Source organism: Diadema setosum, chromosome 11, assembly GCF_964275005.1.
Source record: "Diadema setosum chromosome 11, eeDiaSeto1, whole genome shotgun sequence".
Classification (NCBI taxonomy): domain Eukaryota; kingdom Metazoa; phylum Echinodermata; class Echinoidea; order Diadematoida; family Diadematidae; genus Diadema; species Diadema setosum.
In genome coordinates, this window is record NC_092695.1 from 29421280 (window position 1) to 29544224 (window position 122945).

General features: G+C 38.7%; 5 protein-coding genes across 5 annotated transcripts in view; 3 read left to right on the forward strand and 2 right to left on the reverse strand.

The window, feature by feature from the left end:
• LOC140235402 (uncharacterized) overlaps nt 1-5006 on the forward strand; it is a 36916-nt gene extending 31910 nt beyond the window's left edge. Inside the window, exons 27-33 of the mRNA XM_072315428.1 lie at nt 272-340; nt 809-877; nt 1163-1214; nt 1796-1940; nt 2917-3054; nt 3841-4002; nt 4645-5006. Of these exons, the coding sequence (XP_072171529.1) occupies nt 272-340; nt 809-877; nt 1163-1214; nt 1796-1940; nt 2917-3054; nt 3841-4002; nt 4645-4853 (844 nt within the window). The 3' untranslated portion in view covers nt 4854-5006. The remainder of the gene's footprint in view (nt 1-271; nt 341-808; nt 878-1162; nt 1215-1795; nt 1941-2916; nt 3055-3840; nt 4003-4644) is intronic.
• A 16007-nt stretch (nt 5007-21013) lies between these two features.
• On the reverse strand, nt 21014-26084 carry LOC140235289 (uncharacterized protein SYNPCC7002_A1628-like). The gene is made up of 6 exons (XM_072315320.1): nt 25989-26084; nt 24760-25129; nt 24147-24340; nt 23456-23723; nt 21570-21709; nt 21014-21037 (listed from the first exon to the last, which is right to left on the reverse strand). Exons 1-6 carry the CDS (start codon nt 26082-26084, stop codon nt 21014-21016), a joined length of 1092 nt encoding a protein of 363 aa, XP_072171421.1.
• A 1607-nt stretch (nt 26085-27691) lies between these two features.
• Nucleotides 27692-42875, forward strand: LOC140234738 (phosphoglycerate kinase-like). The gene is made up of 12 exons (XM_072314777.1): nt 27692-28090; nt 29282-29332; nt 29729-29881; nt 30730-30874; nt 31427-31530; nt 31940-32059; nt 32678-32792; nt 33493-33672; nt 34537-34613; nt 35161-35261; nt 36161-36259; nt 39864-42875. Exons 1-12 carry the CDS (start codon nt 28029-28031, stop codon nt 39902-39904), a joined length of 1248 nt encoding a protein of 415 aa, XP_072170878.1. The 5' UTR covers nt 27692-28028; the 3' UTR covers nt 39905-42875.
• Nucleotides 42876-49306: 6431 nt separating this feature from the next.
• LOC140234753 (uncharacterized) lies at nt 49307-99145 on the reverse strand. The gene is made up of 14 exons (XM_072314792.1): nt 99047-99145; nt 92351-92427; nt 89268-90637; nt 85435-85576; nt 73282-73379; nt 62081-62149; nt 61351-61479; nt 56706-56885; nt 55251-55291; nt 54035-54252; nt 52097-52158; nt 51224-51361; nt 50461-50730; nt 49307-49900 (listed from the first exon to the last, which is right to left on the reverse strand). The coding sequence occupies exons 2-14, from the start codon at nt 92355-92357 to the stop codon at nt 49790-49792; spliced, it is 2835 nt and encodes a 944-aa protein (XP_072170893.1). The 5' UTR covers nt 92358-92427; nt 99047-99145; the 3' UTR covers nt 49307-49789.
• Nucleotides 99146-99496: 351 nt separating this feature from the next.
• Nucleotides 99497-120820, forward strand: LOC140235404 (uncharacterized). Its single transcript, XM_072315429.1, has 16 exons — nt 99497-99534; nt 101396-101522; nt 103667-103860; nt 104957-105111; nt 107460-107518; nt 108544-108633; nt 109264-109326; nt 110776-110894; nt 111870-111975; nt 112384-112449; nt 112993-113091; nt 113909-114045; nt 114929-115055; nt 115930-116052; nt 117212-117793; nt 117836-120820. The coding sequence occupies exons 2-16, from the start codon at nt 101478-101480 to the stop codon at nt 118931-118933; spliced, it is 3063 nt and encodes a 1020-aa protein (XP_072171530.1). The 5' UTR covers nt 99497-99534; nt 101396-101477; the 3' UTR covers nt 118934-120820.
• The last annotated feature ends 2125 nt before the right edge of the window (nt 120821-122945 follow it).

Below are 122945 nucleotides of genomic sequence, written 5' to 3' on the forward strand. Positions count from 1 at the left end.
TATTACGAACCAAAATATTCAAAATTGCTTTTGTTGTATACGCATGAAAGATTCATTTGACCTTGAGATCAGCTCTACTTTAGTAATCTAATTGTGTGGATAAATTAAAGTGTTTACATGTACGTGTAGTTTCTCGATAAGATGTTGACATTCAACATAATCACTTTTTAGCATATATGCACAGACTTCTTCAGGCAACTGCCTTCCTCTGCTAGTTTTTGCTCCTACTCCTCACTAAGTCTGCTTGGTTCTAATCATTATTGCTCTACAGGCAAGCAGCTGAGCACAGAAGGCAGATGGCCCTACTGAAGAGGATTGGCCCCAGTGTAGACATCCATGAGTATGTAGCATTCCAGACTCTTCCCTTTCTCTCCTCTATATTCCTTTGCACATATTATTAAGTAGCATGACACTTAACCTGCCTTTGGTAAGGCCTATTTGTTCATTATCATATTCACCTTTGACAGAAGATCATGTTTATGACCAAAAAAAAAAAAAAAAAATCAAATCAAATCAAATCAAGACTGTGTTAAGATGTTGGTATTACAATCACAATAATTTACAATGGCTAGAATGTTACAAGTACCAGGCATTGCTTTTCCCTCCATTTTTATGTAAAACTTAGAACCATGTGTTTTATTTGATATTTTTTCACTTGTTGTGTAAGTGCAAATTAGGAATTTAATTGCTATTGTCTCAGTTGTAGAAAAAGTACAAATAAGAAATGTTGACGTTATCATATAGATACAATAAGATACTTGTATAATTATGATTAGCTTATGAGAATTTACTTCTTGAATTTTTCCAGATTGTTCAATGCTCAGACCAGAGGTGTTTCCAAGGCAGAAATGAAGAGGGCTGCAATCAGCATTCAGAGGTAAGAACTTATTCTGTGATGAACTATAATGTACAATGAATGCACACATTCTCTTAGCCTGTCTTTTAATGATGAAATGTACAATAATGTACCTTCATGAATGTATAATGTTAATTTCAGGATACTTAAAGGACTGCATATTCAGAGTGAAAAATACACAGGCTGGTGCCATACCGGGAACCTGCCAATAGAATGTTTGAATATGAAAATGGCAAGCTACCAGAAATATCAGCCATGTTTTTATCACATGATGATTAAAATCAAGCTTGTACTTTATTTTTGCAGGTTTGTCAGAGGGATGATTGTGAGGAGAATGCTGGCCAAGGTGAAGGAAAAGGTGAGTGGTGTGCTGTTGTTGTTTTTGTTGTTGTTTTTTTTTTGCAAAAGAAAAAGGAAATGTAAAGTAGTTTTTTGATGGCAGTAGGAGATATGATGAATATAGGCTTAAGAGTGATGCAACTGTAGATGTTGGAGAAAGCAGTCAATAGATTAGATCATCTTGAGTAAAAATATTGTCAATGATGCGCTGCATCTGTGAGTTTGTGCGAAGAAATAGTTTTAAGACATTTACACAGTCTCGTGTAAATATAAATCGGCTTGCAGGACCATCAGCTTTGATTGCTGCTGATTGCAAATTGTGTAAACGTACATCTAGAATTAGCCCAAAATTGTTAGCATGCATTAAATATTCAGGAAAGAATGCATAAATTCAGATACAAGGTGTAAGTACTATTCATCAAAATCAAAGTTTTGGCAGGATTGATAAAGATCTAAATTTTGTGTGTATTACTGTTAGTAAATAAACTTTGGTAACTTTTTTTTTTTCAAGTTAGCAACATATGATGTCAATATGTGCACATTAATTCTTTCATCATGAAACTCTACATGTGATTTCGTCCAAACCATTGATATCTGTAGAGCCGCATCCATGCTGGATCCTTCAAGTCCTTCATCAAGTACTACTACACACTAATGAAGAAGATAGCAAGGTGGCATGGTGTGGGCAAACCCAAGATTCACCTTGACCTCTGGGAGATGGACGAGTTCATGGATAAAAAGAAGTGTAAGAGAGATTCATCGACTGTAAACTTATTGTACTGACTTCAGTCCATTCACACTATGACAGCTCTTCCCATAGGAATTTAAATGTTAAACTTCCAGCTGAACTGCTGTGGAATGCAATTACTTAAAGCCACTTAAAGGGAAGCAACAGCAGTGCCCTCTGTCAGCAAGAAACCATATCAATTGTTGCATTGCTTCAATCAACTGTGTACCTCTATGCATGGCAAAATCCAGGTGCACACGCCGTTTCAGATTTTTAGTATCAATTTCATCTACAGAAACTGTAGATGCAGGTGATTGTAAAACAACTGTCGTGAAGGTCTATGAAAATATTTTTAGCGAGAAAATTCAGGCAATCACTTCCAGCGTTGAGCTTCTAACAACATGTAGTTACAAATGACAAGTTGGAAAATCTCCCATTTGCTTAACTGGAGGATTTAACATGTTACCGTTGGTTGGATGAAAGTTGGTGTGTGTGCAATACAGAAGAATATCGATAAATGCAAGGTTTTATTTCTTCCGGAAAGTTGTGTGGGATATGGTAGCACTATTTTGTTAGCTGTGTGAATAAAAATCGGACATGCACTGTCAGAAAGGCTTTTTCTATTCCGCTGGCATTTTGGTTAACATTTTATTACCCTTTCGACTACTATTAAACCAGAAATTTTCACTTGCATTTTATTTTTTTGAATTTTGGCAAGAGTCAAAATTCTTAAAATTAAAATGGATGTGAGAGTTCTTGTTGACACTATATGCATTTAAATGCCAGTGGCAATTTGTGAAAATTTCATGCTGCAAAAAAAGGCCATCGGCTCCAATTTGTAAAAAATTCATGTTGCAAAAATATCTTGCTCGACAGTACATGTATGTGCAGATTCTGTAAAAGATAAATGATGTTTCATGACATGTCTGCTTGGACATAGGCTGAAGAGTGTGTGTAACAAATGAGAGCAATGAAATTCTTTCCTTTCTTTCAGTCTACGAGTACGTCTTTGCCAAGAGGATCCACCCTGAAACAGAGATGGAGGCCAAGGATCTACCGGCCTACTTCAAGGAGTGCGACCACTTCCCTTCCAAGAAGGAGATCAACAACTCCATCCTTGGAGCCACCAAGAGTGAGTTTGGTCAAGGAGAGAGTGGTGGCCAGTCATTGGGTGTTATGGTAGAATGAACTGCCAATTTACAATTTGTGCATATACAATGTAATGCCATCAAAGAATACTGATGATGGTGATTTGAGAAATTCAGTTTAAAAACACATTCAGATACTGTTACTGATGTTTAGTAATGTGTTATCATCACATCATCATAGAAATAGTGTAACATTGATATTGCTAATCATTGTAACTATCAGTAAAAGCAGTTCTGGTATCAAGAAATGGTAGTTGTAGTAATTATGAAAGTAACACCTAACAATAATCTAAAGAAGAAAAGGGACAAGAAAAAAAAAGAAAAAAAGGAGGAGGGATAGATGGTCAGAATCTCTGTTTTGAGTAAATCATGCATTGGCCACATCATTTAATAGGCCACAGTTAATTAATGTGCAATCTGTAGTGCCAGCTGCTTCTTTAATTTTTGCTTCTTATGGATTCAGTGGACTTGTTTCTTACTGGCACATGAAAGAGTTTTTGCACGTTACAGAGTCAATTCAATTCAATTTTTATTTCCGATTCATTATGTTTACAAAATGCATGTAAACATGAGCAATTATTGCCAAAGTGTAGATGTAAGACAGAGAAACCACTGAAGGAAAAAGGCGAAAATATGAAGAAAAAAAAATGGGAAAACATATGAGCTAACGTAGGTACATAGAGAACATATCAAAGCTTGATGTCAAAGTTTGGTGTGTGTAGTGGCCTACTGGTGTTTTGAAGACTGCATTTTTGTGTGAATGTCTACAGAGGACTTCAACAAACCAAACCTGATGCTGAAAGAGAGGGAGGTGTCTGAGATCGTCTTCATGATCTATGTGCCCCGGGGCTCTGGGCTGCAGCCCAAGGAAGTCCGCAAGTCCACCTGGCTGAACCCCCTGGTGGATGGAGAAGAGGCTAGAAAAATGCTAGGTAAGTTCTTTAACCTTCGACATCCCAGGGCCTTTGGCCTCCCAGGGCAGCTGCTACTCAATATGTCCATAGAAGAGGGACTTTACCATTCTCTCGTCTATTCATTCTATTCTGTTCTATGACTGTGGTCATTCATATGACTGGAAGTGTTCTTTGAGTAGATTTGCAAGAGGTGCCACATTGCACAAGTTTCTTAGTATCCAGCTTTTAATTGTCTGTCCTTTCTGTCTGACTCCTTGTATTTATATTAAAATTATTCATTTATTTCTTTGCGAAAGTAACCCTGCATGAGTGCGTACTTTAGTGAACTTACTGATCGTGAATGAAAAGGGCTTGATTATCAATTCAGATTGAGTAGCTAAAAATGCTTTTGTCGATGAATTCAGGAAAGATCCAATTCTGGAACGATCGTCATTCATTTCAAGGTTATTCAACCTGTGTGGAAAATGAACTGCAACTTTACTGTGTACTTATACTTCTGGCATCCCCTTTATTGTTTATGGCGGATCAGAAGTTGCAAAAACTATCACACAACTTCAAAATGTTTGCATGATTCACCTCAGATGTTTTTAATATCTATCTGTGACAAACCTCACAAGAATGTTGTTCTTTTTTTGTTTGCAAATGTCCATTTATTCCCAGGGACTGATGCCGTGAAGGACATCCAACTCCAAAAGTCCCTTGAGCTCGTCTTCAACTCGATGCAGGAACGCAAGGAGCAGAAGATGTGGGAGGAGAAAATCCGCCAGAAGAAGGAAGCCGAGGAGAAGGAGAAGGCGGAGCAGGAAGGAAAATTGCAAGAAGGAGAAAACGAGGAGAACGGCAGTCAGAATGAAAAGGTTACATCCTAGGAGAGAGTTATGCTTCAATGAACAATTCTCTGATGAGCGTGAAAAGATTAAACAGCAACAGTAAGCTGCCATGCCGCAGTACTATTGCCATGTTGTTGAAGTAATGTTTGTACTGGAATAGCTTTTATAATGGTACAGGATGACATGAATGAATTGTGGGTTTGTTTTTTGTTTTTTGTTTGGTTTTTTTTTCCAGTGAGATGAAGTATCATTTCTGTCAGATGAAAAGCAACTATGGACTGTTATTCAGAATTATGTTTATTAATTTCCAATAACACAATGATATTCATCAGGCACGATTTTGGTTCAGAAATCTTTTTGAGCAACACATTTTTCTTTTTTTTTTCATTTTTTCATGTCTCTAAACAGAAATTTGTCACTCATTTCCTTCATTCAGTAACATGGTTGATCTTCATACGGGTATGAACTATCTACTTTTGTGTGCAATGACTCATTGAAAATCATGTTTAATAAGCTTTTGCACTCACAATATACATGTATATGTTATAACTTATTGGACTTGTGCCAAGATTAATGTAGCATAATTAGTGCCTGCACAATGATACTGTCAGACATAATATTTTTATCAGTCTGGTTTATACTCTGAGACATTTAGCAACACGAGAAAGGGCACAACACTTAAAAGGCACATGTGCAAAATGAAATACCCTCCGCTGCAGAGTGATAACAGTACATGTATTAGATAGTCGACTTTGATAGGCATATAAAACTTGCCACATGTGACCATTGAAAGTCATTGTTGATTTATTTGGGAACTTGTTTCTCACCTGGTATGAGGTCTTCATTCAAGTGCTGTGTAAAAGCGTGTAATAAATTCTGAAATGTTACACATGTATGAGGTCAAATGTCATCGAGTATTTCAAAGAACAGTGTCCTGTCGAGATACAATGTACAAATCTCAGAGTTGACATCATGGCCTATCTAGCCATATAGCATGATAACTTTCCCTTTGAAAATTACATTCCTCTGCAAGCTTCAAAGTATTTGACCACATGATTAGAGGGAATTATGGGGGTATAATGATGTATTGCGGGGGATGAATTACATTTTTTTTTTAGATTCCATAGAAAAATCTGTTTTTGACCATCATACAGCAGATTTTGGCTGAAATTTGTAATATGTTTGAATTTTCACTGTTATGAAGCTGTGCAAGAACATATGCTCAGAAAATATGTGCATTGATTTAATAATTGATCATCCGTTCAAAATATATGTACATTGCAGAAATTTTTTTCAAAAGAAACAAACTTTACGGATGAACTTGACGTCAGCTATGAACTCCAGTCCGAAAATTAACCATTCCAGATAAAGATATTTGTCATTGATTCTTCCTGAATACTTTTTTTTTCAACTGACATACCCGTCCGTGATGTTTTTATATTTCATTGACAAAACATTATCTTCATGGTGAAAAGCATACCTAATCTTCCTTTCATCTGAGATTCTGAGATCATCAAAGCTGAGATTAAATGTATTTCTTTTTATCTATCTTGCCATTTGCTTGCTGATAGCACATTTGCATTGTAAAATTTCCCTCAGATCTGTGACATATTACATTTTGTTAAGAAATTGATGATGGTTAGTCAACTCCGAAGTTACTGTACATATCTGAGACTATGACTGAGTGCCTTAGTCGTATCCATTCTGTGAATATCCGTCCCAAAATACTTTCACTTCCAAGGCATTTCTTGGTCCAACTTCATGTAAATTTGCAGTACTACGCTAAATGTGGCTTGAAAAAAAAAAAAAAATCATGGAAACCAAAGTATGATCAGTATGATTAGGCAAGCCCAGTGCTGGGGATGAAATAGTGAATGCATTGTGCAAATGTCATGGACCAAAGATCTAATTCCTAGCACCAATAGAGATTAACTTCATTCTAATACTACCTAAGCTATAAAAATCTATTCCTTTGTCTAGAATATGTAAAACAAATTTTCTGTCATGTCAACCATAAAAACTGACCTTTTTGTGTAAATGAATAAATGTAACTGAGACGCAGTAGTGTTGACATGCTTTTTTCACTCATCCAGTCTTTTGCTCAAACAAATCTGATGAAAAAAAAAAGATAATACTTTTACTTCAAAGTGAATTAAATGTGAATAAAATCATACTCTTTCAATGTATTGGGAAAATCAAAGCATGACTTTATAAATGGACGCTATTAGAACATACTTGAAAATGTGTTCAGTTTTGAGATGTAAAACTATTGTTTCTTTCACATAAGATTGTAATTTACAACCTGCAAAAAAATAAAGTAACATCCACGATTGTTGTTGCAAGTGTGCTGTACTGTTATTTATGATACAGATTTTTATACCAGATTAAGGTGCAGTCAGCGAGTTGACTGTGGGACCAAAGAAGTGGCATCAGCATGTGCAGAATTGTAGTTATATGTGTACAGAAAGTCAATTTATAGCGCAGCTGAAATTTTTAGAAGCTTTAATATTAATTGTGTTAAGCTGTTGGGAAATCGACCACAACCTTGTCTAGCCCCTACACTCCATTCTTCTATCACATGTATTTTAATATGTGCCTACATGTTCATTGTATATATGAAATTCATAAGTTTGCATGTAATGCATTGTACATTGTATATAGTGTAAATATTGTTCATTTATTACAATAGTGACAATTTGTAAGAGAAACTATTTGCATTGTACAGTGATGTGGGAAGATACTGTTTCATCCTTCATCAGGTACACATACTTACTGATTGCAATCAGTGAAGCTATAAAATTGTAGCAGGTTCAAAAATTGTGGATCTTCAATGTCGACTTTTGCATGTTTGCGCTGTATCGTGGAACTTTTATACTGCAGAGGGCTTTCAAATTTTCAATCAGGTATTCAAGTGCTCCTGTATTCATTGAGACTACAGGCTGGTTCAGCATGTATGTTTTACGTGATGATTCAATAAATTCTAAAAGATAGCTGCACAAATTTGCATACATGAAATGTCTGTACACCAAACCATCGTCTATTACTTTTGAGCAACAAAGGCTGTTATTGAGAATTCTTGATTTTTGGCCGCTTATGAAATGGCTGCTTATATATGTGCTCCTCTGCTGAAATTTTGTATATTTTTTCCGGTTTGATTGACTAGGACTTCGATAAATTATGACCATATAAAATTCCATTTCTTACAGTACATGTTGTCATTTCTATAAAATTTAATGCATTATGTTGTCTCAAAAATTTACACAAAATCATGACCCCCTCCTATCCCTTCTAGTACCATTAAATAACATACAAAAAAGGTCCATAATCAGTGTTGATGGTCCTAAAGGTATTCATGGATGAATTTTGTTATCCCTTCCCGTATGAAATGGGCCTAAAGTGTGTACAAGATACAGCTCTTCATGTTGGCGATACATGGTATGTCACTCATGTGTGTTTTCCTATGACTGATTCATTCCAACATCACAATTATTATTATTACTTTATTATTATCATTATTATTTTAATACTTATACATTATGCACTTCATAGATATTATTGCATATGGTTTGTACTCAGTTCTCAAGACAGACAGACAGACAGTTGTATTGATACATAGACACATACATACACACACTCCCACACAATTCACATGGCCGTTCAAGGCTTTTCCGAAATGTAAAATCTCGCAGCAGGTCTCCTCTCGCATATTGCAGTCCTGGCAAAGAAACTGTACAGTGTTAGTATACTGTATTTGAATGCATTTATGTCTGCATCTTGTGTTGATTAAGTTGGTGATGACATTTTTTTTTCATTCAATGACTATCTCATCAAATGTTCATTGCTGCACAATCTTTACTTGGGCAATAAAATCTGAACCCTCTCTTTCAATGACTTGAAGTATCTTTTTTCTTTCTTTTTGTGGATGTTATGCAAGTATTGCATGTTGAAACATATTTCTCAGACAAATTTACACCACTAATTCGTACTTAAAAGTTGAACTCATCTTTGTACTAATGGGGGAAATGATCTGATTCACGGAAAGCTGATCAGATTTTGACTGAATATATCAAACATGCCATTCACAGTCAAGCATTTGATCACTTGTGTGGGATAATTCTAGGAGACTACTACAATTTTTCAGAGATGAGATCTTACTTGAACTAATCCTGCTAGATTTAGTACAAGCAGACACACGCATGCACACACAGAGACACACACTATTGCACACACTTTTGCACACATCCACTTTCATATATCCTCAGCATGACAATCTCTTATGCAATATCTTGCTTCTATATTTTGATACATATCAAAGCTCACTCACAGAATTGTACATTCTTTTCAATGTGCTTTCTACAAACTTTGTCTCGACTGATATGCACGTTTGTGCATATGAATAAGTATAAAGGGACAATGACAATATTCATCAAATGACACCTACAAGATGAAACATTTCACAAAATATAATATCTCTTTATTGCATTCTGAAGTCAACATTCACGTAATGTATACAATGATCAAGGAAAACACATCTCCATATAGCACACTGATACACATTAATGGAGAACACAGTTTAATGGGAATTATGCAATTTTATCTCAAATTTGCATAGATTTTGTGAAGTTATTGAATGAATTCTCACTAATGTCAGAGACTCCCATATTTTGCTGATAAGACTTGACACTGGCACACCCAGGTACATAATTATTCTAGATGGTAACAATATTTGCAGGCTAAATCGTTGATCATATCACTACTGGAATATAGCAAGTCTAACACTAGTATTGAACAAATGGATTTGAGGTTCACACTCTATTTTTTTTTCTTGACATGTTTACAGTATCAGAGCACACAGAAAAATAGTACTGAAACACAATTCCTACAATGTATGACATAGAATGTTTTTCTTGGTAGGACATCCCTACAATAAAGATGAAATATATATAAAGTGTGGTAATCCCTTGAAAGACAAATTGTCTGACACTGTATGCACAATCGCAATAGCCCTTGTAGAAATGAATGCCCTCATAGGAAGTGAGAACAGTGAGAATTTCTCAGTAATATCATTACCCACTTTTCATGCATGCACAAAGGGAGTACATCCAACAAAAGCCAAATACACTCAGAAAATGCTAAATGTCATCAGTCTGATATAATTCCCTGATTAGCAAACCACTAAAAAAATAGAATGACAAAGAGAAAAAAAAAAAAGGCAGGGAGGGAGAGAGAACACGGAGTGGGATATGGGCGCAAAACGCAAAAAAAAAAAAACCAAAAAAAAAGGCACAAAAAGTGGGCACGCCATCGTTTGGGAAGTGGGCACCATCACTCACTGGACTTACAATGACACACACTTCCCTAAGAATTTTACAATGAGGGCACTAATGTTGTTTACTTCACAGAAGCATGTGTCAAAAATGGTAGAAATGGTTTGTGCACACATGCGCAAATAAAGTTCATCGCATGAGAGTACCAAAACACACATGTATACATTGTATGTATCAAGGTCAACTTCGCTGCATGTAGCACACTAGCTGTCATATTTTTCAGTGAACTTTCTCAGCCACCATGGATCCTATTGCCCTCCAATCCCCAAACACACCTATCGTGGATAAGAATCAAAACTGATGAGGAGACAACAGCTTTGAATGCAGTGACCCACACTCGATTCTACTGTTGCAGGGCAAGGTTAAATCTAATATCATAGGGTGACTGGGGGGAGACTAGGAGACCTCACATAGAAAAATTATCCACGGAAAATGACAACCATTTAGAGGCATTAATTTCATAGGTGAAGAGAACCAGAAGATTTTAATATCCAAAAGACCTAAGCCTGATAGATTTATGCAGGTACTTACGTATTCAAGTTTTTGTCTAATTTAGACTTGCACATTGCACAACTGGATGTTTGCTTATTACATACAATGTAAAATTAGAATTATTTGTAAATCATATGTTTATTCATTGAAACATATATGTGAAGTAATTTGTTTTGATGTTTACATATTGCATTCAGGAGTCCGCTTTGTGTACCATATGCATTGGGCAGAGCACCCCGAGTGCAACAAATGAGGGGTCTAAGTTAGTGTGCGCGACTGAGAAGCCTACTCAATGTAATGAGCCGGGCTGACCAGAGTTTGTCACCAGCATGCACCAGGACTTGTCTGCCCTAAACGCACGACTGCAGACAGATCCCCGTGCCTAAAAATAATTGCGAAGTATTTCGTTCATTTTCTGAGAAATTTATTTTATGCAAAAGAATGAGATTACACAGATGAAGACGCAAATGTGAATGACGCGCCTCAAACACAACAACAACGACGACGAAGGAGACTAGGGGGTGACTGCTCTGTATACTGTAAAACGAGAAATGTTCGCGTGCATTTTAATTTCGCGAATTTCGCGAGCGCCAAGATTCGCGAAATTAAAATGCACGCAAAATTTCTTATCTACATTATATGCATTGAACGCAAGAGGCAATTCGCGAAAATTTCTTGCCGCGAAAAAGGCCGTCGGCTCCAATTCGCGAAAATTTCGTGCCGCGAATATTTCATGTTTTACAGTACCGTGTTGAGTAGAGCGCCCCACGTGTGACAAATGAGCAGTCTAGGTCAGTCATGTGCAACTGAGAAGCCTGCTTATTGTACGAGCAAGGCTGACCAGATTTTGTCACCATCATGCACTGGGTCTTATCTGGCCCGACCATATAAGAGCAGACTGCGTCCCGCGCATTATTTAGTTATTAAGTAATTTAATGATTTTTTTTCAGTTCTTGCTTCTTTGTGTTATCGAAGTACTGATTTCATGAAGATGAAGGCACAAATACTCAAATGTGAATGACATACCTCTTAAATCAACAACCACAACAACAAGAAGTTGTGTATCTAGGCCATCACGTCTTTCTCTTGGCAACTGGAACTTGGATTGCAAGGACGTATGTTGAACAACTCTCTTGAGGTGTAGAGGGACAGGGCTACCCTTGAGCCGATCCTGAAAGAGTGGTTAGTGCCTGACACACATATCATCACCGATGGCTGGACAGCATACCGAAATATGACAAACTGCAGAACGGTGTGTTCATGCATGACGTGGTCGTGCATGATCATAACTTCGTAGATCCAGTCGAGGCTGGTTTCATACAAATACCATAGAAGGAAGATGGATGCATGCCAAATGTAAGCTTCAGCAGCAGCACGGTAAATCAAAGGCCTTATTCACATCCTATCTAGATGAATATCTCTGTCGGGGTAATGTGGAGCCTAACAAGTTCGATTTCATATACCATTATAAGATTTTTTTTATACAAACGTTTTAAAAATTCTCCTGGCATCATATCATATGCAATCATACACACCATATGCAAAATTTGCTTTATTTCTCCTATCAGAAAGATTATACATTTTCAAAATATCTAACAAATTATGATATAAGCCCGAGAGCTCTATTTGGTAATTTTTGTATTCAAGCTAAAGAAGAAAAAAAAATTAGACGGTAGAAGATATGTGGACGAAGTTGATGCACGAGTCAACAGGGTTTGCGAAAAGAGAGACTGGAAAGTGTGCCGAAAGTGTGAAACCAAAAACCTGAAATCAAAGAGAGTCTGTGTATTATGTGGGCACAGGCTCTGTTCACCTGTGGAAGACAAATTTTGCAGGAAGAGTGCAAAAGAAAGCTGAGAAGACACTGACTTGCATGCATGTGATGTCACATTTGATCAGCAGAGAGAAGGTGATTCTAACAACAGACCAACAAAGATCACAGAACGTGATCCCATCTTTGTCAATCCAAACTCCTATGAATGTCTAGTGAAAGCGTTCAAAAATATCGGCCGACAGACGGGAATAAAGAAGTACACTGAAAATGGGGCAGGTGAGTGGGTTGCAGTCATTTATCACTTGTCCCCACTCACTGCCCTCTGAGAGAAAACGCTAAGTATTAAAAGGAATAAGTGAAAATAAGGGAATGCTACATGTTTGCATATTATCGCTTACCACAAATGAAAACTCTCATTCACCTGTACCCATTAACTGAGAAAAAATGCTTGATGAACTCCTGTAGGATGTTACAGATGTGATCACTGGGGGACATTAAGGATATGATCACTGGGGGAATAGGAGTGATATATACTTGTGGGTTACTGGGCTACTGACATCTCCCTCATGCAGACACTGGATAGCTCCATTCATGTGACGGGTACATCAACTTTTTACCAAAGGGCTTTCATAAAATTTATATAACCTATGCGCCGAGAGAATCTTCGCAGGCTTTGATTACTTGCGAACAAAAACCCCTTTTAAAATGCAAATACAGTAAATTCGCGGATGAGGGTATTTCCTTGTCAACTATCCTCTCTGCTACTCGAGACAAACTTGAGGATCATCTAAAGAGAAAACATCTTGCACTATCGTAAAATAGAGAAGGCCAAAACACAATACATTTTGTAAAGTGTAGTTTCCAAACAACAGGATGTATGTTCAAAATAACCTCAAGATGTACTGTAAAATAAATGAAATCATTGTGGGTTTTGACGCTTGAAACAAAAGGTTAATGACTTGGGAACGGTAACCAATGCTCTCCGTGACAGAAACCTAATATCAACTAAGTGTGCAGATCTGCTTGAAGGAACTTTCACCAGTATCACAAGTGAAGTCAAGAATCAAATTCTCCAACGCAAAGAAGGTAATGGAGGAACTGTGTACCCAGAGGAATTGAAGGCTTTTGCCATGACCTTGCAATTCTATTCAGCAAAGGCTTATGACTATGTCAGCGAAACATTTGACCTTGGACTCCCACATCCACGGCAGTTACGACGATGGTATAGCAAAGTTGAAGGAGAGCCTGGTTTCACAAAGCAATCATTCTCATCTCTGGCAGCAAGAGTTAATCAGAGCAAAGCAGAAGGAAAAGAGACAGTGGTAGCTGTCATGCTTGATGAGATGGCCATTCGTAAACACAATGAATTTGCTGATGGTAAATACCATGGGTATGTGGACATAGGGAATGGGATCACAAATGACTCTTCTCCTCCAGCAAAAGATGCCTTAGTCTTGATGGCAGCTGCCGTAAACGCTTTGTGGAAGATTCCCTTGGGTTATTTCCTAATTGACGGACTGACAGACGCAGAAAGAGCCAGCTTGGTCAAGGAATGCCTTATCGGCTTAAGCTATGTTGGAGTTCGTGCAGTATCTTTGACATTTGATGGGCCATCGTGCCATTTTGCAATGATGAAGGAGTTAGGAACCACTTTGAGCATACATTGCATGGATCCATTATTTCCCCACCCCTCTGACTCATCCCACCAAGTACATGTGGTTCTAGATGTGTGCCACATGCTGAAGCTACTGCATAATGCATTTGCTGATGGTGGAATCTCCAGACCCCAGACGGTCGCTGCATCAGGTGGCGGTACATTGAAGAGCTTAATAAACTGCAAAGTTCAGAGGGTCTGAGGTTGGGAAACAAACTGAAAAAATCCCCATGTGGAATGGAAGTCGCAGAAAATGAAGGTGAATTCAGCTGCACAAGTGTTCAGCTCAAGCATGGCAGATGCACTTCAGTACTGTAAAGAAGATCTTAAACTACCACAATTTAAAGGCTGTAGTGCAACAGTTGAATTTCTTCGCTATGTGGACAGTGCATTTGACACCCTGAACAGCAGAAATCCACAAATAAGGGACTAAAAGCTCCACTGAAAGTCTGTAATCAAGAGGAAAAGCGAAAACGACTGAAAGATGCTGAGAATTTCCTGCTTGGGCTAATGGATGCATCAGGTAGGTCAATGCACCAAGGACCAAGAAAGACAGGCTTTGTTGGATTTCTTGCCAGCATTCGCAGTACGATGACCTTGTTTGAGGATCTTGTTTGCACCTCATCAGCCACACTGCAATATCTCTTGACATATAAGTTTTCTCAGGATCACCTTGAACTTTTCTTTTCTGCAGTGCGTGCACGCAGAGGATTCAACAACAATCCAACTGCAAGGCAGTTTAAGTTAAGGCTGCATACAAGAGATTGCTTTTGAGACATAACATCAAGCATGGAACCGGAAACTGTATTGTGAGAGATGAGACTGTCATCTTGCCTTTGTATGACCAGAATAGTAATATAGTTCTCCGTCTGTCTCTGTTTCCCATAAACATGATCTTGTGGCTCGGCAACCGATTCAAAGTGACCATAACTATGCAGACCTGCCAAATGTTGAGACCTTGTCAGATTTTAAGGATGCTGCAGTTAAGTACCTTAGTGGGTACATTGTTGATGTATGAGACAAAGTATGGATTGCAAGAAGTGTTAGTAAGAGTCTCTCTCCTCCCCAGATGGCCATGCACATGATCGACTTCATACACGCAACAGATCATGGTGAACTCCAGAGACCATCAGACAGTGTTGTGGTGTGCCAAGAAACTGAAAAATACTTCCAACCACTCATTAAATCAAGTAATGGGAAACTACAATGTACCACAGGGTCGTGGTGAGAAGAGGGATGTCAAAGATGCTGTCAAGCAGAACAGAACCTTCTTCACCAGCTTTCTCATTGTCAGTCAGAAGCGCAACATCGACCTGCGAGATGTTCTCCTTATTTCCTTGGCACCGGTTCATGGTCATTTCCTCTTGCAAGTGCAAATGAAGCTTTTTATTTTTTTTTTTTCTAACTTGTCTTTTCTTGTATAGCAGCATGTGCTGGGACAGCACCAGCATAAGTCACCTGATTGGTGAAGTCATCCTTGTGAAGACGTACCAATTCAAATACAAAACATCAGAATGGTTGAAAGCATGGCAGCAGGTGGCGTCTGCCATGCAGAAATGGGGATACAAAGTTGACGCCAGAGCCATGAGAGATAGAATCAATCACTTGAAGGAGCAAGTGAGTGCCAAGAACAACATAGAGAGGGCCGCCAGTGGGATAGTTGTTGAGGAGACTGATGAAGAGAGGACCATTACAGAAGCAGTTGAGGAGATGATGCAGGAAGAAGATGTAGAGCTTGTGCCAAAGGAGAAGGGAGATGAGCAGAAGAAAAAAGAAGACAGTGAAGAAGTCAGAAAGAGTTTATCATCTATGAGCACAGAGAGGATAAATGTCGATGTTCAGTTTTTCCATGCTTGAGGAAAAGAGAATGTCTACATTCAGTGTATTTTGCTGATTGGTAGACAAAAAGTTAGATTACACCCTATCTTGTGATCTCCTTGGATTTTAGGAAGATCCAATTGCATGGAATGAGCCTGTGTGCTCTGCCAAGATTATTTTAGTACAGATGGATGACAGCGCTCCTCCTTTGCTGAACATACTGCACTGTTTGCATGTTGAGAATAGAGCTATATGTCAAATACTGTAACAAAATTGGCCTTTGGCCTTAGAGGGCAGCATACAGTTAGAAATTCCCCGTACTGTGTTAAACCAATGAATGATATACACACACATGTCCAGTGTGGCAGTGCCCTTTGCCACTTGGCCTGGGGTATAAAAGGCCACGTGTGCGCAGTCTTACAGCTGCAGTCTTACAGCTGCAGTCTTACAATTCATCCAGTTTAGTTCTGCAACTCTAGTACTCAGTAGTGAGTGCAGTGAATGCAGGGAAGCTGGGAGTTCCTACAGTGCTTGCAGCATGCACCTGTTGTGTAGTAGTGAGCAGGTCCAGTTTGTACCACAAACGCATTTAACTATTATAGATCAGCGTTCTCCAGATAGCAGTTCACGAGTTTGTTTCCAGTACCACAACGGTGCCGTTCATGTATTTCCCGTTTGGCCTGGTTGCTACCACTGTTATCAGCGAATAAAGACCATTGAGACGGTATTTATTAGTTGCTTCTGGTGCAAATTATTATCGTGTAAAGCCTTCTCATCTGATCATGTTGATGACAATGATTGCATGACGTGTGCCATGCCAGATTGCATAGTTTTCTGCATGTGAATGAAGCAGCGATGAACTGCCTAATGTCAATGAGGTGAAGTGCATGTGTGAAAGGGATTACGAGTGCTGAGTTGGAGCCTCCTAATTACTCAAGCAACAAATAGCACAGCATAAACATCACAAACATCAAAGACCCAAAATCGCTACAATACATAGAGTAGTTTCAATTGATTATGCACTAAATAAGTGCCATAGCATCATTATTGTTGTTGTTGTTGTTGTTGTTGTTATTATTATTATTATTATTATTATTATCATTATCATTATTATTATTATTATTATTGTTATTATAATTATTATTATTATTATTATTATTATTATTATTATTATTATTATTATTATTATCATTATCATTATTATTATTATTATTATTATTGTTATTATAATTATTATTATTATTATTATTATTATTATTATTATTATTATTATTATTATTATTATTATTATCATTATTATTATCATTATTATTACTATTACTATTATCATCATTTTCATTATCGATGTTATTATGCGGTGAAAACTAAGCATTGCTTCCAAGCCAAAGCCACATCAACCTAGAAAACTTGACCCATTCATCGAGTTGATCGGCACGGTCTATGAATACAACAATGAGCACAGTGCATCGAAGCTGCGAAAATCCTAATCGAGCTCTATGGTGTAAGCATCTCCACTTCAGAATCTACTATGAAAAGATACCGGTATCAACTTCGCTGGGTGACATGTGGGCCGAAACTCATCCAAATGGTTCGAGACATAAATCCGGAGCTACGAGTGACCCACAGCAAGGCCCTGATGAACGAGTCTATGACACAGGTAGTGGATAGCTTTGATGACGTTGTTTTCACCGACGAGTGTTCCATGCAGTTTGAACGCAATGGTAGAGTAACTTTTCTGAAAAATGGGAAGCCACGTGTATTTTCCCATCATCCCAAGCATCTGGGCAAGGTGCATGTCTAGGGGGCGATATCCCGTTACAGGGCGTCAGTATTTTTGATGTTCACTGGAAATATGAATGCAAAGTTCTACTGCAAGCAGATCCTGGAGGGCACCCTCAAGCCACTCTTCGATACAAAATTCCCAGATCATTACCGATTCATGCAGGATAATGATCCTAAATATACATCGAGGTCTGCGAGAGAATGCATGATGAGGAATGGAATTATCTATGTCTTCATCTATGTCTGATCAGGTAACTTGCACTCAGTAAATCTCTCGGTTTTCAGCTGTATAATATTTGTAGGATAAGAAAAATGTTAACAAGGGAATCCCGTATGCATGCTAATTGATACCTTGTGCTCAGTAGGCTGGATTTCACAAGAGATGTTAAGAGGTCGCTGCGCATTCAAAATAGCGCTGCCAGGATTATATTCAAAGTACCGGGAGACAGAGCTCCTCCTTTGTGGAACCAGCTACTCTGGTTGCCTGGTGAGAAAAAAGCCATGTATATGTAAAGCTGTATATGTTTATTAACAACATTGTTGCTGTTCTTGTTATTGTTGATGTTGTTATTATTATCATTATAATCAGCATTTTTATTGTCATCATCATCACTTTTATTATTCTTGATATTAATATCATTATCATTTATATATGGTGGAAAACTCCTCCCAAATCACTGGAGTAAAACCCTATCAACATGGTTTAGGCTACTTGAAGGGGTGGGTTAAGAGTCCGGACCAAACCAGCATCGATCAGCTAGCTTGTCACAGCTCACTAACAAGTTCATCAGGTTGAGGTAGGTAAAACTGGCAGAACTCCACAAGATCGACTCGAAGGAGCACAAAAGAACCCTTAGGCTAAACAATCCCTCCCATTAAGCCTTAGCTGAATATGCTCTCGACACAGGACATAACGGATGGAGTGATGCAACAATATCAGCGTTTAAAAGAATTTTTGGCCAAGAAAAGTGAAAAAGTCCTTCTGGATAAACAGAATCAAACCCATGCTCAACAGGGAACCTGGATACAGCTTATTGCCAATCTTCGGTCCAGTGATCAAGAAACAAGCAGGCAGTGTCAGAGAAACGGTGAAATCACCTTGGCCTGAAGAAGTCCACAGGAGTGGACAAAAGCTTGCCAGCAAGTCAGTAAAGGTTGGTAGAAGCCTAAATCTCCTATTGTAAGTTCACTCATCATATGAACAAATTGGTGCCTGCAGTGATGGCCAACAAGAGACGGCAGACCAGGTACTAGTTACCCAACAAGTTTCGGCTCTTTTCAGACCCTAACAGACAGCTCATTTTTAGACCGAACACATGTCCAAAACTGAAGTCAAAAGTTTATGCTCTCGTAAAATTTTAGCATTTCTAATGGTTACATTGCTGATGTGGAACATAAGTAGGGGAGGAAATAACGTTAAATGTAGGGTCTCCCATTGCAAAGGGTCCACTACAGGAGTGACAGTTGCATCCACAAGTAGGCCGACATGATTTATTGCTAGTCTGGTTTCGTGCTTTCAAACCTTCTAATGCTGAATAGTGTTTTGCATAATTTTGTTGGAAGACATCTCCTCATATAATAAAACCTGATGATATAGTGATAGAATACTTAAATAAGAATATACAATATACAATATGGGATATTTGAAAACAGATGGTATACATTATGCTGGTATGCTAATATAAGATAGCAAAATATTTCGGGGTGGCTTACATATTTAGTTTTTTACAAGTAGAAGACAAAACGATGATGTTTTGCACTGAAATTGCATATGAACCCATTTTTCATTTTCTGTCATCTTACGTAGAGCACAGTTTGTGTGTGGAACAAGATGAACGAGAGCCTTTTAACAAGGCATTGTTGCCGAGGAGTGACACAAACTTGCCACACTGAGCATTGGGAGAAACAGGGGAACATAAGAATGAGCTTGTCAAAAGACTAGACGAAAGCTTGTTACTGCACTAAATGTTGGTAACATCTAGGTGGAGACAGGGGCATGATACTTCGTGACTTATTTCATAACATGCTGCTTATGCCCGATGCTCAGTCACATGCTTTGTGCACAAATTTTCACATGAGCATAATGTTTCTCAAGTTCTTACATATTTTCCAAATGTTTTATCATATTTTATTTTGAGCATATCACAATGACAAAGTTCACAGCCCTTTTGTTGACCACCAAGTTTTTCTTTTAACTACATTTAAGCTTTTAAAAACTCGATGTGGATCAATTGGGATTAAGGGCATTGCTTTTCTTTTCTATCATGCTGCTTCTCAGAAAATTTCAGCAATTCACACCCATCAGCCAATCCCAAGGAGGATTAAAGATCAGTGATCTGTCAACATGTTTTTCAAGACAGAAATCGCTATAGAAACGGGCAATGGTTTCACCGAGTCTTCAATAGCACACAACATAAACTTGAGCTTGCAGCAATACTTGACACATATTTCTACCCTTCTACGACATAGATTTAGTGATGGCCTGCAACACTCAATCATGCTCCGCAACACGTTATTCACACTACAGCAGTGTACATTAAGTCAATACTGCCACCCCGTCGCTGACCATCAGCATCAAAGGTTTTGTCCATCATTGCAGGCATGTCTTTGTGGGTTGGAAATTCTTACTAAATAGTCAGAGCCCGTCCCTACATGCTTTTAATATGTCTTTCTTGCCTAATTGAATGCAACTGTTACCTGTTGAAAATTACAATGCGCTTGGTAAAAACATGAACATCGTCTTAAAAAAAAACAACAACAGCATCTTAAATTGACAAGTATAACCTCTAGTCTATACAAATACCCATCAATACATACCGACACAAGAAGAAGAATATGTTATCTTGAAACAGGTATAAGTACTATAGTGTGAATATATATATAAAAAAAAAAAAATACATATATATAAAGTTTGAATGCTGGAGCAAATATACCCTGTGTGATGCTGTTATTAGATATTGCAGAATGTCGCAAACATTTCTTCCTCTTCACTGACTGAGCAAGATGGTCAACAAACTGGTGGCAAGAAACAACAGCAAAAACTTGCATAGAAAGCACAAAATTATCATGCCATTTACATGCTTCAAGGGTTATAACATCTTCTGGTCTACACAACATGGCATCACGGTGAGTTTCCCATAGCAACAAGAAACAGACCATGATTGGCCAGTCGTGCAAGAAGCCCAAGATTAACCTTGCTTGATTCTTTGTTTTGTTTTTGTTTTAGTTGCCCAAAGAAAGGGAACGTGTCTGGTTTGTTGCACCTTAGATTCCAGTCTGCTCCAAGTGATGGCCCTGCAGTGGAACGCTGGGGGCCAGGCAGTGTCAGCATCAAGTCCTCCTATGACACACATCAAAGTCGCCTCTCCTGCCAGACCTAGAATAAATACAACAGGTGTACATCATACCAGAGCATTATCAGCAGTTTTGCTCTTTCTTACTACTAAGAAAACACTGCAAGCTGCACAGAATTTGGAGACTTTTGAGAGAAAACATTCATACTATATTAAACACAGATTAACCCACAACAGACTGTAAATGAAAACTGTGAAGAAAGCAGTGAAATAACATGGCAGTCCCAGCATTTTCTTCAAAATCTATTTCTGCATTCTGCAATACTGTAGCCTACACTGTGGCATTACGGTCATTATCTGCTCTGTCTGAGCAATTTTATTTCTCTCTGTTGGCCTATATGTATGTGTAGCTGTTCAACTACTTTTAAAATGTATTCCAATTCCTGGATATAAAACAGATGCCCCTACACTACTAAATGTCCTTTGGCTGGCAACATGCACAAAGGATATTGGCATCAACCTAACTACATTGCAGTTTGTAACAAGACAATATTTGTGAGCTCCAATGCACAAGTGCACACAAAAAAATTCATTGGCTAGACCTCACTGGCCTACCTTGGAGGCTGCTCGGTGAACGATAGAATGTCTTGCAGCCAGGCGGTCAACATCATCGTAGCCACCTCCTATAACGGTCACACATGGAATCCCTCTTGATACGACCTCGGTGATGACCCAGTGGTCTCGCTTGAACAGTCCTGAAGAACAGAGAGCAAATAATATACAAATAATGAATGTTTATGAATAATATACAAATAATGAATGTTTATGAGTGCAATGGACAGAATATTTCATGAGCTGAAAGATGAAATGAGAGGCGCAGCCGAGTTGAATGGATCAAATATTTCATCTTTCACCGAATGAAATTTCTGTCCATTGCACGAAAGAAAAACATTTATCATTTGTTTTATATAATGCCTAAAATAGATCCTTGATGCTTTAATTTAGAAACAAGAGAGAATCTGATATCACGAGGGTGCTCACTGAGTGCTTTACGCTATAGCGCACTGTCGGATATACACACTGCAAACGCAAGCTGCGTGTTTAACATGCGCAGTGTGCTGGGCTCTCAGCGAGCGTGCAATGGAGCAAATCATATGGATCCAAAATTGCACGGTAAATGGAGCCACAATTGCACAGATGATGACGTCATAGTGAAATGGGCAGAATGATCAATGTCAAACAACCAATCAAATGACAAGGATCTCTTCAGGCGTTATATAAAAGGCAATGTTGAGCTGAAGTGAATGACTTTCATCAGGCATTCAAAGAAATCCCATCAAATGTGTACCACGCAAAGGAGTTGTGGCCCATGGCTGAAGCCATATCCGCCAGAAAGACACTTTCACCACATTGCTCCTGCTGAGACAGGTGTGTGAATGGGTGCTGTACATCTCAGATACATCCCTTATTTTCTATCTCATAAGAAAAGACACAATCATTGACCTATATGCTGATTGTGCACCGGACCCGAAGTCACGTCTCTAATCTTCAGTTTGAAAGTAAAGTATCAGAGAAAGTGAAGACAATGTTCTCCGTTTTCTTGAGATGAAAAAAAAAAAAATACCCTTCCATCCGTAAGAAACTGGGCCATCTCAGAAAGGAAAATCCCAAGTGGGGTACAGCCTGCTGTTAAAGGAGTGTAAGGGACAAGTGGATCTAGAATAGTTTCTCAATATCTTCAAGCAAGCCAGCAGAGATATCTGAGAGGTATTGCAACATAACAGATGCGGCATACAGAAATTATGCTAGACCCTTAGTTTCAGAATCGGCCTCCTCTCCCCAGCTGTGAAATTCTAACAAAAAAAGAAAGAAAAAAGAATAAAAAAAGCAATGCTAACCACAAAGCCACACCAGAGGCACACAAAAACACTACAAAAACAACAGCTGATGTCCCAATGGGGGCACTTTTAATTTAAAAAAAAAAGTTATCATAACATTCCCAGCAGCAAAAAAAAAAGGGGGGGGGGAACCAAAGACCTGATGTGGGTTATGATATGTACTTTAATACTAACATTATCAGATTTTACTCAACCTGTCAAATTTGTTACAAAAACAAGAGGATGTTACCAATAAGAAAAAGCTTGACATGTACATTGAATTAATGCACACTAACTGGATTTCAAATACGCATCAACAGTATTCAAGTTCAACAGGAACCGGTGAACTGATCATCTGGTGACTAGATCCTCTCGTGATAGTATTCATTTTATCCCTTTCAATTTACTACCATGCCAGATATTTTTTTATATATTTTTTTATATATTTTATATATTTTATATATTTTCATATATTTCAATTTACTACCATGCCGGGATGGTTTAAAGCACAAGGCCCTTCAAATGTATTCACAGAGACATGTTCATTTCGTGTTCCGGTCATTACATACAGCAATTTTGCATAATGTAAATCTGCTTGACAAGGGAGTTTAAGAAATCCTTTACCATCATCGGTGAGCTCAAGATGTCCAAGAGCATCCTCCTTGTGTGGATCCACGCCCGCATCGAAGAAGACCAGACACGGTCTGAACCTGTCCAGAATGGTTGGAAGGTGGTCCTGGACTATCTTCAAATACTCCTTGTCTCCTAGGCCAACGTCCACAGCAACATCGCAGTCACTTTCTTGCTTCCTCACGGGGTAGTTCTTGCCGCAGTGTATGGACAGCGTGAAGACAGAGGGGTCATCTTTGAATATCACAGCCGTCCCATCACCCTAGCAGCATAGGGCATCATGAAAATATTGCAATTATACATTCACTGAAATGCAGATATGTTTTGTGCCTTATTTTGTAAAAATTAACTTAAGCCACACTTCTACTTTTATTGGAAAAGCCAGAAGTGGCAGGTGCTCCTAATAAAGAACAAGGAGATCACCAGTTAGACTTGACTGAACGGAGCTCAAGTTTGAAGATACACAGTCAGGGAGGGGTGAGGGAGGTGATATGTTTTGCATCTCATACAAGGCATTTTCTGGTATCACAGTAGGCAAAAGTACTCGCGGTATGTAGGGCTATGTGCCTTTCAACAGAGCAAAGCAAAATAAAAAACAAAAACAAATAAAACAGACACGGGAAAGTACTTCCACTACTGGACTTTTGTACAAACACTGGATGCAATGATCATGACTTAAACTCACTTGATGAACATCCAGATCCACAATAAGCACATTGTCCACCTTTGACCTCTGAATCATCACTCGAGCAGCGGTTGCCATGTCATTGATGAGACAGAAGCCAGCTCCGTGGTCAGGGAAGGCATGATGGGTGCCCCCTCCTGTACTACTCGCCAGACCGCGATCTAAGGCAAGTTCAGCGGCAAGTATTGTGCCCCCTACAAGCAGGAAAAACACACACTTACCCGATAGTCACAAATTCCATTACACTACTGTAGGAGTGGGAGGGGGTAAGCCATATTATGCCTGATACATGGGGGTGCTCCCGCTACAATACCAAAGACTACATAACTAACCAGACAACTTGTTATTGTTGGAGTAAAGGAGACTAACAAAGAACCCCATTCCTAAATTCCAGGAAGGGATGGTCATTTACAAGAATATATTATACTGCTACTGCTCTGCATAAGATAATCATTGTACACTTCATGCAAAATTCCCTTTACAATGAATATGCTGAAGAACTGCAGTTCACAAAGTTCAGTATCACAGGCAACAAAAAAGATTATATTTTCAATATTTCATCTAGTGATCCTCATTCATGCAAGAGAGGTCTTTTAAGAATTCAGAATTGTACCGGTTTCATATCTGCATCGTGAAACAAGTCCTTTGCTCCACTTAAATCCAGTGACACGCTGCTCCTTCTCGCTCGTTGTCCCTTCAAAGAAACGGTCGATGTAGTCGTCTGCGTGGACGCACTTCAATTCTTCCTTCGTGGTCCGGAGCGGGTAGCTGATCTGCTTGAGAGAAATGACTCCGTCCTGCAGGAGGACGTCCCTCAGCTTGTTGAACTTCCTCATCTGGAAGCGGTGGTTTGGAGGGAGGTAGCATTCGTATCCGTCATGGTGGACTATTGGCAGCCCTGGGGCAGAGCTGATTGTAGGCTTCTCCAAACCTTGCCCAAACACCACCGATGCTGCTGTATACAGATGCCTCTTCTTCAGTAGCTACCAACAAAACATATGGAAGAAAAATCACACTTGCATAACAGAATACCCAACTTCCCCAGTAAAGATTTTTTCACCCCCAACCATGCTATTTTTTTTTTCTAATTCTCTTTTTGTCTCAGCATAGTATAGTTTTGGTCGAGACCTAACGTCAGGATTTTAACATTTTTGGCGAGATAATGAGAAACCTCTTATGAAATGTGAAAGAGAATATAATTCAAAGAGGAATTCAACATTTGATGAAAATTGGTTTTGACATGGCTGAGCTGCGATGTCCAAAACAGGGCGATCCTATTCCTAATAAAAGGTGGGACCCATCTTTGATTACGATCGAGCACTTTGTTTTACTTTGACTTTGTGGATGTCTCAGCAATTCCAAAACCAATTTTCATGAAATAAACTTTGAATTCCTCTTAAAACAGCATGCTCTGTACTATTTGATTTCAGTTTATTTCATAAGTGGTTTCTTGGTATCTCACAAAAAGTTAAAAGCCCAATCCTCATCTCCACCAACATTATCATGTCATCCCTTTAACATTAACACAAACTGTTACCCATCAGACATTTCTCTTCTACTAATTCTAGTGATTTGAGTCCAGTGGTCATGATAAGAATGTTGAAAAGTAATTGTTTATTCAAGCAATGAAAACAATATTGTACAACTACAAAATACCATGACCAGCTTTAACTAAACACAGCCCAAGTCGCTGTACGTACGTAGCGCGACATTCGCACAGCGTCTGGTCGGGCTAGATCAGGATACTACCCTCAAGTGGGTTAGTTGGGCAGGTTAGATATTCTATTGCCACTGGTCTGGCCCTGGAGTACTGTACTAAATATACTGTAAACATTTAGCTACCTGGTAAACCATGTGAATTCGGTCATATCCGGCTGAACTGTTCCTCCATCGACGATACAAGGAGATTAAGGAACTGAAAGTTATGTGGGGTTTCATTATGTGCTAAGTACTGATTCTTCAAGTAAATCCTACGCACAGTCCAAGCCACATGCACGTGCACTACCATTTCGTAACAAAATACCTGGCCATGCATGCGATCGACACTAGGCCCCCCAATACAGTGCACACGTAGTCTGGCTTCCAGACCCCCTGCTCGTACTCTTTTTGCTATTACATGATGTGCCCTCGATGTTGCTGGAGCAGGTTTGGTGGATTTCGGCACTGAAGGCGGCGACTTCGTCGCTGCGGAGTCCATGTATCTTTATAGAACCATTGGAAATTAATTTCGAATCAATATTGCTCATTCTTTGATGATGATGTTTAGATGTACGTTTAGAAATAAAGGCATTTTGCCATCTTTAGATATTTCAGGAATATGATTTGAGTAATTATGGTAAAACCTCAAGAAACATTTACTGATCCAGGTAGGAATTCCGTAAAGGGGGGGGGGGGCACAAACAACATTTCTGGTGCTACTTCCGGGTTTCATCTCATTTTTTTCCTTTTTATTTCTTTTGTTTTAACAATAAACAAAGAGGGAGCGCCATAGCGGGCGCATGCGGGCCGGTGCGCCCCCGCCCTCTGCGCGGATCTGTCACTGAGAAAGGAAATTAGTCAAGGCAAAGGAGAAATTAGGGAAACGTAGGGTTCTACTGTAAAACTAGAAATATATTCGCCTGTAATTTTAATTTCGCTAATTTTGCGAATTTCGCGAGTGCCAACATTCGCCAAATGAAAATGCATGCGAAAGTTCTTGCCGACACAATATGCATTGGACGCCAGTGGCAATTCGCCAGCAATTCACAATATTTCATGTTGCGAGAATGACTGGCCGTTGGCAATTTGCAAAATTTAATGCCGCGAATTTGTATATCATGTTTACAGTATTGAAATTGGAATTTTCAAAGTACAAAAAATTTGGTTATTTACACACGTATGTACATGTATAAGGCATTGTTGTTGTTGTTTGTTTTTGTGTGTTTTTTTTTTGGGGGGGGGGGGTTGGTTTTTTTTTTTTTAGTCTCCGGGTATACATATGGGATAGCCTGATAGTTTGTAAGAGAGCCTGGGGTTGTGGGAGGGAAGATTTATTAGAGGAAGTTGATATGGTGACAGGTGTTCTTTTTTTTTATTCTTGCTTGCTTTCAGTACTAATAATAGATTTCATTCACTGAATCACTGTTTTGCCTTGTGTTGAATATTATTATTTCTGTTAACGATCTGACCTATCCTGATGTGAACGTTCTATTTAAAAAGAAAAAAAAATCATTTATGTTTGCATCATCGCACTACAGGTAGTGTATATAGGAGCTTATTTTTTATAAAATGTAGGCATGTCCCGTATTTTGAAATTTAATGGCCTTTCCTAGTCTTTTTGTTTTTATCTACTTGTCAGTCGGTTTATGTTTTCACTTGTTTCAATGGACAGTGGGCCCAACCAATGAATTTCTTTACCCCTCCCCCTCCTCCATCCCTCCCCCCCCCCCCCCCCTTCCCCTCCTCCGCCCCCTTTTTCACCAATCAAACTACTTGTATAGCTTGCTTTTGCTGTCCCTTTTCCTAGAAGCCCCAGCCGAGTTCACGAGTCCTGCGCATGAGAATGAAAATAATGCATGCACATGTGTCGTGATACCCCACCCCCAAATTGACACACGCCAGAAGCAAGGCCCTGGATATCCGGATGTTGCACGTACACCACCCATCGTCCACGCACGCAGCCCGATCGAGGTAGGGCAGCATGCAGAAGGCTCCCGGCGGCGCCTCGATACCTTACACGTAAAGTGCACGAGAAATTTCTGGGGTTCACCGTTGACTAGCACTTAGTAGGTGATTTTCTTTGTCTTGTGTAACTACAAGTGCGAGTAATTCTACGTCTCTACAGTATATGTATATCTTCCATCAAAGGGCCCTTCGAACGGAAAGACAGTGAATTTTGGAAACATGGCACTGAATAAACTTGGCATCGCTGAGACTGAGCTGAGTGGAAAGAGAGTGCTAATGAGGTAGGCTACTACGATGCGTGGTGTGGATGCTATGGACTCTGTATGTAGACACACAGCCATCGCGGCGATCCACAGTAGACGTTCTAGTGATGCATCATGTTACAAGTGATTGCAGGAAAACAAATCTGAAAATTACATGTAAAACTTTTGAAAAGAGTTTGCAAACTGTTTGTGGTGTCTGAAAAAGGTCAAACAATACAATTAGTCATGATCAGAACTAGTGCACCCACAACCACACATTGGCATTGCTGAACAAATGAACTATAAATTTATAAAAAAAGCCGAAAAGACAGAAAAGAAAGAAAATATAGATCTTACAGTAACACGGAACTTTATCTACGTTAATTACGTGAATAAAGAACGTACCTATACTATAGATCTAACCGTTTGTGTTAGACACTATTTGATAACCAAGAAGTGAATAGTCCTAAACTTACGTAAAGGCAGGATACAGATCTATATCAGGATATGATTCGAACATCACTCGAATTGCATTTTTAAGGCAAATATGTTAAAAGCAAAAAGAGGTTTAATGTATCCCCCATGACCCCCCCCCCCCCCAGGGCTGCCAACTCTCACTCATTTTGGTCCTTTCTCACTCTAAAACTTTATTTCATTTGCATGCATTTCTATTGATCTCACTCATTTTGACTCCGAAATTATAGTATTGGCCTATATAGGCTATAGGAGTCTCGCTCTCAAGTAGTTTCCAATGTTGGCAGCCCTTCCCCCCCCCCCCCCCCCCCCCCGTACCACTCCACACTACCCTAGCTACCCTTCTCTACGCTATTAAAGCTACATGTATAAATGCATGGATGTGCGATGCAGAGCTCTGTCCCCACGTCCACGTGCATCCATGTGTAAACTACATAGCAAGGGTAGGGTAGTGGCAAAATATAGTTGGGGTACTTGAGGAATTTGACTGTTTTTCTTACCACAATTTTTTTTCTTTTTTTTCAGGTGAGATTTGATGTCCAGTAATGATATCAAGTCCAAGCTGCTTTAACTTATTCAGCCATTTTGTTTGTAAACATGCCAGAAATGCAATGTTTTTCAAACTCTATGTATAGGTCTATAATTATCTAGCTCAAGCTTCTATTTGACAGAGATTTAGACTATGATGAGTTAGTGACAATGATATAATTTGAAGTCATGTAAATTAATATGTTGTTCTTTTTTTTTCTGTCTCAGGGTGGACTTCAATGTTCCTTTGAAAGATGGCAGTATCACAAACAATCAGAGGTGGGTAGTATCATCTATTTGCCATTATTTGGGATCTTTCATGATTAATACCACAGCTCATCATGCATCACGTGTGGAATTAGTTGATAGACTGATTGAATATAAATATTTATATTTTTGTTGTCAAATTACCCAGTACTGACAGTTTATTCACTCTTGGTATTTCTGTGATGATCGGATCTTGTTTCAAAAAAAGTTCTTGTCATACACAAAACAGTTACATGAAGTTTGAATTGAGCATAATGTCTTTGTTTTGAGATTGAATGCATGGGAGTGAAAATTTATTTTCGTTTTCTTACGTTGTGCTTTATTATATTGCATACAACCATCACAGTCCTCTGTTTACATACGGTGACATAATAATTTGTTGTGCCATGTTCCTAAAAACTTCTTTAGAATTACAGCTGCCCTTCCGAGCATTCAGCACATCTTGAATAAAGGTGCCAAGTCCCTTGTTCTTATGAGCCACCTGGGCCGACCCGACGGCAGACAGCAGAGCAAGTTCTCCCTCAAACCTGTGGCTGAAGAGCTGAAAAAACTGCTCAACAGGTGAGTGGAGACATTGACATAGTTTACTCATTGCCTTGCTTTCTCTTTCACTCTAGAAAATGTTTAAAAAATGAGGAATCTCAGGCTCATATTACAGTATAGGAAATCTGCACCATCATTACAGATGTGAGGTTTTGCTTGTGCTATACAAAGTTGATATGTTGCCACTATGGAAGGGAATGCTTGAGGCTTGCCTGATTCTCGAAGCAACTTATCACTTTCGGCAGCTCCTTGAAGTTATTCCAGGAGGGTGAAAATGTTTGCTAACACTAGTATTCAGAGGGAATACCTTTGATTATATCAGGAATGAAACATGACAGAAACTCGCTCATTAATGAATGAACAAGCCTTTTTCAGTCCTTGGCTTGGTATAGCAATGCCTTTTAATAGAAATGCACAATCTGCAAATAGCAGCCTGAAAATTTCTCAGTGTCTTTTATTATTGTATTCCATGTTTTGAATATTTCTTAACTTTGTTTCTTGTCATGTATGTGTCTTTTGTATTTATTCACTCACAAAAGCGATGGCATGTTTGGTTTGATTAGTAGAGAAGCTGTCATGGGCAAGTTTTAGATTTGATGATAATGATAATTATAGATTTATATATGTTAAAATACATTCTTATTTATAGTTTTTATAGGAATGATTTGCACCCAATTATGCATAACAGTATAATCAAAATGAAATAGAGAGAAACAGATTAATACTCAAAACAAATGACATAAATGAAATCTCAACAGAAAATCTTACAATGTAATAAGGATAAAGACTTGTAAGAAACTGATAGCGATTTTCCTGAAAGGAATTCTGTGACTGAGCTAAACCTGCCAATTCCTTCTACCCGTCAGGGACGTGAATTTCTTGTCAGACTGTGTGGGACCTGAGGTGGAGGCTGTGTGTGCAGACCCCGCCCCGGGGAGTCTCATCCTCCTGGAGAATCTTCGCTTCCACCCAGAGGAAGAGGGCAGCAGCAAGGATGAATCAGGCAAGAAGGTAAAACATTACATGTTGTATAAATTATGTTATATGTGTACTTACTTACGTGTTTAATATAAAATGTCACAATAACTTAACAATACACATTTTATGGTGATTAATCATGTAGCATTTGATATGTATACAGATTTATCTTCTGTATACTTGGAACATTTCAAGAGGGTTTCTTTTTTGTTGTTGTTGTTACAAGTTGATGGATATATGGCAAAATAACAGATTGCGAAAATGATTGCACCTGTAAGACCTGTGAAATTCTCACTTGAAAAAGAGATGTCCTGTGTTTATTTAGCATTCTGCCACAGCAGTTCTTGATTGTGAATTCATGGACTCATGAAATTGTTAGATACAAGTCGCAATTTCTGAAAGACAATGTATATGGTGTGTGCAGCACTTATATGAAAATTGTAATCACACTCAGTGCACCAACTTCGGTGTAGCATGTTTACATATATAGATATATTTTTTAAAGAGTGCAGTTGTCACTTAGCTGTTGTGGATATCTTTCTCAAAATGTACTCCTGTTCTTAATGTTGTGTGTGTGAAATTCAGGTGAAAGCAAGTCCTGAGGCTGTGGCAGCCTTCCGTGCCTCCCTGACCAAGCTGGGAGACATCTATGTCAACGATGCGTTTGGGACTGCTCATAGAGCCCACAGGTAATGAGGAACTTTGAGAGTCCATAATGCACAGCGCTCTTTCTGCCATCTTTGATATGACTCACCGTACGTGTATTGTGGAATTTGTTTTCCCAGATCTGACCTTTCACCACAAAGCAAGCCCACAATTTGCAATCTTCCAGCCTTATTTTGATCTCAACCATATTGATGTGAAAGCTTTGCAGTTTAGTATAATGCGTATCGTATACAAAGCATATCCACACTTCAAAATTTTGTGATGTGCATTCCACTTTTCAATAAACACAAGTCAATATCTTTGTTTTACCTTTTCCTACAATAATTTACCATGTAGATATTCAACAGTAATTTGTGAGATTCCTCTAATTTTGATTATCTTTTTTATTACATGAAAATAATAATAATGTCTGTGTTTGGCACTGGCTGACAGCTCGATGGTTGGTGTGGAGCTCCCGCAGCGAGCGGCTGGATTCCTGCTCAAGAAGGAGCTAGATTACTTTGCTAAGGCTTTGGACAACCCCGACAGACCCTTCCTAGCCATCCTTGGAGGGTAAGAAAAGTAGAGTGTGGAGGTGGTCTAAACACTTCAGATTTTCAGTTGTGCCTGATATTTAATTTGGAGCCACCTGATCCTAGTGGATATGTTCTAGAATCTTTTTAACAAGGGATCCTTTGTTATATTATGTTATAGTGACAGTAGCAGCATAAGTAGTACATGTAGTAGTAGTAGTAGTAGTAGTAGTAGTAGTAGTAGTAGTAGTAGTAGTAGTAGTAGTAGTAGTAGTAGTAGTAGTAGTAGTAGTAGTAGTAGTAGTAGTAGTAGTAGTAGTAGTAGTAGGAGAAGTATTAGTAGTAGCAGAGTAGTAGTAGTAGCAGTAGTAAAAGTAATAGTAATGGTAATGGTTATAGCTTAGTAATAGTAGTAGAAGTACTAGTGGTAGTATGATACTTGATTGACAGCATATGCTTTAATTAGAGTAATTACGGTACCCATAAAAATGTATGAAACAATATAGTGATTGGACTTGTTCTCATCCACATGTCACCAATTATGGCTTGGTTTCTTGCTACTTTCAGTGAAACAGCCAAGAAAAACAAGACAAAATATGTGAGAAGCAACTTTAACTTTGGGACATATATGTTTTCTTGTGTGCATTGTTCCCTGTAGAGCCAAAGTGAAGGATAAAATCCAGCTGATTGAGAACATGTTGGACAAGGTGGATGAGATGGTGATTGGAGGAGGGATGGCTTACACCTTCCTCAAGGTCCTGCAGGGAATGAAGGTAAAAATATCCGTCATCGACTAGTAAGGTCAACTGTTGCAGAGATTGGTTACCTGGCTGTATTCAAGGCAATGTCATTCCTCTGCGACAGGTTGGAATCAACTTAGAACAAATGTTCACAGCACATCACGTAGGTTTTATTTTTATGACATTCATTAACGAGTTTTAAATTTTATCAAACTTTTCTTTCCCCTATTTTGTAAGATCTTTAAGCTGTGCTGAGCCATAACAATTTGCTTTCTTTGCCCATGGTGAAGATTTGTTGACACACAACTCCTGACGTGTGGGCAGGGCCCTTTGTATATGAACGTCTGATGGTATTGAAGAGGAATAAAAAGCAGAATTGATCATGTGCTTGCATGTTATGAGAACAGGTTTCACCAATATTGAAAGCACTATTGCAATTCATCTTACCAATACTTGTAGTGACGTATTAGCTATTAAATAACTTAGTTAATACCTAGATACCACCATCTATTATGATTTCAAGAATGTATACCAGTGATTGATACTGCTTGTACTTTTTTTTTGTGTGTGATGCAGGAATATCATTGTCTGTACTTTCACATGTTGATTTTTTAAGCATGCAAGATACAAGATTGTCTTTTGTTTATGTACTCTGTATTGATATGAAATATTTTAATATGAATATTAATAGATCTGTGATAAGTATCTCTCTGCTTTTAAATCCAATCCTCAGATTGGCAACTCCCTATTTGATGAGGAGGGATCCCACATTGTTGGCAAATTGATGGAGAAGGCTGAAAAGAATGGGGTCAAAGTTCATCTTCCGGTGGACTTCGTGACAGCAGACAAGTTTGACGAGAATGCCCAGGTGGGAGAAGCAACGGTCTCCTCTGGTATCCCGGATGGGTGGATGGTGAGTGGTCCCACTTTCATATCAGAAGATTAAATAATATATATTGATGAATGATTAATCTTGCCTGTTCTTAAAACATTGCACTCCTGATAGATTGCAACTGTAGTGAATGTCATTCCTCTTTCTTCAGAGTAGCGTTGTCTTATGACTTCATTGAAGTGGAAAGTCTCATTGCAAATACTTCATCCTATTTTACCAAAACGTCTGCAATAAAATGGCAACATCTACATTATCTTGTGAATGGTGGAGATTTACATTCAATCAAAAAAGGAGTGAATAATGCAGTCAATTCCTGTATTGTGTGTGTCTTTTTACGGTACATATTGGCTTGAGAAAAGATGCAAAGTAACTACATGTAGCACCATTTTCAAGCACAAAATCAGAGTAAATTCTCAAACCACAAGTTTTCTTCTTCCTCGGGCAAAACAAGTATGCTCGTACTGTTTCTGACCACAAGTCATATTGTATGAACCTCAAGTATACGGTGACATGACTGTGAATTATGCTTTGGTTCTTTTTTTTTTTCAAAGAACCAGAAGAATACCTGCCTACAATTACCCATCTTGAAATTTTGCAACTTGAAATCACTTGCAAATAGTTGTCTATTTTTAGTCCTGAACTTATATCATTGAAGTAAAAATGTTGCTGTCCCCAATCTAGGTCGGTTGGAGGACTTTGAAGTTATTCACAAGTTTAGCTGCCTACCACTTTCCACTTTAAGTCAGAAAGCTGACATTGAATATCCAATTTGGACTAAGGAATTATGTTTGATTCCTCATTCGCATATACCTTGCATAATTAATCACTTTAAATATATTTCTAATTGGTTATTTATTTGTTGTCAATTATTATTTTTCTGTCAAGGGCCTAGACTGTGGTCCAAAGAGTGTCGAGTCATTCAAAGGTGCAATCGAAAGGGCAAAGGTCATCGTTTGGAATGGGTGAGTAAGCTAATACAATGCACTCCCGTTATAATGAACACGGTTATAACGAAATTCCGGTTACAATGAAGTAAAAATTCAGGCAGCAATGTTATCCATTCTTTGTATTTCTATTGTTTATTTGTTCAGTTATAACAAAATTTCGATATAACGAAAGAAAACTGCTGTTCCTAAGGACTTCTTTATAATGGGAGTCCACTGTACTGTAAAATGAGGAATGTTCGCATGCTTTTTAATTTTGCCAATTTTATGAGAGCCGAGATTCACGAAATTAAAATGCATGCTAAATATCTTTTCTACACTATATGCATTGAGTGTTAGACGCAACTCACAAAAAATTCTTGCTGCGAATAAAGCCGTCAGCTCCCATTCGCAAAAATGTCATACTGCGAAAATATCGGTTTACAGTAGCTTATAGCAATGAACTACCCTGGACCATTTTCATCGAGTGCTTGACCACAAAGATTAAATCCTGCTGAATTTGATTTTTAGTTCTCTTACCATATCCTTCTTGACAATCTCCTTCATTCTTCTTTCATTAACCCAGGCCTGTTGGAGTCTTCGAGTTTGCCAAGTTTGAAGTAGGAACAAAGAAGGTCATGGACTACGTTGTTGCGGCAACCAAAGCTGGACGAGTAACAATCATTGGTAAGTATTAAATATTATGTAAACCTATTTCATGTAAACCTGTTTTGGTTTTTTATTTTCGGTTTTTTTTTTTTTTTTTTTTGCATATTCCAATTGAGAGTCCAAGAAAAATGATTGTCCTAAAATCACTCCCATTCTCCTAAGTACTATTCTTGATAAATAGTCTCCAGGTATTTTTGTTCTATGTGAACTCTGACACAGTCAAACGTGTTATCCTTCCCTTTGTTCCAAACAGTATCAACTTACACTTGTTTATGCTCAACAAAAGTTCATTGTGACAGAGCCAGTTGGCTATACATTTCAGATCGTCATTCAAAAATCATTTTGAGCTGATGAAGTGGGTCTTTGGACTTGACATATATGTACCTATCGTCTGCATACAGCTACATCTTACAGTGCTTCATCACATTTGGGAGGTCATTTAAATGCAGGATAAGAAGTGGACCAAGAATGCCGCCCTAGGGAACACTGTATTTGACATGTTTCATGTCCATTGATCACTGTGATTTGCCCTTGAAGGTAAAAATCGCCAATGAACCATTTCAGCAAGGTGTCACTAAATCCATAGTATTTTAATTTCCAAAGTATCGCACCGTGAGAGATCGTATCAAGAGCTTTTTCTAGGTCTTTTGTTACCAATCCAACAACATGACCAGTGTTGATATCTTTTGACTTCAGAATGGGCACTTCTGAAAAAATAATTTGGGACGTGTTATTTAAGGAGTTGATACTAAATTCATGTTTAAAACATTACAGGCTCTGCTGTCGCAGCATAGAAGAAAAATCAACAGCTCACATGCGTCAATACAAGATCACATGTATGGCTGAGTTTGTATCTGTTACCAGTCAAATCTGTCAAATTTCACTGGTATGTTACATTTGTCCTATTCCCACAACAGGAGGAGGAGATACTGCCACGTGCGCTGCCAAGTATGGCACCGAGGCTCTTGTCAGCCATGTTAGTACTGGGGGTGGAGCCAGTCTGGAGTTGCTAGAAGGTGAGCAATCCCTTTTCTTGAAGACTTTTTAGATCAAAGAAAGTAGTCATGTTTGTTGTTCCACTAGGTTTGTGGGTATCCTACAGCATTTTTGTAGCACATCTTAAGTTTTCTTTCTGTTTGTCTCACATTTCAACAGACTCCACATGCCTGTATTCAGGTGTTATTTATCTGGCTAAAGGTCTTTGAATATAATTTCAACTTTCATTTACTGTCGCTGCCTACAGATCTCAGTAGCTACATAGAACCATGAGATTTCAGATTTTGTCACAGACTCTGGTGCTGTGTGATATACACATGTGGGACTGCTAAACATATTTCACTAGTGGTTACTTATTTAAAGGGAAATCAAGTTTGAATCTGATGTAGAGATACATGTATTGTATCAGAGTGAATTATGATCCGTCTTGTTAATGCAGAATAACCAGTGTTCTTGATCTTGTGGTTAAGTTTCAACCTTGAATGTCTTCAGGTGGCAGGAAGATTTTTAAAACAATTGTATTAACTAAAGCTAGTGTGTTGTATGCACTGTGCAGCGCAGCAAGAAATAAAGCAACAACTTGTTGACCAGAGCCTACATGTATGCTACTAGTTGAGAATTTACAATCATAATATAAATTTTTCTCATGTGGGCAATTCCACGGTAACTGACGTTACGCGTAAGGATTTTCATGAAATTGTTTATGTTGTAGTTTTGTGAATGAAAGCACCTGGGGCTTGTAATTAGCATTGATGAATGAGTTCATTAGAATGAAGAAATAGGTGGAAAGTTTTTCTCTCAAACTGCATTTCTTATCACATAGCAAGTGAAAATGTGTCGGTAACTGACGTTACGGAAAAAGGACATGGGGAATTATGGTGTACATTTAAATGGAAATATCTCATGTTCCTGACTTCTAAACTTTATGTGTTTTATATGGCAATATACCTAGGTTCTTAGGAACAGGTGTGCAAAATAATGTGCACTTTAGATATTTCCTTTTAGCACCATGCCAATTTCAGTGAAGGCATGACGGTAACTGACGTTACGCTTACATTTGCCATAGGGTTTACACATGGAAAATCATGATTAGGAATAGTTTTGTGATATCTTATAATTCTGACCTTTCAGAGTGATTTGTTTGATATGGAATCATACCTTGGTTCATCAATTACAAATACCCAAATGAAATGAAACATTAGTCCATTTTCTTTGTGTTTAATGAAAACTTAAAGGGAAACATGTCAGTAACTGACGTTACACATACTTTTGCTATGGGGTTTACAAAAAACTAATTCATTTAACAGGTTATTATGCTGCTGCAGTATACCAGTAACAATCCCAGGCATATACTTAGCAACAAATCAAAACAAAATCTGAAGGCAAAAATGGGGTGGGGCCCTTAGAGGGCAAGCTCCCCCCCCCCCCCATGCCATAGCACAGTTGAGCAAAAATAATGTAAATGCACCAGAGGATATTTCTTGACATTTGTCTTAAGATTGAATGCTTATTAAATTCAACAGTTATGATTACACAGAGCCATTTAGATTCAGCAGTTCCAAGTATGAATATTGACATAACTAAGGTTTTTGTTTTTGTTTTTGTTTTTTGTTTGTTTGTTTGCTCGTTTGTTTCTTAATGAACAGGAAAGTTTCTATCTAGAGTACCCCACCCATAATGCCCTGCAGTACTACACAAAACACAGATATTTTTGTGTGTGAAAAAAAAAAATATCTTTCAGGTCATGGGGAAAAAACACATACAAATAAAAATATTCATACATATGCATGAAATCTACTGTGATATATTCTTTCTTCTGTTCTTTATTTTACTCCTTCTCCCTCAAGGCATTGTTAGGGCCACAAATAACAATTGATCTCCATTATCAATAATGATTTAAATGAATAGTGTTACACTTTTAATATTTTTTCTGTGAAGAAGAAGCATGCTTTTTTGGTCAAAAGGGCATTATTTGTTTATTCCTTGCTTGAAGGAATGTAATTGTTTTTCTTTTCCTTTTCACTGGTATATCAAGGCTTGCAAATACATCCCAGATACCAAGAAATAGGACTTTGCAATGAAAGAATTCTAAGATCAATATAAACGAATCTTCCTGTTCATAATTATCATGTATTACAAAAATGTCCCTGCATGAATGAAGTAAAGTAATCAACAAATATGAACAGTTTTTTATTTTACCCTAGAATCACCTCTCACTTTGAGCAACATTAGTGTTAAACGTTGAGCAACATCATTGCTAGTTTCAAACAGTAATGACAGTATATGCCTTACAAAGTCAGGCCTGCTTATGTACCATTTCAAGATGTGCCATATTAACTAAACCAAACATTTAAGTGCAAGCGAAGAAATATATCTCTTCCTGCATTTGCCTTGAGGTAGAAACTTCACTAAGCTTCCAGAAAAAAAAAAAAGAAAAATGCTAGCAAAAGTAGTCATTAGTAAAGATTATAAAACTGTTGGTATACAGCTGTACACAAGCTTTTTGATAGAAAAAGGTGGTTACCATGCAACCACATCATTGATTAGGCCTACAAATTTGGTAGCTTCATCATCCCGTAGGACTGTGAATGTACTGTATAGTAATTTGAGTGCATTATATATTGCATGTGGTAAACCTAAACTTCCAGATGATTTAACCTTAAACTTGTTCTGAACCGAAAATCAAAAGCTCAAGCCCCCTCCGCCAAAAAAAAGTATGATAAATAAATAGATTTAAGATAAAATGAACAAAAAAAAAATGTATCCATGGACATACAGTGTATATGGTGATGACATCATTCCCTATCAAAGGGATTGCTGCTCTTTGTTGATAACCTTTGACTTCCTATGTATTGAAATGGCCTAAAGTCAAAAAATTTGCCTAAGTTACAATTACTGTCATGGTAACTGACGTTACATACTGGCGTTTCGGTAACTGACGTTACACATTTTGATGTGTTCGTTTGACTCTCCAATATGCCAAGTATCCTTATTTTCTGGTATTGAAAGGAAGGCATATGGGCATACATTAGAAATCCTAAGTTACATCATACAGCTCACTTTCTTTGATGAATAAAGTTAAAAATTCCTTGTTTTTGGTAATTGACGTTACATCCATCATTGTCAAACTAATTAAAAGTTTTTATAAAATTCTTTAAAGCAACCAGCTTTTTCTTTCTATCATGTGGTAAAAGACTTGTCTGGTAACTGCATACATATAAAAGATTGTTGTTTAGAGTACTAGTAAAGTGGATATACAGAGGGTAAATTATGTGACAATACACTCTTTCTTACCATTGAGTTATAGGCATATTTTGGCAGCCATTTTGAAAATCAAAATGGCCGCTTTTATTGAAAAACATAATGATTCTTAAAACTTCAACTCAAGTATTGTCTGAAAATGTATGGTGTTTGAAACAAATATCATTTTGAATTTTCGGCATCTGTGTCCTACATACCGTGGAATTGCCTATGTATGCTAAGGACTCATGTTTACATTTTTGCCCTTTCATTGGCTGTCATGAGGGTGATATAGGAGGATTTTTGTTTGTTGTTGTTGTTAATAGGAAAAATGAGTAAGTGGTTTACCACTGTAATATGCTTCTTGGTTACAATGTCTTGCAGGCAAGGTGCTTCCTGGTGTAGCAGCGCTCACTGATGTGTGACTACTAGAACCTTCCAAACCTTCAACCAGCAGCATGCTCTGATCTAGAGACTAGAGGAATGTGTTTCTTTTTATAAAATATATTTAAGTTCTATCATCATGTATGATATAGATTTATACTGTAAAATATTGTGTATAAGCACACCTGTCTGTTATTAAGGCAGATCCTTAACTTCTTATCTTGAAATAGAAAAAAAAACCACCAAAAACAAATACTATGAACGGCAAACACATGCCCTTAAGAGAATCTGAGTTTTGGTAGGTCTTTTTACACATACCTGAAATTACGGTGTTTCAATAATCAACATTTGCAATTGATGCATTAACTGTAAGTTGTTGTGTGGGTGGACGCACATGAAAAATCACCGACTATTGCAATTTGCAAACATCAGTCCATGTCGATTTCTTGGAAAACTCTCGTGATAATTTGCTTTCTGCAGTGTTTAAGAATGGCACACTCAAAAGAAAGAACTCAAATTGTCTTTAATTCAGAGATGCAACTTGCCATACTAGGTGCACACACTTCGGTGTCCAGGGTCACACTGCGGTCATTGTTGAGGCGTGTGCAGTGCTTTGCTTGAATTCAAATTAATTTGTTTGGCCATGTGTGAACGTTGCTGAATGAAATCATCTTTTTTTTTTTTTTTTTTTACAGCGTGATCCACAAACTGATAACACTTGTGTTAGTGAATAGGCCTACTGTATCAATTTTCTCATTGTCGAGGGCAAGTGGAGTGTTTGAAATCTCGGCAGCTTGTAGATTTCCACAATCTCAGACTTTGTTCTTGCCAGAATGACTTCAGCAGCTTGCAGATTTCTAAGTCTGCTTGCTTTGTCAGCTTGCAAAGTTTGCTTTGTGGGAAAGGGTCAAAAGTGAACTAGGCTCTTTGCGTATACTCACTGCAGTCGCATATTATCACAGGAGCCCAGTGCCGAGACTAGGCCAGCTAGCACTCTTGTTCAATCAAGGCTAAATGCTGATCTTGCTGTTCTTGTTTTCTGACAAAGGAAGAAGTGTGGCTTATGCACAATAATTTACGGTATTCTATCCTAATTTTAATGAGAGGGTTGTGGAGGTTGTAGTAGAGCCGACTGATGTGTTTGTGATAGATACAATGTAACTCTTTTACCCAATAATGTATTCCAAATAAGCCAACATAGAAAAAAAGAAGGCTACCACCAACTTCATTGTGTAATACAAAGCACTTTTATGTGTACAATATACTTGATATACTTCCTCACTGTAATTTATCACTTAATATGCAGTTAAATTAAGCTGAAACCAGATCCTCTGCCATTTGTGAGCTGTAAGTTACTTACAGAAGAACGGTAACCGTTGTATTTGTTTCTATGTTATTAAAGTTTGTAGTAATGCTGTGTTTTGTGTTCCCTTTGTTGGAAGGAAATACCATCGTCGTTTGTGTTGAATTGAGAATTCATCTTTGCAGTGCTATTTTCACAGCTGCAATACATTTGCCAAACACTTTTGTACAGTCAAGCTTTTGTGTCTGCTAAGCTTGCTTCCTTGCCATGCTTTCCCAGAAGTCTGGACCAACTGCTCTGCCAGATGACATCCTTGGACACACACACACACCACACACACATACAGACAGAACATTACCTTGTTGTTGTTTTGTTCTGTCGTTTCTGATAGAAACATGACAAAATGCATGTTTAATTGCTTTTACATGTACTTTCGATTTCTCTTCACATCATTCGCTCACTGCACACGCTTTATGAGACCGACCAATAGGATATGATCAGTAACAGTGAAAGCAAATAAACGGGAGGCATCTAGCAGATGTACGAGTGTCTTTGTGTTTAATAGCAGTCAGAATATGACAGAAAAGTGATTCTGTGCAGCAAATGTTATACTGAACAAGGCTCTGAAGCATAAAATCCCAGTTTGTTCTTTTTTGTTTTGGTACCTGTCATGGGAAGGAACTGTGGGTACCTATACAGTGTGCATATTAACTGTTGCCATCCTTCCAGGATTCCTTATTGCATGTTTTCAGACAGATCATCCAAAAGTACTTCAAGTATTTATAATATACAGTGTAGTTGCTACTACCAGTTTAGAATTGCTGATAGTAATATATAGTGTGTTTTGCTTATGTAGCATTACATCAGGGCATGGTAACACTGTGTCTGCACAAAAATCTGTGCTACGTGTGAGACCTGTATATAAAGAAGAAAGATAAAAGAGGGAATATTGGTATCACCTATAGAAAGATGTGATTTTGGGAGGATTTAAAAATTGTATCACTCACTTCAGCAGGATAGAAGAATTCATAGAACAGAATAAAATTGACATGAATTATGTGCCAGTGAAGAGAAGTCTGTAGTCATGAGGGTTATATGCAATATGGATAGGTAGGTTGATGCGTATGGAAGAAAAGCATGCAACAAAACCTAGCAATAGACCTGTTCACACACACACACACACACACACAGCAAAGACTGGAATTTGGATTGCAATCTAAATGCTCATGTGTTAGCTAGTATACCAAACATTTGACATGTATGGACGGATGAAAAGAAAATTATGATTTCAAGTGGGATTTGGATCTCCATTAAAATGTCATAAAGTATATGATTCTTGTCAATAATTGAGAGAATTCACAGTTGAGACATAACAGTTCATCTAAAAACATGCAAAAGACAGATGTTTCAGACTTCTTCTTTTCGAGGGGGGAGGGAGGGTTGCCCTGTGTGAACACAAGTTCACAACGATCTGAGCGTTGTAATCCAAACTTCGCTGTTTGTCACATGTGAATGTGAATGGTTTTATGGTGAATTCCTTGACATGTTAAATTGTGAAAACACGAAAAGTCATGCTGTATGAGGATATGATCCCACAAATGTAATATTCCATACTGATAGTTCACTGGCGAGGTATTCAAATACCAGCAAACTTTATGTCAAGCACATGTGGTGACTATTAAAAGCAGAGGAACAGTTTCATATGGAAATACCTTGTGAATTTCTACTCTTCAGTTCAAGATTGCTCATTATCTAATAAAGTATGCTTATATAAACATGTGGTGTGTTTTACATGCTCTAATTTACATCGAATAACACAAACATCAAATGGAAAGCAATTTTGAGGCAGTTACACCCACGATACAGACATATTAAATCCATTTAAGAAGTGTTTACTGTGTTTCACTGGAAAATTGTGAACCACAAGAAATGGAGCAAGCAGACTGCTTTCCCTATTCAGTCTAGTTTATGGGGTAGTTTCATCTGAAGTGTAGAGTTCCTGTTAACAAGACATGCCAAAATTGTTCACTGTGCCTATTAGTGAAAATATAATAACACACATACATGACACATATACAGCTGTATGTGGAGAATGGTGCATACTTTTCACCGAGTGGTAGAAGCTATTCATATTCCTTGTACAATATTTATATATATGGCAAAAAACAAACAAAAACATAGCTTGATACTTTTAACTTTTGGACAACCAATGCCATCAATGGGAATTGTTTTAAAATGACATTCATCTTGGCTGTACATAGTTTGACTCTGAATGAAATGTCAAATATAAGCATTCATATGAAAGCTTCACTGAAAAGACAACATGTTGTACTGAAATCCTACATAAAGTGACTGCACATGTGTTAATGGGAAGAAAGAAGGACTTTAGTTTACTGCAGGTGCCAAATCGTTCTCAACACTGGAATTTTGTTAAACTTACATATACAGGTTGCAATAGTAATCTTGGGTATCTTGCATGTCAGAAATTATAATAGAACAAGGTTGATTTAGCTGGCAAGGTTTCACAAACAGACTGAATGAAGTTTTTAAAGTTTTTTTGTTTTTTCACCTTGGGGATTGTCTTAATAGGTCTGGTTCAAGGGTAGCATAAAAATGAAAAATGAACCATTCAAACCTACAATTCATTCACATCTTTAACTCAAATACAATGCAATTGTTACAAGTACATATTTTATGCACTTTCACTGATATCCAATTTGGCACCTTGTTTCTGGTTTTGACTCTTCTTATCTACGTTGGGGATGGAAAGATACGCCTTTGATGACACAAGGAAAGTTAACACAGATCAAATACAAATGCTGGATGCCATCAAGTCAATATTCCTGAGAAAATGAAGACGAAATAATTCACAGATCAATGCATAAAGCTTGCACAACTAAAAGACAACAAAAGGCATGCGTTCCATTTTTGGCTATTCCTCAATGCCCTCAACATCCAACAACAAGCACAGTGCACATCACCAGAGCACTTTTGCTAGCATTAACACTTATTGTGCCAATGGGCACATCATTGATACCCAATGGCCACAGTAGCAGCAGCCCAAGTTTCTTAGTGATCATCTTAGCCTGAACACAAAAGAAATCTGCATATCACTGGCTCGCAAGGACAATTTCAAATTGTGAGGTGATCATACATTTTGTGAACAGGGCATGGTACAAATGTGTAACTTCAGGCGATGATAAAAGGACCCCTTCATCTCAAGGCGAAGCTCATACTTGGGGGGGGGGGGGGGTTATTGAACAGAACTAGCAACAATATCGTTTCCTAATGCATACTAAATGCATGGTGTAAAGTTGGGGTTTAAAACATGCTTTCTTGATAACAAATACTGTACGTGGATGAAATCTGAGGGAAATACATGTATGAAAGTCACTCCATGAGATGACCCCTACTTTCGACGGGCAGGTCATGCAAAGATGGTGTTACCCATTGCGAGCACAAGTCCAGGGGGTGTCCTAGTAACAGGATACCACTGAAATAGGGAGAAGAGTTTGCACCTCCTTTTCTACTACTACAATTGACCGAAAGATCGGTCTGTATCTGGTCGTCGGGGAAATGTTCCGCCGAGACCGTGTCTAGCTTCACGGATCCCCTCTACGGAGGAGAGCGATAACGTCAAAAAATAAAAGACTCCTCCGGACAGACGGATCTTTCTGTCTACTACTACGAGTACTCTCTTTTCTTTTAATATCCAAGGCTCACTCTTTTTCTGTTCAGTAATTATGCATTGTCACGCAGGTTTAACGAGACGTTGGTATTGTTACACAGACCATCTGCATCTCAAAGATATGTGTGTACAGGAACCAAAAGAGCAGTGTGGAATAACTCGATATCCACCTATTTCAACCAAAACTCTGGACAAGTCCAATGCATTACACCAATTCTCAAATTACAGGATGAAATTGCTTCCAATCAATGTATCTCAACAAAGACACACACACAGTGTACAGGTACAAAAATATTCGTGTGATAGTGAGAGCTGCCACATCTGCTGTTTTTCTGAAATTATGAAGACATGCAAAGAAATAAACATCTTAACAATAACAGCTCTGCTTCCCTCGGCTGAAGTGCCAATGCAGAAATCACTTTTTACAATGCTTTGATCCAAACATCAATCGCAAGAGACATATATACGTGCAACAATTTTGTGCCAAGTGCTTGCACACTTTTAATGTACATGTATAATAGATATATATATATGTATGTATAGAAATATGTATCATGTATAGTGTACAGTGTATACATCATATGTACAAATTTACCGAGATCATCTTTTTCAAAACAGATATGCCATAATATTACCCAAAACCTTTGGAGCATGAACTTAATATATATCAACAAGGTACAGCACATGACACATCGCAGTTCTGTCAGATACAATTTAGTCCATCGATAATTTATACAAGTGGCATTTGGTGTATCACAACAAAGACAAATCATGCATACTATCTCCTTTTGTAAAATCTTGTGTGACATCATTCCCCTCTCTCTATGAACAACAATATCCTCCAATGGGCATGGGTAACAATACCAGTTGCACGGGGAAAGAAACACACACATAAATGTAAAAAAAAAAAAAAAAACAAGAACAAAAAAAAAAAAAAAACAAGAACAAAAAAAAAAAAAACGTTTATTCAGCTTCTCGCGCAGTAGAACAATTCTTTACTACTGCTATGGGATACCACATACCATACACCCAGAGAAATAGAGCAGCACAGTTAGAAGTAAGGAAATCGGAAGAAGCAAAAACATTGATAAAGCAGAAACCACAACAGGATGATGATAGATCGACAAATGATACAGAGACGTGCAGACAGAAAGACAAACAAAGGGATAGGTAGCTAGATAGATATTAAAACAGACGGACAAAAAAGATAGGATTGGGGAAAAGATGGATGAAGAGACAGATAATTTTTCTTTCTTTTATATTTAATGAACCTGTGAAAATGGGAGAAGTGAGAAAATAGATATTAAGTTTATAGAAATACAGACAGGCTAACACTGAAGCAGAGGGCTATATAGATCAGGATGAATTGACAGGCTAAGAGATTGGTACACAGGTAGGACGATAGGAATATACACATTGTGATGTAAAAGCTGGTTGCTTGAAGACAAGGATTTACAGAAAAGGGACGGGGCCTATCGCTAGAGCTAATCTCACAGTCAGTTGAATTCTTTGAAATACAGGAAGCGCACCGTTCATCAACTTCCTCTAAAAGCAACATTAGCAGATTTTAAAAGGTTGTACTGTGAGTGAAAAAAACAACAACAATCAAACAAAGAAAACCAAACATGGGTCTTTCCTGGAGAGTCAAGTGTTGTAAAGTTTGTAATTGTATAAGGCTGCCTACGAAGAAGAGATTGACTTCAACTGGGAAATATGAGGCTACTAATAAGGAAAAAACAAACCATGTATGAGATCGACCATCGGATTCAAAGTAACCTTAGTATCCACCTATACTAGTGTGATAATATCCTATTCTCTATTTTGCTCAGTGACATCAAGTGTATGTCCACACAATATACAGTGTAATAACATTTCTATGACAAGCATTAGTCCTAGATTTCAAAATTTTTGAAACGGAACTCTCATGGAGGTCAATGATGTATGTACTATATTCTTTGTGATGCACAGGAGTTATATTTGTTTTTGCCCTCCTGTGTTATTGTACTTGGACAAAAGTGACACAATTCTGTGTAATGAAGTGTACAGTGGAAGACACTATGGCATGGGCATTTGCAAAGTGTTAAATCAAAACACTAAAAATGTGCAGAGGTGCCTACCACCCGTAAGAAATTTGTCTTGGAAAACTACAGGGGGTGGGGAAACAGAGAACAATTCCAGTGCATCTTGCGGATAATTTCTTTTTTTACAGATGTAAGGTAATGCCATGCTTATCCTACCATGTCCACCAAAGTAAACAGAACACAAATTTCTGAATGATTAAACTGAAGTGCACCCAAAATCCACAATGACAATGACCCCTAAACAACCACAATAAACTAACGCCACATGACAGCATTCTATGTGTCTTTCCTGACCACAGCCTGTTGGCATAACCATGTTGATGAGGAAAAGCTAAAGTGTCAATCTCTTCCAGTGGTATGTTAGATAGACATACACACGTACCCCACAAACAATCCATACATCTTTCCATATCATCAAAATACCATGAATATTGTCATCACAGTTGAGATGCACAAGTTCAATGACTTGCACATCAGACCACAGAAACACTTGACAAATTTCTCCAGTTACTGTATACGCCGAATATTTTGCAAGGTTTTTATTTTCGCGAATTTTGCGAGTCAGGTGCTATTCACGAAATTAAAGAAACGCAAAAATATTGACTCTAATCCCGATGTGAATGTGACATACGCGTGTACACTTCTCTGTTCAGTACAGAACTCCACGATTGCGAATTTAACCACTCGCAAAATTGTTGGGAAGTCCCGATTCGTGAAAATTTAGACTCGCGAAATATATGGCGTATACAGTATGCTAGGCACAAACTCCTGAATGTGATACTTTTACCTGTATTTTTCCTATTAACATAAAATATGAGAGTAAGCACACAGTTTCATAAAAAAAAAAAATCCATTACAAAACAAAATAAGCACAGTGGCTTGAAGACAAATTAATTTTGTCGACGAGAGACATTCATCCCCTGGTCGAATAGAAAAAAGAAAAAGTATACATGTTATTGATGAAGATTGAAACAGTTTTGCAGTATTTTGACTATTTTTGTTCAGAAAGTGAATGTGAAGGTTTACTTGATTTGGTCTAACAAATGCCCAGGCACAAAACATTCCTCCTTTCATTGCACAGTTCTCCTCTATCTAAACATCATTCCTGATCCATTCACAGGCTGAAGTAGAAAAATACAATTTCATTCAAAATAACGAATGCACAATATAAAGTCCTTCTGCATTCAATAAATGTACGACTGACTCTCATATGAAAACCATTCAAAACCATTTGGATATTTGGTTATAAAGAAAGATGAACTTTGTGATCACAGTAGGCCTCTGATAACCTGGTCTTTACAACTACATATAAAAATCTAAGGCAAGAAGGAGACTAAAGTGTCAAAACTTTACAAACTGTCATATATTCTGTTACACCCTATAAACAAAACCATGCATTCTACGATGTACCCACATCACAAACTGTTCTCTGAGAAAGATAAAGAAACAAACTCACTTCTATGAATACTCAGGGGGAAAACCTCCTACAACTTGTATGCATTGACATGTACAATGTGTGTATAAAGCCAAAGACTTGTTTGGATAATGAAACAGAATTGTATGACACACTGTCTTAAAGTTGTTTTGTTTTAAAGTATTTATCATGTGGATTTCCATATTATTTGGACCGTGAGAATAAGTAAAGGGATTGTCCGGTTTGCCTCTATTGGCATGTACGGCAGAAATGAGCATCCTCCACTTCTAGCAGTCTTGGGCGAGTCTACGGACAGATCCCCATGAATAATCTAGGGCCTTTAATTCTCCTTCCACTGTTCTTCTCCAGGTGGTCTTGGGACGTCCCCTCTTTCTCTTTCCTTCAGGTGTTCAGTGAAGTGCTACGCGAGTGATATTTTGTGCATCCATCCCGAGTATATGCATGACTGCTGAATGCATACTACAAACCATCAAACAGCCATAGCATAGTCTTGCAGATTTCAACACTACGAGTGATACATTTTGGATGTGAAATAAATTCTGTGTGGTAATGGATTCATGGTTTCTTGTCTGGAATTTGACTACAAACATGTCACCCAGGAAGTCCTTCTCTCACAATGTTTCAATATGTAAGGGTGTAGATTTGCCCCCATTTCTCTCTGGTAGGATCCCAAATATTCACCGAGGTGCCACACTGTTATCTATGACTTCTACTGAAAGACCAGTGCAATGCTGAAACTTCAAAACATATTATCATGCACAAATATGTGTTTGATACAGGTGCAAGTTTACAATCCACTCTGCTTCACAAGAAATACTTCAAGGCTAATCTTTCAACATCAGCAAGTCTTTGGTGTACAATCTGCAGGAACAAGCTCACACAGCATTTCTGCCTTTTCCCAACTTCAAAAAAAAAAAAAGAAAAGAAAAACACTGATTGGTCGATACACGGTAACAGGCTTGAGTAAGTCATATCCAGCTGGATCAAGAACATGAACTCCATGCCTAAACATCACCAAAATATGGTAATATCAACTATTTTTGATTTGCACAGGGTAAACTCACTGAAGGTTGAAATAGCATGCAACCGCAAGCAATATGGAGCTTGAAACGACGAACAGTACTTTTATGCCAATTATGGTCATTTCTAGAGAACGGCTCATGTACAAAGACTGTATAGCGAGTTTGTAATCCCATGTGTAGGTAGTGTTTCATAAACTTCCAAGCTGTGCAACACATCACGTGAAACGATTCTTTGAATGTGCCCATGCATCGTCTATAATACATCCGATGTATGAAAGCTAAGCAAGATGCAATGCCAGTTACAAGTGGATTGTTAATGTTCCATCAATACTGTGTCTGGTGGGGTGGCGGGGTGGGTTGGGTGAGAGTGACTGGCTGGGCACGACAAGGGCTGGTCTCACGATGACAGGGCTACAAACGCAGCGGGGAATCGGCCCGACTTGCCGTTGAGCGTGCCCTGCAACCACTCATCATTCACACGTTCGGTGATCTTGATGACGTCACCAGTCTGAGAGAGAGAAAAAAAGCAAAGGCATCAAAAAGTTCACTCGTCTTCATTTGCTAAACTCCTAAAACCAACCAAAAATGCACTGAAAAAGATAAGTATTGTATTCCGATAACCTAAATGAGAATTAAGATACACAAACCGTGATATGTATTTGGAGAATTAGTTTGAACAAATGGTGCGACTACAGAGCATTTAGCAAACCTTAGATGCCACAAAGCTATAAAGCCATTAGTATCAGGAAGCAATTATTGTACAAGTATGAAAGACAAGTACTTTAAATTTAAATTCATCTTTGAATGGAGAGTACACATATTTGTTAAATGACTGCAATGGATACAAAAATGACTTCCTTTTGTTTTCGGTATTCCCATGAAACCATACACACTCAACGGATGCACTATCTGGCTTTGACATCAATCGTGGATGGCATAAACATTTATTGCCATAATCCTCTCTGTCATGACATCTCAGAGCAATTCCAGATAGCTTCTCGCGGCAAATCTAGATAGTATCTCGCGACTACGGCATACTGGTGGTCAAACTTCCTCCCTGAATCTCACCTTAAAGGACAGCTCGTCGTCCGCTTCGGCCATGAAGTCGTAGAGAGCCTTGCCCTCGGAGGCGGTGGCCGCGGCGGAAGGAAGATCGATGATGACGTCGACGAAGGAGAGGGGGAAGATGCCCTCCCTGGAGTCGATCTTGCCGCGGACCCAGTCGTCCCCGATCCTCTCCAGCAGCGTGATCTTCTCGCCGGCCTTCAGGGTAATCTCGTCGTCGTTCTGAGCGTCGAAGTCGAAGGACACCACGCAGTGGGGCTCTACTCCTGAATTCTGCAGCTGGACATTGGATGAGATGGAATACCAATTCTGTGACCTCCAATTTCCAACTACCTTAAATCCATGCCTGGTTGCTGTTACTCTCAAGTTAATAGCAGCATTACAGAGGGCCAGACAAACATAGTTTGCCCCCCTTTTTTTAAAACTAATAATTGACTCAGACTTATATCTACAAATGCATACGCCTTTCATGTTGATAGGCGTAATCTGACTCACACTTCTTAAAAGACTTATACAAGTTTCCATAGAAGCCGTCATACCTGAGGTCATCATTTCAATAACAATTAAAAATGGCAAGCGACAGACCTTTTCTTTAAACTTGTTCAAAAGATATGAAAAAAAAATAAAAAATATGACACATTGATCAAAGACATACAAGTAGTCATAAGATACTTTTCTAGCACTAAAAAAAAACAAAAAACAAAGACCAGCCACTGGACACTGCAAAATGAACACAAGACAGACCAGTGTTCCCTAATAAGCTCACCCGTGGGTCGGCAGCCTGTGGAAGACCGGTGGGAACCCTGTCCACAAAGTTGGCCGGGAACCTGCCCTTCTTGCCGTTCACCTCTCCCTCCAGCCACTCGCTACCAACCTGGGCTGTCACCCGCACCTTGTCCCCTTCCTGGAGTGGGAGAAATACATTGTTGAAGTGTCGGACTTGTCAAGTCACTATGTGGGTATGGTACTTACCAGTGCACTGACAGCGCCTTTTTGTTGTTGCTGTTGTTGTTGCTGTTGTTGCACTGGGAACATCCACAACTCTTTTTTTTGGGGGGGGGGAGGGGTTTAGATAATACTTGTTAACAGCAATATCTTTTCTATAAAAACAGTACATATCACCGGGAGACCATCTTAATGTAGCAGTTGTGCAACAACATTATATTCTGTGCCACGGTAGATGGTACACCTGTATCTCCACATTTCAGATCCTCAAAATGGCAAGTCATAAAAACAACACATTCCAATGTAATTGTAAGTGTCAAGAGTACAAACATATGCTTCTCCCTTTAAATTGCAATGGCCAGACTTAGGGTGAAGATTTTATATGGGTGTGGTAAACACACATGCAAATACAGTATTCAAATTTGACAAAACAAAGTAAACTGAAGTAAATATTCATATAAAATCAACTCCAAACATCACATAATTTGACTGTACATGGGACAGAACTGTGTTCCAACATGTCTATCAACCAGTGAAACCATCTTATACACTATACATCCTACATGTATATACACATGTATAAAGACAACAATAATATTGAATTTCATAATACTTTGATGTTGACTTGCTCCTGATGACTGCATCAATAAGTAATTTCTTACTGATATCATTATTTATGATGAACATCACTTACCTTCAAACTCAGTTCCGTGGAATCTGCTCCATCAAAGTCAAACAATGCACGAACTTCATTTCCTGTACACCGAGAAAACACAAGAGGACATATTAGGGAGCTTTAGATTTTAGACACGCGGACGTTCAAAGGAAAAAAATATGTTTTGAGCGTGCGCAGTAGCGCGCGTAAAGTCAATCTATTTTTAGCTTGCGTCGCCTGAGTTTTTCACTACGCGTACTGGGCTATTTTCACGTCCGCACAGTTTGCGACGTAGAGAGCTTCTTCATGCACTGATCATATGGGGGCGCGATTTTATTTTTTATACGTTGCGTCCCAGCGTAATCTAAAGGTACTTTTCCACACGACGCAGGGAGAGGAGAACGTCCAGCGCAAGCGTCGGCTCAAACGTCCGCGCGTCAAAATCTAAAGCTCCCTATTGCCAATACTCTCACACAATTGGAAGGGTAATCAAGAATCAATCATTCCAACATAAACATTCAACAACCTTCAACGTACAGAACAGAAACCAGAAGTAGAAACAGACGTATTTTGTTTCACACAGGATGGACAAGAAATATCTGGTTGCAGATCGTGTTTAACATGCTATCTTCTCAAATCTTTTTGAGATGGCATTGCTGATTCACTCCAACATACATGTAGTTCTACACACGGAAAGCAAGTTACTGTAAAAGTGAAAATTTTCGCGGTGTTGAAATTTTCGCGCATTTCGCGCATCCACAAACTAGCGCGAAAATAAAAGCACGCAAATATTTTTGCTTGCCATATGTTCCTGTGCATGATGTCTTGATTCCGCGGAATTAAAGACACGCGAAACTCTTCTTATCCGGCCAAGCGCAAAAAATTAGTCGCGCAAAAATATCCACTTATACAGTATGTGTTTCAAGCTCATACAGCAGTGGGCAATGCACAGAAACAGAAGCCCTCGTTTGACAGGCAGCGTCGGACCAACAGGTAATATCTGCCCAACAAAGTGTCAAGCTTGTTTGTTGTTGTTGTTGTTGTTGTTGTTGTTGTTGTTGTTGTTGTTGTTGTTGTTGTTGTTGTTGTTGTTGTTGTTGTTGTTGTTGTTGTTGTTGTTGTTGTTGTTGTTGTTGTTGTTGTTGTTGTTGTTGTTGTTGTTGTTTTGTTTTTTATTTTATTCGGCATTTCAGACATTGCACATGTACATGGGTAAACACAAAACACATTTCACATTTGATTCAGCATAACAAAAATATGATAAATTATAACAGAGACAAAGCACAAATGATGATATTGCATCCACAAGCAAGATAGAATGGTTTTACTCCGACCAATGTCATTAAAATGGAGACTGGTGAAAAAAAAATGTATATTATATGTCTTAAAATTGCATACTCCATTGATTAACATATTGGAAAAGGTCAGTACTATGAAAGTAGAAGACAATTTCAATTAATTATAATTACTTGCTATTCTTGCTGGGAAACAAAACAAAGCAAAAGAGCACTATTTCACTTTGCATTCAAAAGGCGAGTCTTGGAGAAAAGACTCTAACAATATTATCTGTCCATAATGGCAAAAATGAGGATACCATCTATTCAGTGATTGGAGACTAACAATTCCAACATAGGAGGATGAGTTCCCTCCTTTTGAAAAACTCAACCCACCCCCTACCCCCCCCCCCCCAAAAAAAACAAACAAACAAACAAACAAACAAAGTAGAACAAGCTTCTCTAAACAACTTTTCAGAAAGTGAGATCATCCAGCTGGGTGGGGGTTCTAGCATCACATGCTTATCCCACATCAACTCATCTGGATGTGCTCTTATTTTCTCTTCTTTCAGATCGTAAAATTGAGAAGCATACAGGCTCCCTCCCCCCTTTGTTACACGCAAGGTGGGTTTAACACTTATCGGTGAAGGGCATCTAGTGAAATGGGTTCCAGGAGTATCAACCAACTGATGATGATACACACCTGTGGTGGGTGAAGGGGGGCTAGAGCCAGCTCCAGGGGGCAAGTCTTCCACCACATCCACAAACGCCGCCGGGAAGATGCCAGACTTCCCGTCCAGCTCGCCCCTGTACCACTCATTGGCGACACGCTGCGTGAGCTTGATCACAGCGCCCTCGCTGAACTGCAGATCATCGGCATTACTGCTGGAATACTCATACTTGGCTATGCATCGCGGTCCACTACAGTGAAACATATGATAAGAACACAACTCTGTAATTATTTGTTGTTGCTTTCATTGCTGACAAAAAAAGATTTACATTACAGTTAAAGTCTTACTGACATGAACCGTAACACTTCTCTCATTAGCTCACAATGGCACAAGTACCACTGTGTAGTCATACCATAAATGGCTATTAAATATGCATGCCCCTTTCAAATGAAAACAAAACCACAACTAAAATGCTTGAAGATACACTTTAATACCAGTCTGGCCATGAGACCTCTCTCAGAGCAAAGAGTTTCATTGGCAGTGTCGCACACAAGCACATTTCCTCATTAGTAACATGGGACACAATGGGCACGACATACACTGTATTGTAATGGTTTCTATAAATCAAATTTCTCACTTCCATGAACACATCCTCGACTGAATCTCTCAGTGCAAGTAACTGTGATAGTGAAAATGAAAGAAATGCGAAGGACCTTTCACTTTGGCACAAAGAGGTGCTCTGTGTGTTCTCTCTTCACTATATTCTGGTCTCCCATGAGAGGCAAGCTGATCAGTACCATGTGTGACGCTAATCATAAACTGCCAAGCTTTTGCTTTTTCACTCATGTTGTCTGGAGTTTTACCACTTCCTGTGTATGTTTATGAATCTGGGAAACATTGCACATTCCGTAAAATAAATGTATCAGTGTATAACATACTGTCTGCATTTGCTATCCCTCATACACATTATAAATATCTATGTTCATGTGTGTCTATGTAACTCCTACTCTATGCATCTTGCATATTTTGTTTCATGAAAAAAAAAAAAATGTCAGACCAGCAAGTACTTACGATCAGAGGAAAAGGTACTTACTATCAAGGAAAACCTGCCAAGAGCATTTATAAACAGGTGACCCAGCAAGTATTTATAATCAAAGGCAAAGGCAAAGATTTTTGTCTGTGGACAAGCATGCAAAACATGCATGCATGCTCTGAATGTTTCTCCCTTGCACAAAAAAATCCACGCACCTGCCACCTTCCCTCGATGGAGAACTCGTCGGCAGCGGTATCTGCAATAAACATTGATTAACGCAATTAAATTTCATGATCGAATGTATTAACATGCAACGAATCTGGCTCATTAAATTCACATGAGTTTGCTATACTGTACAAACTTAGTGAGAAGAACATGTAGACGTGTGCCAAAAGGCATATACTCCATGATGTTAAAGATACTGTCCAACATACATGAATTACCTAATTTTGCTACCTGAGCTGTATGATGATGCTCACATGTACATGTATGAAAAACAAGCAATCAAAATAGAAACACTCCAGCACTCAAACAGTTTGGGAAAATTATGCTGCTACCATCATGAGATCTATAAAACCATGGCTGTCAGGAACCATTTGCTGAACGGGTGTATTCAAACATTGAGCAAGATTAACACAGCATGTGTTGAATCTTATATGCTCTAATGCGCCGAGAGTATCAGTAATGATAGGTATGGCGCATTATAAATGTACTTTATCATTATTATCATCATTATTATCATCATTTTTATCATCATTATTAATCCTGTTAATCACAATAATCATTATCTATCACATTGTGCTTTTTTTTTTCAGCAATTGTCACATATCTTCATCCTTGCATTTTTTTTCACATTTATTTTATACAATATCACAGACTCTGGTAGCATGTTAAAGACAATGCAGCTTGAGAGGTTTTGTTGTGTGTTTTCGTTTTTTGTTTGTTTTGTTTCATTTTTTCAAACTAACAACATTGACAAGCAGCCCCTTTAAATAGCCTGCTTCTTGCATGCTCGTAACTTGGAATGGAATCTTATGCAGGCACACCATGTGACATTGCTCAAGTCATGTCAGTAATGCATGAGGTTGGGCACTGACTAATTCATGTCACGTAACAACCATGGACCGACTGTAATTTGCATGAAGTGCTAAATATCACATCATCATCACCTTTCCTTTACAAGCACACATTGTGTACAAGTCAAATAAAGATGCTACAAGTCAAAAGTTTATCTGTGACTGTATGAAACAAGAAAACCAGTGTGGCAAAATCATACAGTGTCCAATGGCATAGCTTTGCAAAGAGCATGGCTGTGTCTATTTGGGAATGTGGATAACCAGTAAATGCCACACAGAAAGGCATATCTCTAAAGGCAGGTCAAACAGCAGGTCTAATTATGTAATTACAAAAGGACAGGAAGAAATTCCCATGGGCTGACTCCTTCAAAACATTCTCTTGATGATTATCATAAGTTAAAGTCCACTCTAATTACTTCATTATGATATGAATAACACAAAAATGTCATTATTGATTTGTATTTCACTCATACATGAAAGCATCAAAGACATTTATCGTAATATCCAGCAATTATCACTGTAAGAGCTAAGTATCATCACGACAACTGCAGTGATAAAAATGCTGATGTGGTACGAAACCACGCTTCCACTTACTATGACTTCGACGTGGTTGGACGGGAAGATTCCTGTCTTTCCTTTCACTTCACCCCGTAACCAGACCGTGCCCACCGTTCCTAAAAGCTTGATGTTGTCGCCTTCTTCAAAAGACACTTCGTCTGGAGCCGATGCCTGGAAGCTGTACAGGGCTACTGCAAGGGGACCATCATACTCGCTCTGTGGAGGAAACCAAAAAAAAACAACATAAATTGAAAACTTATATGTGGGACTAAGGATGGAACCATCTCCTTTGTGGTAAGCTACAGGGGAGCAGAAGAAGACACTCTATGAAACATTTAGAAATATGAGTTAAGATGAAGCTGGTAATGCCTCTCTCTCTCTCTCAATAACCTCAGATGCTAAATATGAGCACATGAAAAGTTTGTATGCGGGACTAAGGATGGAACCATCTCATCTGTGGTAAGCTGCAGGGGAGCAGAAGAAGACACTCTAAATATTTAGAAACATGAGTAAAAATCAAGCTGACAATAAAAGTTTTTTACCTTGCCTCTCTCTCAGTAACCTCAGATGCAAAATTATCAATACAACTGTAGGGACACATATTTCAAGTGCAGTAAACTTTGTGGGAGTGGAAATCACATAATGTCAAATTTCTGAATGAGTTGAAGTCGAGTCTAAGATCCAAACAATGACTTGGATTTCAATTACATCATGCGAGTCAAATATTGACTAAGGCCAAATACATTCGACATTTACGCAGAGTTGGCCCTTATATCTGTCAATCTGTCTTACAATTTCCTTGCTAAACAGCTCATTCATCTTTGATTCTACATCTGTGTATACCATTCAGTCTGGCTATGCAATTTGAAATTTATATTGCAGTGCTGAAAATAGACATCTCATCTACAAATTCTTGTATCTTGCCAGCACTTTAAAAGCTGTCATAATGTTTATACTGAGATAAAAGAAAGTCTATTCTAGGCAATAAAAAAACAAACAAACAAACAAACAAACAAAAACCACACACACAAAAAAAAAACCCCGCAACGTAGCCCTGCTATACTCTATTAATAATACAAACATTGCATTACAGCGTGGCACAGCATTTAGAAAAGGTTCTCATTATAAAAGCACTGAGCACCTTAGCCGACACATTCTTAGATTGGGATGTCTCTCTAGTACCATATCCTCCCGCGAACCACACATTTGCCTCCCATTATCTTTGGTTTTGTGGTCACTAACCACAGGACAGCAGGAAGAGACAGTTTTAGACTTCATCTAAAATTAAGTCACAGCGACATACGGGTGCATACTAGAAGCTTTCGATGCAGAAACCACACACACTACCACTGTCTGAGAGTAGTATACAAATAGTGAATGGTCATGAGTGTGATAGTACAAGATTTCCCATGAGGTGAAAGATAGAGGCGCTCTATTCAATGAGGCGAAGTCGAGTTGAATAGTGTGCCTCATCTTTCACCGAGTCTTGTTCCATTACACGAGTAAAGACCATACACTATTTGTTTTATACAATATCTTGGACATCAACAGATGTGATCCACAGATTCTTGAATTTAGCACAGAAATGGCAACCATTTTTGCGAAAGGTAAATTAGTAGCACAGTCATAGTCAGTCCAGTCACGTACTACGCACGCAGAACCAATCGGTCGAAGTTGTTTACAGTAAAATGAGTGACAAAATGCACAATTGTAAGCGCGCTTGTTACTGTTGAGTGCACTCGGCAAAGATTTGTTTATTGTGCTTCAAGAGCCGTGCAATGGAACAAAAACTTCGAGTCAATCATGAATTTAACATGGGAGTCAATGAAAATTGGTGACGTCAGCCATGCGATATCCATTTTGGATAAAACAAAATTGCACAGCTGACAACGACAGCATGAGATGGAATTTTTAACTACATGTCACGTGAGGATCAATTGACCAATCTTTGTAGGTGTTGTATAACAGCAAGAGAGTGCCATCAAGGCAAACACCACATACTCATTAACATTGCATACTGTACATCCTATTATGCCATCACTGGACCCAGTGTATTTCTGAGTTTAAAGGAACCCTCGTGTGGAAATCTACAAAATAAATTCAACTGATGTGATTTCTCATGCATCAGATTGCACCCTAATGAACGTCCATTGTTAAAAAGCACTTACACAACAAAATCTATTTGATAACATAAACATGTAGTGGTCAATCTTTACTAAACCACTTTGCTTCAATACTCAAGCATACGGTAGCTCTGCCCAATTATAACATCAATTAGCAGGAAATCCTTGTGTAGAGTTTCTCCAAAAAAAAAAAGTTTCCATAAGTAAACGATCGCAGATTACACCAGCAGCCATACTGTTTCCTAATATTGTCGAGGTCTCCCACGGTCTATGAAATTGGGCTGTAAACCATATGTGGACACGGCAGATATGTGTCATCTGACGTTCAAGTGTGAGACTACAAGCTTACATAATAGTGTTCAGGTCCAGTAAGATTCATTAACATGCTCTGTGAGATACAACTGTATGATTTGATTTTAATATCGAAATATGTATGTTTTCAGGGGCTATCACAGGTGAACATGGCTGTTTTTGTGTATTCTAGCTGTACACAGATTTGATTTCCAGGGTACTGGTACACTTTACGTGACAACAGTCCATTTTTTTCATTTTATTTACAAGGATACACTCTTTCCTCGCAATATCCTACAATCACTTCCCATCAATAGCATGCCAAGTATCTGGCAAACTCTGAGCACCTATTTCCTTGTAGGGTAACGCATTGACAGTTCGGTAGGGATTAGCTCAAAGAGCACTTCATAGTCCCATTGTACACATTGAATGCATCCCCTCTCCTGAATACACCAACTGCCACTTCACTACAAACTGACCATATCTACAGCAGCACTAACAGGTGTGAGCATCAATTTCTTTATGACCTAAGATCAAGTAAGATTTGTTTTTAGTGTACAAAATGGAGGTTTATTATATTTCGGGGGGGGGGGGGGGTGGCGGGAGGTGGGATTTTCTGCAATTCAAACATGTTTGCAAAATGTCTTTCACTGAGTTATTGTTGTTGATGCTACAATGCAGACTTCCTGCCATGAACCGTGAGCTTTGAACCTTGAAGAATTACTCTCCAAAAAGAGAAGACGCCGTCCTCTATTTTTGCTTTCTTTCCTTCCTCTTGTCCTTCCTACCTTCCTCTTTTTTGGCAGAGTATTTTGTAAAGAGTTGCGCTGGCATGCCATTAGTTCTGGTTTGGGGGGAATATGGTTTGACAGCCCAGGTCATACCAGCTGCTTTCATCCACCATTGCACAGCCCTACCTAATGGATCCCTGACTGACTATGGCAAAGATATTATACTCCCGCTCAATGTTGCAGCATATTTTGTGGTATATGACATTTGATCATTCAATACTGATAACGATGATAATGACAACAGAAGTATGATATACTGGTTCACATGTAATCATCATCGAACTTGCAATATCCAATCTCTATTTTTTATGGATTTCTGTAAGTACAACAGCCAAACTGTTTATCATGACACAATATCCATATTTGTGATATTAATGACATTTGATAATTCAATACTGATGATGATGATAATGACAACAAAAGTATGACATACTGGTACATATGTAACCATATTAAATCTAATACCCCTTCATAAACTCATCCTCCTATTATCCGCATAAGAATAATGCGGACAATTCAATAAAAAATGCGTTCACAAACTCTGAAAATAATACGCATTATTTTTACGAGCGCCCGTCCTGAAAAAGGCGGATAATCGTCATGGTGACTGCACACGTCCCTCCTGCAGGAAAGACAGGTGACGTTTGACCGCACCCCGGCAATTATCCGCATTATTTGGGTTTGCGTTCATAAACTCCAAATCTGGTCCCGATGCTGCTATTATGCGGATAATAGAAGGGTCGAAATAAAGCGCATTATTCTTTCCCCGCTCCGATTTTACGACCAAATGTTGCGGATATTATCCGCATTATTGAGTTTATGAAAGGGGTATAACTTGCAATATCTAATCTCTATTTTTTTAATGGATTTTCTTTAAGTGCAACAGCCAAACTGTTTATCTTGACATGATATCTGTATTTATAACTTACTGGCTGCACTCATGCAATATGATGCCACAATATTTTGAAAAGATTGTGAGAGAGTGATAAATGGGTAGAACTTTTTTTGTTGGTGAATTAAGGTCTCTTGAAAGTGCCTTCACTTCTCCTTTGGTTACGAGTGGAATTATCATCTGTCTACTTGGGCTTGACATGCCCCATTCTCTCACTCATACAACCGACACACCCTCTTTTCCCCACCCCTATGACACGCCCCCTTCTCTCCACTCCCCTGCCCACACAACACACCCACTTCTCCCCACTCATTTGCCCACACAACACACCCCCTTCTCCCCACCTATCTGTCCACATGACAAGCCCCCTTCTCCCCACCCCTTTTTCCCAATAAAACACCCCACAGTCCCCACCCCTTTGCCCAAATGACACACCCACTCTACCTCATCCCTTTGCCAACATAGCACTCCCCCTTCCACACCTACCTACAATGACTGACACACCCTCTTTTCCCAACCCCTTTGCCCATATGAATGTCATCTCCCTCCAATCTTACACTGGATTTCGAATTCACACAACTCACCTCAGAAGCCTCATTAAGATCTTTGACAATTCTGATGAACTGAGTGGGGAACATTCCTTCCCTGCCGTTGCACTTGCCAACCAACCAATCGGAGTCGATCCGCTTCACTAGAATGATCACATCATCCGTCTGGAAAAAAAGAAATTTAACAGGGCAGACTGTGTGTAAGGTCATTTCATTGAAGGAGACTGTGGTGAAACACACAAAGGACTGTACTGAAGGTCATAAGGTCACAACCGCACAGTGTAGGCAAAGATTACAAAAGACCTCAATTCAGTCATCTATACAACATCTTTTCATGACATGACATGTATGTCAATATGTTTCTCTGTATTACAATGTCAAAGACAGTATTAAATCTCTGTATTATGACATTTAGGTCTGGGTGTATTTCTTCACATTCTTCTCTTTTACATGCAGGAAGCTATGACCATCTACTTACAAAACTGTGAAAAAAAATATATACCACACATTATAACTGTCTTTCACACATTTTTGTCATGATCTTTCCTTGTCCTCAAACGTTCTTCTACTTTAAAATAAGAACTTAGTAGAGAACATATTTCCTGACAAAGCACGCTACAATTAGCACCAACATACACTAGCATGACGCACTGAACATGTCACAAGAGCAACAGCTGACATAGCACATGGATGATTCATTCATATATAAAGCATCATGTGCAGCAAACCGGGGGGAAAAAGTGATACGATGTAGTCTGCTCTCTACCTTGAAACTGAGCTCGTCGCCTTCTTGTCCCTGGTAATCAAACAGCGCGATGCCATGGGGCTCCGATCCCTGCAAATCACGAGTACAAAGAATACTGTAGTGTTACGCTCACATCTCTCGAACACAAAGAAATAATGCAACTTTGGGGTACAGTTCCCTACAGTGGCACATGCCAACCTCCCTCTGCACAAGGGCTGGCTATAAAAATTCAGGGCAGCTTTGTACAGAAATTCAAGCAGCTGTATATATATCCACCTGTTGGCATGCAGTTGAAAAAAAGACAGACTGTTTCTACTCGAGAGCACATGTCAACCTGTGATGGGAAACTGTAATGACATTAATCTCCATGTCCTAGATATGTCCATGAGTGATTTGAAATTTGACAGGTCATAAAATTAGATAAATCATTTAAGACACACAGGCTGCTAGTAAACCTGCTAGTCTTTCTTATGATTGACAAATTGAATTTCGAGACACATGCACTACTTCTAACATGAACAACATTGCTGTTCAACTGCTAGGGGTCATATATTAGTACACTGTGACACTACATTTGTACCAATGTACAATTAAATCATCTTTCTGTGAATTTTCTAAGGCTATGCATGGATAAAGCTGGGAATACAGCACTGTAATGTCAGCAATTACTAATTTTCAAATTCATTTAAATCACAGAATTCAGTTTGAATGGTAAAGCTAGACCATTTTTTTTCCTTCTTTTTTTTTGGCTTTATTTTGGTATTAAAAAAAGATGACCACATTATCTATCATTATACATGACATGAAACACTGAGAAAGATTTAGTCATTTTTCAAAACTGTCTAAAAATATGACATTGTCATTCACATGAGTAATCAGTTTTGTCATCTCTGGTCAGAAGTGGTTACTGGACCCACTACATGCATGAAGCATTTGCACGTGAACCCTAAAAAACTAACTTTCCATTCTAATACTTTAATAGGGGTTTCACAAGATTGCATCAAGTGAGTTTATCCTGGTTTCAAGGGTGGGTCATCAACTTTTGCAAGTCACCATGAAAATGAAATTCCTAGTAGCAAAGTAAATATGGAAATTACATACACTGTGAAAGTGAACTTAAATGTACAGCTTGTACTATACTTGTGAAAGTACATACCAATTTTACACAAACATACAAATGAAGACTGGTGTCTCTGAAATGTACAAAAGATTATCTACTGTACTTCTAACAATACAGTTGGGCCATGTAGTCTAAAACTTATATTATTGTAGATTGCCAGCAGCCACTCAAACTTTTAACCAACTTTCAAAAATAATGTTATGCCAACAAACAGAACATGAATGACACAAGTTTCACTAAGATAGGCCACGAAATACACATGCTATGGAATTTCAAAGTCTCACGTGTTTTCACAAAATAGTGATGCTGGTCGCAAGCGGATATGGGTATTTCCATGATAAAAGGGTACATTTCAGGGATGCCAGGTTATTTTCTCTTTCTAGAAATGTGCTTGGACATTACAACTAGTTGAACACTACATTGCGACCATTGCGACTATTTTGTCCCAAGAAATTTTGTGCGCAACTTCAAGTGGAAACTTGTGAGGCAGTGAAATATTTGCTTCACCTATCATTTGCCTGCGTTGACAGACCTCCCAACCTTTCTGACTAAAAAATAGAGATGATTTGGCTCAAAAGTAGGAACGAAAGAGCAGTTCTCATAATAGTGCATAGTAAAATCTCATAGCAGTTCTCATAATAGTGCGTAGTAAAATTATCAAGAAAAAGAGGAAACTCCTCTTGAACAAGACCTGGGAATGGGTGAAAATTCAGATTCTTTCCTCCAAACTCAGAATGGTTGGGAGGTCTCTCGTGTAGAGATCAATATATCCTCTTTTGTGAGACTTCAAAATCCCCCATTTTTCTCATCTTATGTCCGATTTTGTTTTTCAAAGTCATTTTGTTTGTATATTCAATTTCACTTTTGATTTCAGCTCAAAACGGTGGAATTGCCCTTTGAGAATGACTCACGCCTGGAAGGAAAATGTCTTCAGGATTGAATGTGATAAACAGGTGTTGTATGCATCATGAGATCGTTGGGCTGAGATGTGCGATAACTAATTGGCAGAAGGCAGGAGCCAACGGTGGTATTAAAACAGGATGTAAACACAACTGTTGAACTGCCTACCGGTACATGTTCATGCTGCGAAATGCTGAATGAACAAAATGTACCGTAATTTACATTGTAGCTCCGGTGCGGCTGAACAAGGTCATGGACACTAATAACAAAATACTGGCGGCAGCCTGGTGTGGGAAAATGACACACACAATACCACCATTTCCAGCACATCACATTTAATGTCAATTTTAATTAGTGTCAAGAGTTTATTTCTAGATTTGATTCATTATTTGCCATATTTTGTGGCAATCTGAAACATTTCTAGTGTGGTGAGGTTCTGCCTAATACACTGTTCAAACCCAGCACATACTGACATGGTATGGCAGGTTGTTAAAAAATAAATAAATAAATAAATTGCCAGTAGCAAACATGACTAAAGATATGGCTACTAATTCATAATGTTCTACTTTAGGTTGATTGAGCTACATGTACATGTATACTGATGCTTTGTATATTCCTTTTCCCCAATAAAGCTATAAAGAAATAAAGTGTCCATTGTTTCAAAATTCATAAATTAGCGATAAGAAATCCGAAATCAGTGAATAATGCTAAAATCAAATATCAATGATACAAACATTAGTTCAGAAATTGGAACTGTTCAAATGCAAACCACAAAAAAAAAAAGAAAATCCAAAACAGAAAAATCAAAGGGCTGTCCATATTCTCATAAAAAACAAGCAAACAAACAAAACAAAAACAAAACAAAGTGACATTTTCAAAAGATAAAGATTTTCTTTGTGAATGATGATTGCAAAAAAAGTTCTAATGACAACAAGAATCCGTTCAAAGCCCAGAATCGACTTGTGTAGGCTTACTGATCTAAGGTCCAGGCTATGGTTTATGTTTTGTCTCATTGACTGTTCCTCAATTATATGTGTGTAATCATGTTAAATTTTGTAATCTTTTTTTCTTTCCCTCTTGTGCAAGTCAAATTTCCTGTGTTCATTTCCCTATCTACTGCATAGCCACCACATGTACCGATACTAGAAATATCATGCATTGCACCTACTGGAAATCTGCACGTACAGTGTACATGTAGCTAAACTTCCCTGCACACCTTAGATGTAAAATGGTATCACTTGTTCATTTTCACACTGTAGTATTTAAACAACTGCCATTACGTAAACGAATTATTGTCAACAATATTGCGAAGTTGCCAAATAGGCAAACTCCATAAAAGTCTGATTGGCACCTTTAGAGGAACTATTGTACAATTCAAAGTTTTTCCGTGAACACAGGAGTGTCTGGACGGTGAGACTATCGCACAAGCAATATTCCCGAGGGTGAGTAATCTGTGGCGTGTGGTTTCAAAACTTCAAGATTAGAATCGAGTCTGCCCGGTACTATTCTTGACACCATTTCCTCTGAGTAAGTCACCTCAGCAGCGGGTGCCAGAGAGGAGGAGGGTAGGCAACAGATTACGAGGAGCTGCAATGTTTAATAAACAGGAATTTGACATTTATTCGGTGTACTTTGCACATCAGTACAAACACGGTACGGTCAAAGGGCCAATGATAAAACCAAACCTGTTCAACAACGTTGGAAGGAGTGCCTGGATTTTGACTGGGGAGATCTGATTCTGATATGAGTGTTTGTAGATGGCCTTTTTTACGATCAGTGGTGTAACTTTTGTACTCAGAGGGTCAAAATTTCAAACAAAATATTTTTTCATTATTCTGTTTGATTCCTGTTGGAAAGTATTCAAATTTTTGAAAAAATAACATTTCAGACCTTAAAGCTGAAGAGTTATTGGTGTAATTTAAGGAAAACCCTGGCACCTGAAGTAAATTTAAGCAAAATTTTGTTTTCATGAATTGCACCATAATGACAAAACTCTGTAGTCAAACTTCACCATGCAAAGTTTATATGGTTAACAACAATGTATAGTTTGTGAATCAAAACTATTTGGGGGTTGAATATAAAGTGAATTTTTAAAAAAATACATGAGATTTACAAATTTTTGGTAAAAATACCAATTGACATGCAATTTTTAAGATTTTAACTATTTATTGGAGGGCAAGCCAGGTCAAACTCTATACTATAACAAGTCTTTAAGAAGGGCTACCTTCCTATGTAGGTTAAATGAAATTCCAATCATTTCTTTAAATCTTGGATTTTTCACACATGGATGTTTCGGAGGTGACAGTTAACATAATAGAATGTTTCGGAGGTGACATTAATATTAACACTCAGTTTTTTTTGAGAATAAGTGACAATAACACAAAACTTCTTCTTTTTATCAATGTTTTTGATAATTATAACTCGAGAACAAGAAATTAACTCCTGTTTCAAGCAGATAAACCACACAGAACAAGTGTTTTTTTACACTTCATTAATTAGCATGGGCACCGGTAGTTTGCCTTCCATTTGGACGAAGGTTGTAAGCTAAATATTGTAATCTGAAGAAACATGGCATTCCATTTTCTCCCTTAAATTGAGATGAGGGTGTGAGATCATTTTAGTAATGTTTCTTTGCTCTCAGAACATTTTATTCCACAACACCAGGGAAGAATCACTTCGTTTCGGAGGTGACATTCAATGTTAACATTGTGTTGAAATATTCACAGTAAGAATATGACGGACATATTTAAAGCTAGATATTGTAACCTGAAGAAACATGGCATTCCATTTTCTACCTTAAATTGAAATGAGTGTGTAAGAATAAGATCATTTTAGTAATGTTTCTTTGCTCTCAGAACATTTCATTCCACAACACCAGGGAAGAATAACTTTGTTTCGGAGGTGACATTCAATGTTAACATTGTCTTCAAGTATTCATATAGTATGTCCCCCCCCCCCAAAAAAAAAAAAAAAAAAAATACAATTAGACTTTTGCATTGATAGCACCCAATATGATTAAATCAGCTAAAATCTACTTTGGGGTCTTAAATTATAACATCTTAGCTCTATTTTGCAGAAAGCCCCAGTCAATTTGGTTCAGTGGTCTCAAAGAAATGTGGATTGTTATAAAGGATGTCAAGAGTCTGATTCTTCCAAGTTTAGCACTTGGATGCTCTTGGAACTGCATATTAATGTGTAAACACAATATACAGAACTTGGAGGGAAGGGATTCCTGACATGCTCTACAAAAATCCTCATTTGTCTTTGACCTCTGAAGCAAATTGTTTGGGGTTTTCTGTATTAAAGGTGTGGGCAATGAGTTATAGTTTCAATCCCTCAAATTGTATTTTAGATTGATTCACTATCTTATCGTTGCGGAGGGTACCATTGTAATTTTTTGGTGGGGACAGAGGTTATGAATGTCAAAAGCAAAAATTCTTATTTGACTTGTATTATGTTTTTGTTTGCACATAGTATTATAAATAGATTAATTCAAGGATGTTCATGAATTCTTCATCATACAAATGTTATAATACTGGTGAAAGGTGTTTGGTTCATCTGGGATAAATTTTCTATATACCAGATTCATTTAAACTGTTGACATTACTAAAATATATTTTATGTATCTTTCTGAATTGCTTGAAAATTAACAGCAAATCATATATATTAGTCACTTTTGAGAGTAAAAAGTATAAGATCAGAAAAAAATCATTTTATTGTTTTGGAGGTGACACAACACAGAGACAACCCAACTTCTCAGGTGTTAGCTAATACAATTGTGAACATTCATGTCTTTCCTCATGGCTTTAATTTTCAAATATAAGCTCTTTCTTTCAGTTCTTACTTGTTATTTTGTTTAGTTATTCTCTTTCATGATAGTGGATACCAGCTCATATTTTGTTTTAGATTGTAATTCATACTAATCTTTAGCAAATTTTTACAGTTTGGTTAAGACAACAGTTTGTGTTTCCCAGCTGAAGAGAGCAGCATAATGCGTTTGTGTGAACTTATGGGGAAAAATTTTTAGTTCAGTAATTTTACCCATCAACTTCTCAGAAGGTCCTGGACACAAACTGGTCTCAAATAACCCTATAAGGGACCGAAAAAGGACAAGTTCACCTCAATAGACACGAGAGTTGAGTAAATACAGCAATATTAGTAAAACACATCAGTGAGAGTTTGAGGAAAATAAGGCAATCCGTTCCAGAGTTATGAATTTTTGAAGTTTCTGCTCAGTCAAAGCTGAATGAGAAGACTTCTATAGCTTGTGATGTCACACGTGTACAAGGATATAGAGAAAGTATCAAGAAAATTCGACATATTTTCACTTTTCTTGCATAACAAAAGAACACTTGACTTCTCTCTTTTGGAAGGCAGGGTGAATAATATTGCCCTAACATACATCAGTAGCAAGTTGAAGAAATGTGCACTTTTTTCAAAAAGTAAAGTTTTGTGAAATTCACTTATATTTTCTTTTTATCGTTGTATGCATGTGACATCATACATTGTCGTAGTCGTCTCATCCAGCAGTGATTGCATCGATATTTAAAAAAGACCATAACTTTTGAATGGATTGTCCAATTTCCCAAACTTTCAATGATGTGTTCTACTACTGTTGTTGCATTCACTCAATCCACATGTATATGAAGATGGACTTGTCCTTTAAGAAACCATTTTCTTTTCCTTGAAATTCCAGTACTTAAAGCCAAATTCTAAGATAAAACATAATAACAAAACAAGGTAAACACGTCATCAAAATTATATTGAGATAGAACTACAAATCTTGATTTTGGATCTTTCCCTTTCCAGTCCTGGGGACTTGTTCCTCTGTTCACTTTAGTTGTCAGATAACTTCAATAATATTTAAAAATACAATGTCATAAACAGTTGGTTCAACTTGGAAAATGTAATAATTATTGTCATATTTAAAATAAAAAAAAAATCACATAATTTTGTTTATGATTACCACGTTGTACATGGAAAAACAACAACTAAGAATTCAAGAACAAGTTGTGCACCAGCTATAGGCATGTGGCCTTTTTGTGGAGTTTGATTATTTTATGATTTTTTTAAGATTGTGGACTAGGGCATGCATGAACTGCCACATGTATCACTTTGGTATCAAGGGAATTCTGGTAAGCTAGGTATACAAAAGTCACTTCTACTGTGATGATTTTGTAGATATTAAATGTATTTGAAAATGTTAATAGATAGTGAAAAGGAACTGAAGTCTTGCCTTTCACTATCACATAAGAATATGGTGTTAACAAACAATGTCACCTCCGAAACACAAGAAAAAGCAACCTACATGGAAAGCTGTGATTGGTAAATCTTCACAACTAAATTGCTTAAATTGGAAATCAAGTTTCTAAGATGAAAGCATCTATATATTTACTTAACTAAAGCAGGAGAATTGATCTTGATTACAATATTATATATACAACAGATGGGTGTATTTTGTGCATTCTCTTTGTTAAAAAAGTGAAAAAATGTAAATTTGCACTAAAACGTACAGTATAGTAATAAAAATAAGAGTGAGAGTGTGTTAGTTGATTTCTCCACTTTGAGACTTATGTTACTAAAATAAATGAAAACCATTGGTGTACATGATATGGTTTCTCTTCTATAGAAATGAGCAAAAACTCTTGTTAACAGTGTTTTGTCACCTCCGAAACAGTAATTCTTAGTTTTTATCAGATCTTTTATTAATCTTTAGAAAATTCTCACTTCCTGTTGCCATATTACTATTTTCATCCAAAAGAGATTCCTGTCAATTGGACAGAATCAAACAAAATTGCTTTGTCTTCGAGAAATTATCAAATATAATACACTTGTTGTTTCGGAGGTGACAATTGTTTCGGAGGGGACAAGTGTTAACGGAAAATTGTAAATTGCTCCGAAATGAAAACAACAGGCTATATTTCTACTACCTTCCTTCTGAGATAATGTGAGGGGATATGTTACATTTTTGTAAATGTAATGTATAACTGATGTCAAGAATAAAAAAATCAAATACATAAATCTGTTGTCTCGGAGGTGACAGAAAAGTTAACGGAAAAGTTGCATAAATTTATAAACACTCACCAAAAAATGATAAGCTATTTGAATCAAATAATCTTTGGATCGAAGTTAAGTCAGACTGATTACTATTCTGTTTTGATGGAAATTAGCAAAGTTGAATTTTATAAATTGTGAGCAAGAGCTAACTCAAAAGAGGGGTTAACTGTTAACGGAAAATGTCACCTCCGAAACATAAAGTTTGGACAATTGCACTCTTTAAAGAAGACAAAGCAGAACCTGGTAAACATAATAGTTCTTAAGTTTGGATACCTGTCTATCACCACAACAACAAAAATAATGAAAAGGAATAAACAATTTAATATGCTAGGTCTGACAAAAAAACCATGTCAGAGTGCATACACCAAAAGTGTTGGATTTCAAGCATGTAAATTCATGCCACATCTGAAAGAAAAAGAGAGGAAAGTTCATTAAGGTACCCAAGGTAGACACTGTGGGTGGTAAGTTTATGAGAAAAAATAATGCATATCTGTCTGTGTATAAGAAAGTTATACACCAATTAGTGCCAAAACCGTGTTTTACACCACTGATTGTAAAAATGGCCAGATTTTATTTTAAAGTTTGTGCTGTCCTGCAATTCCTACATAGGGATTGGTCATGCCTTGCCCGCTACAAATCCCGTATCTAGACAGTAATCTCGCACCTAGGCTACAGGAGTGACTGGCACCTCCGCAAGCAGACTACGTGTACGAGGCAAATTGAGTAACACATGTGCATGTCAGGACTTCTGCCAATTTGGTTAATTATTTGGGGCAGCAAGGGGTATACATATACGTGTAGTTACCCATGTCACATGAGGCTATTAATTTACACAGCTGTCTGCACTGAAACACAAGAGGTTGAGATCAGCTGGAAAGTCTAGATTGATGATTTTATTGCTGTGTATTTGGTGTAAAAATATGTGGTGTTGGTGTAATAAATTTGGTGTAAAAGTCTCCAGGCACTAGACAAAAAGAAATACACATACCAATCAATGTCCACATATATAAAACAAATATAATAGTGAAAATGGTTGAAATATGATCATAAGATCATTGAAGTATAGATCATAAATGATGATCAAAGAAGGAGTGCTGAAAATTTGTTGACACTTAAAGATCTTGATTGAAGAAAAATAATATATGCACTAGCTGTGCAAGGTGTGTCATAATCACATTTACTACAAACACACATAATAGCATGAGCTCCCCTAATGCTGTAAGGACAAGATGTAAACACTCTGTCCATACCGTCAAGTACCAAACCCACAGTAAAAACAGAAACTGAAACTACCAATAAGCACTACTTGTATCATAGCGACCACGAATAAAAAAAAAAAAAATTGATGGGCAGTTTCGATGATGATAGCAAGTAATCATACTGCCATATACAATGTTATTGACAGGCGTTTTAGACATCACGGTCAGGAATTACATCAGTATGTACATCAATGCAAGCTATGTGTACATTGTGTTTGTCAATGGCAGGCCACAAAATTCACCCCGTTGACTTGTGACACAAATATGTACCAGGCAACCATGCATGTAATTCCTATGATTTGAAAGGCAAGTTACTGACAATGTGCTATGTACAGCCCTATAAACCAAATACTGTGACCTAGTACAGGAATCCACGTATTACCTCCTATGTAAATATTTGCATGTAAAACATGATCAGGCTTGCCCCCTCCAATCCCTCACCCACACCAGAACAGACTGTATTCACCTGAAGAAAAATATTGAAGCAAAATGGCTTTCATGACGAATATTAGAGTCATACAGAAGTCTCATGAACTAAACTGCTGCCAAGGTTGCTGACAGAACATCCCTTATTGAGATTTATTTTCACCTAAACACATTGCACCTCATTCCTTTTGTTTGTTTGTTTGTTTGTTTGTTTGTTTAGCAAGTGAACTTCACATTTCGGCATTAATCAGATTTTTTTTTTTTTTTTTTTTTTTTGGGGGGGGGGGGGAGCTGTTTTTCATTCCTCCCCTAGCTTGATTCAAGTGACGTAGAAACATTCTCGTGTCAAGCAATTTCTATGGCAGCAAAACATGTTCAAGGTTACCTACTTGGCATTCAGTAAGATGGAAAGGAATAAAAGAAAATCTTTTAATAATTGATATTACCCTACTTCTGTTCATCTGTAGTGGTGCGCAACACCACACCACCCTCATACTCAGCCTACAGTTTACTCAACTCGGAAATAAACAAAAAAGATTATTTGGAAGACAAACATATGTCGTGTCATGCTGTCTGCTGCCTCAACATACAACCTACTACAGGGATGATTAGGTCCACTTCAACCGCTTTGACATGTTCAATGTATTACAGTATGCCTCTTATCAATGTGAAGAGGTATACTTGTAAAACACTTGTACAACATTCAGCAGCGCTAATGAAAATTCATTTAAAAAATTGGCACATTCTGTGTTATTGATAAGATTGATAAGAAAATCAAGCAACTTGCTACTTTTCAGCATTCCAATAATGCACGTACAGTAGAGGTATGGGTTCTTCATTCAAAACATGTACGGTATACATACCGGTACATGTACAATGTTTATGCATTCTAACTGCGAGAATTAAATTTCGTTCGTGACCATCACTTAATATCTTTTCTGTAGTACACTGTCCTCTAGACATATCCTCTTCCTGAATACTGAGCCTGCCAACATCCTGTAAAAAAAAAAAAAAGTATGAACTTGCACCTACAGATAATTGCAAATCCTTGTGATCGTAATTCACAGAAAACACTTCCTACTTTCAATACACAGCTAGAACCAAAGTCAACTTTAAATCAGGCAGAACTGTGTTGAGAAGGGATGGTCAAAGGGACATTTAAATCTTGCAATGTCTGTCTCTTTTTTAACATAATTCAAACATGATAAAGTTTTTCAAACTATTCAGGTAAAGAAATAATCATGATGATACCACAGCAGGAAACCGATCCTTTAAAGTGATTGCTTGTTTGAAGTGGAACCTAAAGTGTGAAGAGCAAATGTGAAGTGGTCGATGTTAACATGCACTGTACCTGAATGAAAACTGGTTAAAGATGTATTAACACAAATGCCACACAAATAGGGAAGTGGCAACTTTGGTCAGCTTTTTTTTTTTTTTTTTTTTTTTTGCATTGGGCTTACCATGTACTTGTTGTATAAAGGATGACCAGGTCCAGGCCTTGGCGGTAGAGAGCTCTTGTTGGAAGATGATGCGGGGGCTCCTGGTGCTTGCTTCTTCCCTGTGGACCATGATAACAGTGCAAAAACAATCATACAAAAATTGTTAAAATTCTTCAGTTACATAAGTGTGGACTCTTACCACTCCAGCAAGTCTTAGGGATGGACAGCAACAAAGTGACAGGCTCGGTCATTTTATGATCACTTACTGTATGTGTGGTGGACACAACTGTATGATACTCTTATCTGAGCCTTTCAAATCACATTGATTTCACACGAAATGGTACCGTACTCACCAAGGGCATAATACCAGTTTCCCTTGAACTAAACACTTCATATAAATGAACATATGGGACTATGGTGCTACAGCCATCAACATGATTGCTGTTCGGTGTTGTTGATATGGGAATGGATAAAGTGCAAAGACAGGAAAGCATAATCCCCAATAATTCTACATTTGATCATCATTAAGTAATGATGTTGAGAACTGCACTCATATGTTGCACCTTGCATTTAAAAAGACACACACACAACTATACAAGTGCACAAAAAATGAATAAATAAATAAATGTACATCTACATTATGTGTAGGTTAATCAAGAACATTTTTGTTGTAAATTCTTTTGATTACAGCACATCCTGCTTGACACTTTGTACTTCATTTGCCACAGACATATACAGGGCGGTCGTGATTTGGCAAAAAGGTGTATGTCTGCCGTTTTACAGCGACTACAAAGCCGAGAAAATCGACTTTAAAGTTCTGGCAGTTTCCTTGACCGTAGAAGCCACCTAAACTGTGCAACGCTCAGGGATTCAATTCCATGATTTAGTATACACTTCAAATTTCATTTCCTGATAATTTTCTTGCATCTAACTTTAAAGAATACTTCAGAATTAGCACTTTTAGCATGTTTAGAGACATACACCTTTTTGCCAAATCACGTTTACAGGGACTGCGACCCACGCTATTTTGGCAAAAAGGTGTATCTTCACATACACCGTAAGATATCATGCATTTAACTTGGCAAAAAGGTGTATGTATAGAGATACACCTTTTTGCCAAATCACGTTTACAGGGACTGCGACCCACGCTATTTTGGCAAAAAGGTGTATCTTCACATTCACCGTACGTAAGAAATCATGCATCTAACTTGGCAAAAAAGTGTATGCATAGAGATACACCTTTTTGCCAAATCACGTTTACAGGGACTGCAACCCACGCTATTTTGGCGAAAAGGTGTATCTTCTCATGCACCGTGAGAAATCGTGCATTTAAGTTGGCAAAAAGGTGTATGTATAGAGATACACCTTTTTGCCAAATTAAACGATAACAAAATATACCAGAGATTTTGTAGGGAACAGGGTGTATGTGAGACCATTTCTAATCAAATGTTAACTCTTGACAATCTTTACTTCATTATTACAAAAAGATTTAAAAAATAACAATAAAGAAAAATATCAGGATGCACAACTTGTTCATCAAACATAGAAAAATGTGCGCAAATTACAACTCACCCTAGAGTCTAAATATTAACAAAACATATTCTCATGGATATGCATGGTTAAGAATTACAGCTGAAGAATTTTTCTTCTTCCTTCTCCTCCCTTTTTTCAAAAACTTCTACTTCCAGTGAGATGATTCATTATATTTTTAGCTTTGTGCCCCTTTTTTTCGACAAAAGGTTCGTTTGTTTTCTCTACTGAATGCTTTAGCAAACAAAGAGGCAGTTGTTTGCACATCATGTATCTGTTCTTAAAAACGCAGTTATCATGCTGCTCCCAATTTTTGCAATAAATTCAATAAATGTGAAAATTCAGGTAGGATCATTTAACTGTTTGCATCCACTGAGCACTTTGAGCAGTACATCCAAGTATCATTTCCAAAGACAGGGACACATCTTTCTCTAGACCTTTGTCTGTAACTGCCACTAAATGTCTGTTAGGTAACAGCCCCATACGCATAGCGTAATGGGTAGCCGATCTTACAGTCACACAGCACACCATTACACCATGTACAGGCTTCTACATGCACTGCACAGCACGGACAGTGCAGGGATCACTGTCATTTTGAAGCGTAGAGAACTCTCATCCCACAGCCACACTTGCCGGAAAAGCTGTCATTTCAACAGAAATGCTAGATTTTACGAATCTGCGCATCTACTGGCATAGAAGTGGCCATAGAAGTCTAGGACAAACGTTAGATCTGAACTTCTAGATATTAGGTTGTATCTACTCACCGACTAGCAACAAGGAGAAACTTCTGCAGTGCAACGGGCTGCCAGTTTGAGTCAGGAGCATGGCCCGCCACCGCACCGACCGGTGAAACGGTACATATACATGCCAGCAGCACGTATAACAGAGTATATAATATACACAGAGTATAAAAGATACACCTTTCTGCCTTATCATACTTCGCAACTATAATTCATGATTCATTCGGCAGATGGATGTATCTAAAGATACACCTATCTGCCAAATCTTTAAGCTCTCCCCAGCGTGCACGGTTAGAGGTGTATCTAGAGATACACCCTTTTGCCAAATCATGTAGTCCTCTATCCTGGTACGTCATTGTACGTCAAGGGTGTATGTAAAGATACACCCTTTTGCCTAATCAAAAGCAGGAAAATTGATAAAATAATACAGAGATAGCCCCAAGTATCTCGGAAACAAAGGATCGATGACTTACGAAAGTTGGTCACATGAAAATTTCGGCATCGAAAACCCCCCAAATGGTAAAAACCAAAAACATGATATTTTTCAGACATACACCTTTTTGCCAAATCACGACCGAGGGGCGGATCTAGCTTTTTATAAAGGGGGGGGGGGGGGGGAGGGGGGGTAGGGAGAATTTTTGAAAATCCGTGTGTGAAAATGGCATTTTCTTGCATCTAAAACACCACTATTTTTGGTATAGAGGTCATTGCCAAATTAACCCCCCCCCCATGAAAATTTGTAAAATTTAGTTGCATTTTCCTGCAATGTAAGGCCAGTTGACAACACAGATACAAAGAATTGGGGCTACTCAAATTGTAAACAGACCAATCGGGCGACTGAGTGCCCTTTCCCCGCGAAGCGTGGGCGCGCAGCACCCCGGGCCTGCCGGGCCGGATGTGTTTTATTTACTCAAATTGTAGTATTACAACACGTCCGTAACACTCCCATATATGGTAATTTACCCAGTATGCCAACTGTTTTAATTGATTCAAACACACCTTCCAGTAAAGAAAGATGCGAGACTGGATTGCCGCAACCTCTTTGCCCTATTTGCAGGTTCCATAATGCTTGTCACTCAGACTGATAAAAAAGTGAGCAACTTGAACAAGTAATCCAGGAAATGAGCAGCCCAGCTCAGCGTTACCAGGTCAAATCTTCACAAAATCCCCACCAAAACGACACTTCAAAAATCCCCAAAGTTGCCAAATTTTGACAGAAAATCTCCAAATTCGTTTTACATAAAACTCAATATTATTTTCATTCCCAAATATTTATTTTTCATCCCCAAAGACTTCAAAAATCCCCAATTTTTTTTTTTTTTTTCAAATTGGGGATTTTGGGGATGAGAATCCCCACATGGCAACGCTGGCCTAGCTTGTCACTTCGCCGGTGGCCCGTGTCTTAAAAAAAGCTGATTTGGGGGGGGGGGGGGGGTGGCAAGGGACTCCGTGACATTTGTTCGCCCACCCCCCCCCCCAAAAAAAAAAATAATAATGATAATAATTAATAATAATAGCAAATAAAATAAATACATAAATAGAAAAAAATAAAATTGCAAGTTTAAAAAAAAAGATAAGATTTAAAAAAAAATGGTCCCCTGATTTTTTTTGATTTTTTTTTTTTTTTTTTGGGGGGGGGGTTGCAACCCCACCCCCCACCACCCCCCCCCCCCCCACCCCTCTAGATCCGCTTCTGATATATATTATATATATAAACCTGACTTGGTATGAAACATTGTGGTCTTGCCGCAGTGGAACTTTCATAGGCCAATCTACCTAAACGGAAGGTTGGCCTCAGAAACCAAAAGAGAATACTATGTGAAACTTCACATCAATGCACTGCATGGAAATTACATCCTGTCATTCAAAAACCAAAGTGCAGCATCTGAGGTCTAAAGAAAAACAGAGAAAGGAGAACAATAAAAGGGCTTTGAGTGCAACTGAAAAAGGAACAAGATTTGTTTGGGTAACATGAACAGTTTAGGCAGCAAGTGGTTTAAGTTCTTAGTGTATCAAATGTACATTTTGAAAATTTTGTTTAGTTTTTCTTCTCAGTATCAACAGAATTATTAAAGGATAATTCATTAAAATTAACATGAGAAATAGCTTTTCCATGTTAGGAGTAATCACCATTATAGAACATGAAAAACATTTGAAACCATTTTGTTTTAAAAAAAAAAAATCATCCACAGTTGTGCTTACATGTACATTGCACATTGTATGTATAATATTCACACTGTACATGGTGCAAACTTCAGAGGCACAGGAAATATCCAATTCTGTGAAGTCGGATTTTTAACTTTATACACGAATCATGACATGTGTAATGCCATTGTATCATAAAACGGGAATACTTTACAATTTTTAGAAGTACCAGCACTTGCAAACATTCTATAGTAAATCAATATTTTTTCCATTCTTTTCAACTATAGATAAACAATATGGCCTTGCATCCTCAGCAGAGTAAAGACACTGGAAGGGGGAGGAAAACTACATAGTGTACATAATGGAGAAAAACAAGTCATCTTTTGGTTAGCACTAAATCTGCCTTTCACGTTCATCCATTTTGTACTTTAAGTGTACGTATGTACAGTATATACTGTATCAATCAATGCTGGTACCAGAGACCACTGTACAACTTTGGATACAAGTAGTTAACTGTCTGTGAAATGTCATATGGAGTGGCCTTAAACTGAATGCTTACATTTGTACTCAAAATGGGAGTGAAGCCATGTAATATATCAACATGGAGATCAATATAAATGCTTTCAACCAAACATTTTTGCGTCCAATCCCATGTGTACAGCTGGCTCACTCTCACTCTCAGTACCCGACAACATGCAAAACTAGCACTAACCCTTCAGCAGCTACTGTTTTAATGTTGTTAGCCTACTGTGTATAGTAATTAATCTACAGTCAACAGAACTTTTCAAGAATAGGTTTCAGTATGGGTTTATGTACAGATTACATTGTACACTCAAGAGCTACAGACTATGATCTACAATTGCTTAGACTGGGTGCACACATACCATATTAGAAACATTTTAAGCAAGATATCAATTGAAAAAAAATATACTGTATTGATGTATGTACCTCATACAATGTGCCTTCTGTTAACTGTTCATGTACCTACCTTCTTGGATTTAAGCATACTTCCTCCAGAACTTAACCCATTGAGGACAGACTGATTTTGCTATTTCAACGCGAATTTCCCATAGACACCTGTCCTGAGTATTCTCAGGACTCGTCTTCAATGGGTTAATGATAGATGCTTCTGCTACCATCATGTTTCTACATTTTTAGGGTAACTTATAAACACTATGCATTGTATCCTACCTCGTTTTTTCCTCTTTGACAGGCGAAATGCGCTGTTTTTTATTCCGAATGAGGGCAGACATTTTGTCGTCTTCGTTTTGCCTGATGATGACGACGATGATGATGTGGTTGGTGGACTCGGCGGTGACGGTGCAGGGCGACATGGTACGTACACCCTAGCTGTCAGTGGGGGATCTATGGGATGACGCCTTTCTTCTGTGGGAACTACATGCACCTGCAAACTCTTATCGCTTTCCTCAGGAGTAATTGGTGACATCTGCCATTCTGCTGGAGGCGTGGATGCTCTGTTACACAAATCCTCCTCCAAGGATGGTATTGGCACACTCTTATTTTCCTCCAAAGCAACTGATGTTTCTTCAACTTTTGTTTCATCTGTTAATAAACACATGTTTGTTTCTAGGGCAACTGGTAACACCACATCAGCGTCAACATCATCTTGGGGTATTGGTGAGCCTCTCTCATCCTCATTTGGTGGCAGTGCCACATTTGGGGGAGTTGTGCAGGGAGATGGGGATGCACACTTGTCCTCACCAGACAAGTCTGGACTGGATGCTGCTGGAGTGGGGGATGCCCTTTCTTCACTGCTAGAGAATTGATTACCACTTTCTTCCGCATCAATTACGGCATTCCCTGGTTCTGCTGGAGGAGTGGTTGCTCTGGATGCTGGTGGAGTGGGAGATGCCCTTTCTTCATCGCTAGAGAATGGATTACCACTTTCCTCCACATCAATTAATCTCATCCCTGGTTCTGCTGGTGGGGTGGTTGCTCTGGATGCTGGTGGAGAGGGAGACGCCCTCTCTTCACTGCTAGAGAATGGATTACCAGTTTCCTCCGCATCAATTAATGTAATCTCTGGTTCTGCTGGAGGGGTGGTTGCTCTGTCACACACATCTTCCTCCTGTGGAGGTTTCGGCACACTGTTACATTCCTCCAAAGCAACTGATGTTTCAACTTCTGTTTCATCTGTATATGAGCACATGTCTGTTTCTATGGCAACTGGTAATACCACTTCTGCATCAACATCATCTTTGGGTATTGGCGAGCCCCTCTCATCCTCATTTGGTGGCAATGATGCATTCAGGGGAGTTGTGCATGGAGATGGTGATGCATCCTTTTCCTCACCAGACAACTCTGGTCTGAATATTGGTGGGGAGGGAGCTGCTCTTTTTTTATAGCTAGAGCGCACGAACGGACTGCCATTTAGTTCAAGAGAAGGGGACGGTGATCGTCTATACTCCCTGCGAAGGAGGGATCCTACATTTCTGTCATCTTTGCTCACTGGTACACTCCTCTGACTTTCAATAGGTGGTGGAGGGGCACACCTCTTCTCTTTGCATCGCGGTAGAGTGGCACCCCTCTTGTCTCTGCGAGAACGCAGCGGTGAGGCATTGCTCTCTCCTTCTGGTGGTAGAGGTGCAGCTCTCTTCCCTCTGCCCGATGGTGTGCATGATGCACTTTTTGCTCTGAAGGAAGGTGAACTCTCCAGTCTGCTTTCACCAATAGAAGATGATACACTCCTGGTCTCCTCATCTGGAATTGATGGAGACCTCCTATCATCTCCTGGGGGTAACAAGGCACTCCCTATACCCGGAGGTGATGGTGCTTTTCTTTTCTCCTTGCCCTCCGTAGACACGACATATTGTGTGCTGGTCACTTCCCATGATGGCGAGGCTGCACGTCCATACTCGTCACCACGAAGACAAAGCGGTGCAAACTGCCTGCTTGTATCTTCATCGGGCAAGGACGGGGAACTCCTCTGATATCCTCCGGAATATCCAGGGGGCGAAGGGGCACGCCTCTTTTCCCTACCTGGGGCTGGAGGCGCTCTTCTCTTTTCCTTGGTCTCCCCGGGCGTAGGCATTGTGGGCATGCTGCACTTGCGAGGGTGGTCCTACCATCGCGCATACTACCATTCAATCCACCGGTGCAAGCCTGACGTTGTATGTCTGCCTGCAGGTGTGTATGTGTTCATGTATAAATTCCCTGGCCAGAGCGGGAGTGACAAACTTTGTTACATACACCACCAAAACAAACTCCACAGTGCTTCCAGCTAGAGCCACGGTGTCTGACTGCGCAAAGCTCTCTGCAAGAGTGACACCAGCCTTGTTCCTGTGACTTCCTGTTGTTCCCCGAGCTTTCAGCTGGTTAATCTATTCCACGCTTCTACCTGCACGTGTGGGCGTCCTCTCCAGCTATCATTTCAATTTTCACTTGATCTCTGCATTTTCCTGCGGCGACCTTCCGCAAAACACAATTGGCAGAGTCACAGTCAGTCGAACATGAAACCACAAAATACCTCTCCTTGTGCTTTGCGCAGCAACGCACATAAAATGCTGTGAGTCAGTCAGACAACTTCAGGTCTATTTTAGTTTTATATATCTGGTCAATTCAATGGATTTGTGCACATGACAAATGGATTTGCACAAATGTCCTTGAAACTACGCACCTTGTTTTCCAAAGGATCTGGCAGGTATTATGAATTAATGCAGTATGAACATGTCCCTGTGATATACCAGTATCTTTGTGGTATACAGTTTACATTATACAATGTATGTTCACCATGGGAAATCACTGTGTAGAGATCCATGCAGGACTTGCATTCTTTCTCTCAAAGTACCATGGGGTCAAAGTTTTGACCTTCGGTTAAGTTGAAAAACAGATGCACTGTTTAATGGCACTTTAATAGTGTGGCAAGTGAAGTACACGGTATTAGCCAAGCAGACCTTTCCAGAAATCATGTAGGTCACTTAAAGATACTAAAACTGTATTTAATGTAGAGGCTCAATATGATGGAATGTTGCTGACTGGACTGCATAAACATATCATAACCATGATCAAATGGATAAAAAAAGGTACTCAAGGATGATAAGTTGTATCAATCAATTTTAACTATTACTCTGTCACTTGTAAAATAACCAAACAAATATCACCATTCTAGTATAAAAAAGTAGTTTATTCCAATACCATTTTCTAGGGGAAGAAAGACAGAGCAAATCCCATAACCCACTGATGTACCAAGTGTACATCACTTTTCCTCAGCACTTTTAAAGAGTCATTAAGAGCATTTTTTTTCCCCAAAGCTTCATATTTTTACATCAGAGAGGCTGGTAGGCTGGTAGCGTATAGTCCTGACCATGCAGCTCAGATTATTCAAACTAAACTATGCCTTTAGCCTCCCATTCTGAAGTGAACTTCAGTCATTTCTGGAACTTTCAACTTTTTTCATCTCTAGATATGAGCAGACAAAAAAAAAAAAAAAGAAGAAATGATGCCCATTAACAAAGTACAGTCAAACCCGCTGTATGTATTATGACCACCTACTGTACACAGCCACAACATAAAATCCCCTCTCATATCTAAAAAAACAAAAACAAAAACAGAAACTAGAAATGTCGCCAAGGCGAGTGGTATGCCTCCGCCATAATGCATGATTCTCCTAATAGGTCTATAGTACATGTGGACAATGTGTGATTACATTTTCACAGAATTGGCAAAATATCAAAATGACAAGTTTGTCATAAATGTGTTGAATGTTCACCTTCCTTGACCTAGGTTTCATTGGATGAATAGGAGAGCATGTATTTGGGGATTTAAGGACTTTAACTTGACTTTGACCCATTCATAAGTTTATGTATTGAGTAATTTTCAAGGTAAGGAGAAAAAGTGCAATTTCTGTATTGAAAAGTACATTGTTACCATTTTCATCTGGCCTTTGACCCTAAAATTCATAGGATAATCACTGTCAGGCAGAACATGCATAAATATGTAGTAAGTTTCAAGATAACTTGAGCCACTTCCGAGATATGGAGGAAAAAGTTAGTTAAGCACTTTCCCTTGATCTTTGACCTTTTGACCTTTGAGGCAAAAAAAAAGAAGAAAGTTTCCAGAGAATCTCTATTAGGTTATATGCATACACCAAGTGTTACAAAAAAAAACCTGCTGGCATTGCATGCATACATATGAGGGAAATAGTAAAATTTTGAAGTGTTGCCCTTGACCTTTGACCCCTGACCTTTGACCCCATGAACCCTAAATTCTCTAGATAATCACTGCCAGTCAGTGTTTTTATTATTTTTGTTCCATGAAGATACCTTGAACAAGTTCCAAGGTACGGAGAAAAAAGTGAAGTTTTGATATTTTTACTTGACCTTTTGACCTTTGACCTCATGACCCCAAACTTTCACCAGAGAATCTTAATTGGGTAATACATGTATACACTAAGTTTCAAGAAAATATCTTCAGGCATTGCATAGATATGGTGGAAATAGTGAAATTTTATGTATTTGACCTTGACCTTTTGACCTTTGACCTTGAGCATGTGCACCCAAAAGTTGATAGGCACAACTTCACCCCCTAATACACATACATGCCAAGTTTCATTAAGATAACTCAAAAGGTTTTTTAGTTACGCTGTCCAGAAAATTCATTACGGAGGGACAGAAGGACGGATGTACGGAAGGAGGGACGGACGGAAGGATGGACGGAAGGACGGACGGACAGACGGACGGACAACCCGAAACATACATGTAATACCTCCTGCACCACTTCGTGGCAGAGGCATAAAAAAACAAAACCATGTCAAAGACTCTGTCTACATTGAAGACTGTATTCTGTCTGATGCATGGAGAGTTTAATGTGTGCAAGTTATGTGACATATGGGACATATGGAGTGGGGGGGGGGGGTAGGAGGGTAGGAAGGATGCATTTCAACAAAAACACAATCCCGATGGAATCCCATTTTCTTTGCTCATTTTTCCACTAATAAATCATATTCATTTCTGGTCAGTTTCCTTTTGTTTGCATTTGTTACATACTCAAAAAGCTGCATCACTTCGGTGATCCCTTCCCTTCTTATCCTTCGAGTTTGTGTCAGGTTAAAGTGTGTGCATGTGTGTCACCCTGCACACACACACACACACACTGCTTTAGCTTCCGACCACACGAGCATTGAAAACTAAGGGTTTCTGGGAACGAACATTGTACTAGGGCTTTCTATAGCTCAGTCAGTAGAGCACCAGGCTAGCAACCTGGAGGTCTCGGGTTGGCATACCAATGGAATCCAAGTTTCTTTGCTCATTTTTCCACTCATAAAACACAATCATTAACAACTGACATGACATGCCCCCACCATGTCCTATGCAAAGGGATACGTGACAGACACTTGTAAAGAATAGGCCAAGACCCTGTTTACACCAAAGGCCAGCGCCGAGTTGTGGCTGGCCAGGTCCTCAAGTGCTGGGCTTGACCCCACAATAATTGTGTGCATTCACACAGATAAATCGGGTTGTGGCCGAGTCTGACTCTCTCAGCCCCACTGTAATGGCGCTCTACATGTACATGTAAATGTATCACAAAACTATAACGCACATTGCTTGATTCAGGCAGTGCATGGGGTTGGCTCGATATCCCACAAGCTGAGAACATTCATTAAATTTCAATGGAATAAAACAAAAAAGTCCAAAAAGGCACAAAACTGGAAGCAATTAAAAAAGATCCCACCTGTAACCTTCATAGGTTGTAAACACTAACAAATGAGGTTGGCTGATGCCACAAGAATTCTCAAGCATCAAATTTTCCACACAGCATTCAACAAGCATACATATGCACATACAATAATGTATGCCACCCGCAAGAAACCATGGTATGTTTATAGGACCTGAATTCACAACAGGCCGTTTAAACATTAGACCATGGCGCAAAATTTGTACCAGGGTCTAAAATTAGCGTAAAATACACTGTAGGTATACCTTAGACATGCGCGTATCAATGCGCGTTTGCTACTGGACGTCTGTTGGCATTCATTTTTCTAGCATTATGAAAGAGCACTTGACTAACCGCTTTCAGAAAGCAGGGGAAATAATTGCTACCCTGAACATACAATGTCAGTATCAAGTTGATGGAATGTATAATCTTCATAAAAAATGAATTTTTGTGGAATTCCCTTTATACTTTCTTTATATTGTTGTCCACACATGACATCATAACCTCTAGTAGTCTCCTCATCCAGCCATTCCAACATCAAAACTTTATACAAAAATTCATAACTTTTGCATTGATTGTCCGATTTTCCTCAAACTTTCACTGACATGTTCTACTAAATGTTGCTGCTTTCTCTCAATCCACATTTCTCTTTGGGTTTAAGTTTCCTTTATTAAAGTACTGTTATAAATAAATATAAAAAAAACACTTTTACAAATGTATGTCACTGTAACATTGTATCAATTATTACATTATCAATAAGAACAGAATGCTATTGTATTGCATTCATTTTACTAGTTAATACATCAAACCTCAAAGGAACCCCTTAATCTCTGTTTTTAACAAAGAACATCCCCTATCAAAACAGATCCAAATCATTCAAAATAAGAGCAACTGAATTTTAAAAAGTGGAAGCAGAAATTTGCATGGAATTAAGCAGGTCAAAAATAAAGTGTTCATGCCTATACATGTCAAAGTGTAATAAACTACAACATCAGATGGGCTGGTCTTTAAAATGCCACCATAAAAAAAAACAATCAAAAAATCAATCAGTCAATCTAAAAAATTCTGTAAAAGTAAATGGCATTACCTTTTTGACTGCCTGGTCGAGGGGGCGCTTTCCGCTTTGGCTTGAGTCCGCTTGGCCTGGGTGGGGTGCTTCCAGCTGTCCGAGTCCCATGAACAGCACTGGGCCTGGCTGGTGCTATTTTTTTAGTTGGGGGTCCAGAGGGCTAGGGTGAGAAAATTTGTGATATGGTTTTAAAAACCTCTTAGAAATCATATGCCATGATGTACAATGTATGTTATAAGCTTTCTTGTTATAGCACTTTTGTATTCTCTATGCTTTAACACACACACACACACACAAGCACACTGTACACATACACACACATCTACACAGGCACACCCTGTAGATACACAATGTACGTGTGGATTATGCTTTGATGCTATCCAACAAAGTGTTGAAAAATATGTGCTTAACTTTTAGTACGTGTAGATAACACAAATATTAAGAACAAAAGAGACCCAGTCAAAAAAAAAAAAAAAAATTGTGGAAGTTGAAAAATGCGGACATACAATTTGCACATTTTGTACAAATGGAGTATCCTGGATCCCAACTTTATGGAAATACAATGTACCCACATGCAGCTATTGAAAATTTGACGCTTTACTTTTCATTATCTCCAATCACTTTCTAGCCACGGGTGTTCTTTCTATTTCAATCATGATGTAATCATATTCACAGGGTATGAGCACCCTTACACACGGTGTGATGGAATAATATCAAATACTTCTGAACTTTATTTATACATGTACATGTATGTACCTGTTAGAGTGTTTGTTAAATCATGAAATGACGACAATTGTACATTGTCAATGACTCTTCTCATAATTCCTCCCCCCCCCCCTTCAAAAAAAAAAAAAAAAAAAAAAAAAAATCAACCTGATGCCCTGGTACATTGCAATATATCTCAAAAAAAAAAAAAAAAAAAGGAACAATAAATGCTACAGCTCTGCCAGGCAACAGAAGACATGATGGGCCCCTCTAGCAGAGGGGTCATCAGGATGATTCAATTATCGGAAATCAGGCAAAGATTTTTGATGCCGATGAAAATGTTGCTGGGAACCCCTTATATAGCATTAGTCTGGAAATATGCCAAGAAATTTTTGCAGAGTAAGAAAGAGGAAAGCACTTTCATTTCAAGGGGGAGGGGATTTTATGAATTTCAAGCAATTTCAAATTTACAAGAAATAGGGTGACTTGTAAGAACTATTGCAACAATTACGAGTGACGATTATATTAATGAAAACTGTGATCCAATGTAGCAATAATAATCATATCAGTATCTTTGTTACCAAGAAAGAACTTGACACTTGAAGCAACAATAATTCACCCTGTGCCCCCCCCCAAAAAAAAAACCATCAAACAATAACAACAATTCACCAGAAATGACAAATATCTGCAGCTCTGATCTTTAACCTGTTGAGGACGAGTCCCGTGTATACTCGAGAAGGGGTCTATGCAAAATGCGTGTTGTACAGGTAGCAAAATCAGTCCGTCCTCAATGGGTTAAAATGGAACATTTTGTAGGGATTTTTTTTTCCTCTCTTTTTCTTTTCGAGTTTATTATTTTTGGAGTGGATTTCCTCTTTAAGGCATGAAAAATGATTAAAATTGCTTCCAGCAACGTTTAAATCTCAAAATACTCCATATCACACAAGTGAAAAAAAAAATAGTAATACTCATCATACTTCACATGGGGCAATGCCTGGATCAACAATTTCTTTCTGTTGTGGTTGCCACTCAGAAATACTGTTTAATTATCAAATCGCCTTCAAAATTTGTGTTGCCCATAACTGACTTCTCATTGCCAGGGAAAACATCAATAAACAGAAAACAACAACAAAGAGACTATTAGATAAAGCCTTACATGTATACAAAAATAAAAACAACCAAATCTGTATAATGGGCAATCTTTCCACACTTCGAAAATTAATTTAAAAAAAAATGCAATTAGCTTTCTTTAAAATAACACCTCTAATAAACTTTCTGAACAGAAGGAATATTTAGAGTCAATGCACCAGGAAAGATCAGTTTGTCGAAGTGTTTGACTCTTGACTGACAATCAGATGATGAATGTAACAATTCAAATACAAAGACCTCCTGAACACATTTGGGCACAAAGCGAAAAACAACAGCTAAATTTAAAGCCATGTTTTTTTGCTGACCCCGTCAGTCTGTGTTCCATTTATTCCATCCAGAAAAGGTCTATCAATGCTCCACTCTGAACTCTAGAATATCACTGACCTTAGGAAAAATCAGCCTAAAATCTGTTGCATTTAATATCCATAAATTGTCACTGCCTTTCTTATTCCCTACAATACATCATACACTTGTAGTCTGATTAATGATCTTCTTCAGCTGCCTTTGGAGTAATAAGTCGTCTAACATTTCAAGCTCAACAACTTGCTCTGCGCACTACAAAGCTTCATCTGACTTGTGACTGGTGTTCTCCGTGTATCATATCATAACTACCATGTATGTTATCACCTTTGATAAACAAAGTAGACTGGTTTTGTTATGATTTACTGCCCCATTGGATTTATCTCAGGCTGGCAAAATGTGTTTGCTTTGCGAAGTGTCTGATGCCAAAGTCACAATCAAGAAGGACAAACATATACATGTAATTTGTAAATTATCACAACTAAGTGACATTTACTGATTAAACATTTGAGCATCAGTGTAGATGCATCGTTTACTTTTCTCATGATGGTCAATGAGATGTCTTTATTTGCTGACTCAACAAGATGGACAGAATACTGAAACCCTTGCCACAGACGGAACAGATTGGAAACACAGTGCTTAATTCGGTGCTGCACCCAACTCAAAAATTAGCCAGACTGGATAGTTAAAGATATTTATGAAAGCTTAGCACAGGATATAAGTCAATATCTAACTTCCACATTCATCAGTCAAACATAGAGTCTATATTAGGTGAAAGCTCTCTTCACCCTTGGACAGATTCACAACACATTCATCGTATCTCCTCTTACACCTACAAATATCTTGTTTGAATGTAAATGTGGTAGTTTCTTTATACAAAGTTCTATGCCAATCAGGTATATTTTTTTTTTCTTGTTTTTAAGTCTAAATGCAAATTTGAATCCTGTTTCTCCAATCAAGTTTCCATATTCCAATTTAGTTAATCATTGGTGGTGTTTCTGTTTTTCATCCGAGTCTTTTGTAAGTAAACAGTTTGACCGCTAAATGAGGTTCAAGGAGCAGCTTTGCTAGACAATGCATTTGGCTAATGTCACCAAAATTTCCCTGATTTTGTTGTTCTGACAGACTTAGAAATTTTAGTACCCCCAACAGCACAGTTAAAGACCCAATAGAAACGTGGGGATTCATGGAACAGGAAGACTGGCTCGGGTCAGATATACAAGAACCCCTGTAATGACTTGTGCAGAGCTGTATCACTGAGATCTACTGTAAAAGTGGAAATTTCTCGCGGTGTTGAAATTTTCGCGAATTTCGCGCAACCAGAAACTAGCGCAAAAATAAAAGCATGCGAATATTTTTGCTGCCCGTATGTTCTAGTACTAATATTAGTTGATGTCTTGATTCCGCGGAATTAAAAAAACGTGAAACTCTTCTTGCCCGGCCGAGCGCAAAAAATCAATTGCGCGAAAATATCCATTTTTACAGTATAGGTAGGTACACACATAGTTGAGGAATCTTGACTGGTGTCAACCGTTACCAGTGAGCGTATGCTTTGATGCACATATTCGCTGACCGGTGCTGTTGATGTTTTCTTTTTAATAGCCGTGGCCAGCGACTGAATTGGGTGACCCATGAATCCCCACACTACCCAGTCTTTAAAGTGCAAGGGGGTCAGGAACAAAATGAAATGTACTTACCCTAGGAGGAGGCTTGCTCTTTTTCTGCTGCTGGTCCACTGCAGGAGACGACGACCTGCTGTCCTTTCCAGCACTAGGCCTGATGATAGTGGGCTTTGTTCGTGCCCCGGCTGGACCTTGGGCCTTGGTCTTGGGCAGCCCTGGTGGACCAGACTTGCTCGGCTCAAACAAATCGGAGAAGTCTATGAGGGAGGATCCACCGGCCTTGGATGGTGCGCTCTTTCCGATTGGGGCTCTCGGAGCAGACCTTGGAGGCACCAGCTGTGTTTGAGGGGCCTGCTTTTGGCGGAGGGTGGGAGATGGAGGAGGGGGAATACCAGAAATGATGTTTGCTGAACCAGTTGGCGATTGAGACGGCTTTGGTCTAGCCCTCGCCGTGGGGTTGGAATGTACCCCTCCTCCTTTGCTGCCCATCACCTGGGCTAGAAGTTCAAATGAAGACTGTTGCTTTCCTTGGTCCTTATTAGACGACAAATTATTGACAGCATTAGTAGTGGCAAAGTTTCTTGCATGCCCAACTTCCTCTGCAGTAATGTTTTTAGCAGCACTGCTACCAACCTGGGCAGAAATACGCCCAACAGCAGCTTGCTGATCTTTAGTTGCTGAAACAGTGCCGCTGTTGTTATGAGTTGATACAAGAAGGCTCCCAACCTGAAAGGCATCCTTCGCACTAACATTCTTGGAGACATCCTTTGCTACATTCCAAGAGTAATTGGTAGCAGCCGCCTTCTGCTCTGGAGTAGCAGTCCAGGTCACGCTTGTTCCTGTGGATTGTGAGGAGGATGAACCAAACAAACCCGCTAACTGGCTGAAAGCAGATGATGATGATGAGGTGCCTGCTGGTTTGCTTGATGACGAGAATGAATGTGTTTGAGATTGCGGCTGCTGCTGGGGTTTAGTGCTCCCTCCAAATAAATCCCCAAATGAAATATGGACGGGTGGTCTACCCTGCCCACCACCACTGTGAGACTGTGACTGTGGTGCTGACACTGGTGTAGGGTGTGTAGCTGGTTTGCTAGCAAGCTGTGGTTTACTAGCTGGAGGCTGTCTGAAAGCTTCCCCACTAGTCCTACCATCCAAAGTGCCAGGCTTGGACATGGGCTGTGGTTTGTCAGACATTTGGTTCAGATTGTTCATCATTCTATCTTGGAGAGCAGCCTGGAGCTGCCTACCGAGACTGCCAGGGCCACCGTTGTACCCATCGATTGTGGCCGGCTGCTGCTTGGTCTTCATGTGCAAGTCCTCCTGTGCAGGTTCAGGGGTGCTGGGTGGAAGTGGGTGGACATAGGCCACCTTGGGTCGATTGGAAGGGATGGGTGGGGGCACATATGCCCCTTTGGGCCTTGATGAAGGCAGTGGTGGTGGTGCACCTGTATGATGGTGATAACATGCAATTTTGTAAATATTTAATGGTGGGATGCAATATACTCAATATACAATTGTTATTAATACCCATTTCATAACATTTGGCAAATCATAGTACTCCTGTTGATTGGGTAGAATTTGAATTTGGTAATTAACTCTTTCTACGAATGTAACAGAAATATTCACATTTTTATTGGGTACTCTGGGTACAACAGAGGAAACATGCTCTTTGAACCGACAACCCACAATAAAGTAGAGAGTACAGCAATTACACTTTCCCAATAAACTCATACAAATTAAAAATTGATTAACTCCAAAAGAATTCTTGGAAATGCCAGCATGCTTCTAATTTTAATTTGCAATCTGAATCTAAATAAGCTCAATTGTATTATACACATTTAATTATACTTCTTACACATCACATGTGAAATGCATTTTTTTTTTCGCCTCTTATGTTTCACAAATTTGTAAACCTGGAATTACATTGAATAAATGTCTTAATATATGAAGACACTTAATTTACTGCTTAGAATCCACTTTGCTTTCCCTGTACATAAAGTAAGCTCCGAATATTGCACTTCACTTAGTGTTTCACAAATGACTCATTTTTTATCACTTGAAAACTGAGTTCTTTTCAATCAAATATATAATGTGAAGAGTTGGTAGATTTCATAATTCCAAGAAATGCCAATTCCCATTGCAATTTTCATCATTCACTCTTGAATATGTGATGTGCCCTTAAAGGAAAGCAAAACCTAAAGAGAAATGTGGATTGAGTGAAAGCAGCAACACTAGTAGAACACGTCAGTGAAGGTTTGAGGAAAATCAGACAATCAATGCAAAAGTTATGAATTTTTAAAGTTTGGGTGTTGGAACCACTGGATGAGGAGACTACTAGAGTTCATGATGTCATGTGTGGACAACAATATTTATAAAGAAAATATAAAGGGAATTCCACAAAAATTCATTTCCATGAAAATTACACATTCCATCAACTTGATACTGACATGGTAAGGGTAGTAATTATTCCCCATGCTTTCTGAAAGTGGTTTGATAGTCAAGTGCTCTTTCATTATGCCAGAAAAGTGAAAGCCTGTTGAATTTTCTCTACATTTTCTATATAATTGTTGTTCACACATGACGTCATAAACTCAAGTAGTCTCCTCATCTAGTGGAGTGGTTCCAATACAAAAACTTTAAAAATTCATAACTTTTGCATCGATTGTTTGATTTTCCTCAAACTTTCACTGATGTGTTCCAATAATGTAGCTGCTTTCACTCAATCCACATTTCTCTTTGGGTTTTGGTTTCCTTTAAATGTTTCCTCAGCCGTGTAAGCATCTGCAGGCATACATGAATATAAATTATGTTTTAATCCCTGTTATGCTAGGGGTTAAAAAGTGCAAGTTTAAGTAGGAATACCAGTTGGCTAATGAAGACAGAAACTGGCTTGGAGTGCAGAACAGTATACGGTACTGTATACGCCATATATTTCGCGAGTCTAAAATTTCGTGAATCGGGAACTCCAGATAATTTCGCGAGTGGTTAAATTCGCGATCGTGGAGTCCTGTACTGGAATGGAGAAGTGTACACGCATATATGTTACATTCACATCGGGATCAGAGTCAATATTTTCGCGGGTCTTTAATTTCGCGAATAGCACCTGACTCGCGAAATATTCGGCGTATACAGTAAATAATCAATAAAGAGGATCTCACCTGCCATTCTGCCCTGCTAAAGAAGCAAACAAGCTCTGACAGATGAAGTAAGACCAATCTCACACACAGAGTTATTCCTGACAAGCAAAGAAAGAAAGAAGAAGAACAAAACGAATTCATGACTTGATCTAAGAACTGTCCTTTTTGGTTCATGTTAGTTGTGAAGTCATGGTGTTGGTAAAACCTATTTGTACTTCAAAACTGTATAACATACAACAAAATGCTAAATAAATGCAAACTTTAAAATAAACGCATAATATCCAAGAGATTATGATGGCCCTGAAAGGAATCATTTTTGCAGATAATGAAGATAACTGAGAACATGGTAGACTCTGTCAAGAAACTTCTTATTATAAAGCAAACATGTAAACAGTACTAGGGTACTGAAATCAGTCTTGAGTTTGATACAATCCACCAACATTTTCCTCACACAAAGTCATATCAAACTGATTGTGCACAAGTAAACATGGACATGGCATTTTAGGGGGTATGAATACAGCTTGATACAAGAGTTCATTACTAGTACAAGCTGATACAACGGTGGCCCGTGTTTCATCAAAAGAAGAATAATTTTAAGGTGTGCACTCACATTGTTCATAATTTGTTTGTATAGATCTGTATCTCTCTTTATCATTATATCTGGTTCCTGTACAAAAATTCAACCGCGCGCAAAAAGGATGCTATTAAAATCAATGAGTAGCCAAACGTCAGGAGTTGAATTTTGGATGGTCCACTTTAGACTTGGTCGTCTGACCAAATTTAGGGACATATGGTATGTCTGATCTCTCTTCAAGACAAAGGCCTCATGCTCATGGGAGAAGGTAGAGAAGTACACTTGTATAAAGTACTGCTTCATTCAAACATAATTCCCATTCAGCAAAACTTGCTTAAACAAGAGACCCGTGGGTCTAGCGCTCACCTGAGTATCGCAAGTTCACCTTTCATGCAGTCACTAATCTAAATTACACACAGCTCTACCAAAATTTGACCAGTCTTTCTCAAGTAGAAGATGAACATGTACAATTGGGGCCCAAATTCAGACCCCCCCCCCCCCCCCCACTCATAGTATCAATTTTATCTCTATCACTTCTGGTTCTAGAGAAGAACACTTTTTTTAAGATTCCTTAATTTGGAGGGATGGGGGGGGGGGGGGCAAGGAGCATGGTGCTCATTTTAACAAATTGAGATCCTAACCCCCTAGGGATGCTACCTGCCAAGTTTGTTGAACATCCATCGTGAGGTTTTCAAGAAGAAGATGAAAATGTACAATTTAGGCCCCAATTTGGACCTCTCCACCCCTCCCCCTGCCCACAAGGGAGGCACCCCTGGATCTGCTATCAAACAAACTTGAAACTACAGTCATTAATTTACTAACTCATAGTATTAACTTAGCGCTATCTCTGCTGATTCTAGAGAAGATTTTTAAAGATTCCTTACTTTTGGGAGGTTTGGGTCCCTTGGAGCCCTCCAGGTGGGACACAGTGCCCATTTGAATTTAAATTGAGATCCTACACCCCTAGGGATGCTAGCTGCCAAGTTTGGTAAAAATAGGTCATGGGGTTCTCAAGAAGAAGATGAAAATGTACAATTTAGGACCCATTAGGACCCCTCCCCACCTCCCTCCCCTGGGTCCCAAGGGGACACCCTTGATTCCACCATGAACAAACTTGAAACTACAGTCATCAATGTATTAACTCATAGTAATTAACTTAGCTCTATCACTTCTGGTTCTAGAGAAGAAGATTTTTTAAGATACCGTAATTTCGGGGGGTTTGGGCCCCCTGGGGCCCCCTGGGTGGGGAATGGTGCCAATTTTAACAAATTGAGATCTTAACCCCCTGGGGATGCTACCTGCCAAGTTTGGTGAAAATCGGTCCTGGGTTTTTCAAGGAGAAGATGAAAATGTAAAAAAAAAACGACTCATGACAGACAACAGACGCCGGACACCGAAGAAGAGCGATCGCAGTAGCTCACTTGAGCCTTTGGCTCAGGTGAGCTAAAAATGTGCCCCCTCATACCCCACCACTTGCCAAATGTGTGTGAGTGCATGCATTCATGCATAAGCCAACAAGAGTCAAGAGGTGTAGAGTGGTATGGCAAAAATTAGGGGGGGGGGGAACATGAAAAATTTTTCCCCATAATTCAAATAAAATAACTATACTACACTTCAAAGAAGATCATTGCAGACTTTTATATCAATAACTAGAAAATCACTCCGAGAGCGCCAACCTCTGCAAAGCAGTTACTTTCCACTAATGATCTTGCTCTTCCACAGAGATTTCACCCATTGAAAGATCGCCCGATTTCCCAATATAGAAGCCTTTGTTACGTCATAAACCCTCAGATGCGCGGCGTGCCTCTCCCCAGCAGAAACTTGAGCACGCACTTTAGTGCGCGCATGCAAACCTCAAATACGCCTGAACTCCCAAGTTCATTGACCTTACCTGCCGAAATATCAAAATCCTTCATAAATTCCCCCAAAATTCTCGGATCACTACCAAAAGTCAATAGTTTGTTACTCGTGTCATTCTCAACCTTTCCTGCAAGTTTCATCCCAATCCGTTAACTACTTTTTGTGTTATTTTGCACACAGACAAATGAACGAACGAACGAACAAACCAACGGTAACGAAAACATAACCTCCTCCCTTGGCGGAGGTAATTAATATGGCAGTAGCATGGTATAGTCTAGGTCTAGTAGCACAGCATCAAGTTATTGGATACCCACTTGTGCTATTATAAGCCAAGGACAAGGCCAAACATCCAAGGAATTGTTAACTCTGACAAACTGGCTTGGTAATCACGGAGAAATGCCAACTATACACACCTTCCATTTTGTGCTGTGATTGTCAACAAGAATTTCTTGTGGTTATTCAAAATGTTAAGATGGACCGCATCTAACGATTTTATCAAATTTCAAGGCCAATTACGGAAGAAAAATAGATAATTCTGACTCAAAAGTATGCTGATCACAGGTTGTGTCGGTAAAGCATGATGGATCAACGATATGTACAAGAGTGATATATATAACATTATAATTGACCATTATAGTGTGTGAAACATCCGCTTGCAAGTCAAATCTTTCACCACAATGATTACATCAGCTTGAGAGTAAAAAATGTAAGTATGGAGAGTAGCATCTACACGAGTCTTTCACATGGTGGCGGTGGAACTGTGTTATTGTTGAAGTGATACGTGTTTATTACGTACCAACTAAAAAATATAAAAAAAACTTTTGTTATATATGACAAAATTACAAGTGTGGCAAAATCTTAATCACGCCGCGCCGTCTCTCCCAAATTCACGGAGGTGAAAAGGTCAACCTTCTAGACCAAGTCGTGCGGTACACATCGCTCGCGTGTGCAGAAGATAACGGTTGAAAAAGCCTCAAGCCCAATGTAGTCAAATTCAAAGTGTAGAGGGAGGTACGGTCGTATCACAGAAGAAAGTGTGGGTCCCACACTTTTATCGGACGACTTAAAATTGTATTTTTGCATTTCTCAGCCATTTCTAAACCGATTTTTGTCAAACAAACTTTGAATTCCCCATAAATTTCAATGCTCTTTCATATTTCATAAGTAGTTTCTCATTATCTTGCCAAAAAATTTCATCCCGACGTGCCATCATCAACCAAAACAGGACCCGCCCTTTAAGCAATTCATACGATATGAATACATTCAGCGCATGCAGTAAGGGTTGGTCGTTTGATCTGAAAGTAGCAATCACAGCAGCTTTTTCTAAGGTGTCTTTGAAAAGCTAAATTCTTTTTTTCTCTCTCTCTCTCTTTTCCTCAGCCAGGTCTTGCAGTAGCAGTTGTATACAAAGTGGTTGAGCATGTATGTGTGTCCATCTTTCTCTTTCTTTTCTACATTGTATCTTTTCTTCTTTCATTTTCAGGTATTCCTACCGTCCCCTTTCCTTCCAATTAATCATTTCTTTGCGGGTTTCCTCTTGTCTAATGTTGCTGCTTTCACTCCATTAACATTTCTCTTCGGGTTTTGGTTTTCTCTGTTATCTTTCTTTTCTTGCTTTCCTGTTTCTTTTTAAGCATATCAATCTCTCCCTTTCTTTCCTTTATAATGTCAGTTTCTCTTCTTTCTTTTCCTCTATTATCGTTTAAAGTCTATTTCCTATTTTGTAAATCTTTTGATTTATTTTTTCCAGGTCTGCATTTTTTATCTTTTCATTCATTTCCTTCCACTTTATATTCTTTCGCCCTTACCTTGCCATCACATTTTTCCCAATCTTGATTCATTCAAACACACACCCACACACACACACGACATGAACAACAACCCAAACCTCAATCCATCGCTACTGCAAGACTCGGTACAACAAGCTGAGGGGATCTTTTTAATACCATGAACTTACTGTGATCGCTTAATACATACATGTACATCCATCACTGCACTTGCTGCCATGCAGTGAATGTGTTTCATATACCATGCCATGCCATAGATCTGCTCCTGTGCAATGCAGTTCCAAAGCTCAGAGAGAATTACAGACTGACATAAATATATTCCAACATGTTTAAAAGTGTATAATGGCAAATATTCCAATTCTACTGGACTAAGGTCTAACTCAGATGCAAATATTCTTGGTTGTTGAATATCTAGAAAGAATTTGTGCACATTTCGAGATCAATTGACGCCGTGGTGCCAAAGTACACCAGCGGCAGCACCGCACTGTGATCTTAGCTGGAATATAGGAACCCTAATACTTTATAGTCTAGCCTAGAGAGAAATGTTTAACTCCTATTAAAGTTGATTCTGAATCAACTGATAGTCAATCAATTGATGATCAAAACGACAGGCACTGAATTTAGTTTGCCGGCCATAGCGTGCCACATATCTTAATAGTACTTAGCGTGTGTGTTATACACACACTTCAATGTAGGATGCATTGCTTGTGCATCATCTCGATTGAAAAACTTTGTTAATCTGCCACCTGAAATCCACTTTAAATCAAAAACATTCTTGCATTAAAAATGGTTTTGTCACCTGTGATATGGTAAAGTTCATTTGGATTACAATTAGAGTCTAGAGCAGAAATAGAATCTATTTGTGTATTTATGGAGGAAAAAGGTTAAATTAGGAATGTCTTTTGAGAGCGATGAAAATCCGTTGCCCCAGCTGATCTCCGATTGTGGCGCGCGTTACATGCGATGTGAATGTCCGGCGACTCCATGGTAATCGACGTTAGACCTACACTCTATGATATTTCTAGATGTAAGTCTAGCTAGACGGGGTTCGTCCTGGGTAGACCTCTGAGCAACTCAGCTCAGACAACTGTTACTTCGTTCTTGTAAATTTAGCAGACCCAGTTTGCGGCAGGTTAAGGCCTTTTCAAGGGTATTTAGTAGTACTCTGGTAAAACAGGCAACAGAAATTAAATAATTTTTTTTTTTTTTTAATTATTGGAAGAGGTACCAAAGGCCTCCTGACACTGCATCACAATTCTGTATGGTGAACAATTACCCTAGTTTCTAAATTCTAGTCATAATAATCAATTTTATGCAGAAAATTTGCAACCACCAAGAGGACCCGGTTTGCGGCAGGGGGGTCCAGTTTGCAGCACCCCACACAAAAATATCCCCTGATTTCTTCAAACATTAAAATTTTGCAAAAACCAAATAGTTTTTGATGGTCCAACTAGTTTTCAACTTGCTAAAAGACTTTATTTGGATTCATTAATTATCTTGATCCTTCACGATTTCATATTTTTTTCAAGATCGCATGTATTTCATCAATTTCCACCCATTTTGACATGTAAAATAGCGCTATGTGTGTAAATCCCGTATTGTAGGGGTGCCACAAACTGGATCCATCCCCGACATTTTGGTCACTGTTGCAATCCTCAAAACTGACAAAGGAAATGAATTTTAGAATATTTAACACAGTTACACGAGGAATCCTTACCATGCCAGGCCTCTTTTCATAGTAAGATTTTGTATAAAGATACAAACAAGGGATGATGGTGGTTGCCTAGCAACAGAACAAAATCTTAATGTTTTGTTAAGAAAGTCATAATCTACTTTTTTAAAAACAGCGTGACATTTAAATTAGAATTATCATGATGACATGATTATGAAGGCCATCATCCGAGTTATTTCATGATTCTGGTATCAAAAGAAAGCTCTTCAGCTCAGTTGCTCTTCAAATAAAACAATTTAGAGAAAAAAAAAATACTCTTCTTTTTTTGAAGATATGGTTAGATATTCCTAGGGGTGCCGCAAACTGGACCCCTGGCCCTGCAGCAAACTGGTGCCCCGACTCTAGCTGATATTAAACACCCCGATGAAATCATGAAATCATGGATGCACTCAGGAGGACAAGATCGAGATCTACACTTGGGAGTTGTAACGTAGGCATGAACTTTAATATGGTACGTATGTAGACAGGTCAATTTCCAGCAGAGTCGAGACGAAGATCAATTCAAGGCGTCGTCAAGTGAGAACCGGTTAACCCCGCACTGCAGCGCAGCTCCTCAGCGCGGGGCCTCGGGATGCGGGAAGAGGAAGCGGCGACGCGAGACGAGAACCTTGAGTCGTGGAGTCGGTCTTGACCATCGGTTGACACGGCCACGGAGACAAGACGCTAACTAAGACGTTGCTTCATCGAATATAACATTTTCAATTTGCTTAATTTATACGAGAATAACTTGAATAAATACTATGTAATAATTTCGGGTTACTTACTGATACAATTGTGTTGCCTGGCAGGAAGTTATACTAGTAGTCTTTTCGCAATGTTCTTACTACGGAACTCTGTATCTGGCTCGATCACACAGCTCACAGGTACAGCTATCAGCACTCCGTCGTACTCGACGTTGAAGCCTACAACTTGGCCAGCACTACAGTCTGTACTAGTACAGTCACAACATTATGCGTAACTGATGATAAGCATGTACTTCCGGTTTCTGCTGCCCCTTTTTTCATCTACAAGTTGGTACAGTTTTTAAAGTTTTGTCATTTCTAAAAATAAAAAAAATCCCCATAGCTGAATTTGAATTATTTATGCTATAAATGAGTATTTTTATTTTTCGATTGATGGAATTGGTGATGTGATATTATTTTTTTTAATATAGTGATTTGAACAAGCTCTATGTCCAAAAGGTCAATACGCATGCTACGTGCTGGCGCCAATATGTTTCATTGCAAATTACCAACAGTATGGCTCAAACGCTGTGAGTATGCTATCATTATATGAGTTGAATTTATTGTTTCGGTTCATTTTGAGGTTTTAAGTACAATTTGATAAAGTTATATGTCGACTTAGGATTAAAAGCTACATATTTGAATATCAAGGTGCTGTATAGTTTATGTGTTTTCTTGTAAATGGCGAACGAAAGTCGAAGCTTCGTTCGCTATTCGCGAACAAGCGAACGTAAAAATATCAGAGGTCACGACATTGACACAGACAGTGGGCAAACTTGTGTTTGTGTGTTGTGTGTGTATGTGTGTGTTCAATTCAAAGACGTGCACATTCTAAGTTGTTTGAACTTGTGTGTAGTCTGTAAAAACTCTAGTTCTGCATCGTGTGCATCGGGATGTTATCTTTTTTGTTTTACTGTGTAAGACATCCCACATCCTGATTTTATGTTTGGTAGTTTGTTCTCAGCTCAGATCATCTGTCTTGTATGTGTGATGTGGGGTTGTTGTGAGATAGCGTGGGCTGTGCCGCCTGTTTTGTAGGCTGTGGCTGTGCCTGCCTGCTCGGCTACGTATCTCATGATCTGACAATCAGTCAAACGTCTGCCAACATTCGACAATTTGAAGTGGAGTGCATTGCTAATCATGCTAATAAATGTCGCATTTCAGTGGACTAGGCCTAAACTGAATAACCAGGTCTGGCATCTAAATGATTATGATTGAGGCAAACTTGTACTTGCAAGGCCCATGTAACTAGTGGCTAGGCCTACTTTGAATTTACTTGTCACTGTCACTGAGTCTATGCTGCTTATTGCTGGATTTTCTTACACATGCCACAGTCAATACAGACATTTTTTTTTTCTTAATTTTTAGTACAGCCCAGGCCCAGAGAGATATTTATAACTTGGACCCTACCTACTCAGAGGCTAGGCCTACTGTTGTTAGTGTTGAATGAATTGTTGTGAAATAAAAGGCAATGAATGGATACAATCACACACATGTATCTTTCCACACACATGAGTGTAGCCATATTCTGAATAATATGCTGAATACAGCTGCACGTGTGTCACTATGTTGTATACGCACGCACAGAGAAGCTGAATATTGTGCGCGCCGTATGTATGCGGGATCTCGCCCACGATTAACTGCGACCAGCAGCCCCATAGGCATAGCGGACCCTAGCATTCAGGATCATGACAGGGTAGTATCGCAGACAAATATCAACTTAAAATCAAAAAAATATCTTCAATTTGAAGACTTACAATTGTACCAGTGAAGTTCAAGTATTGACAACAGGGTTCATGCAACGTTTGGTTCTGTCAATAGTCCCTTTCTGTTTGAAATGATGACTTAATGTGACTCGGTCGAGTGGAACCTGGGATAGCTACACTGAATTGACGGCCAGCGCATGCGCACACAGACATCTTATCCAGTCAATTAATTTGAAATTTGTGCGCATGTGATGTGTGTTTTCGTGTTGTGTGTTGATGTGCTTACAGTGTAGCATGCAACTAAAAGTCTGGATGTACTGGTACAATGTACAGTTTCTACATACTACCAAAAGACTCCCAAGCTCAACATCTTTAAAAAAAAAAATAAATAAATAAAAATAAGACAAAGAAAATAAAGTTTTTGCCAAGTCTTATGAATTCCCAGCATGCTGTAGTATGTTGCAAAGGGGAGAAATCCTTGTTCCAATTTAAATATGTCATTGTAAGTGTTATTTCATGCAGCATCAGCCCAGATTTTTTTTTAAAAGTATAATGGAAAAAAAAAAAGTCCATTCACACTGTTTATTTGTGCTAACCTCTGTAACAGAATTTATTTTGAATTACAGCATTATACAGAAAGCATTTACATTTATTGTATTTCATCTGATTTCTTATGTCTTTATAGGAATCAGAATCTGTATGTCTATGTGTGCTAGTAGGAGGACTTCCAACCAAGAGAGCTGAGGAAGAGTTGTAACAGCCTCATCATGTTCGGCTCAAGCAGTCATGGGAGCTCTAATCAGCCTGCGGAGGTGAGTGCTTGTGAATGATTCTTCCTGCGCTAGTATGTCATTGTATAAAGAGCACGTAAATGATTATAATCAACTGGTTTATTGTCCACAAGCACTTGCCACATCGCACTCTCGTCCAAACATGTCTTGTAGTACATGAACACTGATGTCAGTTGTGTTGAGAAAGAACTGAAGTTCTGAGCAAAATGTGTGAAGAGAAAAGTGCTCTTGTACTTTCAATTCTGCATCACATTGTTCTGTGGATGTGGATGTGTGATTGTGGCTGTACACAAGAGGGGTGTTAGCAAGTGAAAGACACCTAAGTAGTGTTTGTTAGTCATGTATAAACATAAGACAGAGGAGAATCGTCCCTTAAGTAACAGAGAGTTTCCCTTGCACTCTTCACATTGTCTTTTGTGTTTTCAACATGTGTTTAGAGTTCGCTTTAAATTGATCATGCTTACAGACCCAAATTCGTAAATCAAATCAGGGCAGTACCATAAACAAAAAAGCAAATGAAAACAACAAAGAACTATATTTTTGTACACTTACCCAGATGAGTATTTTAGCAGGGGTTAAATACATTTAATAGGCAAGTGCACATGTAATCATTCATTTAACTAAACAGTGCTTAGTACAATGTAAGTCATATAGTTGCCTGGGACATGCATACAATGAAGGCAGATATGCCTACATGTTTGCAGCACCATGATAAGTAAACTTACATCTTCTTTCTTCAAAAAAAGAAGAGACATGTACATGTACATCGCAAATGCCATTTTCCTTACCTTTCCATCAAGCTTTCCATTAGAATTACTGTAGACACCGTACATGTACAGTACGTGTATTTTGTGAGCATGTCATTCAGTCTGAATTGGTACCTGTAAGAATTTTGCACAGATTTAGATTTGCGATTGAGAACTGGAGCAATGGTATGAGAAGTGAGTATTACCAGTTTACAAGTGAAGTTGTAGATTTCCCCCATTTGGGTGACACACTGTATGTCAATATTTGGTGTGTTACAAATACTCATAAAATCCACATGCATAAAGAAAACCCCACTGTAAAGTATGTAAGGTTAACATTTCAGCGCCACATTTTCTTTATTCACATGTTAGTCATGCAAGACAGTGATTTGCTGTCCTCAAAGGACAAGTTGTCCTTGTCCGATAACTATTCAGTTCAGTGAAAAATATAAGTTTCATGTACATGTACAGTAGGACCTCAATTATCTGACCACATCGGGACCGGCAGGCATCTGGATAATCTATTTGGCCAGATGAAAAGAGAGATATGCTCAAATACAGCACTTTCTAGCATTTTTTGTTTTGATAATTGTAAAGCGCTTTGAAACATTGTATTAAGCGCTAAATAAATATTTCATATTATCATTATTATCATATCATACTTGGGTATATGCATGTTACCAATTCACTAATATTATGATTATCTGTGTGGCATTGTCATGTTTCATACTTACTTCAGAAATTGATCGGTAACAGAACGAAATAAAAGTAAAATATCCCTTCATGTATTGTTTGTTTGATTGATATTGCCCGACAATGAGATCAATATTGCAACTTGTCGAGTACTGCTGCTTCATTGTGCTGTAACCACTGCTATAGGCTGTGCACTTGGTGCCTGTGATCATGACAAGTGTGGCACTAGTCTTTGACATCGTCTCGTGAACTGACTTAAAAGTTTGCAGTCCCCAGCGATGATAGGGATATGTCCTGTTGTGAATTTGCACAATAATGGTTGAACGTGTGTTTGTTTTGAGTGAGATTTAGCACTGAAAAGACATGAAAACTTTTTTTTTTTTTTTTTATGTCAGCCAGCCGGCATCCAAGTAACAGAGAATTCAGATAATCGATGACGGAATAATTGAGGTCATGTTGTGATATGTTGCATCGTCCACAAAAATAGCAACAATGTATTTAACTGTAGCACCGAAACTCTGTACTTACCATGTATGTGCTTTCTGAACGAGAAGTGTAGTGTAATAGTTTTTGGCAGAATTGTGCAATGCATTTTAATACTAAAATTTTACTAGGAATTCATAGAGAAAACAAGGTTTATTTGTGCCTTACAGTACATTCCATGTGTGCTCCTATCCGGCCTGTCTAACACTTACGTAAATGCTAATTGTAAATGATTCCTGACAGGTTTTCCGCAAGGATCTGATTAGCGCCATGAAGTTGCCGGACTCGTACCAGCTCCAGCCGGATGAGTACATGATCATGACCGACAACTGGAAGCCTGAGTGGGAGAAGGGTGTCCAGGTGCCGGTCAGCCCCGACTGCATTCCCCACGCCCAGCTGGTCGAGATCCGCAAGCCTGAGGACACCGGCTTCAAACTGTAAGTTTGACCTTTCATAACTTTTACACATTATTAAGGGGGTTTTCCCCCTTTCCTCCTCGCATCTCTACAGAATTGACATTATTCCAAAATGTTATCTGATTTAGTGGGACTTTCACACTTTTCCTGTATGTTTCAGTTTTTTTTTCCCCTTGTCATGTTACCTTCTAAACTAAATGATAAATATTGTCCAGATCATATGTGTGCACATATGCTATGAATATTCTTTCCCTTAACTAAAAAGGAAAAGGACCTGTGGAAAGATTATACAGTTGGTACATTGTGATAATTGTGAAGGACTTTTGTCTGAAAATACAAAGAAAAAAGTATGATACAACTGTGTGCAGACATGTGAAATTCATGTGTCTCTTTCATGATGGGATCTGTAAAGAATTAAAATGATAGGTGGTTGTCTTATTTTTAGAAAAGATAACTTCGTTGAATATGCATCAGTCTAAGTATGGGCACTGATTTTGCTCTCGCATGGTCATTTTCTGTATTGCATGTTGTCTTTATTTGCATGCAACCAAAAGTGTTACAAAACACAGTAATTCATAGAAGTCCCTGAGAGTTGATGTGAGTGTTTGGCGTGAGATATCTTTTCTGAACATGTATCAAAATCTGAACCAGACTGTAATATGATATAAGCAGCTGCCCAGGCAAAGTACTTGTACATGTTTACATGAGACATTACATGCTTTAGAAGGGGGAGCTGTTGATATCAGTATCTCCGATATTTTAAGACTTTATTCATGTGGGGGTCATAGCTCCAATTCACTGATCTCTATAGTAAAATATCTGGATATCGCATTGGCCCATTCATGCTGCAGAACAAACTGAAACCTCCTAGCCACCTTGCACACTCTTATGCGGACATGCACACATTTCCCAGCAGAGGTTGTCACTGAAAACGTGATGCTGTGAGCTCTGTACATAAGGGTATGGCTGTGTGCATGGTAAGATGGCTTCAAAGCGACCGGCCTATGAGATGTCCAGATGTTTCCTATAGAGATCAGTGTTCTGATTTGGTCGAGATATAAGAGTATTGGGACTAGACTGCCATTCTCATTGATCTACGCTGCATTCTCTGTCTCAGACCCAAGAAGCTGATCAAAGGCTATGACAACCACGAAGAGGAGAAGGAGGAGTCTACGGACGGCCCACAGAAGAAGGATGCTACTTGCCAGTATGACCTTGATGAAGTGGACGTCCACTGGCTGCAGCTTGCCAATGAAATGCGTGAGGAAATTGGTCAGTGAGGTCGCCCTATCAATTCTCCCTATCGTATATGAATGTACTTTAAAAGCGAAATTAAAATGCACATGAAGGCTCTTGTGTACACTTTACGCATAGAATGTTAGAGGCAACTAGCGAAAATTTCATGCCACAAAAAAGGCTGTTGGCTCCCTTTCACGAAAATTTCATGCCGCGAATATATCGTGTTTTATAGTAAATGTTTCTTTGCTACCGGTTAAATCTGTACGCTGTTCGTACACTATGCACGAAGGAATGAGGTGCTCTTACACACCCATGCCCAGTGCGGAGGTCATGCGGGGTTACATTTTCGGTGTTTACTTTTGCTCTTCTGTCAATGCGGCGTTATGGTGCAGCAGGCACGCGCAGAGCGTATATGCAGTAATCACATCTAATTTTTCTCTTTTTATCATGACTAAAACATTGTCACTTCACAATAGAGGTACATTTTTAGAGCTCTTACCGTTGATATTTCCTTTCGCAGTACGAAACAACTGCTGAGAAAATCTACAAAACTGTGGTACCTTGGAGATAGAGATAGTGCCTGATGCTTCTCTTGTATAACGAGGCAGAGCTTATGCTCTGCAGTAGTACAGCGTTTGCCAGACATTATTACAGAAATTGAATAGCGCTGCCGCTGTTAGTGTTTTTACATTTATATGCGGTAGTGAGAATTCTGTCCTCTACTTTGATATGCATGCATGAGCCGCATGCTAAGTATCTACGAATGAGCTGTTTCATGTGTCTGGTATCTGTTTAAATACAGTTGAACCTCTCTTATCCGGCCTCCCTTTATCCGGATCTCTCTATTATACGGACGCAATCCACCTCTATTTTGGGGTCTGTTGCTGAGTGTAACAATGAAAAGGTTGCAGTATACACATTACTACATGTGGTACTACAATGGGCTACATCAGTAGGACCTACATGTGTATGTATATGTACATGTATAAAGCTTTGAGTCTCCCGCATCTGGCCAAATCCCTTATCCGGATGAGCCCCGGTCCCGACTTGTCCGGATACGAGAGGTTCAACTGTATGCTATTTGGAACTACCTGCATGCAATATTTGTCTATCTGCAGAGCTGATGACTAGTATTTTTTAAAATGATATTTTGTTTCTCTTCAAGAATTAGAAATTTGTTCATGAAATGTATTTTTCTTTCTGAAACTAAACTTAGAATGCTTAGTATGTGCAGTTTCCCCATTTTGAAACTAAAATATGATATCTGTCTCCAAAACGTTTTCATTGTGCATGAGTATGTTTTTGTTTTTGTGTTGTTTTTTATAAAACAAAACGTTTGGCAGTTCTTTGCTGTCTTGTTTGCAACCTTGCACATTTTGTTTGTGTGGTTGTGTGCAAAAGCTGTGGTGCATTTTCTGTCATGCCACAAAGCGTGGCTGATAAGCTTTTGACTTTGTAAATGATGCTGTCTCATCCATTCAATTCAGGTCAAATATTTTAAAACAGAACAAGAACTCCATGTGTGTTGTATGTATACATGATGTTGAATAGTAGACAAAATATGAATTATTAAGAAGGTAGTGGTGACTCACCAGCACTAGTGCCTTTCGACACTTCAATACTGGTTTCAGTTGTTAGATCATGTAAAGATGCTGTACATTGTGTGGACTTTATTTGAATCATTGTTCATTGTTTACAGCCTTACTATGAGTAGTTTACTTTCTGTTCTATGAACTGCTCAACCAAAGTTATTTTGGACTTTAAGTTAAACTTCCTGTGTTGAGTTCATCAATATCTTCATTACCGTGGTACATGTAGTTCGGGGTTTACACATGTACTTGTCAAATTTCAGGAACTCCTGTTTTGTTTTGTTTTGTTTTTTTCTTTATGAGTAAATTGCGTTGAAAGCATATCAGGAAATTCTAATTTGATGGGATTCTCCTCCAACTTCTGTTTGTTTGTTTGTTTTTCCAAACATCTCTGGCAGATTGCCTATTGCCCTTTGAAAATGTCATTCAAAATATCAAAAATTTAAAATCATGACAGTAGTGGCTGGTATGCTCGGAAATGTCAGAGCTGTAAATACTATACAATTGAGTCCTTGCTCTTAGCTACTTGCAGTGCTCTTCAATATGTACATTTTGTATTTTGCTGCTTAAATGTACTTGTAGCTGATTTCACATGACAAAATTCTTGCACTGAACTTAGATTACTCTGCAAGTTTGTCTCATAGCAGTTAGCTATTCTTGTGGCAAATTAGATTTTAGGTCATTTTTGTATATTATGTATTAATGTACTCCTTTATGTGGTGCTTTCTAAACTCTGTGCTTCATTTTGTGGATATTGTGTGTATTGTGTAACCATTGTCTTTTGATGTATAGGTGATGGAACTATCGATGAATTCACAATGGAAAGGATCATCGAGGAATGTGATATTCAGGTAATCTATTAAAGTGAAAACAGCTGATATAGGCCTGGTGACCATTCAGTTAATCTCTGAAGGGAAGAGTTTGGATTGTCAGCCCATTAAATATTTCTACTGACATAGACAAAAATTATAGTTAAAAAATATTAGTGGTGGGAAAAAAAAATTAAAGTAAAAGTGCATGTTTTCAAGATGACCGTTGATAGAAATTCAGTTGCATAGATTTGTGTAATTTGTTATTTTATGTAAAACCAGAAATTTAATTGGCCATCAGCTCTTTTGTCATTTGTGTTAGAAAATATGATAGCTATACAGCAGTATTAGATCAGAAGAAAGCTCTAATAGGGGAAGTTTCCTCAAATATGCATGTGGATAGAATGAATGCACCAATATTAGTAGAACACTATCTTCTTTGTATGGTTGTTCTGCAGTGATGTCACAAGCTGTTGTAGCCTTCTCAACCAGCAGTAGTGGCACAAAATTTTTTTAGAATTCTTAACTTTTGAACTGATTATCCAGTTTTCCTCAAACTTTCACTAATGTGTTCTACTAATATTGCTGCATTCACTCAATCCACATGTATATGTGGGGGAACTTCCCCTTTCATTGTTTCAAAGTCACTATTTAAATTTGTTCTTGCTTTGTCTTCTTTTGGACAGTAACATGAATCTGAAAGATATTTACACCCAACTTTTTTTTTTTTTTTTTTTTAAAGTACATGTCACATATACTGTACGAGCTGAAATTTTCGCGGTGGTTTTATTTTCGCGAATCGCCTTCGAACCGCGAAAATGACAACGCGCAATTAAGTAAGTTCAGTTAGACCCTCGTAACCGCGAAATTAACAACACGCGAAAATGTCCTCCAAGTAGCAATTCGCGAAAATATCTGTACGCGAAAATTTCAGCTCGTACAGTATTTTACTCTCTTTGCAAAGTTTCCTGGGTGGAAATTGCTAACCAACCCGTATTCAGTGATATGACAAGACTTTCGATGGCTTCCCTGTGCAAATCATGTTTGTCTCTGTCTGTCTAATACAGTGCAACAACAACGTGGAGCATGCCATGTTGACAGAAGAAGGGCTGGGCATCGAATACGACGAAGACGTCATCTGCGATGTCTGTAGAGCTGTGAGTGGTCATTATATAGTTTATAAGTTTTCCGTTGTCTGTAGAGCTGTGGGTGGTCATTATGTGGTTTATAAGTCTTCAGTGAAGCTCATCGTACAACTTCATGTAGATTGTACTAGAAGGGTATCACCTGACGAAGAATTTGTTCAGCTGTATGACAGAGAAATGACTTGTGCTCAATGACGTGACACGAACCACTTGTAAAGAAAGCATAACAAATTTTTATCTTAAAAATTCTTACCGACTCCTCCAAAGGACATACTAGGTGCAGTCTGTGGTAGGCAGATGCCGTGTACTTATTCATTATTTCTTTGTTTACTCTTCACACCAATCATGATCATGCTGTAGATTTTAGATCGGCATGTTCTTTTGTTGTTTTTTTTAAGCAAAACTGATAAACAAAATCTTCCGTAGCCTAGAAGTACCTTTAAGGAATATGAATGTTGTGCGTGCTTAGATATTTAATACACTTGTCGGTACATTGGGCCTGCTCATGTGAAGACGCTACAGTTTCACAAATAATGACTGTGATCATTGACATATAACCATGTTCGGTTCTGCATATGACCTCCACATAATTGATGCAACATGTAATTATTTACCGTATTTGTTACCGTCTCTTCATTTCAGCCGGATAGTGAAGAAGGCAATGAAATGGTGTTCTGCGACAAGTGTGATATATGCGTGCATCAGGTAATTCAAGCTTGTTTTTTTGGAATGGTTTAATGTGAGTCTGCTTCTTAACCCTATTCTAACTGGGATATTGGAGACCAAGTTTTTACTGGAGGGGGGTCAATTTGACCCCCACTTCAGATCTCGGCCGCCGATAGCGCGATCACCACAAAATTTTGCCTGAACATAGAGCCGGATGTCAACTACAAGATTACATGGTCATACAATAGAAAAATGTTGATTTCATATTTTTTTAATAAATTAATTATGCAAATTAATGCATGAAATCATATTTTCACCTATAACTCCATCAAAAAGACTGACGGATTAATCAATTTTTGCGTCAGAGTTCCTCAAGACACATCAAACAATTTTCTTGTTAAAAAATAGCGCAATCAAAATCATTTTCTTTTGGTTTTTTTTGTTTTGTTAATTTCTTATGTATTTTATTGTTTTTTCAATCTTTTGTTTTCTATTGTTTTTTTGCCAAAATTTGTTGGAGGCACTTTTTCAAGCTTATCTACATTAGAATTGATTTATTTCAATGGTTAAAAGTTGAAATAATCTAATTTATATCAATTAAACAAAAAAACACAGTTTGCATTGGATTTGCACACGAAATCATGAATTTGAGCGGTTTTCGGGTTGACATGCATATGCAAAACATTGCATAACTTCAGAACGGTGTACCCGGACGTTGCAAAATATGCAGGAGACTTCAATGAAAAAAGTCATGAAACGACGAGGCAAAATCTTTGCGCGTTGCGGAATCGTGGCGCAAAACGTCGAGGGGGGGTCAATTTGACCCCCCCAGTTAGAATAGGGTTAAAATATGTATTTTTAAACAAGCTCTTATGTCTGAAAGATGCATTTTTGAGACATGATATACTATAACATAAATATCTTTTGTTGTTTGCTCAATGGAAAAAATATAGACTCATGGAAAATTTCTTCTTTTCTACAACATCCCCATGAGTATATCAGGGATTTCATATAATTTTGAGATACTTTTTGTTATGGAGCAAGTTTGTAAATCTTAGGACCTTCTTGCATGTAAAGAAGTCTCATATTACTGGTATCTGACATCAGATCAAAGTTGCCTTCTATTCATTCCTATATAGCCCGTATTCAAAATCGGATCATGTGTGTACAATACACTACAAAACTACAAGTTCAATGTACACACATTTCTGGTTGCATGTGTTTTGTAGATGTAAACACACATATATGGTAGTGCTCTCATTCAAACTTGCTGGTATCACTATAAACCATTTAGTGTACATTCTGTTGTAGACTGTTGTTGATGTTAAAAAAACTTGCTGTTGGGAGAGTGTATTAACCTATTGCTCTCATCAACCTGATGGGTCCTGTACAAAATTCTATGGGAATTTGAGAATGTTGTAGGGAAGGGTTTAATAACAATATTACGTGTCCAATTGAATGAGTATTGATGTGACCTTCATTATGCAGGCATGCTATGGCATAGTGAAGGTGCCAGAAGGCAGCTGGATGTGTCGAACATGTGCGCTCGGAATTCAGCCTCCATGTATTCTCTGCGGCATCAAGGGGGGCGCCATGAAGAGCACGCGGTAAGGCTGCTAGTCCCACTCATGGACTTTTGTGGGGGGGGGGGGGGGCGTATGATTTTGCTTGTATCACCAATGGAACACCCAATTAAACCTGGCTGTGCTAGTCCCAATCCTAAGATAAAGAGTTTCAGACGTTTTTAGTGTACAAATTGCTGCAGTACTATTAGCATAAAGTGTGCAAATGATAAGGATCTCTCTGAACTACAATGTTTAAATTCATACATGCAAAATAGTGAAATTTGTTCCCCCCCCCCCAAAAAAAAAAAAAATAATAATAATAATGATAATAATAATAATATTCCTGAGCGAATAAATGAATAAAACGAGACTGATGCTTGACAGTCCATAAATGTAAGGACCAAGTTAACTCCCTGATTGTGATTCAAGCCAGTTTTACAGATTAGATGGCTTTTGAGAACTGCATCGTATGAATATACAACAATAGCAGCAACTTTATGTGATTCATCAGTCGTGCCAATGTAGTGTTGTAAGTGCATTTAGGCAAAGAGTGTCTCAGTTTCTTTAGGTTAGAGCTTCCTGAAATCAAATGTGTATACAGTTCATGGTCAAACTCTTTCACTGGCCAGAGATGTGGCATTTCACTGACAAAATTTCATGTCCTGTGTAGTGAATTAACCTTCACTCATTTGGTACAATGAATTGCCACTAGATTTGATTGGTGTTTGTCATTTTCTTTGTCAAATCTGTCAAGATGTGTTGAGTATATGTTACACTGTATTGACGTATGTGCAATTTTAGAGATATCCTCTACATTCGGGTCCTGCAGACAATCTTGATTTGTTATTGCCTGTTCACGTCTTCACAATTTTTCATGGACTGAAATGATTCAGTCTTAAGAAGATGCATTCCATAGTTGTTTGCCTGTTTTGTTGTGTTTGTTTTTTGTGTTTGCTTGCTTGCTTTGTTGATGTACAAGTTGACACTTGTCTTTCTCTGTTCCATTGATCATAACAGGAGTGGCACAAAGTGGGCCCATGTCAGCTGTGCCCTGTGGGTCCCGGAAGTCAGCATAGGATGCGTAGAGCGGATGGAACCTATTACGAAGATATCGCAAATACCTGTAAGTCTGTCTTGCGCTTTAACTGTTTGAATGGTGTGATTCTGTGACTGAAATTGATGAGAGAAGTACTCTTTTTATATCATTGAAGTGGTCATATATTCCATGTAAGTAGCACACATTGAGTAACGACACATTTCCAAAAATGTGATTTTTTTTTTTTTGACCAGTATTACTTGATGTTCAACATTAAGTGCAAGATTTACCTTTCTTCACAAGTGGAAAAATCATGTTCATTGCATGCATGTGGCTATTTTCAGTGTCAGCTATCATGTTACAGATATTTATGCATTACAATGTTAGCACTACTCGTCTTCAGCACTGGTAACTATTTGTTTCATCCGTGCACAGTTTCGATACATTGTACCGCTAATGGAAAAAATGACACTGTTTTATACCTTTCTGTCTCAGGCAAGTCGATGGGCTCTTATATGCAACATATGCAGAGTGAGAACAGGGGCATGCATACAGTGTTCAGTAAGTATAAAACTACATTTTCATTCCAGATGAGGATTCAAGTTGATAAAGAAAATTTTATGACAATCCTGATACACAGAGATAAACCATGCACTGAGAAGCTCCAGTTGAAATTATAGATGAGCAAAGGTGGCAGGAATAGTATTCTTTTCTGAGGGGCACAGTCCTGAAGAAGACATTGCTAATTCTGTCACTGATGAATATAAAATTTCACCAGTTGTTTGAAACAGTTCATGACATATTTGTTTTCTATTCGTCTAATGAGTCTTGAAAGGATAGTAAAATTGTTATAAAAATGTGTGCATTGCCAGTATATTGCATTGCAGGTGATTAGTGTGCGGTGGTGGATGTAATCAACACATTGGTCAATGAAGCTGTTACCGATAGCACGTTACACGCCATCCATGAAAAAGCATTGATCGATCTCATATGTAAGCATTTATTTGTCTTGTGAAAAATTAGCCACTCTGATACCTTTATATCAGATATGATATGCCAACAGCCATGTAAACAACCATGAAAACGATACTTGTGTGTTTGAAGGTGAAAACCTGTAAGACTGCGTACCATGTGACCTGTGGCTTTGAGAATGGACTTGAGATGAAGACATTCCTGGACGATGAGGCTGATGTCAGGTTTAGGGTGAGTCTTGCTCTTTGATTATTGGCGCAAAGGCCTTTTGAGATTGTATCCATCGCGTTTTCGAAAAAAGCACTGGCAATCATTTACCAGTCACCTGTATGAGCATCGAATTTCACCACAAGCAGAATTACATCCCAGCATTTTTCAAGTTTGTCCCTTGCTTCAGAGCTTTTGTGGTTATGAAACTTTCACAAATTTCGTGAGGAGCCAAGATTTGCGAAGATAAATGCACACCAAAATTTTTGTTGACACACTGCACATTTGTACAGTACAAGCTCAGGCTGAGCATTTTACAGTCAACTATTAGTATGTGTACTTGTGCGCCAAGTGTGCATCAAGTTTTGTTGTGTGTTTTGTATCAACTAGCAGTGTGTATTCAACAAATCCTGGATTGTACAAGTAGTATGCTCGTAATTTTTTCATGGTCGGCAATTTGTGAAAGTTTCACGGAAAAAGGCCATTGGCTCCAATTCACAAATGTTTCTGGTTTTACCATACCTATGCTTAGGGAGGGCTTTTCACAGTACACAGTTTGATATTGAATTCTAATAGCTGCCTGAGCATGCCAAGAGGTGATTTTATGGCGTTATGCTTGATTCGATTTGATTTGATTCATTCTCTGTATGCCATTTTATTAACAAGTACATCAATTCTTTGTAATTTCACTATCATTGTACAAAATAGTAATATGACTGTTTTCAACAATTATCTTTGTATCTGCAATATAATGCTATCTTAGTTTAAGTCTGAATAGTGTATAAACATAATATGCAGAAAGTGTTCAAATCTTTTTTTTTTTTCATTTTCCCCCCTGCAGTCCTACTGCCTGAAGCACACAAAGGCAAAGCGAGAAATGGACGGGTTCGATCCCAAGCTTGGCACTCCAGAGAAGGCTCATGGTACACCCAAGAAGGAGATGACGCAAGAGGAGAAGGCCAATGAAAGAGCGTTAAGGTAAGAGTCGTTGAGATTTCTTACTTTTTCTGGGGGGGGGGGGGGGATGAATTTAGATAAACGTCAGGGCATACTTGAACAAAATTGAACAATGCTCAAATCGTTAGAGAGTATGAAAGACTGTAAATGTATAGGTGTACTTTCTGATGGTTAGACTCAAAAAGAACCTTATGGCTGTGATGTTACATCTACAATATATTGATCAGTGCCTATGGTATTCGTAAAGGGATCTAGGGAACCATTCCTCTTGAATTTGTGTGGATGAAAAGACTGATGTGGCACACTGTGGAGAAGCATAGTTTCTTTGCTTTTAGCAGAATCATATACATGTACACAGAAATTGCCATTTGTGAAATGCCATCTGTATTAAAACAAATGAAGAGTTGTTTCCAAACAAAATTGCAGCTGCTAGACTGCAACATCAGTTTGGGTGTCTCCATGGACGTGTGTAGGAAAATGTTATAAAGGTCCAGGAACCACATCTGCATGGTTGTGTGCTGTATCAGTTTAGTGCTCATTGTGAGTGTTTCCTGAATCAGAGTTCAAAATTATCTTTCATTCGAATCCTGTGTAGTTCACATGTTGTTGTTTTTGCAAAATTTTTGCCTCCCCTATTTGATAAATTTATATCCGATTCTGAAATTGGCAACACATTTTAGAAGATAGAAAGTTTTTGTTTCTTAAGTTGGCAATACCTCCTAAATGGATTTCTTATTTTGTTCAGATTGAATGAATTTGACCAGCTCATCTAATCTCTGTCTAATATAAGTTGTGCAGAGATACTCTGCAGTACCAATTTAGTGGTGTCAAAATGATGATTTCTGCAGTCAAATTCCCCAAGGTCTTGTTGACTTATACCATGCCTCCCACTCCTTGCAAACAGAATTCAGGTTGTCACGGAGGAGTTCTACCGGTACGCCAAGATGAAGGAAGTTGCAGCTGCACTCAACATGAAGGACGACATCGACACTGTCGACATGGTCTATGAATACTGGAAACTCAAGAGGAAGGTATGTGTGATCTGGTGTTTCCAGTCAGTCAACTCACCAGCTCGCTAACTGCGTGTGTCAAGTATTGACATGTAGTCCGACGTATACAATTCCATGTTGAAGCATCACGGCCCCATTTAATAATATACATAGAACACACAGTGATTACAGCTACAAGAGCAAAAGCAGAGCAAGAAAGGTGACCTTTGAGCATTTAGTTTGTAATTATTCTGACTCGCAATGATCACATGTGCAGTTGTAAAAAAGAGGAAGATATGGAATGATAGTCTCAGGAGAATGAACAGCAGTTTGAAAAAATGTTTCCTTGATAGAATGCCCAAGTGATTGCAGAATGCTCCCATGAGATGTCCTCTGTACTGTATCCTGGAAATTCTGGCAAAAGTATTGTACATGGCAAGTTTATGCGCTGTGTTCCTATACCAGTAAAGGTGCATACACTGTAAAAGTGGAAATATTTTGCGTTGTTGAAATTTTCGCGCATTTCGCACTACGAGAAACTTGCGCAAAAATAAAAGCACATGAATATTTTTGCTTGCCATATGTTCCAGTTGTTGATGTCTTGATTCCGCGGAATTAGAAACCCGCAAAACTCTTCTTACCCGGCCAAGCGCAAAAAATTAGATATGCGATAATATCCAGTTTTACAGTACAGATCGTTTGTCTTACAATACAAGAGCAAATTTAATGATGCTTGAAAACAATCTCATTTGTGTCACAGGTTTGATATATCAGAGAGCAAAGAGCCGTTCTGCAATGGTTTTGATGCACTTTGAAATTCGCCGTATTCATTGGTGGCACATGTAGCCTGTATGACTTCATGGTTATTAACCTTCTCCTGTCTCTTTGGTCCCATACATGTACCTTGTCACTGCAGTCTGGTCACAATCGACCTCTGGTGACCCCTACCAAGGAAGTAGGGAGTCTGGGTTCCAACGAGGAGTACAACCTCACTGCCAGGATGAAGATGTTTGTACACCTCAGGCAGGACCTGGAGAGGGTGAGTACAAGTACTGTAAAACGAAGAATGTTCGCCTGCAGTTTAATTTTGCAAATTTCGTGAGAGCCATGATTCACAAAATTAAAATGCACATTAAAGTTCTTGTCTAAACTATACACATTGAATGTTAGAATCAACTCACGAAAATGTCATGCCGCAAAAAAGGCATCGGCTCCAATTCGTGAAAATTTCATGCCGCAAAAAATATCGTGTTTTACAGTACTCAACGGGAATTGGATCGTCAGATGAGCGAGATACTTTGGTCTTATTCATGTTTGGCGACTCAAGTGTTGCTTGGTTATACTGTCAACCTTACCCAAGTCAAATCTATTTGGACTGAAGAAAAAGCTTCGACTTGGAGAAAAGTTGGCTTATGAGGGATTGAAATCAATAGAATATAAAGAGAAGAGGACTTTAAAAAAAAACCTTCGACTTCAGCAATTATTCGACTCATGCGAGGTCGACTTAAGTAAGGTTGACTGTATTTGTTTCTGAATGCTCAGTCCTCCCAAGTAGAAATAGTGATTGTTCGCTGCAATGCTCTACAGAGACCAACATTGATGGTTCTGCCGAATGGATGAGTGTTTGATTATTATTAACCAAAGTGTAGTATGGCTGCATTCTCATGTTCAGGGTTGCATGATTTGATCGGAGTTGCAAAAAGATCGATAGCACTTTTCAGTAGCAAGATATTTCAATGAGGAATGACCAGTATATGTCTTGCTGATAACTGTCAAGTCTACTCTATGCACCATATATTTGGTGATTTCACGAATCAAGACTTCCCCAAAATTTTGTGAGTGGATAAATTCTTGATCATGGAGTACAGTTATGGATGGAGAAATGTACACTTGCACATGGCATTCGTGTTGGGATCAGAATTAAAATTTTCCATGTGTTATAAACTTTGCAAATTCACCTGACTCTCGAAATTCCCCAAAATGAAAACTCCATGAATTATATTGTGTATACAGTATTATGTTGTTTGTATCTCTCTCTCTCTCTCTTTTTTTTTTTTTTTTTTTTGGTCAGGAATGCAGAAATAACAGTTAATGCTGTGATTATTCATTGAAATCTGTGACAGATACACCATTTATGTGTGATATTTGTGCATTCTTAGTGTTTACACTCCTCTCTTACGGGCATTGTTGGTCCACAGGTACGGAATCTGTGTTACATGGTGCAGAGGAGAGAAAAGCTGAGCCGGCAGCTCGGCATCCTCAGCCAGAGTGTATTCCGCAAACAGTGCGACATGTACTCTGCCGGCAAGGAGAAGTTCTCTGAAAAGGACTTGGCCTGGGCGATACGCATCGGGAAGTTTGCCCCCTTCCTGCACGCGTTTGAGGAGGGGGCCAGCGATGCCAGCCCAAACAAATGTGAGAACACCAAGAGTGATAAGGAGAGTATGGCAATTGATGAAAAGAGGACGATTGAAACGCCCACTGAGGAGGCGACTGCAATATCGAACTCTCATGAGTTGCAGGAAGCGGAGAAGGAGGAGGAAGAGGTGGAACGAAGGGAGAGTGCAAAGGAAAGTGATGAGGAAACTGAGCGAGGGAGCGAAAAAGAGCCAGAGGAGGAGAAACCGTCAAAACAGGCTGATACCGAGGTGAAGGTTGAGGAAGTAGAAAAGATGGAGGAGTCGGAGGAGGCAGATGAAATTGTGCAACTGTCAGAAGACACTGCGAGTGAAACCAACAAACCTAGCGTAAAGTTAGAGCAGATGGAGGAGGAGGAGGAGGTGGTGGAGGAGGAAGAGGAGGAGGAGAACATCCGCCAAGTCAGTCCCCCTCGGAGTCGTGAATCCTCTGTGAGTTGTGACAGGTGCATCTCACCACTGAGTGCTGATGCTGACGAGTCTGAGGTAGCAGATGACTCGGAGCACGAGGATGCGATTAAAGCGAAAGCCACTCGCACCCCTCCGCCAGAGGCATTGCAGCCTGAGGATGTGAGTGAGGGTGAATTACCAAGGACACCGTTAACGAGAAACACTTCTAAACATGAAGCAGCGTCCGATGCTGCTGAATCGACCGCAGTGACTCGTGTTGACACACCTGTGGAGACTCCCAGTGTATCTCCCATCATGGAGGTTCTTGAAACAAAGCCCGTCCTTAGCGAGGAGCAGGAGTCGCGGCCGCCGGACAGACCCTCGCTCAAGCGCAAGATTTCACTGAAGGCCATACGGGAGGCTGAAATGCAAAAGAACGGGAAGTACTCGCCCAAGAAGCGAAAGCGTGACTCGCATCACAGAAAGTCAAAGTACAGGAATAGGAGTGACAGCGATGAACTGAGTGACCAACCAGTGTACAGTATTGTAAGGACTCCCACCCGAGACTCTCCAAGTAAGATCTCGATTAAGATTCACAGCCCCACCAAGATCACTCCACGAAAGCTGCAAATGGATCAGCAGGAGACAAAAATTCGCGAGCGGGTCTTGTCCATGAGCTCGCCTCGTGGCAGCTTGAAAAGCTACCGCATCCCCAAGAAGAAGCCAGTCATTTCCGGCGCCTTGTCCAATGGCCCTCCGAAAAAGGAGGACCCAGAGGCACCCAAAGTGGACCCCTTCGAATTCATCGATGAGCTGGAAGAGCCCGTACATAAGCCAGAGACGAGAAGCCGACGAAAGCTTATTGAGGATGAGCTGGACAGCGAGAGCAGCTGCAGCGAGCGCCAGTTTGAAAACATTGATGGGGAGGTCAGCATGTGCGTGCCTGGCCGCGAGTCCCCATTCAAAGGGGGTGGGGAGGAAAATGTGACTCCGGCCAGCTTCAAGGCCAGGACCAACAATGCCAAGGAGGAGCGTTTGGGCAAGAAGCGCAACTTGGGGTCGAGGATACGAGATGCAACCGTGCGGTTCCTAAGCTCCACCATCAACCTTTAACAGGAGGCAGCAGATGGGCCCTTGTCCAGGGATCACCTCAACAGCTCAGGCTTCTGTAGACAAGACCAAACACAAGAATTCTTGCACTTGCAGCTGCTAGTTTCTGTCATTATCATTATCAGAACTATTTAAACAGGGTGTTTCTGGTAGCAAGCATGTTGATAAGCAGTGGCCAGGTTAGTGATACCATGTGTCAGAACAAATTTGAATTGCACATATTCGAAATGAAGAAGGTCGAATTAATGAGGATTAACGGCAGAGACCCCACAGTATTCATTCTGGGTAGCATGTGTTTAGTTTGATATTGCTTTTTAATTACAATTTCTGGCTGAACATGCCAGCTTCAGCAGAAAAGGAATGTCATGAGAACCTAAGTTGAGTGTGCTAGAACAAGAAATGCAATCCATGGCAGAGAAAATTTTTGGTAATGTTCTCCGTCTCTCTGCGACTGTGCCTGTTGGTCCCTGTCTTAACCCTATATAGTTGTTTGTTGTACTCAATTGTTAACCAGGCGTAACAATGTGTCTCAATCCAACAGGAAAGCCATGGTAACACAGTAGGGATTAAAGGAGGATTAGGTTATCTGTATACAGGGGCGATTAATTATCTAATATCTTTTCCAGTCCTTGAGATCACACCAGCGGATGTGCCAATTGACCCAACAACAGTTTGACTGGTTCCATTAGGCAACCCGAGTAAAAGACCTGGAATCAATAGTGACAAATAAGTACAGTGTTTTGGTAGCGGAAGAACGGTATCTTCACGTTGGAGATAGCTGTATGACACCTATTAGATAGTTCATGCTGTATCTTGTGCGCAGCTGCCATTGCAGTCAATGCATTGTTAATTCTGTAGTGTTAAGTTGCTTCTTAAGACAAGTGATTTGGATTGGCACTCTGAGCCTCTTGTACATTGTTTTCCCTTGAATTTGGACATTTCTGTGTGTACTTTTTGCTGTCAAGCGAAAAAAATGTGACAACAAAAACCAACATACCTCAGTGACATGTCACATATCCTGATGTTGCAAAGTGCTATATGCTGCTTCGAATGTCAATGGTATGACTCAAAGTAATGCTGTCCTAGTTTTTCTTCTTTCCATCTCTCTCTCTCCCATATACATATATATACACCATAACTGAAATGAATAGATCGAGGGGTAAAGATTGGTGTGTACCTTCCTGAAATGGGTATTTCATGGTGATGGACTTATTATACACAGTATCAGTTAGGTACTGCTTCATAGAATTTGCAGCGATAGAGTACATGTATGACTATATGGAGTGACATGCTTTCTCATAACAGTTTCTTTTCTTTTGGGGGAGGGGGAGGGGGGCTGGGATAGAATGAGGGGAAGAATTGACCATATCTTACATGATAAGATGCATCGGAAGTTAGTCTAATGCAATTAAGAGAACAGAGTCATATCATTATCTTCACAGTTGGTCCCATGCATAGATAATGCTGTCAGTAGCCTTCCCCTGACCATTTTTACCAGTACTGGAATGCATTGCATTCGCCTAGACACCCTTAGGTGTACCCAATTCTTGATCAACCAGTATGTTTTTTTTCCTCAACACAGGTATGTTGCTCATTGCAGAGTTTCAAAGCCTTGCTAATTCTGCAGCAGTTGCTCTGAAAAGCATTAATACACAAAAATCTGTTTGATTGCCCCTTGGAACCTGCCCAATTTTTTTATGTATGAATGTTGTCAGCCACGTCATTGGGCACAGCACTGCAGGCTTTTCAACAACAAAAAAAAAGCAAGTAAAAAAAAAAAATTAAGTTGGGAATTATCGATCAAGCAACCACAATACCAACATTTTGGCACACTTTGCTTTGTGTGTTGACTCCTTTCAGGGTTCATGCAGGTCATGGAAAACCTGGAAGGTCATGGAATTTGACCTAGTCTTTTTCCAGGCCTTGAAAGTCATGAAAAACTGATACATGTATTTCCATCAAAAGGTCATGGAAAGTCATGGAATTGCGAAAATTATAGAGGTTTATCTGTTGCTTGTGTGAGATGTGTAATGTATTCCCTAAGTTGCTTCGCTTTGATTTGAGATCAAATTTTCAGTCTAATGTGTTTTGAAAAAAATGTGTGAAAGTCATGGAAAGGTCGTAGAAAGTTATGGAATTTAATTCATGAAAAATAGTATGAACCCTGCCTTTGGTTACATGCATTTTTAAGATGGTAAGAATTGAAGAATACTATGAGTTCTTGCATCAATGAATTTTTTGTCATTTCCTTTCTTCTATTGTTTTTCGTCTCTCCCTGGAAAACGTAGATATTGGATGTAACATCTCTATATCGTTGAGTATCATTCAAAATCCATTTCAGCATTCTAAATGATGCATAGGGAATGGAGATGTGTTACGCTCATTACGAGATGGAATGTTTTCATGTGCCCAAAACTAAGCATCGAAGAGAATTGGAAATGTGTTGGAACTGTAATGACATGTGTGATTGCTTCAGACCTTCAAGAGCAAGTGTCCTCAACTGTGACCCGATTTATGTTTTGATCTCTCAACACAGTTTTATCCTCGAGAATCAATTTGCCCTTCTTGTCTTCTCTGCACTTTTCACTCAAGAATTTTGATGCATTTTTCGGCTGGTCCGGATAACACGTACACCTACACTGTAGTATAGTGCACTATGAAATTGATCAGCTTTAGTCAAATCGTTCTTTGCCTCTTTTGTTTTCCTCAGCGGTGCCCTTTGACTTATCAATTCATCATTCTACCATTAAACCAATGAGTAGATAACATTCCATCTGGAAATCTACAGGATGTACTCAGATACGTGCATACTTTGTTGCCAAGAGTTTCTATGTACCATAAGTACATAGGGACATTCTAGTACTGTAGTATCGAGGTCAGATTTAAAAAAAAAAAAAAAAAAAAAATGGTGGAGAGATCAGTAATAGCCCTCTTTACCATACAGTTGTTGCAGAAAGGTGTAATTTGAAGTACGATATTGAAATGAACTGCAACTCATGAAAATATTACGATACTAGTGCTAAGGTGAACTAGATATCTTTGACAACAGTGATGTTTTGTTTAAAAAAAGAAAGAAAAAAATAGCTGCGGTAGGAGTCTGTCAAGCAGTCCTACTCACCGATGCCAAATCCTACAGCAAGATATATGTGCCATCTGTACACCTGGTGTTTTAGTTGCTTTTATTTCAAAGTTAGACGTCAGAGCATTTCAAAGGCAGGAAAATTGAAAGGCTTTAAAATGTTTCTCAGATTTCTTCACCATTGATAACAATTGCCTATGAAGCTATAGAGAAGCAGATTTGTTCAGCTTGTTGTGTTGCCTATTTGATATGGGATATAGTGATTATTCAGTGAACTATGGGCTGTGTCAGAATGTCTGAATGTGTTGGGCAGTGCCTGGCTCGCCCTGTGGATTCTTGGGCATGGTATCCAGATGTTGACATCTATCCCGTCCTGTTAGGACAATAGCATATGTTACCCTTTGGAAAAGAGTGGTGTTTTAATTCTGTAAAAGTGGAAATTTTCGCACATTTTGCGCGATAAGGAACTAGCATGAAAGTAAAAGCGGTACAGTTGCTTTTTGTCTTTGTTCGTTTTGTTTTGTTTGTTTTTTTTTTTGCTTGCTTGTTATATATAATAATGATTTATGTTTTGATTCCATGGAATTACAAATGTGAAATTCATATACCCAGCTGAGTGCAAAAAAAAAAAAAAATCACTCTAAAATTTCCACTTTTACAGTACCGTAAGGTAATGGAATGACTCTGTGAAACTGGTATGGTGAACTTCAAAAGGTACTTCACATTATAGACTATGCAGGTGCCATTGCGAGGAAAAGCGTTTGCATGTTGTTGCAAAGGAGACGTTACGGATATGCGATATTGTGTGCCTAAAAACGCTAGTAGATATATCAGTTTATCAATTGAGCAAGACAGATGTGAGAATGTCAGGAGGAAGAGAGAGAATGTCTGGTAAATGGGAGCGCGGCCATGGGGGGGGGGGGGTGGGAAGCGCAC

Coding starts and splice junctions, on each gene's coding strand:
- LOC140235289 (XM_072315320.1), bottom strand. CDS start 26,084: ATGAAACCCCACATAACTTTCAGTTCCTTAATCTCCTTGTATCGTCGA. Junction 21,710..23,455: donor TCTTGAGCTCACCGATGATG/GTAAAGGATTTC, acceptor TCTGTTCTTCAG/GACTGTTCAAGCGAGACCAC. Junction 21,038..21,569: donor TTCACCGAGCAGCCTCCAAG/GTAGGCCAGTGA, acceptor TATTTATTCTAG/GTCTGGCAGGAGAGGCGACT.
- LOC140234738 (XM_072314777.1), top strand. CDS start 28,029: ATGGCACTGAATAAACTTGGCATCGCTGAGACTGAGCTGAGTGGAAAG. Junction 29,333..29,728: donor AGTATCACAAACAATCAGAG/GTGGGTAGTATC, acceptor AAACTTCTTTAG/AATTACAGCTGCCCTTCCGA. Junction 33,673..34,536: donor GTATCCCGGATGGGTGGATG/GTGAGTGGTCCC, acceptor TTTTCTGTCAAG/GGCCTAGACTGTGGTCCAAA.
- LOC140234753 (XM_072314792.1), bottom strand. Junction 73,380..85,434: donor TCGACCAGGCAGTCAAAAAG/GTAATGCCATTT, acceptor CATGGTCCACAG/GGAAGAAGCAAGCACCAGGA. Junction 50,731..51,223: donor CACAGGCTGCCGACCCACGG/GTGAGCTTATTA, acceptor GTCCAGCTGCAG/AATTCAGGAGTAGAGCCCCA.
- LOC140235404 (XM_072315429.1), top strand. CDS start 101,478: ATGTTCGGCTCAAGCAGTCATGGGAGCTCTAATCAGCCTGCGGAG. Junction 110,895..111,869: donor GGCGCCATGAAGAGCACGCG/GTAAGGCTGCTA, acceptor TGATCATAACAG/GAGTGGCACAAAGTGGGCCC. Junction 113,092..113,908: donor AGGCTGATGTCAGGTTTAGG/GTGAGTCTTGCT, acceptor TCCCCCCTGCAG/TCCTACTGCCTGAAGCACAC.